The following is a 144179-nucleotide window of genomic DNA, read 5'->3' as shown; positions in this document are numbered from 1 at the left end:
GTTCTTTTTTCATCTCCAGTCCTGGTGACAACCACTTACTAACCAACTTTGATTCTTATTTTTCCATTTTATACTGAGGGAATACATCTGTCACTCTCAAGACATTCTAAGACTCCAGGATTTCCTTGCTGATAACCCTTGACAATCCAATGGAATTATATAGCCTGCACCTACAGTAGGCAAACTCACAACCAGGGCTGAGATGGAGTGGAGCAGAATTATACAAATGAAAAGGAAAGGAGGGGTTTTAAAAAATACTTTCTGAAAGTTAAAAATAAAAACATCTTAAACAATATTTTGTAAGTGTCATCTTCAGATAGTTTACCCAACCAGACAGCAACTCAGGAACAAGGATTTTGTCCTTTTTTTTTTTTTTTTTAATTTCTACCCATTCAGTGACTAGAAAAAGTGCCCAGCAAAAACAAAACAAAAAAAATCAGTTAATGCTTTTTGAATCGAATGAATGAGAAGAACCTTGAATTGTGAAGAGGCTCAGACAAAAGGCTTATTATTTGATTTAAAAAATGAACATGTAAGTGCTGGAGAAAAACCTCAATTGGTATCTTTTGGATAGGTTATTTAAACCAAACCTTTTACACTGTGGGGTGTTATTTTGTTGTTTTATGACTGTTATAGTGGAATTATTAATTTGATTTATTATAACCTGATTTATAATCATCTGAATTGTGACTTTAACTTTTGAAAAGGACCCATAAACTCTTCATGGGTTTGGTCTCACAGAAAGCAGAGGAAGCAAAATATGCCCAGAACAAACTGCTGAGTCACATGTTATGTCTTTTCCCTTAGCCAACATTCCTAATCCAGTATCACTGACAATTCAGAACGGAGCAATATCTAACCTGATGTGATGGCAGCATCCATGAATACGCCCCCTATTACTGAAGAGTACATGTCACCAATGTGTGAGATAAACGGTTCTTGGATATTGCTTTGACCTATTCTGATGGTGTTCAGATTCAATGAGGTAAAACCATGAGAAACTCAGCTGTGTCAACCCCTCCTAGGTGACACATGGAGAAATCAAGTGTGCACAATCTTAGCAAGAAGAAGTTGCCTTGTTTGTATTTTCTGGAAGTGGAGGAGAAGAGAAAAACAAAATAGTAGTCAGTGAACAACATTTTTGTACCAAGCATTGTGTTCGATCCTTTCTCTACTCATTTACTCCTTAGAATGAATAGCCTAATGTGAGTTTCTCTCCATTTTATAAATGAAGAAAACAGAGGGCTTGGAGAATTGAGTCACCCACTTAAGATTACATAGCTAGTAAGGGGAAAGGACTGGGATTCAGACCCTCTGCTTTTGCCCTCATTCTGTCCTGCTTCTATAGAGTCTCTTCCAGCTTTGGCCTCATCACATTTTACTATCAGTTGGCCCTGTTTTTATAAGGTTACAAGAACATCATATATTTCTGCAACCCCTTACATTACAGTACAGCCACAAGCACAAACCTGAGGGGAAGCCACACAAAACCAGACTGCTTCTGGTGATCTTCACACAGTCCATTGCGTTTTCTTCCTTACTTACTCTGCCTGTGGTGTGTGTGAGACATTTTCCCCAGTTCAGATGTCACCTCCTCCAGTGAGCCTTCTCTGATCCTCCCCTCATCTCTACTGCCCAGTCCTTCCTGGTATCTCCCATAATGTCCTGCCTGTATTGCTATTGTTAATTACTATTATCTAATTAGGTATCCATCTCCTGCACTAGACTGTGAGCTCTCTGAGCTCAGGCCCATGTCTGAATTCTCAGCTAGACTGTGACTTTTCTGAGGATCAAGACTGTGTCCTCATTCTGTTTGTAACTTCAGTTGTGGGCGTAAACTAGCACAGAGTAGGGACTCAGTGAAGTCTACTGATTGGATCAAAAACATTACTCAGAATGATTTTTGAAAATGTGTGTCTCATGGAGGGGACATCAATTTAGAGAAAGAAATTTAGAGAAAAGAAGGAACATGAAGACATAGAAAGAAGGGTAATATAAAGGGAAGTACTTAGTAATGTTCTCTGTGGTATTTGAATTATTCAATTTTGGTTAAACAGAAAAAACAATAGGATTCAGTTCTTTCCAGTTATTCACTAAGATGATTTTAATAATTGCCTAATTGACACATATCCTATGTCTAAGTGATATCAGGGGTTTCCCAGTTAACATATGGGAAAAAACAAAAAACTATCAGCTCTAAGTCTTCCTTAAAGATTAACTGAAAGCAGTAAACTATGTCTTCAAATCATCTTAATAAAATACAAGATCTTAATTATAGATTAACCCAATGGGTGGTTCATTTTCATATTCCAGGACATATGTTAATTTATGTCACATGAATCCTAAATGATAATTCACCTTGTTATTTTCTTTGTTATTGTTTACTCCTTATTGTTGTTATTTTAGCTACTCAGCATCCAACTTTCCTTTCTCCAATAATACACTCCATTATTTTAGGGGTGGGGGGTATTTCTTATCCTGTATAGGTGTCTTGGTGGAGGAGGTCCTACGTACAAAGAGAATTAACACCTCAGATTTTCTGACCCAGAGCTGCCAGGTGGGTGGACACACGAGCTAGGTAGCCATCTAAGACTTAGCCAACTGGATGTTCTTGAGACTTTGAACTTGAAGATGTGTAGGACGGTGGAAGTTCTTTCATTGTCATGGAAGTCTTTGTATGCTGACCCATGTGTTCTGCTCTATGACTTTTCTAGGCCTCCCAGTGCTACCTTAGATCTAATTTTCTCATTGTTTTCCAGGACTGCATCTCCAACCTTCCACTGATTTTGGGAATCTGGAATTCTCTGCATGAGTCATCTTTACCTAAATAGCCAGTCAATTTCTGTTGCTTAAAACTGAGAATTTTGTCTGAAATACCGAGTCTCCATTTAGGACATACATTTACATGTAGATAAGTAAAAGAATTTGCATTCTTGTGTCATGATTAGTAAGAATTAGTGTTCTCTAAGAATTATTTTGAGATTCATTTTTCTAGAAAATTACAAGATATAGAAGCAAAACTGTGTGATGGACTTCTCCATTTAAATGAATAGTTTTTGTGGGGGACATCATATAATCTATATTTATTTTTTATAATTTATTTTTTTTTATTAACATATAATGTATTTTTAGCCCCAGGGGTACAGGACTGTGAATCGCCAGGTGTACACACTTCACAGCACTCACCATATCACATACCTTCGCCAATGTCCATAACCCAACCACCTTATCCCCACCCCACCCCCCACCGCCAAGCAACCCTCAGTTTGTTTTGTGAGATTAAGGGTCTCTTGGGGCACCTGGGTGGCTCAGTGGGAGATTAAGGGTCTCTTATGGTTTGTCTCCCTCCCAATCCCATCTTCTTTCATTTATTCTTTTCCTACCCCCCAAACTCCCCACGTTGCCTCTCAACTTCCTCATATTAGGGAGATCATATCATAATTGTCTTTCTCTGACTGACTTATTTCACTAAGCATAATACTCTCTAGTTCCATCCGTGTAATCACAAAAGGCAAGATTGCATTTTTTGATGGCTACACAGTATTCTATTATATATATATATATATATATACCACATCTTCCTTCTCTAGTCATCTGTTGAAGGACATGTAGGTTCTTTCCATAGTTTGGCTATTGTGGACATTACTGCTACAAACTTTTGGGTGACGTGCCCCTTCCGATCACTACGTTTGTATATTTAGGATAAATACCCAATAGTGCCATTGCTGGGGCATAGGGTAGCTCTATTTTCAATTTTTTGAGGAAAATCCATGCTGTTTTTTCAGAGTGGTTGCACCAACTTGCATTCCCACCAACAGTGTAGGAGGGTTCCCATTTCTCTGCATCCTCACCAGCATCTGTCATTTCCTGACTTGTTAATTTTAGTCATTCTGACTGGTGTGAGGTTGTATCTCATTGTGGTTTTGATTTGTATTTCCCTGATGCCGAGTGATGTGGAACACTTTTTCATGTGTCTGTTACCCATCTGGATGTCTTCTTTGCAGAAATGTCTGTTCATGTCCTCTGCTCATTTATTGATTTGATTATTTGTTCTTTGGGTCTTGAGTTTGCTGAGCCCTTTATAGATTTTGGCTTGCTGAGCCCTTTATAGATTTTGGATACTAGCCCTTTGTCTGATATCTTCAAATTTGTAGAAGATATCTGCAAATATCTTCTCCCACTCTTTCAGTTGTCTTTTGGTTTTGTCAACTGTTTCTTTTGCTGTGCAAAGGCTTTTGATCTTGATGAAGTCCTAATAGTTCATTTTGCCCTTGCTTCCTTTGCCTTTGTCAATATTCCTAGGAAAAAGTTGCTGTGGCTGAGGTCGAAGAGGTTGCTTCCTGTATTCTCCTCATAGATTTTGATGGATTCCTTTCTCACATTAAGGTCCTACATCCATTTTGAGTCTTTTTTCGTGTGGTGTAAGGAAATGATCCAGTTTCATTTTTCTGCATGGGGCTGTCCAATTTTCCCAACAGAAGTTGCTGAAGAGACTGTCTTTTATCCATTGGACATTCTTTCCTGCTTTGTTGAAGATTAGTTGACCATAGAGTTGAGGGTCTATTTCTGGGCTTTCTATTCTGTTCCATTGATCTATGTGTCTGTTTTCATGCCAGTATCATACTGTCTTGATGATGACAGCTTTGTAATAGAGCTTGAAGTCTGGAATTGTGATGCCACCAACTTTGGTTTTCTTTTTCAATATTCCTCTGGCTATTCGAGGTCTTTTATGGTTCCATATAAATTTTAGGACTATTTGTTCCATTTCTTGGAACAAAATGGATGGGATTTTGATAGGGATTGCATTATACGTGTAGATCGGTTTAGGTAGCATAGCATTTTCACAATATTTGTTTTTCCAATCCATGAGCATGGGACATTTTTCCATTTATTTGTCTCAATTTCTATCATGAGTACTTTATAGTTTTCTGAGTATAGAGTCCTTGCCTCTTTGGTTAGGTTTATTCCTAGTTATCTTATGGTTTGGGGTGTAACTGTAAATGAGATTGACTCCTTAATTTTTCTTTCTTCTGTCCTGTTGTTGGTGTAGAGACATGCAACTGATTTCTGTGCATTGATTTTATATCCTGACACTTAACTGAATTCTTGTACAAGTTCTAGCAGATTTGGAGTGGAGCCTTTTGGGTTTTCCACAAATAGTATCATATCATATCATATCATCTGTGAAGAGTGATAATCAACTTATTCTTTGGATTTGGATGCCTTTAGTTTCTTTTTGTTGCCTGATTGCTAAAGCTTGGACTGCTAGTACTATGTTGAATAGCAGTGATGATAATGGATATCCCTGCTGTGTTCCTGACCTTAGTGAAAAAGCTTTCAGTTTTTCTCCATTGAGAATGATATTCACGGTGGATTTTTCATAGACGGCTTTGATGATATTGAGGTTAATATATGGTTCTTGTTCATTCTTTTATTAATGTACTGTATCACATTAATTGATTTGCGGATATCTAACCAACCTTGCAGCCCTGTTGCAACCAGCCAGTTGACATGGTGAATAATCCTTTTAAAATACTGTTGGATACTATTGGCTAGTATTTTGGTGAGAATTTTTGCATCTGTGTTCATCAAGGATATTGGTTTGTAATTCTCTTTTTTGATGAGATCTTTGTCTGGTTTTGGGATCAAGGTGATGCTGGCCTCATAAAATGAGTTTGGAAATTTTCATTCCATTTCTATTTTTTGGAGCAGTTTCAGGAGAATAGGAATTAATTCTTCTTTAAATGTTTGGTAGAATTCCACTGGGAAGACGTCTAGCCCTGGGCTCTTGTTTGTTGGGAGATTTTTGATGACTGCTTCAATCTCCTTACTGGTTATGGGTCTGCTCAGGTTTTCTATTTCTTCCTGGTTCAACTGTGGTAGTTTATACATCTCTAGGAATGCATCGATTTCTTCCGGATTGTCAAATTTGCTGGCATATATTTGCTCATAATATGTTCTTATAATTGTTTGTATTTCTTTGGTGTTGGTTGTGATCTCTCCTCTTTCATTCATGATTTAATTTATTTGAGCTCTTTCTCTTTTCTTTTTGGTAAGTCTGGTCAGGAGTTTATCAATCTTATTAATTTTTTAAAGCTTTTATTTATTTATTTGACAGACAGAGATCACAAGTAGCCAGAGAGGCAGGCAGAGACAGAGGAAGGGAAAACAGGCTCCCTGCTGATCAGAATGCCCAATGGGGGGTTCAATCCCAGGACCCTGGGATCATGACCTGAGCTGAAGGCAGAGGCTTTAACCCACCGAGACACCCAGTGCCCCAATCTTAGTAATTCTTACAAGGAACCAAAGTTTTATTGTTTTATTGTTTCAAGGAACCTAGTTTTATTGTTTTGTTCTATTTTTGTTTGTTTGTTTGTTGGTTTGTTTCTATTTCATTGACTTATGCTCTGATATTTATTATTTCTCTTCTCCTGTTGGGTTTAGGCTTTCTTTGTTGTTCTTTTCCAGCTTCTTTAGGTGTATGTGTAGGTTGTGTATTTGAGATCTTTCTTGTTTCTTGGGAAAGGCTTGTACTGCTGTATATTTTCCTCTTAGGACTGCCTTTGCTGTGCCCCACAGATTTCTAAGTGTTGTGTTTTCATTATCATTGGTTTCCATGGATTTTTTTCAATTCTTCTTTAATTTTCTGGTTAACTCATTCATTCTTTAAAGGATGCTCTTTCATCTCCATGTATTTGGGGTCTTTCCAAATTTCCTCTTGAGACTGAGTTCTAGCTCAAACCATTGTGTTCTGAAAATATGCAGGAAATGATCCCAGTCTTTTGATACTGGTTGAAACCTGATTTATGACCCAGGATGTGATCTATTCTGGAGAATATTCCATGTGCACTGGAGAAGAATGTGTATTCTGTTGCTTTGGGGTGTAATGTTCTGAATACATCTGTGATGTCCATCTGTTCCAGTTTGTCATTTAAGGCCTTTATTTCCTTGTTGATCTTTTGCTTGGATGATCTACCCATTTCAGTGAGGGGAGTGTTAAAGTCCCCTTCTATTATTGTATTATTGTTGATGTGTTTCTTTGATTTTGTTATTAATTGGTTTATATAGTTGGCTGCTCCCATGTTAGGGGCACAGATTTTTTAAATTGTTAGATATTCGGGGAACCTGGGTGGCTCAGTGGGTTAAGCGTCTGCCTTTGGCTCAGGTCATGATCTCAGAGTCCTGGGATCCAGCCCCACACCAGGCACTCTCCTCATCAGGGAGCCTGCTTCCCCCCCATCTCTCTGCCTGCCTCTCTGCCTACTTGTGATTTCTCTGTCAAATAAAAAAAATTCTAAAATTGTTAGATCTTCTTGTTGAACAGACTTTTTGAATATGATATAGTGTCCTTCCTCATCTCTTATTATACTCTTTGGCTCAAAATCGAATGGATCTCATATAAGGATTGACACCCCAGCTTTCCTTTGATGTCCACAAGCATGGAAAATTGTTTTCCACCCCCTCACCTTAAATCCAGAGGTGACTTTGGGCCTAAAATGACTTTCTTGTAGACAGCATATTGATGGCTTTTGTTTTTTTATCCATTCTGATACCCTTTGTCTTTTGATTGGGGGCATTTAGCCATTTACATTCAGGGTAACTATTGAGAAATATGAATTTAGTGTCATTGTATTGCCTGTAAGGTGACTATTACAGTATATTGTCTCTGTTCCTTTCTGATCTACTAACTTTAGGGTTTCTCTTTGCTTAGAGGACCCCTTTCAATATTTCCTGTAGAGCTGGTTTGGTGTTTACAAATTCTTTCAGTTTTTGTTTGTCCTGGAAGCTTTTTTTCTCTCCTCCTATTTTCAATGATAGCCTAGCTGGATATAGCATTCTTGGCTGCAAGTTTTTCTCATTTAATGCTCTGAATATATCATGCTGGTTCTTTCTGGCCTGCCAGGTCTCTGTGGATAAGTCCACTGCCAATCTAATATTTTTAACATTATAAGTTACGAAGTTCTTGTCCCGGGCTGCCTTCAGGATTTTCTCTTTGTCACTAAGGCTTGAAAATTTTACTATTAGATGATGGGGTGTGGACCTATTGTTATTAATTTTGAGAAGGGTTCTCTGTGCCTCTCGGATTTTTATTTTGATGCTTGTTCCCTTTGCCATATTGGGGAAATTCTCTACAATAATTCTCTCTGGTATACCTTCTGCTCCTCTTTCTCTTTCATCTTCTTCTGGAATCTGAATTATTCTAATGTTTCATCTTATGGTATCACTTATCTCTTGAATTCTCCCCTCATGGTCCAGTAGTTGTTTCTCTCTCTTTTGCTCAGCTTCTTTATTCTCTGTCATTTGGTCTTTTATGTCACTAATTCTCTCTTTGCATCATTTTTCCTAGCAGTAAGAGCCTCCATTTTTTATTGCACCTCATTAATAGCTTTTTTCAATTTCAGCTTGGTTAGATTTTAGTTCTTTTATCTCTCCAGAAAGGGCTTTGATTTCTCCAGACAGGGTTTCTCTATTATCTAGAACCTTGAGAATCGTCATTCCAATCTCTAGATCTGACATATTACCAATGTCTGTATTGATTAGGTCCCTAGCCTTTGGTACTGCCTCTTGTTTGTTTGTGTTTTGTTTATTTGTTTGTTTTGTTTTATTTATTTTTTTTTTTTGGTGAGTTTTTCTGCCTTGTCATTTTATCCAGATGAATATATTAAAAATGTGCCAAAGACCCCAGGAAAATATGCTTTAACCAAATCAGAAGAGGCCCCAAATTTTGGGGGTAAGAGAGAGGATAAAAAGTTCAGGGAAAAAAAAGGAAAAATATAAAAAAGGAAAATATAATTAGACTGGGTGAAGAGAACAGAGTCACAGAGTCACCCACTTAATTTGGGAGTCTTTTGGTCTCTTAGAAGAAACTACCTTCCAAAATTTTATAGAATAAAAAAATCACACACACACACACACACACACACACACACAATACACAAAATAAGGGTAAACACGATGAAGGGATGGAATATGACAATAAAGATGAAATTTTTAAAAAAATTCTAAAATAGGAGTGGATAAGATAAGTTGATTGGAAGTATAAAGGAATAAAAAGTGGAGAGAGATTTTTACTCAGGCTGGAGACTAGAGCAAAGCCCTGTGCCTGATTTATGGTATATTTTGATCTATTAGAAGAAGTTGTATCCCAGATTATTTTTAGAAGAGAAAACCTTATGTGTATAAATAAAATCAAGTTACATACAATAAAGGATAAAATATGACTATATTAAGGAAGGTTCAAAAATATTTTTATGAGAGGTATTGTTAAAAAATGGTAAAAGGGAAAGATTAAAAATTTTAAAAAATTAGCATAAGAAAAAATAAAATTAAAAAAAATTAAATTAACTTTTCAAGACTAAAGAATCATGGGGAGAAAGGCCTGAATTCCATGCTTTGCTTTCTCCTCCTCTGGAATTCCACTGTTCTCCTTGGTAAGTGAACTTGGTCTTGGCTGGATTTATTGCTGATCCTCTGGGGGAGGGACCTACTGCAGTGATTCTCAAGTGTCTTTGCCCAATGCAGAATTTCACCACCCTTACCAGGAGCTGGGTTAAGTAATCTACTCGGGTTCACTTTCAGGAGACTTTGTTCCCTGAATGCTTTCCATAGAGTTCTGGAGGACGGGAAGGAAAATGGCTGTCTCCCATTCTCTGGCCCAGAGCAGCAGAGAGCTTGGGGCCCCACTCCTCAGTGCACCCTTGGAGGAAAGCGCTCAATCACTCCTGTCTCCCTGGCCTTTGGCCATGCTCCGAGATCACCCAGCCTGCGGCCAAGCTTCTCTGTCTCTGGCACACAGCCCTGTCTGGAGTCTCCAAACCCAGCAGATCCCTGTGCTCTTCCACGGGGGGGGGGGGGGTCGTCCGGATCTTGTGTGATCCACGCAAAGAGCAGTGGCTTGACTGTCCCATGGATCACAGTTTAAGGTAACCCGGAGTTGAGAGCTCACTCCTTGGCTCTTCCAGGGGGGGTCCTCCAAATCTTGTGTGATCCACGCAAAGAGCAGTGGCTTGACTGTCCCATGGATCACAGTTTAAGGTAACCCGGAGTTGAGAGCTCACTCCTTGGCTCTTCCAGGGGGGGTCCTCCAAATCTTGTGTGATCCACGCAAAGAGCAGTGGCTTGACTGTCCCATGGATCACAGTTTAAGGTAACCTGGAGTTAAGAGCTCACTCCTTGGCTCTGTCTCTGTAGCTGACTTCACCGCTCTAACACCTGCAAGCTCTGTGACACTCAGACACCCCCGATCCTTCTGTGATCCCACAGGACCTGAGAACACGCTGTCCCAGCATGGCCTTCACCCCGACTTAGCCTCTGGAGCGATGTCCCTCAGTGGAGCAGACTTTAAAAAGTTCTGATTTTGTGCTCCATTGCTCAGCTGCTTGCAGGGAGCTGGCCCCTCCCCCCGCAGTCTATCTTCCTGTGGCTTTGGATTCATTTCTCCACAGGTCCTGTCTTCTAGAAAGTGGTTGATTTTCCACTCCTAGAATTGCTGATCTTCTTCTCTTTGATCTCCTGTTGGATTTGTAGGTGTTTGGAATGGTTTGATAAACTAGCTCATCTCCTGCTACCTAATGTCATCTCAGCCTGCTACTCCTCCGCCATCTTGACTCCTCCTCCTCCTCCACTCATTTTCAGAAAATCTAGCACCTCGTTCTAAATTATGGAGTACATCTTACCTAATATTAAACCTAATAGTGGCATTTTGTGTAATGGGGAAAGAGGTGAGGTCATGAGCACATTTTCACAGGCTTCTCACCTATGAAACTTTATCTCTCTCCAGCCTTTGTACATCGTCCTGCTACGCAAGTTGGATTTACTATCTAGAGAGTTTCCATGATTCTTTATTTTTCCGACGTTATCATTCAAAGACAATTTTTTGAATTCACAAAAGGTTATGGCCTCACATTTTTGTAATGTTGATGTGTTACCAGGATTTACTACTGAAATGTTAATACTGTTCTGATGTTAAAAAGAAAAGAAAAGAAAAGAAAATATATCCAAAGCAGATGACATTGTGATTGAAATGCACAGCTGCAAAGATATTTGCTTGAGTAAATTTAGAAGAAGTGATTAAGTTTTTTTTTTCCCCTTAAAGCATTTCTTTGTTATCAAGTGTCCATCAGACATATCAAAATGGCTAGCATATTTTTGAAAACTTTTCCAAGTCTGTCCTGAAGTGAAATTCTCATATAAAATGATTTATAATCAAGTTCAAAGTATTAAATCTCCTCATTTAACAGATACTTGGAAAGAAAAGACTATTTGGAAATCTTTCTGGAGGAGAAAAACATGTTTTTGGTGTCTACAGTAATATAGCATCTGGAAAACAAGGACATTGGGTTTCTTGTTTCTTAGGTGTTGAGCTGGCATTTCATTCTTAGGGAGGGGCATCCTTCTTTTCTTAGGAATTTTAGATAGATGCGGATTCTCAGGGGCACAGGATACACATTGAATGAATTCAAAATTTTAGGGTAAGAGTTTATATAAAAAATTAATTTATTAGATCAATGCTTTCCTTTTTAAGAAAATAAGAATGCAAAGATCAATAAAAATAGTCTATGTCACAGAAGTTCACTGGGGCTGGCTCTCTGTGGCAATATCCAAATGAAGATCCACAGTGCATCTAGCATACAAAAAGATCTTACTTCTGAGGACAGGCACAATGAGCTTATCTGATAAAAAAAATTTGCATCAAAAAAGTTAAATTTTCACACATATTAAAATTAATAGAATAATCATGACAACTAGGACTGATGTGCAGGCACAAGATAATTTAGTCAACCTGAAAAAACCCCAAATCCTTCCAAACTGAAAAACTCTGATGAGTGACAACTAGAAAGTAAAATACCTTATAACCTTTAGATTATCTGGAAACTTAGAACTGGCAGTTCTAAACATATAGAAACATTCCAATATGGATGTTCAAAAGGTAAACAAATGATCTCTGATAGCAGAGACTGAATTTGGGGTCAAGAAATGGTTAAAATTAGATGGGGAAGATCTACCAGGCATTTCTCCTTTGTGTCTGGTAGCAACACCCCTGTAAGAGGAGTTGAAGGGAATCACAGTGGATGTGTGGGGCAGATTGTGGTTTCATAAACAGCGAATAAGCTCTTTAAGAAGACAGGGAGGTCTCTTTATATTTTAGAAAGATTTCTGAGGGAAGAAGGGTAGAGTTTTAACATTTGGATTCATAACACATTAGTTAAATTGAAAACATTGTACTAAACAACATTCCTTAATAATGCTCATGGAGATATTAATGAAGAAATGAATGATGATTTGTTTATTCCACAAATAGTGATTGATTGCTGACCCTGACCCTGTGCTGGGTATAAGCCCAACAATGAGGAATGGTAGAATTGTTTGATAAATATTTAACATCAATAACGGCAGGAGTTGCAGTTTCCACATGGCCCTTGAAACAACAATTTTCTGCAAAATAGAAAAGAATGGGAATTAGAAAACTATGGTCATCACAGTTTAATGGTATGACTTGTTCATTAAATATGTGTTGGTTTGAATATATGTAAATTGGATACAAAAACAAAACAGAACAAAAATCTGAAATTCTCCTGCAGACAACATCAAGAATTGATAAGTGTTTCTCTCATTCTTTGGGACCTTTTGGTCTCTCATTTCCCTCACTCAGACCTGGTTTCTTGGGCTCTGTCTTCCTGAAGATGTGAATTCAATTTTCTGTCATCAGGAAAACATGATCCTTTCTGGTATGTGACGTATGGGGGGGGGGGGATTATAATGCTCTAAATCCCTGCACTCTTCCCTGGTTAGAATCGTGAAACACATAGCCAGTTCAGATCAGGTTCCCCATTTGTTACTGAGAAAGGGTCTTAGCCATCTGGGGCTATCACATTCTCTTCTTTAAAAAAAAAAAATACCCACCCAGGGAGACCTGGGTGACTTAGTCCATTAAGCACGTGCCTTCAGCTCAAGTCCTGATCCCAGGGTCCTTGGATGATAATCAGCCTAGAGACAAGATGGGGCTCCCTGCTCAGCAGGGAGACTGATTATTCTTCTCCCTCTGCCCCATCCCTCTCCCTTTACACCCCTTCCCCTTCTCTCACTCTCTCTTTCAAATAAATAAGCTAAAAACAAAAACAAAAGCAAACAAACAAAAACCCAACCCTGCTCCAAATCGTCAAAAGTACACGTATGTTTTCTACTGGAAACACCCACCTAGGACATCACAAAGCATTCTTTTGAGTATCATTATGGTTTCTTGAATGTTATTTATTCAAGGTCTTATAATCAATATTGGTCATTCTGATCTTGCTAGACAGTCACACTGGGTTGTCTCCAGCATCTGGTGGTATTCATTTTCCAGGGCTGCTACAACAAAGTACCACAAACAAGGTGGCTTAAAATAACAGACATTTATTTTCTGATTTCTTAAGTTCAGAAGTCTAAAATCAAGGTGTTGGTGCTCCCTCTGGACAACCCCCTGACAGAATCCTTTCTTGTTTCTTCTAGCTTCTGGTGGCTCCAGGATCACTTGGCTTATGGCTACATGACTCCAATCTCTGCCTCCATTTTCACATGGCCTTCTCTGTGTCTTTTACTCTTCTGTCTTATATAAATAGAAGACAGTCATTAGATTTATGGACCACCCAGATCATCGAACATGATTTCCTTTTTCTAAGAAATAGTTGCAATCCCATGTTCCTTGGATTCGGATATGGACATTTCTATCATCCAGGCATGCAAACACATTTCTTCTCATTGTTAGAGGTTTTCTATTTTTTTCTATAGAACTAGCTCTTATTCCATTTTCTGTAATAAACTTTTAACAAGTGCTTCTGGAGGTCAAATATTATGCTAATTATGAGAATACAAAGCTATTTCATATCTCTTGGGTTTGTCCCCAAGGTACAGGTTCCCTTGAATGAGAAAAATGGTGCTCCAAGTGTATGGAAAGCCCATGATTTTAAGGAGCCAGCTTAAGCACTCGCTCAAATGTCCACATTTGGAGCGTCAGAGGATCGAGAGGCCAGTAAATAATCCTACAGATCTCTTGTAAGAAATCTCCAGGCCATTTTCCTTTTCAAAGTTTTGTTCCAGGTTTCAGGCACCTAATCTGCAAAAGCATACCAGCCTGAGAGTCAGGTCCCTCAGGTTCTATTTCTGGTTCTGTTACTGGATTGCTGTGGGACCTTGCACACCACAGGGAAGATGGGTGCACTTCCTACAAAGCAAGAGACAAGAGCCTGAGGAGCCCTCTAGGCAAGGCTACTTCATGCCCCAGTAAAGCTGGATCCCAGGAACCAAGTGTACCGGTTGAACTCCTAACGCAGAGCCTAGGGATGCTCTTCCTGCTGCCAAAGCCACTGATGTTCGTGTGAAGCTGGAGCTCTGATTTTAATTTGGTCAAAGGGACTCGGACTCCCTCCTTTGTGTGAATCCTAGAAGTCAAAAGGAAAAGTAGTTTGCATTTTAAAGATTTTATGTATTTATTTGACAGAGGGAAATCACAAGTCGATGGAGAGGCAGGCAGAGAGAGAGAGAGAGAGCGAAGCAGGCTCCCTGCTGAGCAGAGAGCGGGATGCGGGACTAGATCCCAGGACCCTGAGATCATGACCTGAGCTGAAGGCAGCGGCTTACCCACTGAGCCACCCAGGCGCTCCAATAGTTTGTATTTTAAAGCCTTTACTTTTCTTACTGACATGTTCTTGTGGTTCACATTGCACTAGAGGAAAATGGGCTGGTGGCCCAGAGCAAGGAGTGAAGGGTTGGGAACTCTGGGCCTCTTCCTGGAGGGGGCAGGCGGGTGCTGTCCAGCAACTTGGGGACTCTGGGAAGGTTAAGTCCCCGCACCTCGCCCCCTAAAGAACTACATTTCCAGAGAGGCCTTGACACCCACTGCCTGGGGAGGAGGAAGAAGGAGCTCAGAGCCGGCCCGCGAACTAGCGCCTCCGTTGGCATGTCCAAGTGGGCTGCGCTAGCATCCGAAGGGCTGACTCGCATCTCTGGCAGTGCAGCGATGATTCCGCGTGGACACTGCCTTTTTGCCCCTGGATTTCGCAGTACCCGCCCCGCCCCTCCTCCCCAGAGCCTCTGCTGAGGCGGCTGCGGCGGCTGCGGCGCAGGCAATGGGCGTGGCCGCCAGCGGTTGGCGAGGGGTCCCCGCAACAGGGACCCGGATCCTATGCGGTTATTCGCAAGGCGCAGGCACCCCTGCCCTGCCAGCGGGCGGTTTCCAGCGGCGGCGGGACGTTCCCTGGAAGGAGCCACGGGGTTGCGAAGAAGTCCACCCAGAAGGTGCTGGACCCCGAGAAGGACGGGCTGACGCGCCTGAAGCACCTGTGGGCGCTGCTGGGTGAGGCCCGCTCTGGGACCCCGGGTTCGGGCGTTCCTACCCTGATGTGGGCCGGGGGAGGGTGGGGGCTGGGATGCCCACGGCATGAAGGGGGGGGCGTGGGGGTGGAGTGAGACCCTCCTTTCCAGGGCCCAGCATTGTTCCCGACTGCGGGCCTCGACTGTGGCCTCGGACTCTGCCCTGTCGCCCAGAACGTAAACTCACGCCGGATTTGAGCCTGGTCACCTCAAGGCCGGCGGAGCCGCCACTTTCCTCTCCCTGGCAAATCCTGCACTCCAGGTGCTACACAGACACACACGCACACACACACACACACACACAAAAAACCGACACCTCCCCCCTCTCGTTTTTTTTAATTTTTATTTCTGACTCTGACACCCGAAGTAGAGTCTCCAAGTGTTCCCAGCCCAGACTTAACTGAACTGTCCTCTCTTCTGTGGGCTCCCTCCCCTTAAATTTTAGTTTTACTTTTGAGTTGGAGTCTTCAGAGAGACCGAGCCTCCCAGTGCTCCCAGGATAAATTTAATTGAGCTGTCATCTATCTTCCCACGCTCCTCTTATTTTTATTTTGGGTCTGGCCGCTTGGGCTTCCTTGTGTGGTTGGTGTGCAGGGGGCTCCTCCTGTTTGTGGAGGGAGGGGTGGCTTTTCTGGGTTCAAGGAGGCTGCTGCTTCTTTCTTGCCAGGATGACAGTGAGAGTTCTTGGCCGCCTTTCGCTTTTGTGGACTGCTGGGTGGAGGTTCTATGGAGCCCAGGGGGCCTGCAGGGACCTGGGATGAAGCTCATCCTGGTGGCTGTGAAGTGTCCGCAAGGCTTCCTGTCACCTGCTGCATGTGATCTCTGGCTGCTTTGCTAGGCTGTGTTCTGTTTTCCATTTTCTTCCCTACTTAGTCTTAACTTTTGTTTAAGACCAAACACTTGTGCTACCTGTGCTGTCCCTAGGGTTTCTGGAGGCTGAGAAAAGGACACCTTGTTTCCTCTGGATGTCTTTTTTATTCTTAAAATGAGGGGAAAAACACACTTGAGGAAATAAGACATAAAAGAATTCATTTTATATGTGAGAATTTTAAATAAAGATCTTGTTCATGAGATTGAAAGTTGCTAATTACTTCTTTTTATACCCTGTGAAGTACCTCAGAGGACACACACACACACACACACACACACACGGTTCCCAGTGAGGTTATTTACAATCTCAGATTCCTTGAGGTTTACACTATCTCGTTCAGTTTGGAATGAATGCAAATTAATTACTTACTGTTGCGAGAGATTAGTTTTCAAGAGTTGAGAAAGTGAAGTGTGGTGTCCTTGGTAAACTGACCTGTCTCCTCCCTGTAGTAAAATCTCATGCTCACACAGGTTGCACTGTGCAGAGTTCTAGTGACTGATAAATATTACTGCAGGGACACTTGATAAAGAAACAGATTTGATACTCTGGGACTGTTTCTGTAGTAGAGAATTTGAACTTTTGTTCTGTCCAAGTCTGCAGGATTATGTTGGCTCCATTTTGTAAAGGCCAAATCAATTAAACCTAGATGAGTTTGGCTTCTTAGAGATGCACAGTACCTTGTTACCAGTCTGAGAAAGTAGTTCATTTTCGAGACTGTGTAATTGTGGTTTCACTTTAAGGTGCAGTATTTTATTTTGAGGAACTTTCTTTTTTTTCACTTCATTGAGCTCATGATGACCTCAGTTTGTAACACAGGCAGGTTCCTTGATATGAGGCTGTTTTTTTGTGGATGCATTTGTTTGTGGAATGACCCAGTGTCCTTTCTGGCTGCAGTCTTACCCATAGGGACTACATTTTTGCAAATATGTCTGAAGACTTCTAGTGATAATGTCTCACATAAACTCTGGCCAACAACTGTGGTTTAAAGATGTTAAAGAAATACAGTACATTCATGGACTAGTACCTAGCACATCATATACCCTATTTGTTTGCTACTTAAAGAAAAAGTCAACTTAGGGAAAAAAAAAAAAATGGCCTCTTGACCTGAAAGACAAGAGTTAGCCAAGAGCAAGAAAACTACTGAAGGAAATGAATAGACATTATTGTTGTATTTTTATTTGCATATTTCTTTTAATACTCTTGATTTTCACATATTTTGTCTTCAAGCAATAATAAAGATGTTCTGTTTTACAAAGATGATACCACTGACCTGGATTTCCAGTCGTTGGCAACATCAATTTGGCTGGTTACTTAGCCTGTCTTTGAACCTCAGTTTCTTTACTCTGTCAGATGGGTATGGTCATGTCTACTTTGTAAAATTTGTTGTGAGTATAAGGTATAAATGACTACAGCTTGCAGCAGGCATGTAATAGTTTCCTCTCCTATTACTGGCCCTCCATCATGAACAGACTAGGAAAAGTATTTTGATAGGTACTTTCCCACACCACCCCTGGTATTTGGATAGTTGCTGTAAATTTGTTCTCTCTTTCTAAAAATTAGTCTGTGTTAAAGACAACACAACTGCGAGACACCCAACGAACTGTGGAAAGTAGAGTAGTTCTCATTCCAGTTAGAACTTATTTAGCTACTTTAATCTGACTGTGTATTGTAGATTGGCCTGATACCATTAATCTTATTTTACAAGGGTGGAGACTGAGGACCAGATAGACCTAGCAAGGGGCCAAGCCGTGGATCTATGTGCACATGGCCTATATGCATTGTGTTAGTTACAGGTAGACCAAAGAGCCATTAGATCCCCTGACTTCCAGTTCTCCATGCATTGTTGAAATCATCAGTGGGAGAGTAAATGAGTCAACAAAACAAAAGAGAAAGCAAAAAAATTCTGTGCATTGCTATCTTATTCCAGCAAAGATGCCATGTTTAATTAAAGGTTGAGTCCCTACTACAAATACCCATCTATAAATGGTATTGATGTAGCAAGAAGAATGATGTACCAGGAAGCATATAGTATGGCATGTAATTAGATAGTGGCTTCTATGTTGGACTCCATTTTAGGATTACAAAGGTTCAGAAAAGATCATGAAGAGTGGCACAAACAGAAGGGCCTTTTGAGGAAGGTTTTCCTCATGCTGGTCCCTTGAAGGGTGTCTAGACTACTGATCCACATGTGTAACTTCAAAATTTTTAGTAGCCACATTTCAGAAAGTAAAAAGAAAGAGGTGACATTAATTTTAATAATGCATTTTATTGAATCCCACAGCTCTAGTTTGAATTATATCAACAGGTAACAATATAAAACAAAACATTATTATTTTTTTTTTTGTTCTGTTTTTCATATCAAGTCTTTGAAATCCAGTGTGTGTTGGACACTTCTTGCATGTCTCAATTTACACTAGCTGCATTTTAAGGGCTCAGTAGCTGTATGTGGCTAGTGGCTGCATACGGGACAGAGCAAGGTTAGCATTTGGGAAGCGCAGCAGGAAGGCAGTTCCAAGCAAGGGGAGATGGAAGCTGGTAGTGGAAATACACATGGCAATGATGTAGAAAGGTGAAGTACACCTGCCTGCTCCTTCCTCCTGTCCAGTAAGGGAGTCCCAGGGTAACACTGGTCATGAGAAGGAGTGGTAGAATTCTTGCCCTGAGGGTGTTCACAGTGTCAGATATGTGACTAGAGTGGTATGTAGGCAGGGGTAGGGACAGGACAGTGAGTTGGACTGGGGGATCTTGCTAGGGGGAGAGGAGTGACAGCCTGACTGACTGCAGAAGCTGAGGCAGTTTGGGGGTCAGATCATAAAAGGTGTTGTTTCTGAGTTGGAAGCTCCTATTTTACTTTGCAGGTGGGAGGGCCCTCTTGAAGAATGCTTAGCAAGTCAAATGATAAGAATTGAGAGCTGCCTGGCTGTCAGCAGGGCCAGAAAATTGGATTGGGTGTTAGGGGGTGATGGTAGGGGTGACCCTGCTGGCAGAGAAAGAAGAGACAAATGACAAGGGTCTGAAAGAAGATACTCCGTGAATGGAGAAGAGGAGTGGGATTTCAAAGGGCCAAGGCAGTGGGAACTAGTGATTGTCTCAATTAAGTAATGAAACAAGTGTTTTGAAGCCAGGTGAGGAGTGATCAGTCTGAAGCAGAAGAGATCTGGGAGAAGAGGCCTCAGTCAAGGCAAATCGAGTGACATTGGGGCTTGGTCCCAATATTTGGAACCAGAGTGGAGAGGAGTCTCTCACAAATGCTCTCTATATATTGATGGAGTAAAATGGACCATTTGGGTCTATTTCCTTTTAAGCATTTGTTACTTTAGATATGGACAAGTTTGCTTACAATTTTTTTTTTAAAAAGATTTTATTTATTGGGGTGCCTGGGTGGCTCAGTAGGTTGGGCCTCTGCCTTCAGCTCAGGTCCTGATCTCAGGTCCTGGGATCGAGCCCCATATAGGGCTCTCTGCTCGGTGGGGAGCTTGCATCCCTTCCTCTCTCTGCCTGCCTCTCTGCCGACTCGTGATCTCTCTCTGTCAAATAAATAAATAAAATCTTTTAAAAAATTATTTATTTATTTGACAGAGAGAGATCACAAATAGGCAGAGAGGCAGGCAGAGAGAGAGAGGGGGGAGGCAGGCTCTCTGTTCAGCCCACATTGGGCTCTCTGCTCAGCAGAGAGGACCCTGGGGCTCGATCTCAGGACCCTGTGATAATGACCTGAACTGAAGGCAGAGGCTTTGACCCGCTGAGCCACCCAGGAGCCCCTCGCTTACAATTTTAAGTGTTGCCTTTTAAAGTTATTTTATTATTTTGCATTTTCCTCTCATTTTTTTATTAACTACAAACATTTGTTGAAACTGTGTGCTGTAAGTTAGCTTACCATTTCCTGGATGGCTGAATTGTTTCCTTCCTTTCGCTCTCTCTTTCTTTTTTTCTCTGATCTGAATAATACTGCTTTAAGCATCTTGGGAAGCAGCTTTGTCTCTAATTTGTGTCATTTCCTTAGGAAAGATTCCACTGATGTCAAATTGCTGAATTTGAACATGTTTATGACTCAGTTGACTGAGTTTCAGTTCAGTTCTCAGTTGACTGAGACTCAGTCTCATTTCCTAAATGTTGCTCCCAGTGAGCCTACTAGCAGCAAGGATTGAGACTACCATGTGCACTGTAGTCTGACTAGCAATAGATACATTGGTGTAATTTGGTCATTGGAGGGAGGCATCTTGGAGAATGGGAGTGCCGGGAGGAGGGTCAGAGGAGTTAAGGGGGGGATCCTGGCTAATGATAGGGAAAGACGAATTTGGTGTTAGGGCATTGATTTTGAGAAAAGGGCAAGATCCAAGTGGAGATGTCTGGGAGATTGTGGGACGGGGGGGGTCTGGAACATAATAGTAGGGTAGAAAGCTATGGTATTGTTGTTTATTTTCATCCTGGTTCCATCACATCTTCCCACAACCTCTGATGTAGGCAGTGTTCCTACCCTCCACTGAGAGGGTACAGAAACTGAGGCTCAGTGAGCTTAACTGCTTGTCTGTCAGCACCCAGTCAGTTAGCGGCAGAGCTGGGATTCCTGATTCTAAAGGCCGTGTTGTACCTCTGCTAGTTATCTGACCCAAAAGCATATTTATGTATCAGAAAATATATTTACCCACCACACTGGATATTAACATAGAAACAAAAGCCCTAGTGTTTTTGCATGTCTCCCAAAAATATTGCTTGGACTTGTGCTGTTCTCTTCCTAGTCTGTTTTACTAGATTCTTCTAGGGAGACTTAATATCTCTAGGGAGACTAGAGACTTCTAGGGAGGCTATATTTGATTTCAGGATGGCAGAAGATAAAAAGACTCCCTTTGTGTTTTCCTGTTTATTGGCCTCTCTGGGCCTTGGGCAGGCTGAGCCGGTGGTAAAATATTCGCATGGATGTTAGTGCCAAAGGACATTCTACAACCAGAGCAAAGCCCGAGGTGTAATTTCAGGCTCTTCAGGATGTCTTTGCTTGCTCACTTTCCTAATTTTTCATCAGTTTTACAGTTACCAACATTTTATATTTGTAGCCTCAGGAACTTGAGATGAACTTAGGACATAGATGTGTGTATCAGAAATACACTACTCCCTGCCTCTAGGGCTCGGGAATGTCTGGACTTCTGATGAGAGAAGTATGAACCAAGGATAAAAGTCCAATGGAACTCAGATGTTTTGTTTGGGACAACTTAAAAAGGCTGACTTCCTCCTTTTATTCTGAGAAGAGAGTTAATTGATAGGTCCAGAATATTTTGATGTAAACTTTTTTTACCTTGTATTTTGATTTTGTTGGTGTTTTACTTGTAAGTGGGCATGGATCATTTTACTAGCTGTTTAGAATACTGACCTTTCTACAGATAAAACTGTAGATAGTTGTTCATTTTTTAAAAATTGTCTTTCAAAATGGCAAATTGATTCCATTTAAATTTTAAGTTTTTTTAATTTATTTTTTATTATCAGCATAACAGTATTCATTTTTTTTGCACCACACCCACTGCTCCATGCAATCTGGGCCCTCTATAATACCCAACACCTGGTACCCCGACCTCCCACCCCCCGCCCCTTCAAAACCCTCAGATTGTTTTTCAGAGTCCATAGTCTCTCATGGTTCACCTCCCCTTCCAATTTCCCCCAACTCCCTTCTCCTCTCTAACTCCCCATGTCCTCCATGCTATTTGTTATGCTCCACAAATAAGTGAAACCATATGATAATGGACTCTTTCTGCTTGACTGATTTTACTTAGCATAATCTCTTCCAGTGCCATCCATGTGGCTACAAAAGTTGGGTATTCATCCTTTCTGATGGAGGCATAATACTCCATAGTGTATATGGACCACATTTTCCTGATCCATTCGTCCGTTGAAGGGCATCTTGGTTCTTTCCAGTTTGGCGACCATGGCCATTGCTGCTATAAAAATTGGGGTACAGATGGCCCTTCTTTTCACAACATCTGTATCTTCGGGGTAAATACCCAGGAATGCAATTGCAGGGTCATAAGGAAGTCCTATTTTTAATTTCTTGAGGAATCTCCACACTGTTCTGCAAAGAGGCTGCACCAACTTGCATTCCCACCAACAGTGGAAGAGGGTTCCCCTTTCTCCGCATCCTCTCCAACACATGTTGTTTCCTGTATTGCTAATTTTGGCCATTCTAACTGGTGAAAGATGGTATCTCAATGTAGTTTTAATTTGAATCTCCCTGATGGCTAGTGATGATGAACATTTTCTCATGTGTCTGATAGCCATTTGTATGTCTTTATTGCAGAAGTGTCTGTCCATATCTTCTGCCCATTTTTTTGATATGATTGTCTGTTTTGTGTGTGTTGAGTTTGAGGAGTTCATTATAGATCCTGGATATCAACTTTTAAGTTTTTTTAAAGGAGGAATACGTTATTGTACTGTAATATATAAAAGTAGTAGACAATTATGCTCTCTTCAGATTTAAAAGAAATTTCAGTTCCATACACATTTTCTCATGAGTGTATGAGTGAGTGTGTGTGTGTGTGTGTGTGTGAGAGAGAGAGAGAGAGAGAGAGAGAGAGAGAGTGTGTGTGTGTGTGTGTGTGTGTCTATCTGTCTGTCTATCTGCTCGGGAGGGCTGTGTATTCAGATATTCATAGGGCAGAATCCCAGAAACTATGCCCCTTGGAGAGGTTGCCAGTGCTTCCTGAGGGAGATGTGGTCTGAGGTGTATTTGGAGTGACGAATATGGTGTTTTCCTGGGGGACAGATTGGGGATGAGGGAATTAGATTGAGAGGAACTAGTGTGAAGGCAATGGTGTGGCCACCATGGAGTTAAGTGCCCTTTGGCTTTTATCCTGTGGTGTGGTAGTTCTTGGGAGCCAGGAAGACCTGAGTAGAGGGCAGGGGCCAGATCCGGTTTTGCCCCCTTGATGATTGGCCCAAGATTCTCAGACTTTCTGAGATTTGAAGCATGAGTGCCCGGGAGTGTGAGCTCCCACCTTTTGGATTGCAAACCCTGAGGGTGTAGCATGGGCTGCCCCTTTGGATTGCAAACCCTGAGGGTGTAGCATGGGCTGCCAGCGTTCATCTTTCCCCAGTGTGGAGGGAACCTACCTCAAATGGAATCCATAATGAGAGGGAAGGAGGGCAGAGAGATGCAGGGTGAGAGGAGTGCAGCAGACCCCTTGTGTGTGGAGAGGTCTGGCTGTGTCTGTGCCATCTCCAACTCTGAGTTTCTCGGTTGCAGGTGCCAGTAACACCCTGTTTTTGCTTCAGCTAGCTTGAGTCATAGTTCTGGGTCTTGAAATGGAAAGAAAACAGATTCATATGCCAGAAAGAGAGGGAGGAAATACCAGGTCAAGGGTGGGTGGGTGGGTGGGTATGTGTGGGTGTGCTCTTTCTAAGAGCTGAGCCAATTTATCTTATATATATATATATGTAGAAGAAGGTACTAATGAAAGAGCAAAATTGAAGATGCAGTGCAGAGAAGGGGAATACAAATGATGGACAAAGGTGAGGCCTTCAGTGGGATGAAAGGTGTCGAGCAGATCAGGCTTGACAAGTGGGACATCACTTCCTCTAAGGCCACTTGGAGCAACTAAGAATGGGGTCCTAGATGTGGAGGGAGCTCTCTTGCCCTGGCTTCTGTTTTCTCTGTGAAGGTAAGAGGTAGACCTGGTTACTGAGCCAGTTTTCTTGCCCGTATAGTAATAGGGACTAAGGGTGTCTTGTTCCCTCTCCCATGCCTTAAAACAAAGGAATTACTGTAATCAGTAAGTCCTGTAACTGATTATTGTTGTTCTTTGGGGGAACACTCTCATAAATGCATTTAACTTATGTATTCAGTAATTGGCCAGAAGCCAGGAAATGTATATATATGTAAAACAAGGACAGTTAGGGAGTGCATATATTGTTTGGCCTTCCACTCAGTGACTATATGTCCCCGAGTGCAGTGGGTGGGCCCAGGGAAGTGCTGTGTTCTCAATGGTCTCCTTTCCTTCATGCCTCTCCTCTGTGGGACCATCTGTCCTGCTGGGTGTGGCTCTAGTGGCTAAGGGTAATTTTGATCTTCTCCATTTTTGCCTTGAATGTCACTTCACCTCACATAAGATGTCTTGGGATTATACATATTCATGTGGCACCTTGCCCTTTTGCAGTGTTTTCTTATATTCTCATTGGATCAATATGCTGCCTGAAGCTACCAGTTCGGAAAGGACTTACCTTTCAGATTCTTAGTCAAACTTTGTTTCTGACGTAGTTCTGAATGTCCATTTCAAGTTTTTAACTGTGATTTTTATAAAAGAGAGATTTCATTACCATTTTTATGTCTTTTGTATTATTTCAGAAACTGAACCCACATTTGAAAGGTATTTTAACAGTAAATATTTCATTTTAGTATTGCAACTGTGCTTTAGCCTAAAAAGATAAGGAGCCCTATGATATTGTCTTGCGTTTGATTTTAAGTGATGGCACATATTCACTGAACGTCAACCAAGGTTTCAAGGACAAATAGTTACTAGTGACACTGCCTGTGCCCCACTGTGGGACCATGAGAATGTATCACTTAGGCCTCTGCTTTGGGGATCATGACTGACTGATGTCTCCAGCTGCTGCCCTCTGGATTCACCACCACTTCTTAGCCAAAGCTGAGCTTCTCTTTGGCTACTTGCAGTTACTGAGCAAGTGGGGGATACTACTGTGGTCCACTCATGCAAGATCCAGATGCCTCTGAAGGGTAACTCTGGCTTGACGACTCCCAATGGGTTGGTCAAGAGCCTCTTTGGACTGAGTTGGGAGTCTGAGATCCTTTTTTCCAGCCCTCCTTCCTTCCCTGTCTCCTTCACAGGGGGTCAGACCCGCATTGTAGTTCAACCTCCCCATGCCATCTCAGATCTCTCCCTTTCCCCCTTCACAGCCAGTTCCCCCAATAAATCTCCTACACATGTAATGCTGTCTTGGTGTCTCCTTCTCAGGGAGCCCAAACTGACACACCATCCCTTTCCCCAGAGGTGTCCATCCTACCATCTAAAACCCTTTCAGGAGACAGCATGAGGACACTACATTTTCCACATCAACTTTCTTTATCCCCCTGCCCTGAGTGATATTTCCTCAGAATTCCCATGGCATTTTGAACTTTATGTTTGGCATTTATGGCCTTTGGCTTTGTATCTGCTGGATGTTTCTTCCTATATGATAAATACACTGAGAACTTGATGAGCTTCTTGTTCTTCTGATTCGTTTTGGTAACATACTTCTTTATTTGTAATCGTAATAATTAGCATTTAATCAGCACTTTCCATGTGTCCAACACTGCCAGAAATACTTTTACATGAATTAATTCAGGTAATCCTCCAAATAAGGTAGGTAATATTTTCATTTTATGGATGAGATCCAGAGAGGTTAAGAATCTTGTCCAGGATGACATAGCTGGTAAGTGACAGAGGCAGGGTTTGAATTGAGGCGGCTGGCTCCATGGTCCTGTTGTTCATTTAGCAGGTATTTTTTATTCAGACAGAATATGTTCCAGGTGCTATACTCAGTGTTGGGGTTGCCAGAGCTTACAATCCAACTCTATAATTAACAACTATTTAAAAAGCAAACCCCAAAACGTGATTTCCAAATAGGCGTGTGTAAGTCTCTGGGAGAGTAACAGCTACCTGATATTTTGAAAAATTTCTAAAAGCCTTCCTGCCCCAATGATTGTTTTCACAAGCCAGTGTTCCCATTGTTAAAGTAGTGATTTGAGACTGAGAATTAAGGTCTCCTGAAAGAGTCCCCGGACCTTCTCCCTTGTGTACATGCAGTCATTATCACACCCACCCCTCTAACCCCAAGGAGAAGAGCTGGTAAGAGAGGACGAAGTGTGGACAAAAGGGAGAAGAGGTTGGGCAAAGAGGTCAGAAGAGAGGGGCAGCCAGACCAGAGGGCTGTTGGGAAGGATAGGCTTGGGTGAGGCTTCTTTCATGGAAACCAAATTGCAGAGACTCTATTGTAAAATTTTAAATATACAGCAACTGAAATGGAGTCCCCCTCCAAAAGGACTGGTTCTAACTGGGAAAAATTCTTTTAATGAGATTTTTTGTAGTATTTTTAAGACAGCATGGAAGAGAGGGGAACAGTGACATATGTTGCTTCTTTACAACTTCCGAAAGGGATTAATGTGTTTTATTTCTATACGGTCATATTTCTTGGACAATCAGTGTAAACCTCCATTTTCCATGGATTTTATGTCTGATAAGAGAAGGATGTGTTTGGTTTATTTAGGCTTGTTGTAGTAGAGCTTATGCTGAACTTTGGGTTAGAGGAAAAATAATATCTTGTGAGTGTGTGTTTGTGTCATATTGCAGCTTTTTATTTTGGAGAGAATGGTTCTGATCCTCTCTTTCTGTGCCTAAAATAAATATGTGCACAAGCAGACATATCATTTTAACTGAAGTGAAGAGTAAAGAATGACCTGGAAAAATAGTTGAAATTTATAGGACAGGATATAGTATATCCTCAGTACATAAAGAGCCCTATATATTAACAGGAAAAATTAGAACAAATGTTTAAATTATACATATATATGTCACAAATGAAGAAATGATAAGAACCAGTGTTTTAAATGTCACTTCAGTTTTCTAGGATATATAAACTTACAAATAAGAATGTATTTACCTATTATTTTAGCAAAGTTGCTGGTGTGTGTGTGTGTGTTAAGACTTTTTTTTTTTAAGATTTATTTATTTGACAGACAGAGATCACAAGTATGCAGAGAGGCAGGCAGAGAGAGAGAGGAAGGGAAGCAGGCTCCCTGCTGAGCAGAGAGCCAGATGTGGGGCTAGATCTCAGGACTCTGGGATCATGACTTGAGCTGAAGGCAGAGGTTTTAACCCACTGAACCACCCAGGCACCCCTTAAGACTTTTTATTTATTTGACAGAGAGAGAGAGAAAGAGAGATCACAAATAGGCAGAGAGGCAAGCTGAGAGAGGGGTGAAGCAGTCTCCCTGCTGAGCAGAAAGCCAGATGCAGAGCTTGATATGGGCCCTGAGGTCATGACCTAAGCAGAGGCTTAACCCACTGAACCACCAAGGTGCCTAGTGTGTATTTTTTCCCTTAATGATTCCTCTTGGTTATCTGTGTTTTCTTCCCAATATACCTTTGGTAGAATTCTACTTTAGTATGATCTCTCTGGAAAGTAATTTGTTAGTATGTGCTAATATGCTAAAACTGTACATATCATTTAGCTTAATTTCCTTTCCTAAGAAATGATGACAGGTACACTTAAAGGTGATTAAAAATGCATTGCAGCATTGTTTTCACAATAAAAATTTTGTTCATTGAGGTAAATTTCACATAATATAAAATTAATAATTTTAAAGTGAATAATTCACTGGCTGTAAATGTTCTACATTTATAGTACTGTGTAATCATCACACCTCTATCTAGTTCCAGAACATTTTCATCACTCCAACAGAAAAACCTTTACCCAGGAAGCAGTCTCTGTTCTTTCCTCCCTCCAGCCCTGGCAACTACTTGTGTGTGTGTTTAACCAGTTGGGGGATTTTTTTTTTTTTTTTAAAATTATTGTGTTCCACCCAAGTGATAGTACAGTTGACCCTTGAACAATGGGTTTCAAGTGCATGGGTCCAATTTATGTGATTTTTTTTTTAAATAACACTACAGAAATGTAAATGTATTTTATCTTCCTTATGATTTTCTTAATAACATTTTCTTTTCTCTAGCTTACTTTATTGTAATATGCACAGCATACCATGTGCATATTACATGTATACAAAATATGTGTTCATTGTTTATGTTATCAGTGAGGCTTCTGGTCAACAGGCTGTTATGAGTTAAGATTTTGGGGAGTCAAAAGTTAAATGCAGGGAATAGTCACCCCTAGTCCCTGCATTGTTCAAGGGTCAGCTGTATATGTTGAGCATATTTGTATGAGTCAAGACTCTTGGTTGTAAGTGGCAGAAAGTCTGACTTCAAAAGGAGGGGATTTAATGATATACAGGACTATTCCATGGGTACATTTGGCTTTAAGTATGTAAGACTGTTGACAGGGATGTAAGTGGAGTCCAAGACACCCACCCATTCTCACGTCCACTCTCTTTGTTGACCTCCCTGTAGGTGAAAATTATTCATTTCCACTCTTGGCTCTGTGTTTGTTTCTTTTCTGTGCTTCCGCCTCATTGTCAGGCAATCTCTGTCAGGTGCAAGAGAGATGGTCCCTGAAAACTAGTGACTCTTGAGAAGAGTGTGGCCCCTCTGGGCTCTATGTCTTGAGACCACACTGATTGGCTTTCCTTGGGTCATGGACCTGTTCCTATAGGAGATGGTATACTCTGATTAGCTGGCCTGCATATTATTTGCCCTTATCCTAGAGACTTAATCTCATTCTGGCTCATATATTCCTGAGAAAGTAGTTCTGGAAAGGCATTCTGATACATTCTCACATAAAACAGTACTGCTCATATCTCTGCTCATGCCCATGTGTATCAAGAGAGCATTGACTTTTGTGTTGATAATCCTAGGTCACTGAGAAAACATTACATGACATTTTATGTTTTACTTAAAACTGTGGGAGTTAAAGTGGGGGATTTATCTAATTGGAGGGAAGTAATGGTTTCCCTTTTAATAAATGGATTTCCCACTCTTTGAGCTCTATGTTAGATAGTATACACTTTTTTGAAGTCATTCTGCAAGTAGACACTGAAGGCTTGCTGTGGGCCAAATGAAGCTCCAGTTTCATGAGATTTTCAGTCTATTAGAGCAGATGGACAATAAACAAATAACAAATAAATGTATAGTTTCAGGTAATGATTATAGGAAAATGAAGCTTGATTGGGGAGTGTGTATGCTGATCTAGATAGCAGGGTCAGGGAAGGCCTCCCTGAAGAGGGGTTTAGTGTCAAGAACTGGATTGAGCAGGGAACAGTTTTGGATTATTTATGGGAGTAGTGTTCCAAACAGAGGGAACTGTAAATATAAAGACTCTGAGTCATCAATACGCTTGATAATCTAAGGGAAGTCAATAGAGTTGGAGGAGATGGGAGTGGACGAGGAAAGGGTAGGACCAGGACCAGGTGGGGCTTGTAGGTCTCACTGAGGACTTGGGTTTATTTTATTTTTTTTTTTTGAAGGGTGAGATGGGAAGCCCCAGGGGGTGGATGAGCAGTGGAATGACCTGAGTTGACCTTCAGGATCTTTCTTTGTAAAGAACGCCTTTCTTTTCTTTTGATTTGCTTTATAAAAAGTCTGATTCTTGGCGCTAATGCTGAGCAGTGACTGGAGACAGGAAAGGGAAGAGGTAAGGGAAAAATGTGGTGCTGGAGAAGAGAAGTGAGTAGCCATGGAATCCATAGCAGGATCAGGTTTTGCAGAAGTTGGGCACACATGGTCTGTGTCTGTCCTTACTGTGGCAGTGAGCAGTGATGAGAAGACAGGCTGGCTGTAACCCATGGGACAGGAAAGCTAGACTGTTGTGGGCCTTGTAACAGGGCCCACACAGCAGCCCAGGCTTGTAACAGTATGGAGGCGGACTTGCTATGTTACCCCAAATATCAATAAGAGGCAAGAAGCAGATATATAAGATAGTACCCCTGCCATGTCTGGGTGGCTCAGTCAGTGAAGCATCTGACTCTTGATTTTGGCTTAGGTCATGATTTCAGGGTTGTGAGATTGAGCCCTGTGTCAGGCTCCATGCTGGGTATGGAACCTGCAAAATTTTCTCTCTCACCCTCTCCCTCTGCTTCTGCTCCCACTCCCCTCCTCTCTTTGACTCTCTCTCTCTCCCTCAAAAAAATACCCCTGATGTTGACAAAAAGTGGAGATAGATCTTCCAGCTGCTATAAAAGAATGAGCGCAGGGAAATATTGATTGGTCAGGGTAATGTTAATTTATCTATATAGATGATTGCCAATAGAAGCCAATGCTTGGCTTCATTTCAGGAACCTGCTAAATTAGGGCCCCATTTGTACTTTATATTGTGTTTCTTAATGCAAAGACCCGAGGGAGTCTTGATCTCTGACTCTTGATCTCTCTTTTCAGTATAACCTGAAAAGACCTGATTTTTATAAACCATTGTTGCTAGCTGATGGAATACCTGATGGAGATTGTATTCTGGAAGTTGCTTGTTGGTGCCAGGTTTACACAGAATGAATAAACATGACTGAATGTGTGGTAAGGCCACCAGGTCTTGTATATGAACTTGTCATGATTGGTAATGTCATCATCTTTTCCATTCAGGGGTGTCACACATGTGCTTGACTCTGGGTCAGTGCAAGTTATTGAGTGGCTGAGTAGAGATAATTTCTTTCTTCCTGGCTCTGTTATTTTTCTGCACTTTTTGGTAAATGACAATTAGAGAAACACAGCTTTCACTAAAGATACCAAACGGGCCATTACAAGGTATTACCTACAACATATGTGTTGTAACAGTTCTATTACAGTGTTGGACAGAAGAAATCTAAGTTATTTGCTTTAGGGGGCATTTTGGTATTGGTGAAAATACTATTTAATATATTGTTTGTGTCTTGAATGTACTTCAGTTTTAAAGAGTAAGATAGGTTTGGAGAACATTATAGTTTGGTGTTGTGTTTGCTGAGTTGTTCTTTCCTTTGTTATAGGAATTAGGCTTTGAAAAATGTCTGAAAAAAGATCTCTCCAAAACACTCTAGCGGCTCTTTTTTTTTCCTTCCGTTAGTTCCCGCTCCCACCCTACTTCCCCTCTCTGGTAACAGCAAATCTGATTTCTCTTCCAATGCATCAGTCAGTTTCTTTCTCTTTATTTCTTTCTTTCCTTCTTTCTTTCTTTCTTTCTTTCTTTCTACTCCATGTACAGGTGAGATCATTGAGTACATATTTGTCTTTCTCTATCTGACTTATTTTATTTAGCATAAAGCCTTCACGATCCATCCATGTTGTTGTGTGTAGTTTTTTTGGCTATGAAATTTAATGTACTCATTGTAAACATTGGAATGATACAAATGAGCAAAAAAATAATTGAAGTATGAGAAAGCTCATACAGTTTTACCTTAATGGTCATTAGGCAGAGTCTAACCCTAGACTTTTTTCTTTGTTTGTTTTAAAGATTTTATTTATTTATTTGACAGACAGAGATCAGAAGTAGGCAGAGAGGCAGGCAGAGAGAGAGGAGGAAGCAGGCTCCCTGCTGAGCAGAGAGCCCAATGCAGGACTCAATCCCAGGATCCTGGGATCATGACCCGAGCCAAAGGCAGAGGCTTTAACCCACTGAGCCACCCAGACACCCCTAACCCTAGACTTTTGACTTAATATTTCTTGGCCATTTTTCCACATCAGTAAGTGAAGACTTACATAATACTTAAATGGCTTTCTTATGTTCTGCTAAACTCCTATAACAAATGATCTGCCACCCATTCCTCAGGTTGTGGGTTTCTGGCTTTCCCATGCTGCTAGCATATTGAGGCCTGGGAGTGAGAAGAGGCTGCCTGGTGACCAGAGGCCTTTGGCTTTTTCTGTAATGAATGCAGTGGGCTGTGTTTATAGCTGCTGGCAGGCTGGGGGAACATTGTGATGGATTTTCAGAGGTAAAGAGAAGCCTTTGGGGAAGGCCATTTCAGCCTTTGCTGAGGTTCTTTGGGGGAAAGAGCACCTTTGTAACCTGTCCAGGAGAAGGTCATTCCATGTGCAAGCTGACTTTGGTGTCCTAAATAAACCAACGTCTGGGTCAGTCCACTTTTATATTTAGCAACTCTTTAGTTCTGTGACTTCTACCAGATCTTTATGATTTAAAAAAAAACATGTTTTGGGGGCACCTGGGTGGCTCAGTTGATTAAGCATCTAACTTCAGCTCAGATCATGATCTGAGTCCTGGGATTCAGCCCTGTGTCAGGCTCCCTGCTTAGCAAGGAGTCTTCTTCCCCTCTCCCTCTTCCCCTCCCCCACTCCTATTCTCTGTCTCTCTGTCTCTGTCCCTTTCTCTCTCTCTCATATTTTCTCTCTCTCTCAAATGAATCAATAAAATCTTTAAAAAATCATTTTCCAGTTATACTTCCCCATACCTCCTCAATTACTTCCTGTTAATACTGATATGGCAGAGCAGTGTGGGATCCTGACTGCTTGGGTTCAAGGCTAACCTAACCTCTCTGACCTTCTACTCACCCTAAGGATGGTACCTGCTTCCTATGGCTACTAGAGGTTTAATTAAGTTAATATAATCAAAGCTCTTTTGTAAGCCATTACTATAATTAATAATTATTTGACATAAGTAAGATGGCTCCCTCTGCCGTCATCATCACTTTTCTACTTCCTTAGTTGCTGGAGATGGGTGCAGGTAGTGGTTACCAGCTAGCTTCTGCTTTACCTGTTGTTTTATTTCTATCAGTGACTCCCTGATGAGTGGTTTTGACTGTACTATAGGCTAGCCCCAATTTAGATCAAGAGAAGCAGAAGCAATTTTGCATTGACTTAAATGTGTGATGGGACGCCTGGGTGGCTCAGTTGGTTAAGCAGCTGCCTTCGGCTTGGGTCATGATCCCAGCGTCCCGGGATTGAGTCCCACATCTGGCTCCTTGCTCGGCAGGGAGCCTGCTTCTCCCTCTGCCTGTGCTCGCTCTCTACCCCCCCGCCGATAAATAAATAAAATCTTAAAAAAAAAGTGTGATGGAACTTGATCCGTCTGAAGGTATAGATATATTAAAATGTATATGAAGCACATTTGACTTAAACATTGTATATCATTGGTATTTATGTTGTGTGTTATGTTGGTACTCCCTATTAGTTAAAAAGAACATGTTAGGATCCTATATTTGAGAAATGTATGTCAAAATATTTAAATAAAGCAGCTCTACTTTTTAAAACTTTAGCACTAGGCAATTGGGTTCCGTCTTTATATAGAATGACTTTTACATGTGGATTGCCAGTTCTGGATTAAAAAGGGTTAATATCTTCCTTACTTGTAAGAATTTTATTTTCTACATCTTGATTACTTTCTAAATATAAAGATATGAAAATAGTCCATTTTCTTAGGATGGCTATCTTTTACAACTTCTTCAGTCATAACCGATAATTGTTTCCTGTTCAACTGTAAGGTTTAATTTCAGTGTTTACAAGGATGTTTTTGGATGCAGGTAAAAGAAACCTGGGACGCCTGGGTGGCTCAGTTGGTTGGGCAGCTGCCTTCGGCTCAGGTCATGATCCCAGCGTCCTGGGATCGAGTCCCACATCGGGCTCTTGCTCGGCGGGGAGCCTGCTTCTCCCTCTGCCTCTGCCTGCCATTCTGTCTGCGTGTGCTCGCTCTCTCCCACCTCTCTGTGATAAATAAATAAAATCTTTAAAAAAAAAAAAAAAGAAACCCGAAATGCAAATGACAACGTTTTTTTTTTTTTTTCCTCCTCCTATAAAAGCAGCCCCAAGCTAGGATGAGCCCTGAGACAGCTAATTCATTCGGCAGTCCTGTGATGTTAACAGCTCAGACCTGCTCTGCCTCCCTGTCTTGCCATCCTTAGTGTCCTCAGTGTGGCAGTCTTGTCTTCAAGGTGGCAAAATGCCTGCAGCCCTTACAAACATTGCACCCAAAAAGAACAACATCCAGAGGCAAAAACGGAAGAAATTCTTCTTTGTGTCTATGTAAAAACAATGAATCTTTTCCATACATCTCCATCATAATTCTTCCCATTTCTTATTGAAGTGTTAGGTCACAGGCTTGAGCCTCAACCTATCACTGGCAAGGGGTGTGTTGGCACTGTAATTTGCTCAGCAGCATCAGGTCTTCCTTCCTAGGGCCCGGGACAGGCCTGCCTCCCGAAAGGACATGGCTCTGTGCAGATAGGTGCTCTGTTAGGAAGAGGAAAAGTCTGATTGTGGGAATCGGTGGGGTGGGAGGCTGGAGGGAAACCAACAGTGTCTCTCTAGGCCACTGTTAATTTTTAGTTTAAATGATGTGGAGAATATCTATGGAAGTAAATTTATAATCATGGTAACATTTTGGATAAGTGTATGTTTTTAGGGAAGAATTTAAAATTTTGCACTCTAACTGGTGTATACAACAGGCTGTAATGGATATAAGAAACAAATCTATCAGCAAAGCTAAAAGAGGAGTTTGGTTCACTTTTTGCAAGGAGGAATATATATGTAGTTTAGGCCCCAGTATGCTTCAGAATCATTATGCCAGGGTTCTAGGGGCCTTTTACTTCTCTTGGGCCAGCCTGGTTGTGCTTGGGCACACAGGCACATGTGTATCTGCTGTTGGCCCCGGAGAGGACTGTAAGTTGGGTGAACAGTATGGATGGGGGTCACTGGCATGGTGGGAAAAAAGACTGATTGACTTGGATGATTGGTTGGTTGGGTAGAATTAAAGTGTTTTTTTTTTAATTATATATCACAAGTTACATATTTATGAAGCTTATTCTTTCACATATGCATTCAATATTTAAAACAATTTTTTTTAATTTTTAGTTTTTTATAAACATATAATATATTTTTATCCGCAGGGGTATAGGTCTGTGAATTGCCAGGTTTACATACTTCACAGCACTCACCATAGCACATACACTCCCCAATGTCCATAACCCCACCCTCCTCTCCCAACCCCCTCCCCCCAGCAACCCTCAGTCTGTTCTGTGAGATTGAGTCACTTATGGTTTGTCTCCCTCCCAATCCCATCTTGTTTCATTGATTCTTCTCCTACCCACTTAACTCCCCATGTTGCATCACCACTTCCTCATATCAGGGAGATCATATGATAGTTGTCTTTCTCCGCTTGACATATTTTGCTAAGCATGGTACCTTCTAGTTCCATCCATGTTGTTGCAAATGGCAAGATTTCATTTCTTTTGATGGCTGCATAGTATTCCATTGTGTATATATACCACATCTTCTTTATCCATTCATCGGTTGATGGACATCTAGGTTCTTTCCATAGTTTGGCTATTGTGGACATTGCTGCTATAAACATTCGGGTGCCCATGCCCCTTCAGATCACTACGTTTGTATCTTTAGGGTAAATACCCAGGAGTGCAATTGCTGGGTCATAGGGCAGTTCTATTTTCAACATTTTGAGGAACCTCCATGCTGTTTTCCAGAGTGGCTGCACCAGCCTGCATTCCCACCAACAGTGTAGGAGGGTTCCCCTTTGTCCGCATCCTCGCCAGCATCTGTCATTTCCTGACTTGTTGATTTTAGCCATTCTGACTGGTGTGAGGTGATACCTCATTGTGGTTTTGATTTGTATTTCCCTGATGCCGAGTGATGTGGAGCACTTTTTAATGTGTCTGTTGGCCATCTGGATGTCTTCTTTGCAGAAATGTCTGTTCATGTCCTCTGCCCATTTCTTGATTGGATTATTTGTTCTTTGGGTGTTGAGTTTGCTAAGTTCTTTATAGATTTTGGACACTAGCCCTTTATCTGATATGTCATTTGCAAATATTTTCTCCCATTCTGTCAGTTGTCTTTTGGTTTTGTTAAATGTTTCCTTTGATGTGCAAAAGCTTTGGATCTTGATAAAATCCCAATAGTTCATTTTTGCCCTTGCTTCCCTTGCCTTTGGCGATGTTCCTAGGAAGATTTTGCTGCGACTGAGGTTGAAGAGGTTGCTGCCTGTGTTCTCCTCAAGGATTTTGATGGATTCCTTTCTCACATTGAGGTCCTTCATCCATTTTGAGTCTATTTTCGTGTGTGGTGTAAGGAAATGGTCCAATTTCATTTTTCTGCATGTGGCTGTCCTATTTTCCCATCACCATTTATTGAAGAGGCTGTCTTTTTTCCATTGGACATTCTTTCCTGCTTTGTCGAAGAATAGTTGACCATAGATTTGAGGGTCGGTTTCTGGGCTTTCTATTCTCTTCCATTGATCTATGTGTCTGTTTTTGTGCCAGTACCATGCTGTCTTGTTGATGACAGCTTTGTAATAGAGCTTGAAGTCCGGAATTGTGATGCCACCAACTTTGGCTTTCTTTTTCAATATTCCTTTGGCTATTTGAGGTCTTTTCTGGTTCCATATAAATTTAAGGATTATTTGTTCCATTTCTTTGGAAAAGATGGATGGCACTTTGATAGGAATTGCATTAAATGTGTAGATTGCTTTAGGTAGCATAGACATTTTTGCAATATTAATTCTTCTAATCCAGGAGCATGGAACACTTTTCCATTTCTTTGTGTCTTCCTCAATTTCTTTCATGAGTACTTTATAGTTTTCTGAGTATAGATTCTTTGCCTCCTTGGTTATATCCTGACACTTTACTGAATTCCTGTACAAGTTCTAGCAGTTTTGGAGTGGAGTCTTTTGGGTTTTCCACATACAGTATCATATCATCTGTGAAGAGTGATAGTTTGACTTCTTCTTTTCTGATTTGGATGCTTTTAATTTCCTTTTGTTGTCTGATTGCTGAGGCTAGGACTTCAAGTACTATGTTGAAGAGCAGTGGTGATAATGGACATCTCTGCCGTGTTCCTGACCTTAGCGGAAAAGCTTTCAGTTTTTCTCCATTGAGAATATTTGCAGTGGGTTGTTCATAAATGGCTTTGAGAATATTGAGGTATGTGTCCTCTATCCCTACACTTTGAAGAGTTTTTATCAGGAAGGAATGCCGTAATTTGTCAAATGTTTTTTCAGCACCTATTGAGAGTATCATATGTTTCTTGTTCTTTCTTCTATTGATGTGTTGTATCACATTGATTTGGGGATGTTGAACCAACCTTGCAGCCCTGGAATGAATCCCACTTGGTCGTGGTGAATAATCATTTTAATGTACTGTTGAATTCTATTGGCTAGTATTTTGGTGAGAATTTTTGCATCTGTGTTCATCAAGGATATTGGTCTATAGCTCTCTTTTATGATGGGATCCTTGTCTGGTTTTGGGATCAAGGTGATGCTGGCCTCATAAAATGAGTTTGCAAGTTTTCCTTCCATTTCTATTTTTTGGAACAGTTTCAGGAGAATAGGAATTAGTTCTTCTTTAAATGTTTGGTAGAATTCCCTCTTCAAGCCGTCTGGCCCTGGGCTTTCATTTGATTGGAGATTTTTGATGACCATTTCAATCTCCTTACTGGTTATGGGTCTGTTCAGGTTTTCTATTTCTTCCTGGTTCAGTTGTGGTAGTTTATATGTTTCCAGGAATGCATCCATTTCTTCCAGATTGTCAAATTTGTTGGCGTAGAGTTGCTCATAGTATATTCTTATAATTGTTTGTATTTCTTTGGTGTTAGTTGTGATCTCTCCTCTTTCATTCATGATTTTATTTTATTTATTTTATTTTTTTAAAGACTTTATTTATTTGACAGAGAGAGAAATCACAAGCAGGCAGGGAGGCAGGCAGAGAGAGGAAGAAGCAGGCTCTCTGTAGAGCAGAGAGCCCGATGCGGGGCTCGATTCCAGGATACTGGGATCATGACCTGAGCCGAAGGCAGAGGCTTTAACCCACTGAGCCACCCAGGCGCCCCTAATTCATGATTTTATTTATTTGGATCCTTTCTCTTTTCTTTTTGATAGGTCTGCCAGGGGTTTATCAATCTTATTAATTATTTCAAAGAACTAGCTCCTAGTTTCGTTGATTTGTTCTGTTGGTTTTTTGGTTTCTATTTCATTGATTTGTGCTCTGATCTTTATGATTTCTCTTCTCCTGCTGGGTTTAGGGATTCTTTCTAGTTCTTTCTCCAGCTCCTTTATGTGTAGGTTTAGGTTGTGTACCTGAGACCTTTCTTGTTTTTTGTTTTTTTTTTTAAAGATTTTATTTATTTATTTATTTGACAGACAGAGATCACAAGGAGGCAGAGAGGCAAGCAGAAAGAGGGAGAGAGAGGGAAGCAGGCTCCCTGCTGGGCAGAGACCCCGATGCGGGCCTCGATCCCAGGACCTTGAGATCATGACCTGAGCCGAAGGCAGAGGCTTAACCCACTGAGCCACCCAGGTGCCCCCTTTCTTGTTTCTTGAGAAAGGCTTGTACTGCTATATATTTTCCTCTCGGGACTGCCTTTGTTGTGTCCCACAGATTTTGAACCATTGTGTTTTCATTATCATTTCTTTTCATAAATTTTTTTACATTCTTCTTTAATTTCCTGGTTGACCCATTCATTCTTTTTTTTAATTAAATTGATTTATTAATTTCAGAAAAACAGTATTCATTATTTTTTCAACACACGCAGTGCTCCATGCAATCTGTGCCCTCTATAATACCCACCACCTGGTACCCCATCCTCCCACCCACCCCCACTTCAAACCCCTCAGATTGTTTTTCAGATTCCATAGTTTCTCGTGATTCACCTCCCCTTCCAATTTACCCCACTCCCTTCTCCTCTCTAACACCCCTTGTCCTCTACGCTATTTCTTATGCTTCAAAAATAAGTGAAACCATATGATAATTGACTCTCTCTGCTTGACTGATTTCACTTAGCATAATCTCTTCCAGTCCCGTCCATGTTGCTACAAAAGTTGGGTATTCATCCTTTCTGATGGAGGCATAATACTCCATAGTGTATATGGACCACATCTTCCTTATCCATTCATCCGTTGAAGGGCATCTTGATTCTTTCCATAGGTTTGTGACTGTGGCTATTGCTGCTATAAACATTGGGGCACAGATGGCTCTTCTTTTCACGACATCTGTATCTTTGGGGTAAATACCCAGGAGTGCAATGGCAGGGTCATAGGGAAGTTCTATTTTTAATTTCTTGAGGAATCTCCACACTGTTCTCCAAAGAGGCTGCACCAACTTGCATTCCCACCAACAGTGGAAGAGGGTTCCCCTTTCTCCACATCCTCTCCAACACATGTTGTTTCCTGTTTTGTTAATTTTGGCCATTCTAACTGGTGTGTGGTGATAGCTTGATGTGTCTATGGCCATACCACCCTGAACGCGTCTGATCTCATCTGACCCATTCATTATTTAGAAGGATGCTGTTTAGTCTCCATGTATTTGGGTTCTTTCCAAATTTCCTCTTGTGGTTGAGTTCTAGCTTCAGAGCATTGTGGTCTGAAAATATGCAGGGAATGATCCCAATCTTTTGATACCAGTTGAGACCTGATTTAGGACCGAGGGTGTGATATATTCTGAAGAATGTTCCCTGTGCACTAGAGAAGAATGTGTTCTGTTGCTTTGGGATGTGATGTTCTGAATATACATGTGATGTCCATCTGGTCCAGGGTGTCATTTAAGGCCTTTATTTCCTTGTTGATATTTTGCTTGGATGATCTGTCCATTTCAGTGAGGGGAGTGTTAAAGTCCCCCACTATTATTGTATTATTGTTGATGTGTTTCTTTGATTTTGTTATTAATTGGTTTATACAGTTGGCTGCTCCCACGTTGGGGATATAGATATTTAAAATTGTAAGATCTTCTTGTTGGACAGATCCTTTGAGTATGATATAGTGTCCTCCCTCATCTCTTATTATAGTCTTTGGCTTAAAATCTAATGGCTCTGATGTAAGGATTGCCACTACTGCTTTCTTCTGATGTCCTTTAGCATGGTAAATTCTTTTCCACGCCCTCACTTTAAATCTGGAGGTGTCTTTGGGTTTAAAATGAGTTTCTTGTAGGCAACATACAGATGGGTTTTGTTTTTTTTAATCCATTCTGATACCCTCTGTCTTTTGATTGGGGCATTTAGCCCATTCACATTCAGGATAACTATTGAGAGATATGAATTTAGTGCCATTGTATTGCCTGTAAGGTGACTGTTACTGTATATTGTCTCTGTTCCTTACTGATCTACCACTTGTAGGCACTTTCTTTGCTTAGAGGACATCTTTCAATATTTCCTGTAGAGATGGTTTGGTGTTTGCAAATTCTTTCAGTTTTTGTTTGTCCTGGAAGCTTTTAATCTCTCCTATTTTCAATGATAGCCTAGCTGGATATAGTATTCTTGGATGCATGTTTTTCTTGTTTAGTTCTCTGAATTTATCATGCCAGGTCTTTCTGGTCTTCCAGGTCTCTGTGGAGAAGTCTGCTGCCAATCTATTATTTTTACAAATGTATGTTACAGACTTCTTTCCCGCGCTGCTTTCAGGATTTTCTCTTTGTCACTGAGACTTGTAAATTTTACTATTAGGTTATGGAGTGTGGACCTATTCTTATTGATTCTGAGGGGCGTTTTCTGCACCTCCTGGGTTTTGATTCTTGTTCCCTTTGCCATATTGGGGAAATTCTCTACAATAATTGTCTCCAGTATGCTTTCTGCTCCCCTGTCTCTTTCTTCTTCTTCTGGAATACCAATTATTCTAATGTTGTTTCGTCTTATGGTGTCACTTATCTCTCAAATTCTCCTCTCATGGTCCTGTAGCTGTTTGTCCCTCTTTTGCTCAGCTTCTTTATTCTCTGTCATTTGGTCTTCTATATAGCTAATTCTTTCTTCTGCCTCATTTATCCTAGCAGTGAGAGCCTCCATTTTTTATTGCACCTCATTAATAGCTTTTTCATTTCAACTTGGTTAGATTTTAGTTCTTTTATTTCTCCAAATAGGGTTTTTATATCTCCCGACAGGGTTTCTCTAATATCTTCTGTGCCTTTTTTGAGCCTGGCTAGAACCTTGAGAATCGTCATTCTGAACGCTAGATCTGACATATTACCAATATCTGTATTGATTAGGTCCCTAGCCTTCGGTACTGCCTCTTGTTCTTCTTTTTTTCTTTTCTTTTTTTTTTTTTTTGTTTTGTGGTGAATTTTTCCGTTTTGTCCTTTTGTCCAGATAAGAATGTATGATGGAGCAAGTAAAATACTAAAAGGGTGGCAACAACCCAAGGAAAATATGCTTTAACCAAATCAGAAGAGATCCCAAATCGTGAAGGGGGAGATAGGGGATAAAAAGAGGTTCAGAAAGAAAAAAAAAAGAAAAGAAAGAAAGAAAGAAAACAATCAATTATAAAAATAAAAATAAAACGAATAAAGAAAAAAGATAGTATATATATATATATATATATATATATATATATATTAGATCAACTAGTTTAAAAAAGAAAAGGGTAAAAGTTAAAAACATTTTAGCAGAAGAGAAAAAAAATTGAAAAAGAAAAAATAATTAAATTAACTGCAAGACTAAAGAATCATGGGGAGAAAGCCATGAGTTCCGTGCTTTGCTTTCTCCTCCTATGGAATTATGCTGCTCTCCTTGGTATTGAAACTGCACTCCTTGGTATGTGAACTTGGTCTTGGCTGGATTTCTTGTTGATCTTCTGGGGGAGGGGCCGTTGTAGTGACTCTCAAGTGTCTTTGCCCCAGGCGGAATTGCACCGCCCTTACCAGGGGCCGGGCTGAGTAATCCCCTCACGGTTTCTTTTAGGAACTTTTTTTCCCTGAATGCTTTCAGTAGAGTTCTGGAGGACAGGAATGAAAATGGTGGCCTCCTAGTTTCTGCCCTGAGGAGCCGAGATCCCGGGAACCCCACTCCTCAGTGCGCCCTCAGAGAACAGCACCCAGTAACTCTGCCTGCCTGACTTCCGGCCACGCTCCAAGCTCACCGAGCCTGTGACCAGTTCAAGGTAATCCTGAGCTGTGAGCTCACTCTTGGCTCTGTCTCTGTAGCTGGCTTCCCCGTTCTAATACCTGTAAGCTCTGTGACAGACACCCCCCAACCTTCTTTGACCCTGTAGGACCTGAGGCCACGCTGACCCTGCATGGTCTTCACCCCGGTTTAGCCTCTGGAGCGATGTCACTCAGCAGAACAGACTTTTAAAATTCCTGATTTTGTGCTTTGTTGCTCCGCTGCTTGCTGGGATCCGGCCCCTCCCTCCGGGGTCTATCTTCCCATGGCTTTGGATTCACTTCTCCACTAGTCCTACCTTTTAGAAAGTAGTTGATTTTCTGTTTCTGGAATTGCTGTTCTTCTGCTCTTCGATATTCCATTGGTTTTGTACGTGTTTGCAATCTTTAGATAAGCTAGCTGATCTCCTGCTAGCTGAAGTAGTCTCAGCCTGCTACTTCTCCGCCATTTTGACTCCTCCTAAAACAGCTTTTTAAATGCCTTTTTATGTCTAGCACATGGCCTGTGTGGTCTTGAATCAATTCAAGTTGAATTGAAACTGAGACTGGGGTTCTCTTGAGTGAAAATAGAAAGAGGAAAGGAAGGGCATTGGGGGTAATGTGCAAGGGCTGATTAAAAAGATGGGTTGTGGAAACCAAATAGGAGAAAAAAAGAAGGGAAGACTTGAGCCTATATAGATAGTGACCAGATGGTGGGGTCTTTGGGTTCAGGACCTGGTAGGGTTGAAGAGTTGCTGGAATTAGCTTTCTAGATGGTGAGCAGGGACAAGGGGAAATGGCAGGTGACAGGACCCCCAGACGTGAGGAGGTGAAAAGCAGTGCCTGGGTCTAGGGTGTGGTTTGGGCATACCTGCATGGTGGGACAGGGGGTGGTGGACAGCCTCCCTGCAGTGTGGAAGTCAGGTATGACCTTTGCAAATGCTGAAATTGGTGCTAGTTACAAGAGAAAGAGTGAGTCAGGCCCTGAAATCTTCTGTGAGTATGCCAGGATGAGCGAAAGAATGTGTGCTGCTCGGGTGGGTGGGCTAGTTGGCATGCAGACTGGTTGTGTGACTAGCAGAGAAGCGTTGGTGTGCATGAGGGGAAGCACTGCCATGGTCTGGATATTGTAATGTGGAGCAGGGAGGATGCCGACCTCATCTTAGGCCTGGCAGTATGTGGGAATAATGAAAGACTTCTCTGGCAGTCTACAGGGAAGCAGTCCCCTCAAGGGACTCCATGTTTTTGGTGGAGCCAGAAGAGATTTGGTGCAGGAGAGGGGATTTGGTGAGCTTTATTGGATCTCGGGCATGGACAGGTTGTGGTTAGGAAGCTGGGGTGAGATTAAGTGATGCCCAGAGCCATATGGAAGTGACAGTCAGAAATGCTGGTCATGTGGGAAGCTTGGATTTCTAGGAACATGGATGAAAACCAGTGAAAGACCAGAGGCGACATCCCTGCTGTGTGCCTAGTCTAATGGTTGTCTATTTATTGATTCTGGTGTCAAGCATCTTGTGGGGAGGTGAGGGATAGGGGCTGGGTTTCAGGCAGGAGAAAGGAGATCATCTCCTTATGTTGCCATGGGGTGTGGTAAGGGTTATCTTCAGTCCATTATTGCTTAACTTCTGGATGACTCCAGGAATAATTCCGTGTCAAATATGTCCAGTAATGTTAATACCTAAAAGTGGATGTGGATGGAAAACATGGCACTTGAGAGAGTTTTTCTGAAATTTGAAGTCTCCATGGCATCAGAAAAAGTGTGCTTGCAGACTTTTTGAAAAGTCTGGACTCTTTTCTGTTCCAGACTCTTCTGGACTTTTCTCTTCGAGTTCTTAATGCTTTCCAGAACTTAACTAGAAATAATTTTACATGGTGGCATATTAGGTGGTATGTCACGCCAGGTGTCCTTCCATGCAAGCTGACTTTAGGGGATGACTAGTCCCGACACCTGATTACCCTTTTCCACCAGCCTTCTCCCACCATGTCCTTGACCACATCCCCTTTCACAGCACTGATGGACTGAGCTGAACCTTTCATCTGCTAGGTAGTTAGTATTTCATCTGCATTAGGATTTTGTATTTGCATATAATCTGTATAAGGGACATTTTTAGGTCTGTAAATAGGTGCATTTTTCAAATGTATATTTCTCTTTCATAATAATGATGATAATAAAAGTGTTGATTTAGCATTGAAGCACAATCAGCATACCTGCTGTCTTATGATCTGATTACTCGCTGAGTCAAAAGGGCTTCCCTATGTGGATTTTACCTCCTTACCAGGTATGAAACTCCAGGTTGTTCATCTGCCCTTGGCATAGTATACTGCACACAAAGGAAGTTCTAAAATCTACTGGCCAGTGTCAGGAAAAGGAGTCTTTCCTGCACCCTGATTAGCATGGATTATTGTTGACAGAAAGTTTGTATCAGTGGGCAGCGTCTGTTATTCAGATCCATTTTTTTTTTTTTCTGCTTTTCATTACTGTGTTATCCTTGGGGTTATCTCTTTATGGGCTTGCTGACCTTCATGGCTGGTGAAGCTCCTTGGTGTGAGTTTCTTCTTCCCCATCAACATTTCCACAGTAATGTTGAAAAAGAGCTCCTCCCAAACCCCATGACTTACATAGGCCTTATGGCAACAAGTGTCTGTTTTTCTTCCTCACCAGTCTCCATTGGTTGGGGTAGTTCTGTCTATGGCTGCTGGTTGCTTGGGGTGGGCTCCATGATGGGTTGGGTCCAGATTTGCTCCAGGAGTTTCCTTGTATCCCTTAGAGTAGAGACTGCCTGAGATTCTCCAGCCATAACTGGGTCATATTTCTAAGGACTGCCTGCCCCAAATCATTTGTGGGCGTGTGTCATCCAAAGGTGTGGCTTCAGCTAAAGAAGAATTTGTGGCATTTTTACAAACTATCCCAAGAGGGAAAGAGGACAGGGACCAAGACAGTTGTTAAAAGGTGAAATCACCGGAGTCATATTAGCTTTTAAGTAATAACAGTGCATCAATAATGACATTTATCCTTGTCAGTGTTTTCTGTCTTATGTCTGACGAGGTTATTTTCCTTGTTCTCACTGTTCTATTTATAAAATTCAGTTTTATTTAAGTTGTCAAGTTCACCTTGAATGTTTATTTCCCCTTTTTCTGTATAGGCCTGTAATCTTGAGCAACCTGCTTTCATGATTTCATGCCATTGTCTAGGGAATTTGTGTAAGCTAGTATATGATATCATCTTCATTTACACTTGGATGTGTAGGCAGGGCTTGGAAGGCTCTTAGTTCTCTGGCGTGGGGTGGGGTTGGCAGCAGGAAAGATGGAGGGATAGGAAGGACTTGGGGGTCATTTCCTACTAGGGAAGAACCACACTGAGCTCCTTCTTCCTTTTGAGGGTTTCCACTGGGGCTCCCAAGTGGGATAAGGATCTTTCCACTTCCTTTGGTGTTTCCAGAAACAGGTTTTGTGAGGCTCTGTTATGATCCTTTCAATTAAAAAAGAGGGGAAATGCTATGAAAAGTATTATATGTAAGGAAATGGAGGGATAATCCCATTGCTTTCATAGGTTTGTTTGTTGGTAGTGCTTATTGCTGTATTGGGATCAAGTGGCATTTAATAAGGCCAGTCTCAAACATTACTGAATTGTACCTGTGAAAAGAAGTTGGAGTCTGCTGTGGCTGGGCCAAGAAACAGGTGAGGCTCAGAGGACCTGAAGCAGTGTTAGATACAGTCCTTCATGGAGAAACCCACTGTGTGTTTTTGTAATTGGGGTGTCAGGACCTGATAATACAGTTGAGTAGATGTGAGTCAACAGGCATGCTTCACACTGTCCAGTGGCCAGATTTAGGAAACCTTTGCTTGAGAAGCACCAACATCCATTCACGAGAACACACTCCTCCCAGCACATGCAGATATTTCAGATTAAGTTCCCCAGATTTCGATGGGGATTCTGCCCCTGGGAGAGAGGGAGTCTCCAGGGCAGTTGTGTAAACATTCTTCCCTCCCACTGTGTCCACCTTCATTCCTCACTCTTCACCTTCACCAGACCTGCCAAGTCCAAGACTGAAGGCCCTGGAATCCTGGCAAGCAGTCTGGACCCCAGAGTAAGACAAAGAGATGGTAGATCATTTGCTTTTAATTGAGAAAGGACTTCCATGTGAATAAATAGAGGGCATGAGTGAATATTCACAAATGTGATTACTTATTAATATCATTACTTACAAGGGAGAGGAAAGCAAGCAGAAAAATTAATAAACACCTTTGAGTTCGCAAATGATCATCTGTTTCTCAGCAGATAGCACTATTAAAAACTTGGCTCAATGAAAATATTGTAATGCATTTGAAATCTCAAAGACGGACTTAATTTCTGACTTAGGGCATCTCATTAAACCCGATGGTTTCCTACCACAAGCATGCACAGATGTGTGAAAACGTGCACGCGAATATACAGACACAAGTTCTGTTGTCATAGTGGCATTTAGAAAGCTTGTCTCATTTGATTTCCTTTGAAATATCTGCTTGCTGGAAATGCTGGCAAACGTTATCTGCTGACGGCCCAGAAGGGACAGCTGGAGCCTGGAGCCTTGACTTAGATGCCACTGTGGCCACGAGGCACTAAGCACCTGGACTGAGGTGCTGTGCTTGGTCCAGGAGATCACCGGGGCACATAGACCTCACAGTACCTGCTGAGGTAGAGCTGCAATCTAGTGTTTTATCAATGAGAAAACGCTGCACAGCGTGTCCAGGGTCTTCGGCTAGGAGGTGGCACAGCTGGGACTCAGACTTCTGTCTGTCCGTCTGCACGGCCTATGCTCTGGCACAACCCTTTTGGTGATAGGGATGATTCAGATGATTTTGCTAAAAATATCTCATTGCTAGAAATTATTTGGATTTTCTACTTTATAAAATTTTACTACAACTGCAATCTCTTCCACTATGAATTCAGAGCCCTTTATACTTCTTTTTTTCCCATAAAGAAGTTTTTATGCTTTTACTTTTAATTTGTGAATTGCAAGATCACAAGAGTAACCGGAACTGGGTCCTGATTTCCTTCCAGTTTGGGCATTCGTAAACCTCTGCTTTCTCATTCCTGCCATGGGTATTTTCATCAAGCCAGGCATAAAGCATTTTTATCTCACCGGGAATTCTGAATTCGATGCTGTCCTCGGGGTCTGTGGACTTCTGTAGATAACAGGAGTGAGGGAGGGTCCGTTAAGCTCTGCTTCGAAAGCCAGCAGGGTGTTTGTGGACGCTGATAAGCAACCGGATCCTAAAATGCATGCGGACATGCAGAGGACCGCACTGAAACGGTCTTGGAAAAGAACACTGTTGGGAGACTCGTGCTTCTGACTTCAGAACTTCCCACAGAGCTACAGTGATCGTGATAGTATAGGACTGGCCGAAGGCTAGACACACAGATGCATGAAAGTCCGGAAATAAATCCTTATATCTAAGTGCAGTTCATTTTCGGCAAGAGAGCCAGAACAACTTAATGAGGAAAGAATGGCTTTTTAATAAATGGTGCTGGGAGACTGGATATCCACGTGAAAAGGAGGAAAGTTGGTTTCTTACATCATACACCAGAATTAACTCAAAGTAGATCCTAGGCCTAAACGTAAGAACTAAACTCTACAGCTCCTTTTTTTTTCTTTAATTAATTTATTTATCTGAGAGAGCATGCATGCAGGGAGGGGCAGAGGGCAAGAAGCAGACTCTGCTAAACTCTGTGCCTTGTAGAAGAAAATACAGGAGTAAATCTTCGTAAACTTGAGTCAGGCAAAGTCTTACTTGACACAACACGAAAGTAATTTTTGGTTTGGAAACTAACCTTTGTGGAAAAAACAGAGCTAGAGGGACTGGATTCAGGAATCCGCTTATTTTTAGGTTCAATAAATTAAAGACAGCATGAAACAGGCTAGTAATAACTTTTGATATGTGTTAACTTACAATAAGCATTGTCAAATTTCTTTCTGTAATCCTGTGCTTATTAGGAATTTGTCAAGGTCCTTCCCATAGTTTCAAGGAAAATAGGTGGTTTTGTTTTGCTTTCTTGCATGTCGTGTATAGGCACTTAGGGGCATTTTTTTTCCTGCGTATGCCTGTGTCCAGAGAGTCACAGCTTCTCTGATGTCCTGGTGCCCAGGTTGTTGATTGGGAAATCTCAGGCCCTGCTGTGGCCCCTACAGACAGCACAGAGAAACTTGGATGCTTGAGATGGTCAGGGCCTTCATAATCTGTCTTTTACCACTCAGCTGTATTTCAGAGATAATATTCAGATATTTTCAGAGACCGGTTAAGCTTAGATTTTAATAAACATTTCCTGAGCTACCACCCTCTTTCCCCCGTGTGTCAGACACAGGATGAATGAAATGCCCTGGTCCCCATGGAAGTCAGGGTCTATGTGTCACCAAGTCACCGAGGGCCACCACGCTGGGCAGGGGCTCAGCTTTCCCTGGGCTTCCAATCATTCTCTGGAGTCCACAATGCGGAGGGGAGGGCAGACCAGCTTCCTTCCTTGTTCTCTTCCTCACCCAGTGCCCTCTCCTGGCCAGTCTCTCGGGAAGGACTTTCTGAAGAACCAGATCCTTGGTGGTTGACTACAAGATGGGTTGTGCATACAGAGAAGGGCCCCTGGCAGGCCAGGTGGTGCTCTGCTCGCTCTTGAGTTCAAGAACTTGGTTTTGGAGTACAAGCGCATCTGTAACTGAACACTGTTGACAGTTTCAAGTACACCTCTAACTGCTGTGATTCTCAGAAATCGTCTTAGGGAAACCAAAGGTGGTGGCGGCGGGGAATTAGCCAAATATTAATGTAGTTTTGCATTCATTAATTTTTAACATGAAAACATTCCCAAAATGTATCTTTCTCGATTGTTATTTTTTTCTGTGGAACCAAGGCTTGGAGAGTATCTGTGCGTACGGGATGCCCCGCCATGGCCCGGAGCCCTCATCTCCCAACGGTGGGGCAGGGGGTCACTTCCCCCTGGTGAGAGGGAGGCGGCGTGTCTCACCTCAGGCTGGGTCCTGAGACTAGTTCCCGCCTGATTGTCATGTTGCCGATGGAGAGGACGGGGCATTTCCCGGGAGCACGGGATGGTGCCTTCGTGGCACGTGAGTGCTCCTCGGGGCTCCTCTTGATGACCTCTATAGCCCCACACCTGTGAAATCGCACCCCTCTGCCGGCTCCACGTCTCCTTCATAAATGTTGAGTTTCTGGAGGCAGTGAGGAGCTGCTGAGAAAGAAAGTGACCTCAGATGCCCCTCACCTGGGAGGCCTCCCTCTGAGGCACACAGTGAACTCCCAGACCCTGTGGGCGGAGCCAAGTCACCAAGGGCCACCACGCTGGGCAGGGGCTCAGCTTTCTCTGGGCTTCCAGGGAGCCTGGAAGGCGGAGGGTGTGGGCGGAGTCTGGTGTCCTGCTGAGGTCGGGGTTCAGGGAAGGGAACTAGTGGCCCATCTGCTCTCTTCTGCTGAAGCCACAAGCCCCGCAACAACCCTGCTGAGCTCCCACCACCGATGCTTGCCTGTCTCCCCCTTTCCTCCCTTCACATCTGCGTGCACGCTTCCTTGAATGCAAACAGCAGAAACAGACTTTGGATCATTTGAGCAAACACAGCAACAAAGAGCCTTGCGGTGTTTTCTTGTCAAGCTGGAGGCAAAGCTGATGGTCCTCATTTCAGTGAGACCAGAGCTGCCAGGGAGCGACAGGGTGAGGACAGGTGCACCCCGTCCTTGGACAGACGCATGGGGGAGCAGCTATTGGCTGCTGAGCTCCCTCCTTTCAGGAGTCAGGTGCTCTGGATCTCCAGGGCCCAGCTCACACATGGGGACCACGAGCTAGTTTCCTAGACTGTGTGGTCTCCCTGGGAGAAGTCCCAGCACTCTTAGAGGAGGGCGAGTGGATGTGGGGGAACCATGGGGATAATGCCCCTGTGCCTCTCCCCATGGGACGGTCATCCAGCACCTGCCCTGTGCCAGGCAGGCGGGCTCACGGTGGTGGCTATGCAGTCGGCAGCGGGCTGGCCCATCTCCCTTCTCAGGGTCCGCCAGCTCTGACCCGTGGCTTCACAGATGCGCTCACTCATCTTCGCATGGCTCTTTGCCTGGGTCCTTCTCTGTCTGGGTGACCTTTGGGCATAGCCCGCATGGAAGCCTTTCGTCACCCCGCCTGCCCCGGCTCCCATGTGCCTCTCCAGACTTTCTGTCCTGGACCCTTGACTGTCGGTGTTCTCACTGGCCTTGTCTGTCCCACTCTTCTCTTCAGGCTCCTCATGAAGTCCTCCCTCTGTCCCTGGCTCCTTGCTCAGTTTCTAGTTGACGCTACGTCAGTGTTCAGTGGGTGAATGTTGGGGGGCTGCCCATTAGGAAGGCCATGGTGATAGCAGGAGTGTTGGCCCTGCCCTTACTTGGGGAGCCACCCCCCATCCAAAGCTCCAGGTGGTGTCTGAGCACTTTCCTTGTGCTCGTTGGGACTGCACTAGTAAAGAAGAGTAAAAACGGATCATGGGGTAGAGCTCGAATAGGCCCTTGGTTACTTTGTGTAAGAGCGGGAACTACAGAGAGTGCTCCCGGAGTCCAGAGACCAGGTTCGAGTGTGTACTGCGCCCCCAGCTGCCTCTGAGATCTCAGGATGTCCCGGCGCTTCCCGGGCCTAGCTTCCCCTTCCTGCACATGTGGAGTTGACCCGTGCCAGCGGCGCCTCACCACACTCGGTTTTTCTGAGTTCGTGGAGAGATGAGAACACTGGCCTTTGGGCCTTCTGTGAATCCGGGGTGTGACTCATGGCCGCGCTGCGGCCGTTCTTGGTGGGCGCCTTGTAGGTGGCTCTCCTGGCTTCACTCAGGCACTTCCTTCTGTTCAGGTCTGATCACGCAGGGGCCGCTTCCCCTCTGCATTTCCATCATCCTTCCCAGAGCCCCAGCAGGGACTTGTGGTGAAAAGCACCCAACCTGCTTCCATGGTCCAAGCTGTCCCTTTGCAGAAACTGGGGCTGGGGTTCTGGCAGGCCTGTCCTGTCGGCAGACCGCCCTCCAGCTGGGCCGCCTCCCTCAGTCCCGAAACTCGCCGCACCCTCTCTGGGCTGTTCAGGCTCTTCCAGGAGAACACGGTCTAGCAGAGGAGTGAGGAAGAGAAAAGACTCTGAAGCCAGCTCTCCTGCTTCTTCCCACAGGTCACCAAGGAAAACAGAAACCATCTTTTGCCGGATATTGTGACGTGTGCAGAGCGGCAGGAAGTGAAGATGGTTTGCGTCCCTGCACTGTGCTCATGAAGGAATGTGCTGGTTCACACAGAGCCTGGTGGGTGCTCCGCCTGTCAGAGATTTACGCCTTTGGGCTTACCAAATCTTGTGGGCTTTTCCAGAGAAAGCCCGACAGCTGTTTTCCATAAAATGTTTAAAAGCTCACATTAGCCTGAGTGCTGGATTGGCCCGATGAGGTGAGCCATCTGCTGTGACTTGTTTTTGCTGAATGATTTCTGTTTATTTCCTCTTGCAGTTGTGCATACGACTTTGGCAAATTATGAAATGAGGAATGGTTTTCAGAGTATTAGATGGGACTCGCCCCCATTGAAGTTTGTAAGTGTGTTCCGCGGAAGGGGGAGAAGGGCGTTCACTACCTAATCAGTTTTTCCCGTTGTGAAAATTAACCCCCTCTCCAGGGGCAGCTTCGGCTCCCAGGCGTAGGAGTTAGTTTTTTTATTTTTTTAAATGGTTACTTCAGAGAAAAGCCATTTGGGATCCTTCCCATGCATCTCATTGTTCATGTGATTGCTTATTGCTTAATAAAAAGAAACGAAACACGGTGGTTGCAAACATGGGAGTCCGGTGTGGGAGGGGCACAGTGTCCTTGGAGATGCTGAGAGCTGCAGTGCCCCCACGGGCTGGGGCCTGTGGGTTCTGGTCAGAGCCCCCACTTCGGACACATCAACTTCGATGTGGCCTTAAACTCTTCTGTGCCCCGTTTCCCTTCAGAAAAAGGAGGAGATGAGTGTCGTCAAAGGAAGGCAGGGCCACAGCATGGGAGGACCCATCATCAGCCGCCTGTGGGATCCCCTGGAGAGGGCCCTGTACCTCTACACCAAGAGTAGTGGTGGGGAAAGCTCAGGCTGAGCCCACAGCAGGGCAGCTTCAGGAATGCCAGAGTCCCCGAGGGGTAAGACTTGCCTTCCTGGTGGCTGGTGGTCACTGCAGTGATAAACCGCACATTCCTTTTAGTTCATTTCAGGTGAAGATCTATGAATTCCCAGGATATTTTAGCAACTAGCCTTAGCTCCAGTCCAGCTGGTGTTCATGCCAGGTGTGTCTCCATCTGTCACCGAGGCCCCATCTGGCCATGTGGAGCCTAGACTTGTGTGTCCTATGAGCCCCGCGCTGGGTGCACTGTGCCGGGAGCACTTGTGTCTCTGACCCAAGATGGTCGGGAGCCCGTGACGGGCTCTTTGGTCAGGATTCCTTCCTCAGCGCTTTCCACTAAGGGAGCCTCCTGAAGCTTGGTGTGGATTTGCTAAGCCTTTGAGGGCTCACATGTGAAGGGCCTCCTAGACTGCAAACTAATCTCATATGAAGCATGCCTTGCCCAGTGTGGGGAAGGGGGCACCTCTGTCCCACTGGTTGGGTTGTTCAGGGAATCCGAGCTCGTGCTGACAGGTGGATGTGACTTCTGCCAAGCCCTCGGGGACCGAAGGAGCGAGCACTGCATGCAGGTGTGGTCTGGCAGTTCGGCCTCTGGATCAGACCTACTCTCATCCAGCCCCGATGGTGCGGAGAAGCCCTCCTTAGCCTCAGGTGACCTGAGAAAGGGGACAGGCTGGGGAAGCGTCACCTGTGTACCCCTGAAGATGGAGCCAGCAGGGAGCCCATCAGATGGAGGCTTTCTTGGCCTCCAGGGGTGCGGGCTCGTCAGAGCTCTCTGCCATGTGGAACAGACTCGGGGCTGCCCCCAGCATGCGTGTGGGACAAGGAGCCTCTGCACCCTCTATTTAATGGTAGAGAAATGTGCTTTTCGTGACAGATGGAGAGTTTGGGCCAAGTCCCTGTGGCTCCAAAGCCCCATGATCTTTTATTTTTTAAAGATTTTATCTGTTTATTTGACAGAGATCACAAGTAGGCAGAGAGAGAGGAGGAAGCAGGCTCCCCGCCAAGCAGAGAGCCTGACGTGGAACTCGATCCCAGGACCCTGAGATCATAACCTGAGCGGAAGGCAGAGGTTTAACCCACTGAGCCACCCAGGCGCCTGCCCATGTTCTTTTTCTTCTTCCCATTGTTCTGGTGTTTTCTGTCCTTTTCTGTGCATCCCGTGCCCCCGATCTCGGCGTTGAGGTGTAGCTGCGATCAGCTGTAGCGGCCGTCAGCTAGACGATCTCTGGGTGCTCACTGTGGCAGAGTCCCTGTATGCCTCTGGCAGATGGAATGCTCAGGGGCGTATGTGAAAGTACCCAGTGCTGTCCCTGTCTTCTAAGAAATGAAGCCTAATAGAGGATACAGTTATGGTCTGAGTATTTGTGTCCCCCACAAATTCGTGTTGGGCTCTGATGCTCGGTGTGGTGGCATTAGGTGGGGCTTTGGGAGGGGCTGCGGTCATGAGGGAGCCCTCAGGAAGGGAATTAATGCCATGATGAAAGACCCTGGACGACTCTCTCTCTTCCACCCCTGGAGGTCGTGGCGAGAAGTGGCCATCTGTGAACCTGGAAGCACGCCCTCACCAGACTAATCTGCTGGAGTGTTCACCTTAGACTTGCCAGCTTCCAGCACCATGAGCAGTAAGTGCTGTTTAAGCCCCTGTCTGTGGGACAGAAGAGGATGGAGTCACGGATATGTCCGACTCGGCTGCACACATGTAGCCGGTAGTAAAGGCTAAAGGGGGAAGAGGCGCCGAGGCGGAGCACCATCCCAGGCTGCTTGCCCAGCTGGCTTGGGCCCAGCGGAGGGGCTGACGCACACCCAGCCCTGTGGGTGCTGTTCCCTGAGAGCAGGTGCACTTGGTCAGAGATGGGTGTGGGGCCAGGACAGGCTGGCATCAGGAGTTCACATGTATTCTTGAGCTTGAAACGCCTGCCCTCCAGCCAGGCCCAGATGCCTCGCAGACACTTGGTCTGAGGCAGGACTCAAAGGAAGAATTCGTCTTGGAATGCACGCAATGGACATCTGTGCTGCAGTGTGATGGACTGATGCTGGAGTAACATGGCTGGACAGACCAGAACAGAACCGATCTGGGAACGAGTTTATGAAATCCCCCTCCTCTCTTCCCCTGGAGCAGACCATTGCACCAGCTACTTACCACATACATTTAAAAAATGATTTCTTTTTACCTCTGAATAAGCACGCAGGCAGGGATGGACAAGTTTTCAAAGGCACAGACTGTCCCCTGATGGCCAGCCTTCTGGTCAAGTGCAGGTGGGAGGGCAATGCGGCCCGGGAAACGTAGAACCAGCCAGACTCCTGTCTGTCTTTCTGGGAGTTCACGAGGGGGTGTCTGGGAAGGTCACCCATGTGCGCACACGTGCGTGTGCAGGCGTACTGGTGGCAGGTGCCACGTCCCTGGAGCATAATGATTTGGACAAAACCCTGAGGCAGCGGAGGGGGCTGACGGGGCTCAGGAGATGGGGGTCTGTGCATCGCCCACTTGATGGCCAAGGAGAAGCCAGAGCATCGTGTGATTTTAGAACAGTACTTGCCAGACAGATGGTCTCAGCGCACAGTGCAAAATTTAGAATCAATAATGCCCTATTAGCCCCATGATTTATATAAAACCAAGCACTACAGTTTTTAGATCATTTTTAAAGGAGAAACAATTTCGTTCAGTGTCCAAATGCAAAATATAACCCCGTGGTTGTATGCCGACTGCACGTTGCAGGAGCCCCAGCCTGAGATGCCACCTTAGGAGCATTTCCTTTAAGTGCTGGCGAGTCCAGTCTTTTGCAAGGAATACCCTGGACAAACACCCGACTGGCTGAAGATCAGATTAACCAGCGTGTGCGTGTGCGTGCATGTGTGTGGTGGTGGGGGGGCACCTGTATGTCTCAGTCGGTTAAATGTCTGACTCGGCCTCAAATGGGGTCAGGATTTTGTGGGTGTGGGAGGTAGCCCCGAGTTGGACTCTGCGCTCAGCGTGAATCTGCTTCCACACCACGTGCACATGCACCCCTCGTCCCAGTTTTCCAGCTGTCAGGAGATCCATATTCTGCAGCACAAAGTGGCTTTCTGGGGTTCTTACTGCCAGATGCCCACAGGGGTGGTCGGCCCACAAGATGCCGACTTAATTTAAGGAGATGCCCGTTGTGGGAAGGCCATGTCCACAGCTCAGGGCCAGCCATTTAGTCCTTCGGGCTTGGCTGTAAGGTTGCCCAGGAGGATATCAGGGACTGCCCGCCAAGTTAGGTCTGGCTGATTTCGATAAGTGCAGTGAGGTGCCAGCAGCCTCTCATTGGAGACACCTGCATTTCAGTCAGTTACCAACTTTGCATCTCTGGGGCTGGCTGGTTTGAGAATAATGCACTGTGTCTCTGATTACACAGACACCTGTTATTATTAATTGACGATTCTTTTCTTATTTGGGGGAAAAAATTACCATCTGCTTCCAGGAGGAAAGAAATTCTCTGCCATGCCCTCCCCTAGTCCCCACACTTCAAATCATAGATACCTTGAAGAAATAATCTCCAAAATGATATTTCTATGATCCCATTTCTATGTTTTCTATGAACCATCCCCAGAAGGGCTGGTTCAGTGATGCTATTCTTCACAGACTGTTTCAGGACCCCTTCACCCGCCCGTACATCCACAAGGAGTCAAGTTTCTGCTTTCCCCAGGTTCCACTCGGGGAAGTTCCCAGAATTTGCCCAAACACCATTCTCCCAGTAGGGATGCAGCAGAGCTCATACAACCGGACATAGCAGTAACTATAAACATTTTAATTCCAAAAACACAGATGTGTGTGTGTGTGTGTGTGTGTGTGTGTGTGTGTGTGTGTGTTCTGTGACATGGGAAGGATGGCTTGGCTTGGAAAACAAGCGAACATTCCTGCGAGTGGACAGGTGAGCCGGGCAGCACAGGCCCGGCTTGTGGGAAATCACATGAGTGCGTTCCAGCGTCCTGTGAATCTGAACGGCTTTCCGTGCTCTCACAGGCCTCGATGTTTGCCCTCGGGTCACTAGTATCACTGGGTCTTGCGCGGGATACTTTAGACACGACTGCATGCACTACCGTGCTTCAGTAAAGCTGGTTTGTACTTAACATCTGCGTAACGTGGTGGAAAAGGTGGGGTTTTCTCTATGCAGAGATGGATCCCTACCACGTCTGACCGGCACCTGGCAGGACGCGTGCTGCTGTCCACTTCTCGAACATGTTTAATGGGAATGTATGAAATGCCCATCGGTTCACATGCAGCTATCGTATGTTCTGCAGGGCAGGAAAGGTCAGGCACTCTACTTAGCCTAGCTGTTTTCAGAGATTACATGGCTGTGGTTAGAATGTTCAAAGTCTGGGAGTTGTGCATGCCCTGCCCGAGAGCTCCGCAGCTTGGAGCGGCATCAGGGTGGGGGAGGGAGGTGTGCTGTCAAGTGCTTTATTGTTGCGGGAGATTTCCTGTGCAAACCTGAGGTACAGTCGCTCTGCTCTCTAGAGCAGCACTCGTGGCTGCAGAGCCGGGCCTCTGGCCAGCCCCGTCCCTACTGCTCGTTGGAAGCGCTCTGCTGGGAGGCCGTGTTGTCCAGGCCCATGTTCTCCTGGCTGGCTCTCCTGCACAGCAGCTCCCCGTTCTCTGCCATGGCCCCAGCCAGATGGCAGTCATGACGCTGCCCCTGCTCGGGCCTCACACGGCTCAGAGAAGTGCTGGAGAGAAAGGAGAGGCAGCAAACATGTAAGGGCGGTTCTGACCACAGCCCACTGCTGCAGGGGCTGACCTACCCTGCCCACGGGGTAGGGGACTGAGGGCAGGGGTGGGGGCCCAAGGGGTTGGCCTCCACCGAAAGGAAGGAAACCATGGGTCTGCCATGCCGGGGTGGGTTGGGGGCTCTGAACATGGGGACTTTCCCCCCGGTGATGTGGACGTGCTGGGCACATGGGCCCTCGGGTAAGAGGTCACTGTGTGTCTAGGCATCTTGGGTTCCAGCAGCTTGGTGCCCCAACATTGATGCCGGTACCCAGAGTGCCAGGGACCCTATTGTCCTGCAGGAAAGAGGGAGCGAGAACGTGCCAGAATCCCAGAAGCACACCCACAGATAGTATCTTAAACGGATTGGGCAGGTAGCAGGAAAGTACGATTTTTCTGAGGAAATGGAATCACAGAGGGAAGTTTGTTTACACGTGCCATGACCTAACTAAACCTAGTTAAAGCTCCGGAAGTCAGCAGCTTCCCTTGCTTGCCCTTGGCCCCTGCCTGTGGGCCTCCCCCGTGGGTGTGGCCCCATCATCCACATCCATGTAACCAACCACGAACCGAAGCCAGGCAGGCGGTGACCCTCGTGCTCTGTAGAGCGTGTGAGTCTCTGGCCCGAGAAGGTGTGAGCACACAGAAGGGGCACACGAGACCTCCAGTGTGACACCCGGGTCTGCCTGGGGCCTCCTGTTCTCCCTCCTGACCCCAGAATGGAAGGCAAGTGCTGGGGGTCTCTTTACTTCCTCCCCGCTCCCCGCCAACAAAGCTCCAGGGTGAGCTGACTTCAGCTGGCCTGGACTGTGAGCAAGTGCCCATGTCGTTAGGGGAGTCCCTCAATCTCTCTTTTTCTGATGTTTGCATACATGGAAGTGGAAGCCCCCTCAGCAGCTGGGACGTGAGATCGGCATTCGGAATCAGTGGGGGTCTAACTGCAGTGCTGGCATGCCCTCTCCTCTCCCTCAGGCCCGAGTGATGTGAAGAGAGGCTGAAGTAGGACATGCCACGCTGTGGATGTGGGAGCACATGCCCGCTCCCCTCGCTGGTTCAGGGCTCGGGATGACTGGTCTGTGGAGCAGGCTTCGGGCCCCCTTCAGTGCCACCCGCCATGACCTCATCACCTACAGGACGTGTGCTGTTGGTCTTGTCTGCCTCTGAGCACGGCCAGAACACCTCCTGTCTAGCACTGCCCGGCACCTGTCACTCTGGGAACCCCGTGGATGGGATGATGGGAGTCTACAGGCAGCTGGATGGGGGGCATCAGGCCAGGAACCTGCACGCCTGCTCTGGATGGTGGGCAGAACCCCTTACCCATGTGGCCTGGCTGGTGGCCCTGGCCAAGGTGTCCATGACGATGTTGATGCTGCTGGACGACTGGGTGTCGCTGGTGTTGTCCCCTTCCGCAGCAGAGAGTCCAGAAATGACCAGGGCACTCAAGAAGCTCCTCTTGCCCAACAGGAAGCTCAGGGTAGAGCTGGTGGATGAGCCCAGGCTGGAACAGATCAGCGCCTTGGCCCACTCTCAGACGCTCAGGTGGCCCGTGGTGGTGACGGGTGGGGGCTGTGAGTGCTGGGATGCGGCCGAGGTGTGTAGGGAGAGCCGGCTGCCCGAGAGCCTCTGTGCCAACTCATGGACTGACGTGTATTTCTGCAGGAAGGCCTGGTGGCTTTCTACAATCGGGCCGGATGAGCTCAGCGTGTCTGGCGTTTGGCTTAAGGCTGCATGGGCCTGGACAGACTGACTCCTGCCTTTCCACCTGCCTTTAAAAGAAAGAAGAACAGGTTGCCAGAGCATAGGGGCTTAACCTGCGTCAAGGTCCATGCGGCAGGGTGACAGCTTGGACCCCAGGCACCCACGGTGGTCCACTATTGACAGGGCCAGGATGGCCCCATGGGGACCCCTGAGTATGGAAGAACTTGATCCCAGGGCACCTGGAAGTCCAAGGGCGCGTGAGAAGCACTGCCACAGGGAGCCCAGACCTTGGACCCCGTATGCATGTGATCGGCAGTATAAAGAGAAAACATGCAGGCTCTTATCATTTTTAGTCGCCTTAAAAAATGTAAAAGGGCATGGGCTGAGCCACATGCCGGTTGAACCTTTGTTTTCTGCCAAAGTTTTTCTTAAAATCAAGGTCTTAAAGTAAGAAGCCCTCACACAGGCCCCTCACAGACGTGACTGGCCAAGCCCAGGCCTGTGCCGACACACGCCCCAGCCCCCTCTTGCCAGCCACCACTCCCTGCAGGGCCCCTCCTGTCCCCAGCCTGTGTCCAGGCTTGTCGAAACAGAAGGGTTTGGGCTGCCCCAAGGACCAGTCCTGTCCATGTCTCGGGGAGAAGGAGCCTGCCCATGCAGCCTTACGGAGAAGCGGGGGAGGAAAACGTGTGCTCCTGACTTAAGCCTCAGGAATCACTGGGCACTAATGTCCAGCTGTCACTTTGAAGGGAGCGGTCAGTGAGGTCACAGTTCTACCAGCTGCCTTATCCACGTGTCCCAAAGCTTCTACAGTTAGGCAGACAATCGATAAGAAAAGAAGTGAACAGGTGGGCCTCCCTGAGGTCCGTCCCATGCATTTTCTCACGTTAAGCCTCACCCGATAGGACTGATTGTGCACCTGGTGATTCCAATATACTTATGTGTGTCTAGAGGAGGTCCTGAAAAGTGACCTCCAAGCGGCTTCTTAGCGGGAAGGGCCCTCTGCCTCACATGGACATTAGTGCTGTGTGGACACTGGGATGGTGGGGTGCCCATTCCCCACAGGGGTCCTACCCAGTCTCTCCTGCCTCTTGCCCACTGGTCAGGACTATGGTGTGTGTGGGGGGATGCCCCCCATGGTGCATCTCGCAGCCCCGCAGGATGAGTGTGGGCAGCCTGGGGCACGTGGGCTCTCCCAGGGAGCGGGGGCGCATCTGGCCAATCCCTGCTGCAGAGCTGAGTGAGTTACTCTTATGGAGGGAAAGCGGGAGAAAAGGGACCCTGCCGGTCAGAACTAGCAGAGCCCGTGGTCTGTTAGTCTGTTCATTCTGACAAGGCTGAGCATCTGTGCATGATTTACCCAGTCCTGCTGACTGCTGTCCAGAAACACTCCACATCTACCCGCAAGTCCGTGGTTTCAATGCTGGATCACAGACCGCCCGTACATGATCGGGGAGCTTCCCAGCTAATTCCAGGAACAAGGGGACAAAGACTCATCTACGTGTCTGAGGGGAATGGTCTATGCTCAAGGCAAGACAGGGGTACCTCCCCCCCATTTCCTTGCTTCAGACTTTTTTGTTCTCTCTGTTGCTGCTGTGGTTCTTGATGTTTTCTGAATTAATTTTGCAAGTGGAACAAGTAAGCAAACCATGCAGGGGCACGTGTGCTGCCCAGGATCGTCATCTGATCATCAAACTTCCTTTGCCAATTATATCAGTATCAGATCATGAGTGTTTCCCCAGAAAATCTCCTCAGAACCTGGGTTTTGAAATAACCAGACAAATTCTCTCTCGTGGTTCATTAGCCAACGCCATTCTCTCATCTCGGCTGGTTTACTGGAAGGTGGTGGTTCACGTCCTCGCCAGCTGAAGGCTAGTGTCTTCCTCGCCAGTCTGGGATTCAGACTAGCTGGGAATTCCTGACTGCCCTCCACAAGGAGGTCACTAGCCTCCCCCACAGGGAACAGTCCCCTCCCAGCTGGGACGTCTACTTCGTAGCGAGGCAAGAAAGATGGCAGGCTGTTGGGCCAAAGTGAGGACGTATGGGGAGTGCTGGGGAGTGCAGACGCACAGGGCGGTGGGCTGGGGACAGGGCTCCTGCCTGAGCGGGACCCCAGGCCTCTGGGAGTCTGGCAAGAGCCCAGGATGGGGACGCTTGGCTGGGAACTGACGGAAGGAGCAGTTGGGTCCCCAGGTACGGAGTTGAGCTTGGACACCATGAAACAAGATCCTTTCTTTGAATTTGGTTCATAGTCACGCTCCAGACTGTTGCATCACTGCTACTCGGCTTCTCGGTCATGCCCTTTCAGAGAGTATGGTCCCCACCGAGACCCCGGGGCCTCCCTCCCACATGGCGCTTAGCACGTGGTGGTCACTGTCTGCTTTGTGGCAGTGTGTGGTACAGGCCACCACCCTCCCAGCCCCCTTGCAGTGACAATGACTGCATCATCCTTACAGGCTTGGCACATGGATTGGCAGTAAGGGACAGCAGGGACCAACTGCAAAACTGACTTATCCTTGGCCGTTAGAACTACTTGGGAAACTTAGAAAATGCTGTGCCCGAGAGGCTGAGACCCCGGATGTGCACCTGCAGGCTGCCCCAGACCCTCACTGCACGGGAGGGCGTCCTCTGGGAGGGAAGCTGGGACAGGGATTTCCCTGTTGTTCCAGGGGCCAGAAAGATCCGGGCGCAGGAGGCACCAACCCTTGACTGGCAAACAGCCTAATGGCTGTCCTCGTGCTGGCTGGGCAGGCTCCTGACTCCTTTCTGGGAGCTGCACTCTCCAATCCTGTGGGTGCAGGAGAGTAAGGAAGCCAGAGCAGCCACAGCTCCACAGGAGGACCCTTGGGGACTGGGTATTGGGGAAATGCTGGCCTGCTGGGAACGGGAGCTGGGTGGCTTTCCACCACTGGCTATGCCTCATGGAATGTTCGCAGCAGCAGGTCGGAGCCCCCCAGGACAGGGCCAGCCAGCCACGTGGGGCTGCCCCTCCCCAAGGGTGACTCCTTCTTGGGGCCGCCTGTCCCTGCGACCCTGGAGCTACTGCACACATGGCCTCAGAGTGGAAAACATTGTGCCCTGAGCCAGAAACCTTCCCTGGGTGCCCATGCCATTAGCCAAGGAGAAGGTGGGTAGAAGGGGTCCCGGCCAGTTCTCGGAGGGCCAGCTGGGTGTGACTTCCCCCAACACCGTAGGCCCTTCCTGGTCCTTGCTGTTTACCAGGTGCTAAGGGTACATAGCATGGGAGCCTCAGGAAGCTCTCACCATCCTGTGCATTGGTGCTCCAGGTCCTGGGGCTCCGACATGCTGCTTACAAGATAGCACGTGTTTCTAACTGCTGAGGGATGGGGAGAGAAGAGTCGAGGGTCCCATCCTTGTACTGCCCACAGGGAGAGAGCAGGTGCAAAGGACCTCACCGGAAGGTGGCAGATATCCCTGTATGGCTTCAACCATGGTGGTAGGAAAAAGAAATTGACATTGAACTTTTCTAGGGGGCAGGAGGCACAGAAAGGTGTCTGCATCTTAAGTGGGAGAAACATGTTGTCCCCTCTTGTGTACCCATTTTGGGCCTTCCTGGATTTCTTTTGGGGGATCTGCTACGCCAGTATGTCTCCAGATTTCCCTGTATCAGCCAGAGATCATCTGGGGAGGGGGTTAAGGGGTGATCCCTGCCATTTCTTGTCTGTGACCCAGGACCCCCAGCTTCCCTCAGTTCCCTGGGCCCCCTTGGGGGTGCTACTCCAGATGGTTGGAAAGGGTGGCCCCTTGCATAACTTGGACCTTTCTGCAGACTAGCTGGGGAACCTGGATGCCTCCAGAACCATAGCCTGGATGTCCTGGGGGTGGCAGCAGTCTGCGGGAGACCAGGGATCTGGTCCTCAGCTGCCCTGTGGAGTCTGCCTTCCTAGGACTGTGCCAGCCTTGTGCGGCCAGGGACATGCATCACCAGGAGTGTGTCCACAACTAGATTTCCTGGAGAACTTCCGAAAAATGTGAAGCTGGGCCCTGGTGGGATTCTGATGGGGCCTTGGGGCACCAAGGACGAGCCAACAGGATCAGCAGCTCCCGGTGCTGCTGCTCAGGGCTGTGAAGAGCAGATGCTGCCTACAGATGAGGTCCTGCTTGGGAAGAGGACTCAGGGTCTAGCCCTAAGGGAAGCCTCAGTGAGTGGCAGAACTCAGCTGTCAGAGTTTAGGGTGGGGGGAGGGAACCACCCTGCTGAGCGCGGGGCCACCGCAGACCTGAGCGGCCAACTAGCCACCATTTTAGAGGGCCCCCCTCAGGTCCTCCTCCTGCACGCCTCCCCCCACAGGACCAGAGAGCCATAGAAAAAACAGACAAGCTGACCCACTCCCACTGAGAGCCCTTGCCAGCCTGGGGACAGAACAAGCTCGGGCCTGGCAGGGACCCAGCCTGCGGCACAGATGGAGCTGGGCCAGGTGCAGGATGGTGGCTCCATTGGCTGGATCCTGGGCTTGGGGACAAGGTAGTGCTCAGTGAGGGGACTCAACGTCCCTGGGCTAGAGTGACGGGACCATGCACGGTGGTTAGGATGGCAGGTTCTAGGCTCATTTCACCTGGGTCTGTCTGAATGGCTCTGCTGGGTGACTGTGCAGTGACTTCTCTGTGCCCGTCTCCTCAGCAGCAAGATGAGGACAGGGAGGGCCTCTCTCTTTGGGTCACGGGGAGGACCAGTGACCCTGCACTTGGAAAGCACGTAGGACAGCACAGTACAGTTGTGAGGGTTGGGGCTGGGGGGCTGTTAATACTATGCTTTGTCACTGCTGCAGGGGTGGGCCTGTGGGCAGGAGTATAGCAGGAGGGGACAATAGTAAGCCAGGTGACTTCAAAGCCACTGGTGCTTGGCCGTGGGCTCTGTCAAGCCAGTGAACAGGATGACAGCAGGTCTCCGAGCCTGAAGCGGACTTGGGCTACAGGTAGGGCCTGATGGTCACACGGGCTGGGAGCCCAAGGCCCGTGGGTGATGTCCCCAGCCTGTCTTGGTACCTTGTAGAGCAGAGAAAGCGAGGAGTGGCCTTGGTAGGAGCAGTTCTAAGAACCAGTGATGACAAACTAACAGCTGGCTGGGACTCTGGAGGATCCTACTCCCAACATCTGCCACAAAAATCCTGTGTTCCCAGCTGCAGGCCTCTGGCTGCGAATGGGAAGCAGAGTCACTCTCCAGGGTGTCCGGGTCCTGGGCAGAGGGAGGGACACTAACGTCTGCCTGGCCAAGCAGCATTTCTACTCGTGGCGTCTCACGGAGTCTCAGGCTCGGCCAGCGCTGCCGCCTCCATCTCTTCGAGAGCTCGGGTGCCTCCGACCAATCCCACCCTCCACCCCAGACTCTAGACTTTCACTGGGGCAGACAAGTCACCCAGACAGATGTGCCGAGCACACAGGCCCATCTCCATTTTGAAGCCACCTTGCATTTTCCCATCTGGAAAATCGCTTCAGTGATTCTGAAACCTAACATCGCTCATGCCGTAAAACACGTGCTAACAAAGCAGGAAGATCGTTCCCTCGTGGGGGCCTCGGGCTGGTAGGGGCTCTGCTCCGCGCTCAGGGCAGGTGGTTCCAGGCAGGAAGAGCTGACAGCAGGCACTCTGCCTCACCGCCCATCTCTGTCTCCCTCTCTCCTTGCCTCCTCCTTTCCTTCCTCTCTAGCTCCTGTCATTCCATCTCGGTCTCATCTCGCTGTTCATCCATTAGTCACCTGTGTATCTATCTCCCTATGTATCTGCATTATTCTACCATCTGTCTGTCTGTCTTTATCTTTCTATCTATCTGCCCTTCTGTCTATCATCTATCTACGGTTTTGCCTGTGTTTTATGTAAATCCGGTTGCAGTGAAATCCTCACCCTTGTTGGGGCATTTCCAGGAGGCGGGGACTGTTCCCTGCTAACTCGCTGGGTGCAGAGTTGGCCTGTGGGACAGCCACACAGAGTCACTTAACGAAGGCTTCTGGATGGTGAGGAAGCACACAGGCCAAAAGACCAAATCCCTCCCAGGTTGTGAAGGAAGAAGCCCAGGGCCAAGTTGCTGGCAGGAATCAGGACAGAGCACCTGCTTCTCCCATGTCCATCCACCTTGTATGTCCTCTGCGAGCCATCAGTGCCCCCTTTCTAAACCCCATCCCCCTCCCAGTGGCATGGATTCTAGAACTTCATCCATCTGGTTGAGCCTAACTAGGTGGGCATGAGTTGAAAAGCAGTTTTAGACTTTAAACTCATCCCAGACGTGGACCAGTGTGCCGCCTCTATCCCGTGTGCTGGTGCCCCTCCCTGCTGTTGTTATGCTCTGAATGTCAGGTGTACAGGGGGAGGTGGGAGCCAGAGAGGAGCCGGAATGGGGGAGCAGGAGTCCTGTCTGCATCCCACAGGTTTAGAGAGGGACGAGGCACTCTGGGGGATGCGCACAGCAGGCTGGATCGGTAGTTATGGATCCTCCAGACACAAGACACACGATACAGTGGCCACCGGACGAGAGAGATGTAGGAGGGGAGGGTGTTGCCAGTGGACAGATGGACAGATGGACAAATGGCTGTCTAGGGTAACAGACAAGAGAAGGATAAAGGATAAAACCACAGTCTAGGGCACCTGGGTGGCTCAGCGGGTGAAAGCCTCTGCCTTCGGCTCAGCTCATGATCTCAGGGTCCTGGGATCGAGCCCCGCATCGGGCTCTCTGCTCAGTGGGGATCCTGCTCCCCCCTCTCTCTGCCTGCCTCTCTGCCTAAGTGTGATCTCTGTCTCTCTGTCAAATAAATAAATAAAATCTTTAAAAATAAATGAATAAAAAACACAGTCTAAGAGTTTTGTTTTTTTTTTTTTTTTTTTTTTTTTTTTTTGCAAGTAGAGTCAGTAACTTTGGGGCATCCTTTGGCCTAATACTGATTTTTTTTCTTTTTTGTAAGAAGGAGGTGTTACGCATTAGGAGGACAGCATCACTAGGACCCAAGGAGGTTCGATCAGTACCTATGAGGCCCTGCTGCACCCACCTGTCTTCTGTGTCCCTTCGTGGGGCGACCAGTGGCGGGTCCCACCATTTCTGGTCTGTTCCATGCTGCTATCCTGGCTTTCGCCACCAGGAGCATGGCTGCCGCCTGCAGAGGGGGCAGCCCTCCCGTCAGCGTCTTCAATGTTACCGGTACCTGGCTGGCCGGAATCACAGCCCTTCCGCACCCTGTGAGGGGAGAGGGGCCTCAAGCACTCTCTGTGGACAGTTCTGCCCCATCCTGTGCCCCACTGCACCCATGTCAAGGTCAGGGTGGGAGACCATGCTCCATCGATGAGCAGTGCACTGGGGAGGTGGGCGGAGGGTGCTCCTGCTCCCAGACTCAAGTGTCCTGGGATGAGTAAGCTATAGCCCTGACCTTCCAGAAGCACCCCAGGCTCTGAGGCCTGAGCTAAGCCGCTCGGCCACCCTCCGGCCACTCCTCCTTCCGTTCTGGCTCACCAGAGACCTTATGAGCAGGCAGAGGGCTCATGGGACGAGAGCCCCATTTTGTGGGGGCAGGGCTCAGGCCCGGTCTCCCTGACAGCTGTGCTCTGTGACCCCCAGCGACCCACAGCCTCGGCTGCTCTGCAGGAACACGAGAGGACCCCAGGCCTGGCAAGCGTGAGGAACAGTCGTATCTGTGTGAGTTTCCCGGGTGTGAGTTTTCCACCATTGGAAACCACTCGCGGAAACAAATGATCTGCTGGGCCGCTGGGGGAGAGTAGTTTTCATTGAACGTGGAAATGCTGGTCAACAGTGAAACTCTAACCAGACATCGGGGAGCTCTCCATACCACACTGCCCTCCCCTCCCCGGGCCCCCCTCCCCAGCATCTGGATGAAGGTCTGGGGGGAAAGACCTACCTTAGCCACTTGGTCAGGAACCATGTCCTGATGCTGTCCAGAGGGACCAGGCCACTCCAGACACTCTGCAGCTGCCTGTGGGTCCCGAGGTAGGACGTGGTCAGTGGGGACACGTACATGGGGTACCCCAGAGGCTGGTCGCAGGAGGAATTGATAAAGTTTCGGAGGACCTCTTATTGTTCTGGATGCTTCCACGCTCTGGTTTGTGGTTCCGAAGGAATATGAGCTCTTGCTGCTGTCCGGCCCAGAGGCCGTGGACACATTCTTTGTTAACCTGCGGGTTGGGGAAGGAACAGGGAGGAGAGTGGATGACGGTGCGTGTTTTCAGTCCGCTGGTTTTACGCTCCAGACCATGAGCAGGGCTGCGGGCCAGAACATTGGGGACCACACCGCTCGGGCCTGAAGCTATTTGCACGGTCAGGCCGGAGGAGCAGTCCTAGAAGATGCGGGTCTCCCCACTTTTGTGGGGAAATGGGGTGAAGAGAAAGCTGTTGTTTTGGTCCAGCAGTTGCAAGTGATATGAAGAGAAGAAATACTGAATAGAAAGCCTTCAGGTCCAGGACTAGGCTACTAGAGATCTGAAAGTTTGGAGAACTAGAAGGTGTTTACAAATAAGCCAGATCCTGACCCTCACCTACATGGGCATCTGCCAGGACTTCTGCCCAAACCCCATGAATGACCCTGGCCTCCCAGCCCACTGCTGCTCCTCTAAGACCATGTTCCTGCACGAGAGGCCGGTGCAGGGACGCGAGCACCAATGCCAATCGGCAGGTGGGGCCACTGTACCTTCTTGACCTTGAAGCTCAGGAAGCCCCTGTGCAGCATGATGACCTTGTACTCGTCCGTGCCCTCGTCCACCACGTGCCACAGGGTGAGCAGCTCCTCCTTGTTGGACAGCACGGTGCCTCTCCAGGCCGGGCCACCCTCCTGGCAGATCATGACTTTCTTCTCAAAGGATTGGATGGCCTCATAGAGGGCCGCTGGGTCTTCATACTCGTCAGGGCAGGTGAACTGGTCCTGGGGGAAAGAAGTCTGACTGTGGGCTCAGTGTGGACCAGAGAGCTGACTGCAGTGACGGCAGCGGGGGGCGGGGGTTGCAGTGGAGGTGAGTGTCCAGACAGCGACCAGCTGATGACCCCAAGAGCCAAGTCCACATCTGTGTGGACTGTCTTCCCACTCTCCTCCCGCATCCCGAGCAGCAGGAGAACGTGCCCAGGGAAACAGCTTTGTGGCTTGGGCTCAGGCACCCGAGAGGTCATTTTCTCTGGCCATTTCCTTTTCTGTCCTAGCAGAGTATCACCACCTCCTAGCCACTCTCGAGGACCAGTGGCCACTGGCTGATGTCAAGGATACCTGGGTGGCCTCAGTGTTTAGATTCCAAGTGACACACCCACTCACATAGGTCATGCCGTGAAAAGGGACCTACCTGAAAGGTCTTGTTTGCCCCTTGAGAAAGGATTTTTCAAAACTTCTTTTTAAAAAATAGATTTATTATTATCTTTTTAATTTTTTTTTTTTTAAACCTGGTGAAGCTTCAGGGACATCCTGATGGCCCGAGCGACGACCTTATGCAGAAGGTCCATGTCGGCAAAGACCCACTAGTCTCGTGCTGTGATCCTGAAGTCACCTTTGAAGAGGGCATGAAGGCCATACAGGAAGTAATCCAGGCTGCAAAGTAGAGTCCTACTTACCATTCGCTCACCCTGAACCGCGTTCGGAAGCCTGCCTTTGGGAGCCAGATCTGAGGCTCCCATTTGCGCTGTCAGGAATGACCTTCATGCCTCTCAAAGGTGGACCGAGGCAGAGCCCACGCATGCCTGGCCACAGCCCGCGTCCACACTCTCCCGACACCCAGCGTCATGGCCAGCCTCAGTACCATGGGAGGCCCCAAGCCCTTTGTGCTGAGCTCCAAGAGTGACGGTGCAGGTCCTGGTCACCGCGTCTCCGCATGCAGGGGGCCTGTTCCAGGAACCCCAGCGGAGCCCTCCTTGGTGGGGGGGCAGGGGGAGCTGACAGGGCCCCCTGAGGACAGCCCAGAGCTTGTGGTGTTCTCAGCATCCATGGCAGGCTGCGTTACTCTGTAATGCAAACTGGATTCTACCACGGCGTGGAAAGGAAACAAAACCCAGTGGGATCTCAGATGGGTCATCCGGACCCTCCGAGCATGTCCACTTCCCAGCCGCAGCCTTCGGTGAACGGGTGTGTAAGAGGCATCATGGGGCGGGGGGTGGGGGTGTTTAAAATGAAAGACTGGGGGTGCCTGGGTGGCTCATTGGGTTAAATCCTCTGCCTTCAGCTCAGGTCATGATCTCAGGGTCCTGGGATCAAGCCCTGCATTGCGCTCCCTGCTCAGCGGGGAGCTTGCTTCCTCCTCTCTCTCTCTGCCTGCCTCTCTGCATACTTGTGATCTCTGTCTGTCCAATAAATAAGAAAAATCTTTAAAAAATAAAATAAAAAATAAAATAAAATAAAATGAATGATGAAGGGTTTTCTGGGTTTTCACATTCCGAGGTCTTTCCTGCCCTGCCTCCATTCCCTGCACATAATTGAGCACCGCCTGGATCGCAAACACGAGCGTCCTCCCAAGGGAAATTGTCCATGGTCTGGACACTTTACAGTTGGGATGACGGTCAGGCACCCAGGTTTGGGAAGGCAATGGATCCTGTATAATGGGAACAGGAAGAGGGTTCTTCTTTATTTCTGCTGCTAGACTCCGTCCAACAGCCCTGGCCTCTCGGATCCCTGAGTGGCAGTTAGGAGGCGAGTACAAGCAGCAGCAGCCCTGATAGGGCTGAACCTGGACAGAATGAGCTGGAAAACGTGTGAGAAGCAGAGTGTCACAGGACGGCTACTCACAAGGACTTAAAGAGCTGGCTCGCTGCACAGGACTTCTGATTCGGCCAGCCCGTTAGACTGCACGTCAGGGAAATCGCTCCACTGATTGCTATTTTAGCATTCCGTGGCAAAACGTACCACTATCATTAATTTCCTTCTGGAACTCTCTGGAGAGGAACGCCAAGGCTTTGAGTCAGAGCAGACTGTGGGAAACAGAAGCAGCTGAGGTCTAGGCAGGTGGGGCTCGGGGTGCTGTGGTCTGGCGGAGCCCGGAACTTTCCAGAAGGAGTTCCAGGAGGCAGCCTTTCCAAAGGGGTCTCCCCTCACAGAACAAAGACTTCCTGGGCTGTGAGCTTTAGTGACCACCTGGGAGGCACCTAGGAGAGAGTTACGGGACAGCAGGGCCGGGCTGCAGAGGTCAAATGCCAGTGGCGAAGCTGTCAGCTGAAAACGTCCGAAAATGCCACTGTCGTCGGATGGAGGCTGAGCACTGTGAAGGGACAGCTAAGTTGCAGAACATGGGTGAGCTGTTCTGTAAAGGTTCAGAATGCCATCTTTATTGCATACACAGGAAGACAAAACACTGATCCAGACATAGGACGGGTTTGGTGGCAAAGGAACATTAAGGGACTTGGCAGATACCCAGAGGGGCCTCTGCAGACCAGAGGGCAACCAAGGAGTTCCGGGTGCCAGGCTCTCGTGCTCAGCGCATGTGTCCAATGGCTGCTTACTCATCAGGAGGGAAAACTCTCCTTCCTCAGGAAGTCCCCCAGCAACAGACACTTTACTTGTCATTTTGGGGGGAGAAAGTGACGCCGTCGCACTTAATGCTCTTCTTTTGAAATAATTCTCGGTGTAGGAAACAAAGCCTGAATCAGAATTCCACTGGACTGGCAGTATCATCCCTACCGCCTTAAAGGTAATGGCATCCTGAAAGAAAGCTGTTTCCTCATCTTTAAGAGAATGAAGCTGAGGAAGGCAGAGGCGAGTGATGGGCTGGAAGAGACGCTGAGCGGCAGAGAGCCGGGCTCTGGGACACCTGCGGCAGGTTTCTGATTTGGAGCTTCATATTGCTCTGTCTTTTTAAGATTCCACTGAGAGAGGATGAGCTCCCACCCCCAGGCCAACAGCTGGAATGGGGAAAGACGACCATATCTGAGTCAATCAAGGTTGGCCTTCATGGGGATGAAACAGCCACCCCCTCGCCCCCACAGCCCTCCCTGACCTGACCTGGGATATTAGTGAAACAGGCTGTCATCCAGGCAGTCCCCCAGTGCAGAGGCAACTGCATCCATATGTGCGGGATGAGGTAGGGACCAAGGCAGACTGGGTTCCAGAAGGAACCTGACAGTAGGTATAATTGTGTGTTCAAGATGCATAACGAGGTGCCTGGGTGGTTCAGTGGGTTAAGCCTCTGCCTTCAGCTCAGGTCATGATCTCAGGGTCCTGGGATCGAGCCCCACATCAGGCTCTCTGCTCAGTGGGGAGCCTGCTTCCTCCTCCTCTCTCTGCCTACCTCTCTGCCTACTTATGATCTCTGTCTGTCAAATAAATAAATAAAATCTTTAAAAAAAAAAAAAGATGCATATCCACATGTGAGCACCAGATACCATGGTGCTGAGACAAGCCTGGGCTTCCAGGCACTAAACGCGGGCTCAGATGTCAACAAAAACAGCACTAGAAAAATATTACTTCTTAATATCACGATGAGCGGCTGGTGCTTGAGTGCACTTTTTAAGGGAAAAGCAACAGCACGCCGCCAGACCCGAGGACACACCCAGCATCCTGGCCCTTCAGCTGACTCCATTAGAGGTAGCGTGTCTGCACTGCTTCCCGCTTGGCCCTGGGCCCTGTCCTGCCAGCCTCCACCCACACTCCCCAGGCCAAGGACCAGAGCCACGATCTTGCCTTTTCCACAGCACGTGCATTTGTGCGTGCGTGTGTTACAACAGACGTGCCAGCCACCACCTCAGCATGACTCTGCAGCCCCACAGACACCAGCAGCCACAGAGCTGGGTCTCCACGGATTCTCTGATTGCCCGAACTCCCCCATGCTCGTCTTTCTAGTTCCTGACCCAGCTTCCTCTGAACGAAGACATAACTGCCGGTGATACATGTAGATGAGAGAATGGGCTCGCTGGTTCTTAAGCACCCTTGCTCCCAGCCCCTCTAGAAAATGCTGTTTTCTGGCTTGAGGCTCTGGATGTCCCTTGCAGAACCAGCCCCTGCCAGTTTGCTAGCTTGTCCCTGGTCCGAAGTTTATGCTTTAACTAGTACTACTTATTTCAGCGCCTCCACCATCACCGTTCCTAGCAAGGACAGAATGAGGACAGCCAGTTGAAACAAAGGCTCTTTGTTTTCACCCTCTTGTAACTCCGCTTTCTTTATTTACATAAGGGTCCTCCTGGCTCCCTTCTGGCCCGAAGCTGCTTATGCCATCCCCCTAAGCCCCACTTTTGCTTGACATCACTGATAGGTTCAGCCTGCCCCTCACCTGTACCCTCTTCTCACTGGTTCTCAACTGCTGGCAATTTGGGCCCCCGGGAGACGTTTAGAGACCTTTTTGTATCTCACAATGAGGGCGGGGGGTGGCAGGAAGAAAGGAAATGGTGTGTTCTGGCACCTGGTGGGGTGAAGTCAGGCAGGTTAGAACATGGGCTGGCCCCCACAGCAGAGAGCCACGAAGCCTAAAGTTTTATCAGACCTCTGCTGAGAAGCTTGCTCTTTTTGAGAAAAAGCTCCACGGGAGGTTACAGATTTCCAGTTTTGGACAATGAAATCTTGGATCCAGCCTTAATGAATTTTAGGGTTGAGGGGGAAACAGCTTTATGGCGGGTAGTTTCTTTAGGAATCGCAGTGGGCTCCCCAGAACAATGACTGATTCGTTCCTTTTTTGCTCCTTTCCAAACAGGCCATAGACTGTGTGTTTACAGCTCAGCCCTGAGAAGAGCCTTCTGCCACCGAGCATCGCGTTAAAGGAGAGCTGGTAGACCATATGTGAACAATTAAGTGTGACTTGTGGGCTGGGCTTCCCCATGCTTACTGATTAGTAACAAAGCTGCAGAGGGAGCTCTGCCTATCCTCCTCAGTCGGGACTCCAGGCTCTGAGAGCACGTCTACCTCGGGACCCCAGCATGCCTTCGTGGGCTTTGCTCCCTCTGTGCAATTCAACAACTGCCCTGGTTTCGTGGCTAATTCCATCACTCCGGCCACACTCTCCTGCTAAAGAGTCCCTCCCCCAACACACACACTAATGAACAAGAATAGACCAGGTGATGAGCATCACCTCTAAGCAAGTGGGCAAGAGGCGGATAATTTTCCATCTTCCTGGTGGCTTGTGGATTACTAAGCACTTTCCATCCCATTAGCTCAACTCATTTGCATGGGTGCTTGCACTAGATGTATTATTGTAGCCTTTCCTTTAAGAGGAAACAGGCCAGGGGCACCTGGGTAGCTCAGTGGGTTAAAGCCTCTACCTTTGGCTCAGGTCATGATTCCAGGGTCCTGGGATCGAGCCCCACATCGGGATCTCTGCTCAGCAGGGAGCCTGCTTCCTCCTCTGTCTCTGCCTGTATCTCTGTCTACTTATGATCACTGTCAAATAAATAAAATCTTAAAAAAAAAAAAAAAAAAAAAACCGGAAACCGGCCAGAAAGGGATAAGAAAGAGGGTAAGCGAGGTGGGAACATATACTCGTATCTCATCCCTCTGAAGACACATTGGAGCAAAGCCATGGCTGCCTTCTGGCTCCCCACCCATCCAGGAAACCTTGCTCTGAGAGCATGCAGCTGGAGCCGTCTTCTTATCGACCAGCCCAGAGGCTGTGTTAGAAAGAACCGGCTCTTGAAGTCAACCCCATCTCATCCTCCTGAGGTCAGCTGCCAGTCATTTTTGAAAGTTCAGTTTGGTGTATATACTCAGCACACACCCTGAATTGATATTGTATTAAGAATGCTTTCATGCACGCTTTACCTAGGAAGCTAGTCTATTGGCTCTAGGATCAAACCAGCCTGCGGTCTGGATCCCAGCGATCTGCCACCTGAAGGGCATGCTGACAACAATCAACGGAGTCCCTTGGGTAGGATCAAGGTACTTCACTCAGTTTCAGAGTTCAGGAACCACACGGTGAGGCAGCATATGGCCCAGAAGAACTGGAGGGATGGGAGCCAGAAACCTAAACCCAAGATTCAATTTTGGCTCTGATACTTGTTGATATTGGCAAGTCCCTCAACCTCATTATCATCTCTTTCTTTCTGTGTTCATCCTTAAAATGGAACTTGTCCAGGGAGATGTGAAGCCTGGGTGAGCGGCCAGCGAAGATCTCCTTATGCCAGGGACTGAGTGGACGCACACGTGTGGTTTGAGGACAAAGGACACATGTCGGTGCTGGGGAGGGAGCCAATCCACCCTCGTGTCCAGCATTCATCTACTCCCTGGGACCCATGCCTGAATCCTGAAAAATGCAGAAGTCAAGTTCCAGAGAGCCGGAGACTTGAGAGCGCAGGCAGAAGCAGCTCCCACTGGAGAGGGCCCAGCCAGCAGGACAGGGCAAGGTGCAGGCCAGAGGGTGAGGCATCCCTGAACACAGAGGGCCGCACGCCCGGGAGGCACGTCCACAGGCACCTTCAGCAGCTCTCAGCGGTACACACCATGGACAAGCCGTCCACGAAGGAAGCCTGGGTGTGTGGAAGGTGGGAACACAGGCCACAGGGATGAGGGTGCTCTGAGAATTTCCTACAGGACAGATGGGGTTCAGAGGGCATAGAGGTCAGGAGCAGGACTCTGGAGGCTGGGCGGGACCCCACTGTGGTGAAACACTGAGCCGGCCACTCATCTTCATCCTGGGACTTCCAGCCAGTAACTACCTACCTCATCCTCTCTCAAGCCTCGACAGTGTATAAACTCGCGTCGAGTATGGAGCACTGCCCCTGTATGTGTGCAGGGAGCACATCGTAAATGTTCCCTGCTACCTTTCGTCTCATTTCAGCGTAAGCTCCAGGTGTAAACAAAGGGATGTTTATGCTGCAGAATCCTGCCTCATGACTGGAGAGCAAGGGGGTGGCCTTCAGGGATGTTGTTTCAACTGAATCCCGAACAAATGATGAAACCGTAATTCCCAAGTAAGAAATCATTAAAAGGCAAGATTTGACGAAAAGCTTTTTAAAAATGCGTTTGACCTCATGATGTTTTTACACCAACGCTCTGTGCTCCTGAGCCTCCATATCGATGGGTCACTACCATTAGCCAGTGAAAGTGCTTCTTGAGGCCGCCCAGGGACCCCAGGGATCAGGTACATGGCAGCTGTTCAACGTCAAAAGTAGATTTTCTGACCCAGTTCCTGGAGCTCCTCTGCTGGTGGTTTGTGAGGGGGCCTGGGGTCTATATTCTGACCAAGCTGCCCAGGGAATCCTGAGATAAGGGACCAGAGAATCTGGGTGTCTCCTAAAGATGTCCAGCCATGTCAGAGAAGAAAGCGAGTCAGGACCACAGAGTTTAACCCCTACACCAGGCCAAGGAAGAAGACCGTCCCACATAGTATCACAACCCAAGATCCCAGAAATGCTTGCTCCTTTTTCTAACTTTAAACTTGCAGATTTTCTATACACTCCAACCCTCTGAGCTGAGCTGGATGGTCCTGATTTTAGTCAGGATCTTGTATTGTATTTATTTTGTCTCTTTCTTTTCTAGATTCTGGCTTCTGAGTTTCCAAACACAGTCGAGCAAGGGGACCTCAATCTTGTTCTGCAAGGTGATCCTGTAGGACGTCTGGAATTCCTGGAATTCTGAAGAACACTGTTTTCCTCTGTCCACTGGGGGTGAGAAGGGTGGGCATATGGCATATGTGACCTCAGACCACAAAGCGACCTGCCATAGGCCACGTGTCAGGGCTCCCTGTCTCCTGCATGGGGCTTGGCACAGCACATCTATGGCTGGCTTGTTTGTCTACCATTTTTCAAGACTGTTGACCTTGGGGTTCTCAATCCTCTTGGAACCCTAGTCTTCTCCAAGAGCCAGTAAGATTTCTCCTTAGAGCAAACATGTTGCTACTATAAAATGCTGCCATCTTCTCACCTTTATATCTATAAATGGCACATTGGCCAGGATCTGCTCTCCAACTTTCGTGTAATAGAAGGTAACAATCAAGCTATCTTTTAGCTTGGGGTCAGTGAAACTATTTTGACTTCCTGCTAAAGCATCTCTTTATGGATGTGTGCCTTTCTTCAGTCGCAGACACAGTTCTCCAGACCAAATGGGCCTTAAATTCCAAATCCAAAAAAATTATCAGTATTTGCTTGAGACATCCATATTAATCCATTCTGTCTCCAAAACATATCGATATTTTTTGTTAAGACATTGTAATATGTTTGTGCTCCTGGCTCGCTTGCATCCAGCATATCGTTTTAATTGATTCTCAATTTACTCTTTCTAGTTTTGCATGTACACGTTTTTATTTCTTGAGGATTTCCATCGTGCTGTGTTCCTGGTCGTAAGGTCAAAAATACTTCGCCAACAAATCCATCAAATAAAGCAGAGTCTATGACTTATGTTAAGCTGCTGTGTAAGACCCCTCTGGGAAGTCAGAGTTTGAAAATCCTCTGTTTACTCTTTAACATTAAATATGTGAGAATGACCTGTGAGACTTCATCAAGTACAGCTAAGGGCATATTCCTGATCTTAAAATGACATAATGGTAGATTGCCCACATGCGCACACACAGAGGTCACGGGCCACACATCCTTCAAACACAGAAGTAACTACACTAAATAAAATATTAGCAAGTTGTGGGGCACCTGGGTGATTCAGTTGGTTAAGAATCTTGACTCTTGATTTCAGCTCACATCATGATCTTGTGGTGGTGAGATCAAACCCCACAATGGGCTCTGTGCTGGGTGTGGGAGCCTGCTTAAGATTCTCTCTCTCCCTCTGCACTCCTCCCCCTCCCCCATTCAAAAAAATTGGCAAGTTGAATTCATCACTGTATAAAAAGAATAATATAACATGACCAAATAGAGGTTATCTCAGAATTGTAAGGCTACTTCAACAATGAAGAACCCTATTAATGTAAGTCATTACATTAGTAGATTTAAGGAGAAGAATATCATTTGAATTTATGCTCCCACATTTTAAAATAACTTAACATCCTTTCCTGATAAAAATTTCATTTAGCGAGCTAGGAAGGGGAGGAAACTCCCTGACTTGATAAGATGTCTATTACAAACCTAAAACAAACCTTACTTTTTAATCCTAAAGTGTTACTCTTATTCCCTGTAATACATGGATTAAGGCAAGGATGCTATGGTAGCAGAATAGCAGAATAAGGGGTCCCAAAGGTGTCCATATCCTAATTCCTGGAACCTGTGATCATGTTACCCTAAACAGCAGAAGGAATTTTTCAGATGTGATTAAGAATTCTGAGATGGGGAGATTGTCCAAGACTATCTGGGCAGACCCGATGTACTCATAAGGATCCTTGTGAGGGGAAGAAGGAAGCAGGAGAAGTCGAGTTTGAGTCAGACCAAAATCAGAAGATGTTGTCCTGCTGGCTGGAAAGATGGAATAAGAGGCAGCCTTTAGGACAGGGCATGGGCCCTTCCTCAGAGCCTCTAGAGGGAACGCCGCCCAACAGATATCCTGATGTTAGCCTAGTGAACCCCACTTTGGACTTCCAACCTCCTAAACTCTAAGATAATTAATTTATATTCCTTTAACCCACCAAGTCTGTGGTAATTAGTTCCCAAAGTAATAGGAAACAAACACAGATTCCCATTTCCAACACTGCCCTGGAGGTCATAGCCTAAGTAATAAGAAAAAGAACTGAAGATAAATATCGGGGAGAAAAAAAAAAGCCATAACCATCATTAATTGCTGATATGTCTTCCAACCAGAAAATCAAAGAGAATTAATTATAATATCATGTTTATAACAGAGTTCATAGGTGTGCCACAAATGAGAGCAAATATAAAAAGAAATCACCTTCCCATATGCCAACAGTAACCAATTAAAAATGTGACAGGAAAGAAAAATTCTATGCCCAATTAAAATAAACCTACAAAATATCTAGAAATAACCCATTCAGAGATGAAAAACCTCAAAAAATGGTAAAAGTTTACTGAAAGACATTAAATAAATGGAATGATCTCAAAGATGCGCCGTGTCACTGAATGACATTTGTGTTTTCTCAAGCAGCAAATTCAATACAGTCTCAATCAAAAAGCCAACAGAGCTTTTTATAAAATGTGAGTCTAAATTTCACCTGAGGAGAACATGAGCAAGAAGAGTCCCACCACAAAACAACAAGGAAAAAGCAAAAACAGGGGGTCTAGATTTCTAAGATATCAAAATGACGTTATCACTCTAGGAAACCAAACAGTATGTTATTGTTATAAGACAGACAGATTGATCACTTTAACAGACCTGTAAATCCAGAAGTGTACCCCCTATGAATGGGAATATAGACTATGGCAAAAGTGGTATTTCAAATGAGTGGTGTTTTTAACTCACTGACTGAATCACTAATGAGCTACTTAGCAAATGGTATTGGACTATTAGTTATCCTCTTGGGGGGAAAAATGGATCCCTCTCTCCCATCATGTATGGAAAATACATTCTAGTTGATTTGTTAGGAGCTGGTAGTCTAGTGGGCTCCTTCTCCAACAGATCCTACTGCTTTGCCCAGAATGCAAGATCCAGGCCATTGCCCAGGGCCAGGTTTCCAATGAAAATCCTTGAGGGATGAAATGGCATCTCTTTCTGCTACAAAATGGGTGGTTCCTTGAGCTAAGTGCTCTTCTCCTGTCATGGAAAATGGTGCTCTCTGGGTCTTAGGGGCCAGGGGAAGAGAGCCAAACACTCTGAATCTTATGCTGCCCCTGTTTACGAGAAATAAAGTCCTTTGTCTCTGACCCACATGTCTCGCGTCCTCTGCTAGACTCCATGAAAATATAACAATGTAGGTAATTACCTAATAAGTAGATTATAATCAAAACCTAAGACCCGATAGGACTCAAAAACTAAATAGAAAGAAGTAAAAGTGTAGAATTATCAGAGGGAAATAGGGGCTATTATTTTTATGTCCTGGAGCTGAAAGAAAAACACTTCTAAAAAAGACACAAAATTTAGAAATTATAATTTTTAAAAGGGGTAGTAGATAGAAGACAAGTGTAGCTTGATGGAAAATATTTTTAACATATATTAAGATCATAAGATGAGAATACCTCCTAAAAATCAGTAAGAGCCTAATAGAAACGGGTAATGCACATAAATAGGCAGGCAATTCACAGAAAAAATATGTCACCAATAAATATGTAAAATGATCTTTACCTTTGCTATTAATAATAGAAATGCAAATTCAAATGAGAATGAGATAATCTTTCACCCATGAGACTAGAAAAATTAAAGACCGAATCTCCAGCATTAGTAAGGATATGGCAAAACACTCTTGGTTAGACTATAAATTGGGGCAGCTTTTTTGGAAAGCCATTTAACTGTATCTATTAAAAATTACATTAAAACGTTTTTTGAACTATGGACTTTTTTCTTTTTTTGCAAGCAAAACCATTTATTGAATTCTAGCATATAAAATGTAGAGCACAGCTGTTCGGCTAAAGTAGAGCTGGGGGTGCCGTCATGCTCCATCCCACCTCCAGTCACACTGCGTCCCTCCCCTGCCCCATGACACAACCAAGTCAGAACTCTGTGGGCACCAGGCCCCGGAACCACTGGGCCAGGCCGGTCTGTGAAATCTGTCACCTTTATTATTCCACGGCTAACATGGAAGTGTACTGTCAGACTTTGCTGTGCTGTGGGACCGCTCAGTAAAGGGAATCAGTCCCAGATAATCAGAGCTTTCCCCAGAGCACCGAGAATATTATTCCCAGATTTATCTCATCACTATGTTTGGAACGAGCAGAGGTGACATGGAGTATGAGAAACTGTTTGAGACAAAGAAAATCCCATCAATGTGAGGTTTATAAAAGCAGCTGGTGAGCCTGGTGCTTAATCAAGAAAAAAACAAATAAAGCTGACCTGGCAAGAAACCCCCCAATCAGGAATCATGGAACGAGTTCCTCAAGGAGCAAGAGAGAAGAAGTCTTCGCAAACGGTGCTCAGGTGGGAACTGAAAGAACAAATCCTCAAAGCATCTTATCTGCAATTTGTACAGAAAATTTGGAACTTTTTTTTTTTTTAAACCAGCTTCAGATGGATCAAACAAAACACCACCTGCCTGGATGCTAGGACTATCTGAAGACTCCAGAAGTCTTCAGAAGATTCCAGTATCCTCCAAAACCCTTGCCCAACTGTGTTCCTTCCTTATAGTTCCTCCCTACAGTTTCCTAAGGGGCTCCTCTTTTTTTGCAAGCAAAACCATTTATTGAATTCTAGCATATAAAATGTAGAGCACAGCTGTTCGGCTAAAGTAGAGCTGGGGGTGCCGTCATGCTCCATCCCACCTCCAGTCACACTGCGTCCCTCCCCTGCCCCATGACACAACCAAGTCAGAACTCTGTGGGCACCAGGCCCAACCACATGATCCTGTTTCTGCAAAGCCTGCCCCGGAGCCTCCTGCTGGGCTTCCCATCATCAAATGAGGCCCTGGACAATGGACCACAGAGGGCACCGTCAGGGCCTTGCTGGAGGCTGAGTGCAACGGGAGAAGCCCGTGAGCATCTCCCCAGGTTACTTCTTAGGACAGGGTTTCACTGAGCACTCACACGGGTAAGTCACTGAGCATTTCTCACCTTGAAGAAAATCATAAAATTCAGACATGTGGGCAATGAAAGAGTCACACGTTCTGACGTCCTAGGTGCTGACCTTCTACTCAGAGAAATGAGGAGATGTGCCAGCCACACCATTGCACCCCTGACGGATGCACGACCAGCAGTGGCCGAAGCCCACCGCCCACTCTGGGGAAGGGTCAGCGAGGCTGCCCGGGCTCACTGATCCGACGCCCAGGGCTTGAGAAGGTTGTTGAGCTAAAACGTGAGGGGGTTCTGCCCTTCAGAAGCTTATACTCCAGCCTAACAATGCGCACTTCAGTTGAGTCCCAAAGGGCCTGGTGTCAAGGACATGATACAGAAATCCTGAAGAACATGCAAAGCAGACGAGAAACCAGTGAAGGGAGCCTACGTGGAACTGATTTTGAGCTCCCCAGGTCTCTATGATGCTCAGCCTTGACCACACACTGACATCACTTGGGGGGGGGGTAATCCTCATGCTTGCCCCACCCCTTCAGGGTTCTGATGTCACTGGTCTGGACTAGGGGAGGGCATGGGCTACTATTTAAATATTTAGAAGTCCCCCCAGGAGATGTTAATGTGCAGCCATCCAGGTGATCCTGACAGACAAGAGGAATCTAGAACACTTGGCCCCTGGTGCTTAGTGCCAAAGGAGAAGTCTGAAATGGCCAGTGATTGGGGGATGAGAACCTCATCTCACAACAGCCACTTCATGGGTGTAGCAGGAGTGGAAGGTCAAGTGGCAGTGGGGTGGTGGGGGCCACAGAGTTCAGTGTCATTGGTGACAGAAAGTTCTGGAGCTTGTGCGTGAATGCAAGAGAAGACCGGGTGACAGAGGGTGAAGGGTGAAAAAGGCAGGAGAGAATTTAACCTTGTTTTTGTTCTTTAAGAAGAGAAACTTGAAAATATTATTCATCCATATGAAGGAGGAAATCCTACCATTTGTGACAACATGGATGGACCTTGAGGGCATTATGCTAAGTGAAGTCAGTCAGAGGAAAGCAAATACCATATGATCTTATATACATAAAATCTGAAAAACCAAGCTCATAGATACAAAGAACAGACTGGTGGGTGCTGGGGTGGGGGTGGGGGACATACAAAATGGGTGAGTGGACAAAAGTCACCAACTTCGTGGAGCCTCTTTGGAGAACAGTATGGAGATTCCTCAAGAAATTAAAAATAGAACTTCCCTATGACCCTGCAATTGCACTACTGGGTATTTACCCCAAAGATACAGATGTAGTGAAAAGAAGAGCCATCTGTACCCCAATGTTTATAGCAGCAATGGCCACGGTCACCAAACTATGGAAAGAACCAAGATGCCCTTCAATGGATGAATGGATAGAGAAGATGTGGTCCATATACACTATGGAGTATTATGCCTCCATCAGAAAGGATGAATGCCCAACTTTTGTAGCAGCATAGATGGGACTGGAAGAGATTATGCTGAGTGAAATAAATCAAGCAGAGAGAGTCAACTATCATATGGTTTCACTTATTTGTGGAGCATAACAAATAGCATGGAGGACAAGGGGTGATAGAGAGGAGAAGGGAGTTTGGGAAAATTGGAAGGGGAGGTAAACCATGGACTCTGAAAAACAATCTGAGGGGATTGAAGTGGCAGGGGGGTGGGAGGTCGGGGTACCAGGTGGTGGGTATTATAGAGGGCACAGATTGCATGGAGTACTGGGTGTGGTGCAAAAATAATGAATACTGTTATGCTGAAAATAAATAAAAAATAAAGTTAAATAAATAAATTTAAAAAAAAGTCACCAACTTCCAGTCATAGATAAACAAGTCATGGGATGTAACGTAAGACATGTGACTCTAGCTAACAATACTGTATTGCTTACTTGCAAGGTGCTAAGAGAGAAGATCCTAAAAATTCCACCACAAAATAAAAGGTTTGTAACATAATAAAAATACATATGGGGATGCACATTAACTAAACTTACGGAGGCGATCATTTTGTAATATATACAAATACTGAATCATTATGAAAGTAATACAAAGTTATAGGTTAGTTATAGCTCAACTGTTTGAAAAAGGAGAGAAACTTGAGCTATGTACATACAGGACAGGAAGATCTGGGTAGAAAGAGAGCTTGAAAAACCAGCCAAAGGGACATCCAATTAATCAAAGTCCCACAGAGACAGGGAAGGGTAGTCTAGACTAGAGTACAGATGTGCTGCTTTTCTCTTGTGTGGAAAAACACAAAAAGGGAATGAACCTTTATTTTTTTAAGATTTGTTTATTTGAGAGAGAGAGAGGGTGTGTGAGTGCAAGCTTGAGGGCGGGGGAGGCAGAGGGAGAGAGAGAGACCATCTCCAGCAGACTCCATGCTGAGTGCAGAGCCAGGTGCGGGGCTCGATCTCATGACCCTGAGATCACAACCTGAGCCAAAAGCAAGAGTTGGATGCTCAACCGACGGAGCCACCCAGGAGCCCTGGGAACAGACCTTTATTAAGTATTCATTTTGCTAGAGACCAGGCTAGGTAGTTCTAATAAATGGTTTCATTTCATCTTTCCAGCAAACCCACCAGGACTCTTGTGACACAGAAGTTCCTGTGTCTAGAATCCCGGGGATTTAGCTGTTCTGTATTCGTGCTATTTCCAAATGTAGAGTTCCCAATGGTCACAAAGCCTCCTTATGGGCCCAGCACAATTTATTATGGCAAGAAATAGCTACATAAACCGTCCAACTTAAAAATAAAGAAAAACAACTGACAAAAATACAAAATCTTGGTGCCTGTACCAATGGTTTTCTCACATACCTGAGAGCCATGTTGTGGGTGGCCGTTCCCAGAGCTCTCCACCCCAGGATGCACAGGACAAAGGACAGGGTCACTAAAGCAGAGTCCTCATCACTGTCCAGGTTCTTGGAGGGCTGGAAGAGCAAGGATGTTAATTCAGCTTTCCCAGGGATTCCATCACACAGCGACACAGAGTCATATCTCGGGGGGGCTTTGTAAGTCAGCCATTGGGGTCACTTGGTCCCGTAGCGTGACCCAGGGATGGGGGAACTCTCTGATTCCTGAAACACTCTCTCCTGTGGTTGGAGAGGGAAAAAAATGAAATGAGGGAGCTACTTTTGAGAAGCTGTCATTGTCCTTGGTTTCATTCCTAAGAGGCTGTGTTCATCTCCAAGTGTCCTCAGTGCGGGAACAATAATGTTATGAGACCCAACTGTGGGAGTGGGTTGAACCATCTTGATTGCTAAACAGATTGGTTCCCCGGTCCATGATTCAATACCCTGCATTTTGGCACAGATAATCCTTTTTATATGGAAATCTCAAAAAGCAGCTCTACACAAAGAGGTTTCCAGAGCTTCAAATCCATGCCAAAGGCTTAAAATTGCACTAACCCTGAGCACAGCATAGAGGGAAATATACCTTCCAAGTCTCCTTCGCTGGAGACAGGGTATATGGATTCTTCCTTTAAAATTCTGCTTACGTGTTAAACAAACACTTATCCTAACACCAATGTTCTTGCTGCCCTATTTGATCATTGTCTACCATACAGCCTAAGCAGGAATGGACTTTAGAAAATGTTCCTCATGTTTCAAATTTAACCCAACGCCTCCAGCCCCGCTTCCCTGACCCACCTCCTGTCTCTTCCGTGCACAGTACTGAATCCATTCTAGATATACGTTGCAGAAGCTGGTGCGGGTTATCCCCTGGAGACACGGGAGGTAGTCATCATCCACGTTAATGTTGAAGATGGCAAGGTCACGCTCAATGTAATGCCACTTGGAAAAAGGCTGCAAGGACTTCAGAAGGGATTCCTTTTTGATCCAGGAGAGAAGTTTGGGGGACGTTACCATATATTAGATTATGCTCTGCAGAGAGAAAGCTAGATTATGAGCCCTTCTAGCCAGTCTAAAGACAGAATTTTTTATTTATTATATCTCATAAAATCAGTCAGTGTCAGAGATTGACATGTGGTGTCACTGTGCTTCCTGCTAGGTTTTTTGTAAAGATTTATTTATTCATTTATTTGAGAGAGAGAGAGCACGTGAACAAGGATGAGTGGGGGGAGGGGCAGAGGGAGAGGGAGAAACAGACTTCCAGATGAGCAGGGAGCCAGGTGGGGCTCGATCCCAGGACCCTGGCATCACGACCTGAGCAGAAGGCAGAGGCTTAACTGACTGAGCCACATAGGTGCCCCTTTCCTGCTAGATGTAATGCGTAGAACTCACCTGAGACATTCTAAAATGTCCTCTCTTATGGGTCACCACAGGGATGAGGGAAGTGAGAACAGAACGCTAATGGAATGTGCCAGAACAGAAGTTCCGGAGTGAAGAAGAATGACAGCCAGCCTGATCCTTTCTGAGAGAGACACACAAAAGGGCCCTTGGGATACTGCAGGCTTCCTTGGATGCCCAGCTGTGTCTGATCCGACTGAAAGAGATGGAGGCAAACCCTCTTCCAGGACCCCAATCCAGGAGTGTTCAATGAACGAAAACACCAAAGTTCTTACGGAAAGTACTTATGACGAGGCACTGTCGAAACACACATGCACATGTAATCCCGGGTGCCCAGACAGTGGACATCTGCGATGCCTTCCAAAATAACCCGTGTTCTCCCACCATCAGACACGCCACTTAGGAATCCCAACTGGTGAAAATGTCACCCTTAGGCCTTCTCCTTCTGAGTCACAGCTTTATAGAAAGCCATCTTGTAGCTCATGAATGAACTCATCCTTCAGAAAGGCTAGCTCCAGGCCGGGAGAAGTCCAAGCACAGCAGAGAACGTGAAACTCCAGCTCCGGTACGGGTGCCTCTGCATGGGTGGGAGCATACCCTCCCTGCAACCTTCTCTGTGCTCTACTACTATGGGCGAACGGACGTGGTGCTCACAGCACTGAGGCTGGGCTCCCCTCCCCCAGCAGCCACCCCCCCCCCCCCCCAGCCTGGCTCGTATCTCACCTGGGAATCACCAGCATGGGGGGCGCTTGGTGCCAGGAGGCAGTGCTGCATGCTCTCGTGGCCCCAAACGCTTAGCCAATGGCCTTATCTGATTGTACACACATGTTCCTCCAAAGGGAGGTGACAAACAGGAATGCACACAGCGTGGGCCTGGCCAGGGCATGGGGACTATCACCTGTGACCACAGTGGGAAGACTCTTCCGGGCAGCCTCCTGCCCTCTCGCCTGCTCTTCCCTCCCCTGGGCTGGGATGTGGAATCTAGAGAACCAAGGTTGGAGGTTACTAAGGAGGGTCTGGTCTCAGGGTCTGAGGAGTCTGAGCAGGTGACGGGACAGACATGCGTGGTCCCCGGATTAGGGCCAAATCACCGCAAAGGCCTGACTCAGCCGTTCTCGGTTGTTGGGACTGCCGGCAGCCTGGACCCTGGGAAGGTCAACCCGTGGCTCATGACGTGTGGCCTTCCTCTGCAGCATATTCCCTACTAGGCTTCACAGCCCACCCGACCCCAATGGGGAGAACAGGGGACCCCAAATGACATCTGCGGTTCTCACTATCCCATTTCTGCAGCACTGCACCCAGGACAGCCCTGCTGGCCTGGAGAAGTCCCTTCTGTGACTTTTCCCTAAGGAAAGAGGGACAGAGAGGGAGGGAAGAAGGCAGAGGCCCAGGAAGCTGAGAGTGGGAGGCGGGAAGGACAGAGCTGCAGCGGAGCCCAAGTCTCTTCGTTATTTTGAGGCTTAAAATGAGTGAGTGTGCACGAAGGACTCAGCGCGAGGCCTAGTGTCTTTGCCTTACCCCCCAGGAGCTGAGGCGTGGGGAGGCCACAGTGGTCTGGAGCAGTGCCGAGGCCATGGATGACATCAGGGGCCAGGAGACAGCTGAGTCTATGGTTCTCGAGCCAATCTACTTGCTGGCAGGATAATTTAGAGCCCATAGGAGGCAGGCAGTGCAAGCAGTTGACCCAAAGCTACAAGCAGGAGGGGACCCATGACCGTGGCCAGAGGCACGATGTCTCTGTCGATGGTGACAAAGGCCACAAAGAAACTGGGTCTGCGTGAACATCTGGCTCTAGAAACATCTGGTCTAGTTTTTCCCAGTATGTCCTAATCCATGTACCAGACAGGAACAACAAAAAAAACTCAAAGAAGTTTACCTTTTCATCCACTTCTAGGGAGAGAATGGAAATCATCCCTCAGCCGAGGAAGTCAGAATAGTGAATGAGGACTTCGAATCCCAGAGGCTAAAACTTCCTCCCCCAGGTCTGGCAAAATCTTGCAGTGTCGACTTCCCAGCACACCCTGCAGCTTGGCTCCCCCTCCTCTGCCCCGGCCCCCCTCCCCTCCCTCCACCAGGGCATGAGGAGAATCGATTCCTTTCACCCAGAGAACACAGAACATGCCCAATCCTTGCAAACCATGCCCCGCTTCACTTGACGTAGGCAGAAATTCCGTGAGGGAGACAGAGTCAGTGAACAGTGTGAAATCCTTCAGAATCTGTCAGGATGGAATGGGTACAGCACTAAGTAAACCTGATAAGTGAGTATGGGGAAAATGAGTCGATGACAAGGAACCTGATCCATGTTGAAAGCAAGACCTCTTCTGAATGCGTTCACCATATCTGTCCTCCAGCAGGGATTCTCCCGGTTCCTCATTTTAATTGTAGAATCGACCTGTTCTATCAGACAATTGCCCTGTGCACATTCTAGGAGAGGGGCCCTGGCAGGAAGCTCCACGTATCCGGGTTTCACGCTCCCCATTTTGCAAGGTAAGCGATAAGCCCCTCTCCTTTCTGAAAGGCCTGGACGGGAACAATGGCAGCGGGAAAACCCAGCCCTCATGGAAAGCTGATTTCTTGACTGCAAAGAGGGTTTTGAACACTAATAAACCGAGGGGAGGCGGAGGAGGCACCAGAGAAAACCTCCAGTCATCAGGAAGGAAATGATTTCAAATATATTCATAGAGGGTGGCAGAACTGACCCAGTTTATTAGGAGATTAAAAAAAAATCCTTTGTGTAATGGAATGATTCCAAGCTTTTCTTCCTTCTTGATTTGCCTACCCAATAGAAGTAATAATAGTCATGACACAAAGAAAGAAACTCTGAGCTCTTGAAACTTGAAGCAGCCCAGCACAACAAAGGTCATTTTGTTTACCACGTAACCAAGGCTATAGAATAAAACACTCATTAGTTTTTACCCTAAAATGCTGCTTCTCCTGCCACTCAGCACTCCTGACACTTTCTTTAACTAACTCCACGGGGTGATAAGCCCAGGTTCTGAGCTACCCCTTACCAAAGGGCGGGCAAGCCCTGAGTGCCGTATTTAGAGAAAGCCTCACTGGAACAGTCCCGTCGGTGGTGACGTGAATTAACAGGACGTGCCAGGAGGACCCATATGCCCCCAAGTCTCAGCCCCTCCTGAGCACCGACTCGGAATTTAAGAGAAATCTGTTTCTATGGAGCACAAATATGTCTGTAGTCACTCCCAAGCCTCATTGTGTATTAAATCACTTAGGAGAGTAATTTAAAAATACAGGTGCTAAGGCCCTTCCCCAGGCCCAGGGAATTGGAATTTCAGGGCAGGACATGCAAATCCATAATTAGCAGCATATTCAGGGAGTGGGTTGCCACAGGGCTGCCCCCGGCTCGTGAGGAGACCCCACAAGAGAATGCACCATCGCTCTGTGTGCCTCTCCCACCCCACCCGAAACTCTCATGTTGGCATCAGCCCCCTTTTTTGGAAAAAAGAGTTAAGGACATTGTTCTCCCACAAACTAAATACTACCTGGCAGATTCCAAGGGTGGTCAGGGCTCCTTCAGCCTCGCCGTTTGCATATTATCCTGGACTTCTTTCTCAGATTTCAAATTGCCATTTTAGAAAACATACAGGAGGGCACCTGGGTGGCTCAGTGGGTTAAGCCACTGCCTCCAGCTCAGGTTATGATCTCAGGGTCCTGGGATCAAGTCCGGCATTGGGCTCTCTGCTCAGTGGGGAGCCTGCTTCCTCCTCACCCTGCCAGCCTCTATGCCTACTTGGGATCTCTTTCTCTCTGTCAAGTAAATAAATAAAATCTTAAAATCTTAAAAAAAAATGCAAGGAATTGGGAGACATGTTTCTTGGAGTTAGGAGAGGAGGGAAGTGAGTATCAATTTACTTACTAGTGCACGGGAGGGATTTATTAAGAAGCAGGCCCCGGAGGGTGCCCCCAAGGCCTCTGGAAAAGCCAAGAGGGTAAACCCAGAAAAAGTATATCCTTCCTTCTCCCTCACTCTTGGTGACTTGCTCTGTGGCCACCCACATGCCTGGCTCCTGGGAAGGCTGTCTCTGGGGGGTCCCAGTTCACAGAGATGTGGCTCAGTAGTGAACCCCATTCTCAACACAAAGACCTACAGTGGGCCGATCAGACTGTCACCAACATCTGAATCCCATCTGTGTAGACTGCTGTGGCCCAGACCCAGGACCCATGTTACCTTTGTTCATTTAGTCCAAAAAAATGCCCTGGACACCGCCCTATGCAAGTCATCACACTGAACCCTGGGGACCCAGAGAGGAGTCCGGTGCGTGCAGCTCCTGTGCTGAGGGAGCTGCTACAGGGTGAGTAGCAGAGATTTCAGAGCAGGGCGAGGTGAATGTCTGCACAGCCCCAGGGGAGCTTGTGTGCAGAGGGGCAGTGGGGGTAGCTGGAGGATACCTGGCGGGGTGGGGGCAGGGACCACAGGGAATGTGTGTGCAAAGGCGGGGGTGGGGAGGATGGGGCAGAGTGGAAACCACCGCAAACAACACGGGGGCTCTGGGCAGTTTCTGTGTGGGTTCCAGGCTGCCCAGAATGCACATTCCCCACCCCGCTCAGCTGACATGGACAAGCTTCTAACCACCAGGATACAACAGGGACCTACTGTGGCTGCTGCCAGGAGCCTTTCTCGGGGACCACAGGTGCATGCCTGTGGATTTCCTTTCCATCCTTTTAAGCTTCCATCTAGGAGCACGAAGTCTCCAAAGTGGTGCAGCAGGTAGCAGAAGGAACCCAGGTGCCTAGGACTTCCCGGCACGGAGCTGCCACCCCCTTCCTCGTTCACTTGTGAGACAGACAGACTTCTCACAGGAGCGTACCACGGCTCTTTCAGGACCCACTGACAAATCCAGGTTTGGCTCTGGAAGAAAACGTCTTGCAGCCTAGTTCATAAAGCCGAGGGAGTGAACTGTGGGGTCAGAAGGCAGAAGCTCACAGCTCCCCGATCTGCTTTCCAAATCTCCCCCCACGTATATGAGACTGGGTGAAACACTGATGGTTTGGGTGGGGTAGGATGGAAACTTGTGCATCAAGGTGGTGACCATGAGCCAAAGACCCTTTCTTACAGAGTCTGTGCAGGAGAGCATGTCACGAACATTTCTCATTGCAACTGCCTGGGGATGTGATAATTAACGAGTTACTTAACCTTCTGACTTTTTGCAACCTGTCTTCGATTTCCTGTAAACCTTAGCGGTACTGGTGCACGCGTGGGACCCTCCTCAGTAGCTATTCCAAGTCTCGAAATGTCTTCCTTTCCAGTTGGTGGAAACCCCCGAAGCTCCAAGCCCCCGTGTTCTCTTTCTGTTTCGCATTTCCTCATCTCTGCCGGACCCCCTCTTTCAGCCTCAGCGGGTGGGCATCTGGGATCGCAGATGGATGAGCATCTCCGTGGGAAAAGGCATTAAGATGTGGGCCCCTCTGAGGCCAGGCTGCAGGGCTCCCGCAGGCAAAGTGCTCCCACAGAGCAGGAGCCAACACAAAGACCTCCTCAGCCTTGGCTGCTCCCCCCTGTCCCTCCCACTTTGGAAAATGCTGTCACCCCCCTGGCCCTTTGCACCCTCACTCAAAGCTCACACTCGTTCTCTGGGAGACTCAGCTGCAAACAGGGACATTTTCTGAGGTTGGAGCGGTGGTGCAGACATGGATACTGAGCTACAGGCAAAGGATGCTCTTGTCTCCACCCAAGTGAGGACGAAAGGCTGTCGAAACTAATCCTAACTGGGCCATTTCGCTCTACTTTTGGGGCTTTCCTATTAATAGGCTCCTATTATAAAACCATTCTGGTTCTAGGGTTTTCCTATTAATAGGTTCCTATTATAAAACCATTCTGGTTCTAGAGTGGAAATGGCTGAGCATCTAAATCAATACTTGGGACACATAACCACGGAGGCCTGGAGATGTCTGGACACTGCCATTTACAATGCCCCCTCACCAGGACTCAGCTGGGTTAGAACAGATGAAACAGATCCGGGTAAGAAAAGGAACTCCCTGTGAGTGTCCAGACTTAGACAGTGACTCGGGCCATGAACCCCAAGCAAAACAAAAGCCCTAGAGGATTTTTCACAAAACCAGTGGTTCCCAAACCTAGCGGGGGCTCTGATTCAGAAGATACTGGGAAGCTTCAGAATCCAGCTTTTTGCAAAACTCAGGAGCCCCTTGACCCAGCCCAGAACTATTCCTCAGACAAGCATCCAGGGCCCAGGGCAGCAATACCTTGATGTAGTAGCGAATGAGGATCCTCCAGAGGTCGAACACCTGCAGCATGGTGGCTGCGCTGTTGTCTACGATGCTGCAGCCCTCCAGGATGTACTGAGTCCGTGTGATCTCCCAGGTGAGCCAGCGGAGGTGAAAGGACAGCAGGTGTGGCAGGTGGCCGGGCTGGCAGCAACAGCAGCCTCTGTCCTCCTCGTCGCCTTCCATGATGGCCTCGACCTCCCTCTGCTGGCAGTAGGTTCCTAGCAGAGGACAGACAGGATGGAAGTTATACAAGGAGTCATTGGGTCACGTCGGTTCAGAATGGACTTTCCCCTTGGACTCGTTAGAGGGGAAGATGCTAGAGAAAGTCTGGGAATCAGTGTTTAATTCTTTAATTTCCATGTGAGTTGCAAAGCTCATCGTCACTAATTCCTGTCTTCATTCGTATTCATTCTTATGGCCATCTCCTCCCCAATTTGTGTGTGTGTTAGAGGAGACAGGTTTCATGGTGCTCAAGACACCAATGGCTGAAATGTGGGATGGTTATGTCCTTGAGTTCCCCTTTCCAGAAACACACAGGTCGCAGCTGAGTGCGTAAGAGGTTACGTAAAGGTGGCAGGTGGAGATGTCTAAGAGTGCGTAGGAGCCTGCTCAAGAATTTTCAGGAAGGTATGCTTCCTCCTTGCTGCTTTCTCTAGAAGAACTCCATTGCCTAACTCTGCGGGCACACCACACATGCTACCCAGTCTCGAAAGTCACCTCACTTCACGTGTCTGAGGGCAGCATGTGGGGGCCCCCAGGTACACTACCAAAGGAATTCACTCCAAAAACAGGAGACGATTATGGGTGTCAACCACATCTGAAAAAGAGACAGCCTATCTTCCTCAACATCTCTGTCAATGATTTGAAGGGAAGCACACACAGTATGCCTATGACATGGTTCCTGGTACCACCTGCAAGGCAGAGCCGAAACCTAAAGTCATCTCTGCAGATGGGCGGGAGGACTGAAGGTGACCTCCTGAAAGTTAATAAAATACATGAGGTAGCCCGCATGTAGTTTCAAAAAACCAGCCACAGGGTTTGTGAATATCTAGTAGTGCATTTAACAAACACTTCAGTTGATTGTATGTATGAACCAGAAGTAGGAAAAGAGAAAGATCCTATGTGGAATGGGTTGAGAAGCCCTTGGATGTTTTTAGCTTAGGAGAAATGGAGTCTGATTTCTGTCAGAGGAGATCATGCTGGCTGCTGTTCAGAGAATGGGCTGGAGAGGGATGAGGGGTGGGAGCCGTGGCATCAGGGAGCTGCTAGCTAACACAGATGAGACAGCAGTGATTTGGACAAAGGCCGTTGGGGGAGGCAGGGAGAAGTGATTGGGTTCTGGATCTCTCTGAAGGTAGCCTGATAGCATTTGTGAAACAATTTGGATATGAGATGTTGAAAAGATAGACAAAGAATGGTGTGAGGGGTTCTGACCTGAACGAGGTGTAAAGTGAAATTATGCTTCACAGAAGAGGTAAGATTGCAGGGGTGGGGCAGGGGGAGCGGCCTCTGGACGGGCAGATGGAAAGACAGGGAATTTTCTTTTGTCTATGTGAAGTTTTAGCTGTTCACTATTAATCAAAACGGAGATGTGGGCAGACAGTTGGATGAAGAAATCCGAAGTTCAAGGGAAAAGTTCTGGTGGAGATTCATAACATCTGAGAGAATTATCAGGAGAGAGGAGCTATTTAAATTAACCTGTGGAGAGGGGAGAGGTCCTAGAGCTGAGCCCTGAGCATTCCACTCAGAGGCTGGGAGCGTGAGGTGCTACCAAAAAAAAAACGACTGAATAGAAGTGGCCTATGAGATCATAAGAAAACCAGAACATAGCAAAAGCAAGTTAACAAAGAAAATAAAGAGTTTCAAGGAAGAGGGAACATCAGCTATGCTAAATGATGCTTAGAGGTCAAATTACAAGAGGAATTAACTGTTAGATTTGACAATACAGAGGCGAACGATAATCTTTGCAAGAGGTTTCGGTGTCATGATGGATGGGGGAGGGGATGGCCACTTGAGCAAACTCAAAACAGTGGGAGAGAAAAAAGCAAGGTCAGTTAGTGGAGGCAACACTTCTGAGTAGTTTAAAAATATGACTTTATTATATTTTTTACACGTATGTCGGATCGCTTGCTATTGTCCCAGAGATCACTGGTTTCTGTTCCTTTAAACTTTTTATTATTTGCATCAGTTTGAACAGTTTCTTTTGCCTTGTCTTCAAGTCCACTGATCTTTTCTTTTATCCTCTAAATGTTTCACCTCAGACATTGCATTTTATTCACTTTTAGAATTTCTCTTTTTTCCTGCTGGTAGTCTCCATCAGATCATTCATTATGATCATTTTTCCTCTGACTTCCTAACAATATTAATAACTCTTTGAAACTTGTTTTCTTTTCCCTTCAACCTCTTTGGCTGTGTTTCTATTTATTGTTTTCTTTTCCTGGGATCACTTTTTTCAGCGTTTTTTCATATCTAGAAACTTATATTACACGCTGGATACTGTTGATGCTCTAGTATTGACTGTCTGGACTTTTCTGTTATGTTCTATTAAGTCGTTAGTTTGTTTGCACATCTGCTTGATTCTTCTGAAACTCCTACTTAATCTTGAGAGTTTCTAGAGTAGACGTCTAGCGCAACGATATCTCTACTCCTGCAGCTTGGTCTTTCCAAGGTCCCGGTTGAATTCCTGGGATGTTCGACAAGGTTTCTCCACTGCATGACTGGAAGTGCTACACCTCGGCTCTGTTCGACCTCTATATCCTCCAGTGAGCTCACACCTCCAGTGAGTTCACACCTCTCCAGTTACTATTCTCTGCCATGACTCGCCTCCAACTTTTAGCAGGTGAACATTTACCCAATCACTAATGAGGATCCCTGTACAGATCTCTGCAGGACCTTCTCTGTGAAATTTGCTCTTATCCACTCCTCTGACCCACAAAGTCCAGCTTTATTAGTGATCCAGAACTCAGATTCTGCCTCGCTAGCTCAGTCCAAGAACTGTACTCTGTTTGGATGCAGCCTCCCCCTTCTACACATAAGAAAGGGCCTCCAGGAGGAGAGCAAGGGTAATGTTAGGGAGATTTCAGTGTCTTCTTTCTCCCAGTTGACTGAATATATATATATCTTTCCCCAGTTTTGTAATTGTTTATGGCAAGAAGGATAATCCAGGACCTGTTAGTCAGTCATGGCTGAAAGGGCAACTCTCTGGATCCTTCGACATGTCTTCTGAGACAATTCTAACATGAGAACTCTCCCTATGTCCATTTCCATACCATTCACTTTTTCCAAGACCCCACAGTGCCTGGTACTTAGTGGGTGCTAACATCCCTTCAGGTGAGATGCCTGAATGAATGAATGACTGAATAAATGAAAGAGAGATGTGAATCCCGATCATTGCATGCACGGTATTGAAAAAATGCTCAGCAAATGACATTATGCACGTGGCTGATAAATCCAGTGTCAGTACTAAGCTGCTCTACAGTACGAATGAGATGGTCCTGATGGGTCAGAGATGGAAAACTACAACCTTCAAATAATAACATACCCATGGAACTCTTAGGAAAATGGGCAATGAGATGGGAGTTGACCAGGAAAGGGATGGAGCAGGTTGTGTAATGCAAAGTGTAACAGTGAAGATCTGATCCCAGATCTTGTGACTCTGCTTGTCTTTCCCCAAGACTTAACTGCTTTTGGGTATTGGCTGAAAACACTCTTTTTAAAAACATTTCCAGGATCTCTTAGCTCATCTGCAATATCAAACTGGTAGAGATGTATATAAATACATCCCTGAACTATAAACAGTGAGTAAGTCCGACTGCATGCTCTGGGCCTTCCAGAATGAGCAACGACCATGGAGTCCTAACCAATCGTCCACCGGGCCCCTAGGACTGTGGCCACTAGACTCTGAGGATGGGGGATGTCTGGTCCCACCAAATGGCACACTGACCACCCTGGAGTTCTCCCAGCAAATCATATAATTCAGCAAGAAACTCTCGTTCCATGAAGAAGTGAGACTGTTCTTAGGCTACACAAGGAGGAAGCAGAGAGGAGGATTTTCACCTCAAATAGGTTAGCAAAACTGGTTAAATGCCATGTCCCCCCAGATCTGCATTTCTTTACAATTTCTCTCTCTGTGAGAGACTGGATGTCAGGGTTGGTTTTCTCTCCCCTTACATCAAACAAACTGGAGTGTGTGTGTGTGTGTGTGTGTGTGTGTGTGTGTGTGTGAGTGCAATGCAGAGTTTAGACTTCCACCACGTGAATGAGGTAAGTAAAACCACACACCATGAAGAATGACACCGATAAAAGGACAGGTGGGGACACAGTGCGCCATGAAGGACCACCATCCACAGAGACATTGTAACTGCTGTGGGATTTTAATAAACACTCAGTTAAGGTAGGTCCCAGCACCTTCTCTTAGGAAACACCTTTTGTTCCTTTTACAGGATCGTACTGTAAAAGAAGAGGAAACTAAAAGACCCAGTATCTTCCATACGTGCACTAATTTGCTGCTCACGGGCAAGTCAGGACCCCAGTCTTCTCGGAGAGGCTCATGCGGTTCAGAGCGTGTCCCCTCCAAAGGGAGCACCAGAGGCCAACTGTCCCCACACTGTGACCTCTTGCACCATCCGTGTCAATGAATGATGAGTGGGCTGGCTGTTTCACTCTGCGTTTCCACTGAAACTGACTCCTCACATTTTTTCTATCACAGTGTTCTCATGATCTAAGTCAGTGGGCCACAGGAAGGCATTCAGTAAATAATTTTTGAATTATTTTGACAGTGTCCTAGGGTCTTAGTTCTGATAGACAAGAATGCCTACTTTAAGCAGCAGGAATTAATGTTTTGAACTGAAAATATATCTAGTAGATCCCAGATATCTTGCCACACCGGCTATATATCCATTTCCTGAGTGTGGCCACAGTGTGAGGCAGCTGTTCCTGCCCAAAGACACTTTCTGCCTCTCTTTGATGGTTCCCCAGACAGCAAGCACTGCTCCCCTTTAAGGGCTGTCTGCCATATCTACCAGCGACAGGCTGGGTCTGACTTATTTTTTCACACTTATTTCCCAAAAGGAATGAAGTCAATTTAAGAAGACATATACGGTACAATGGAAAATGATACAATTTAGGTAAAAGGGGGGATAAGAAAAAAATAGACGAAGCCAGAATGATGTCGAGGGACACTAACTACATTCTGTGATACCCTATCTATTTACTGAAGGTGGGCCACAGATCGCACTGGGGCTTTCTAGAAGCCAATGTACAAAGAGAACATGCATAGTTTCTTGTGTCTCTGAGACAACAACAAAATAATTCCTTGCAAGAGTCATAGCTATTTCTGGCAAAGACACCAAAAAGATAATATTCCCAGGACCCTAATAAAAGGAATATTTCAGAACACAGTGAACACCGTCCTTAATGGCATTGCCCAGAAAGTACAAACACCAGCTTCAGCGAGCTGTTCTAATACGGCCCAAGAGCCATAAAGAAAAATCATAAAATCACCTCTATGGGTGGCCAAAGAGTTCAGCCTTAAGTATGTGGTTCTTGCGTCTTCCAAGGGCAGATGTCAGGGACTCCTTAGGGACAGGAGAACTTCATCCTTTTGAGGAAATCCTTGCTATGGACGGTTTCTCTCCACCCAGTTCTGACAATTATTGTGTACTGAGTGGCAGTGGATTTTACTGTGTCCCCCCCCAACAAGCCCAGAAATGTAGATATTCTGTGTAGCTGGTGAGAGCAAGAACCCTGCCCTCGTTGTCAGCCAGACCAGAGGTAGAGCCGACATTCTCTTGGGAAAGTCAGAAAGCCAAAGTGAACAGTTGCCTGAACAGAAGGTCCCGTAACCAAAACTCAATTCGAAACGTCCTCCATTCCATTCCAGACAGCCTCATGGGGGAAGGGCCATCCAGGCTGGGAAGGCAGGCCCAAGGAGAGAGGACTTGGGGAAAGGAAGTCAGCCACTTCCCCTGAGGGGAAGCAATGGGAATGGGGATTAGGGAACGGGCTGTTCACCAAGAGGTCAGAAGACATTAAGGAGATGCTGGGCCATTATGTGATGGGGACTTCAAAGGGACACATTAAAAATGGTTCCCTGCAGCCAGAAGGCTTCCCTGATAGAAAATGTCAGCTTGCAGTACGATTTTCTGGTGAGAACACGCAGGAAGAAGCCTAAATGCATGACAAATTGTACAGATCAGGCCTCTCGACCCTACAACTTTCCTTACCCGACGCATGTACTTTGAGAAACACCACTCAGGTGCCCCGAAGCGTCCAACGGGATTCCACAGAAAACCCCATGTGTTGTCCCTACTGCATGCAGCGCTCTCCAGGAACAGCGTTTCAAAGCAACTTCACTGGACATTGATCTGAGCTGCGCTTCCATACGGTCACTGCCTTCATGGGCCCAGCGTGCCAGACACCGGGCTAGAGTTTTACAGATGCTGAGCAACGAGGCCACCAGGAGGGGACTGACAGGAGAGAACCAGTCCCTGGCCACAGTGCACCATAATTAGGCAAAGATCTGATTTAGTCCGTGCGTTTCAAGCTGCCAGGGGGACTCAGAGACACACACTTGGGGATGTGTGTGGATTTTATAAATGGTATTCTCTCTTTGGGTCACAGTAAAGATCCTTTCTGAATTGCCATGGCCACTAAGGAGGAGGTCACCAGATACGGTCAAAGCTAAGCTCAGAGCAGTTCACTTCCATGAACATTTGGACCTTACACGTGCATGTTACATGTGTGTGACAGAGCTCGGGCCCAGTCAGCTGAAGAAATGCCGCACCCCCCAACAGTGAGCTTCTCATGTGGTGCCAGACCCGTAATGATAGGCATGCTAACGGGGGAAACCTAAACCAGCATTGTCTCCTGTTAGCGGGTGATATCAAGGAGCTGTTATGTGACCGGGCAAAATAATATCAGAGAAGGCTTTTTAAGGTTTTTGAATTATGGTCAATTTCAGGAAAGTCACAGTGCGATTTGCCTACCCCACCCCACCCCCAGCCCTGCAAACCTCCTCTACAGTTTTAAAGTCACAGAGATGCCTTTCTCTGGCCCCCCTCAGCCCCACTGCTTCTCGGGGACAATGCTGGTCATCTATCCCCAGCTTCCTGCCCTGGGAGGAGCTCTCTGTATCTGCTAGCCTTCACCAGATTTAATTTCTGGGAAGAAATAATTATTCTAACAAAAATATGTATTTCTATGCGAAACTATCCTATTACACATCCCGTCTCTTGCCGGCTACACATCCATCCGATAAGCACCCCCTTGAAATTAATCCGAACTTAATGATGGAGAAAAAGATGGCCAGGAATGTGTGCAACACAACGGAGGTCAGGAGCCGAAGTGAGTCAAGGGGTAGGACTGGTCTCCTGAGACACTGAATGAGTTTAGTTCTTTATTATTTTACTGGATAGTTTCTCCTCTAGTCCCAGGTTCTAGACCTTCAGCAGCATTGGACTTGGGCACCTTTTAAGTATCACAGGGAGAATCTGGAAGTGTATCAGGCCAGTGTGCAGTAGGGGGGAAATATGTTGGGTTAATTTATACACATTTGATTCTGTGGGCCCAGCAGAGATTTTTTTTAAAGATTTTATTTATTTATTTGTCATAGAGAGAGAAGTGAGAGAAAGCACAGGCAGACAGAGTGGCAGGCAGAGGCAGAGGGAGAAGCAGGCTCCCTGCCAAGCAAGGAGCACGATGTGGGACTCGATCCCAGGACGCTGGGATCATGACCTGAGCCGAAGGCAGCCACTTAACCAACTGAGCCACCCAGGCGTCCCCCAGCAGATATTTTTATTGTAACTGTTTTATATTCTGAGGAGACTCAATTTGTTATAAGACATACCCACATGAATAAAAATTCTCTTGTGCTCTGTTCGGCAAGCAGGATTTTAAATGTGGTGAAATGCCTTCCAGGGAAACAGCATTGTTTTTTCTCAGAGACTTTGTATTTCAAAACCTCATCTATTTGTGTAATATTGTTTAAAGATTTTATTTATTTATTTGACACAGAGAGAGAGATCACAAGTACGCAGAGAGGCAGGCGGGGGGGGGGGCGGGGAGGGGTGGGAAGGAGGCTTCCTGCTCAGCAGAGAGCCCGATGCAGGCCTTGATCTCAGGACCCTGAGATCATGATCTGAGCCAAAGGCAGAGGATTGACCCACTGAGCCACCCAGGTGCCCCTCTATTTGTGTAATGTTAATCAACTTGAAAACTGGTGTCTCAGATAGCATCTCACTTCTCGCACACATTAAGCTGCTTATGCCGGCATAATTTCTCCTTTCATAAATGAGGACTCTGGGTCTCAAAAGTGACTTCTCTGGTAGAAGGGTCTGATCTTTTGGATTTAAAGTCAGTTTTTCCCCCCTTATCATACACTGTCTAGTAAGACTTCACAAATTATAAGCAAAAGTTCTCTGAATCTACTTTGTTCTACCAGCCCATAGGCGAACATGAAATGAACCAAGTCACTTTGTATACAGAGTAATTTATATTGGGCAAGTTTGAAGCACAGGCATAAGAAACAATGAAATATATAATAATCATATGTGAATATTTATATGTGAGTACTATGGTTTTTCTCCTATTCCGGGCCCACTCACAGATGAGAAAACCAACGCACTCAACTTTATACGGAAGAGTCATATTCTTTCTCATTCATATTTAATTCCAAGTTGTCTTATTTTACTTTTCTCCAACAAACTTATTCTTGAGTGTTGTTAAAATAGGCAGATTCTGTGAATGTTCAACAGGAAAGCCCTTTCCTTCCCACACTGCCTATCTAGACAAGCATGGCTTTGTCTCTCTCACTGACGTGTCACACAATTTGAAATGAAGAAGATTATGTGTGTAGGATTTCTGAATGGAGAACCCATTATTTTATGGGTGAACTTTGGACCCAAGGGATTTAACTGCTTACTCGAGCCGTGTAGACATAGGAACTCGGGGCTCGCTAATGACCTGAACGTTGTCTTAGAGAAGAAAAAATTCTAGATAGTTTCAAGATTAGTGGGAAGCTACGGCTCTCCATGGACTTGCCAGTTAGTCAAAAGGTTTGGGTTAGATTAACTTGAGATAAGATTAGTGACACAGATATATTAAAAATGTCCCCACAGGCCAGTGATTATGGGGTGTTAGCCAAACTCAGAGATAGCTGAGACCATTCCACACAAACAGGCACATAAATCCCATTTTTTGATGTTTTCCAGATCCACCGGTAATGTATGGCTACATCCTGATAACTGTGCTTAGCTTCCCACACTCATTATGCAAGAGCCTTCCAGGTTTCACAGTTGCTCAGGCAGCTGATCATTCAAGAAATTGAGCTGTTATCAGTGGTGACACCATCTTAAGATTTAAGAGTACGTCAGGTTAAATTTCTGAGTTTCAACAACCTGAGAGATTATTTTTAAAAATGGTTACTTATTCTTTCCTTCCCCTTCCTTTTTCCCTTCCTTCCTACTTTCCTTTCTTTCTTCCTTCCTTCTTCCCTCCCTCCCCCCCACTCCAAGAAAGTGTGGCATACTGCAAAGGTCATGGACTTTGGGGACCTCCACATCCATATGCTTACCTCTCCTCCACTACTGGGGACTTTGAAGCCTGGAGCAACTTATTGAATCTCATTCCCCCAATTTCTTTATGTCTCAGATAGGAATAATAACATCTGCTCACTTATAATAACTCACAGTTATTATAGGGAATATTCTAGAATATTCTAAGAACTATAATTAAAGTGATTAGTACCTGGCAAAGAACTCATGCTCAGGAAACCTTAGATAGGTTCTGCTTTCTTCCTCAACCAGGATTTCTGGATCATCCTGCATGAGCCTTTCAACACACCAGGGAAGGGACACAAATAAGACAAAGGGTCTCGGCCTTTGAGAGCCTCCCAGTCTAACAGCAAGGGTATTTCACAGCCTGCAGGAATAAAGAACTGCATCTATAAGCTTTGCAAGAATACTGAAAATAAGCCTTGGTTTTAAAATTATGCATTATGATTTTATTATCAAGAAACCTTTATTGACCACCTACCACATGTGGCCACATGACCAACACCATGGCCACATCCTGATCCCCAGGATTCATGATCTAGATACAACAAACAAAAGAAACCATAATTTTCATCATGACTTTGTTCTAAATAAGAAGACAAAGTAATATCTATTGGTTGTGGTTTCTTGTTTGAACTACTGTTATGAGCAAACACTGGAGGTATTTGATCCCATGGGAATGTATATATAAAACATAAAATATATATACAAATACAGTATCATTCATCCTAAAAAAATACTGAGAAAAGAATAAATCGACAGGAAACAAGAGTTAGACAACTAATAGAAAAGGTGAATGTCCACATAACATTGTGCATTTCTGACACGGGGTTCCAAAACGCCACTTGATCAAATGACTCCTTAAGATTTCATAAGCTCTCCCCTAAGAAGATTTCTGGAAAACTGATCTTGCTATGATAAAAACGTAGTGGTCCTGTCTGTATTAATGAGGCTAATGGAAGCTGCATGCGTAACTAAAGTCCATCTCAGCAGCCCCAGAACTTCCCTGCATTTGGCCCTGCTGCGTGTGGCCCTGCTGCGTGTGACCCGGCCTTAGATGATAGGATCCGCTTCATCACCCTGGAGAGAACACTGCTTTATGGCAGTTCACGTCATCTGCCAAGAGGAGCCCAGGACCCCTATAGGGTCATTTCCATAGCACTGGATAAACCACGTTTTCTAACCCGAATTTAACCCGACTTTCACCCAGGCCACAAACTCTTGAGATCCTTTCACCGTGCCATCAGAGACTCATGATCCATTCCTCAACTTACTGTCACGTTCTCCTCCTCTCCTTGGTGCCCTTTTGGAAAGCTGCCTCTCCCTGTCCCTTCTGCAGCTCTCTGGAGTGGGGCTCATTGTTTTCCTACACTCCTCGGGTGCCCCAGACAGAGGAGGTTGGAATATGTCCTCTTGCTTCTCAGGGATGCTCTCAGGCCATTCTCTCTGTCTACTTATAATAACTCACAGTTACCATACTCACTGCACCATTCTCCCTTGTTGCCTCCTTCCAGGACCTTCTAGGTAATTCCAAGTCCATGGAGATTCTGGCCCAGGATAACTGGCACTCTCCATCATATCTCTGGCCACCTCTTTTGGAGATTTCAGGATCACAGAGAAGCTCCTTCCAGGATCCTGAGCCCCGACTCCCACTCATCTCATGATCTCATCTTCCACTCAACCTCAGACATTCATCTCCATGGCCAATAACCTAAGCTGTGATTACCAAAGACTGTGTCCCCCTGTGAGTGTTAGTTTCAAAGCTACTGCTCTCCAGCAACCACCTCCTGTCTTTCTAGCTCATTCCCTCTAACACTACAACTTCAACAATGCTGACGTACATTTCCTGGATCCAGAAAGTCCACCACCAGGTCCTGTTCCTTACTTCCCCCCACCCCAGGTGGCATTCCATGGATGGCCATTGCTGTCATCATCACACCCTTGCACACGTTGTCAGTTTCCTTGTCCTTGGTTTACCTTATGGCACTCAGTCAACTCGGTCTCAATCCCGCTTAAGCCTAGCTCTGCCATTCTCTACCTGCACCCATGAGGCTGCATGTGGCTTAGGGAGAAACACGAGCAACCTTAACATGTCTTCCTTTAAAATCATGATACCTAATCTCTAGTGGCCTCTTCATACTGGCCGACTGGATTGCCGCCACTCCATCGATTCTTCCATCCTCACGCCCATCTCTTAACTGCGTCTGGGCCATATGTTCCCCCTCCTCTCCTGTTACTGTCAATGAGCTACTATGGATTCCATTCTCCCAGCCCTTGGGATTCTATCACTCACCATCACAGCAAGCCTCCTCTTCCCTTTGCCTGAAATCCTTCCACTCTGCTTCACTGCGCAGGCCCATCATCATCTGGTGCACTGATGCTCCAGGGTGCTGACCTTCCCTGTGTGGCACCGTATTAGCAGGAAGTTCACAGCCATGGTCTCAAGACTGGGATGTCCACCAATAACACCTACTCCCTGTGAGAGAATTATACTTCAGGTCTGGCAGAGAGGACACATTTAACTTTCCTGCAAGTGCATCATATGGTGGAAGTATTTTATACCTCCTGACCTGATGGCTTGTTGAGCTGGAAATATACTAGGAACTTAGAGATCACACCGAGGTTCCAATGATGAGTCCAGAATCTGAGAGGTCAAGTCACCTGTGATGCTCTGTTAAGTAGCTTGATGTCTTATATACCTTTTGGTTGCCTTTTATTGGGGGGGAGGGGCTACTAGAAAAATAAGGTGGAACTTCTGAAAGGATGTGCCAGTGACTGAAGGCATTTTACCCAGTTACTTAGTGTTTGCACACTAAATAAGCATTACAATACAAATCTAAACAAATATCCAAAAGGAGAAAGGAAGGGAGAAGGGAAAATGGTAATATGGAAAGAGAAATTCTGGTTAAGAGCTAGAGAGTCACATGGGTTTGCCTAGTCCCAGCACTAAGTAGCTGTGAGCCGGCCTAGTTCCAGCACTAACTAGATGTGAGCCTGCAGAATGTATTCACCTCCTGGCTCCTCGCTCTCCCATGTGTTAACTGGGACGAAGTGATGGGACTGTGGTGGTTCTGACCATAGGTGTCATCTTCACAGGCTGGCGCTCTCTCCTTAGCTCAGAGTTCACATTCATGTCATAAGAGACTCCCTCAAGTGCCTCTTACTTTTGGCTCCTACTCTTGGTTCTCTCCCTCTTTATTTCAAGTATTTTCCAGTAGCCTGGCTTCTCTTGTTCACAGCACCATGAGTCCTCAGTCGTCTCCCCTTCTAACAGGAATGGATGAACCCATCAGCCTGGGTCACTTGGTTGACTAAAGGAGAACAAAAATGTATTGAACAGATAATCAACTCTCACTTTTCCATGTTTCTATATCCACCTACAGTGATGGTTAAATGGACTTAAAATCCAATAGATTCCATTTCTTTTGAAAAACCTTGAACTTGGTGCCCCTCATACTGTGGACCTTCTAAAGTGTGTTATCTGTTACCTTGACTTTGATTTAAAGCCAATGATTAATCTATCAAGTCTTGAATGGTTTCCTGAGAGGCTCCTTGGTGAGGCAGATGCAAGTAATACTCATAAACCCAAGAGCAGCAAAGGTACCACAATACCTATATATTAACAAATATAGAATTTATTTCTATTCTAGGATGTGTGAGCCAAAAGGAGTAGGAGAGAAAAGTGCAGCTTCCTTATTTGTATTCTTGGTTTGAACTGGTTTCAATTGTTCCCTACAGTACCAGTCCAAAAATAAATTAATTAATTAAAGATGTGTCATGGACCTTAATCATTTTCTGGGCTATCCAAGATCTAAATCTCTACTGCATATTTGGAAAATTACCCAGAAGCCAAACCAGCCAATTGTTCATGAACTTTTTACTTTTACTCTTTCTCCTGGGTACTCATCTAGACAACATCTCCTAGTTTCTCTTACAGCCAGCTATGTCATTTCTAAATAATAGGAAGAGTAGATGATGTATTACAGGTACAGGTCTGTCCCAAAGTAACCCTATAGGCAAGTCTCCACTCCCTGCCACCTTGATGCTGAAGCTCAGAGTGACCTCAAAAGCACTGTGTAGGGACTAAGCAAAGCTTCCATTGGCCAGGACCCTTGACGGTGTGGAAGGGAACCATCCCTGACCTCCACCACTCTTCTCACTGATCAGATTCTACGTGAGTACAAAAATAAGCCTCTGTTGTGCCAGTCATGGAGATTTGAGACTTAATCATGACAGCAGCTAGCATGACTTCAACCAATGTACTCATATGGTGAGTCCTGGAAAGAGGCAGTGGTCATCTCCTGCTCTGGGAACTGAGAATTGTGTTTGGGAAAGACACCCTCTTTCCCAGCCTTCCTTGCATCTAGAGCATAGGCATGTGGTCTCTGCTTCATCCATGAGCTGCACCCCAGACTTTGACTAATGTGCTGGTGACAAAAAGAAGCAGGTTTTGGGGACATATTCTGTAAGGGGGGTGATGGCAGCAGAGGCTCTTCACCCAGATTCAGGGGGTAGCAGGGGCAGCAGCAGCATCCAGGATCATGGTGTCAATAAAATGAGGGCAGCGCCCATGTCCCCCCTCCTCCCTGCCAAGATGTGACCGCTTCATGAGATCAGTGCTACAGTGTGATTTTAGACATGGCTCTTGACTTAGAATTACCAAGCCTGCTTTTCCAGCCTTCTCAGGAAGTCTGTGCCCTGTGCAATGTCTTCCAATAAACCCTCCTCCTGGCTAAGTTCATTAGAGTTGATTTCTGCTGCTTACAATTAAAAACTACAATGGATACAGCTGCATCCCTTGCAGTGAAAAATGGACAGGTGGGCTTCCTGCTCCCCAGTCATGGGAGGTTGTCTTCCCTCTTCCTCCGGTGTGTGCTGTTCATTTCCTAGACTCGGTCTGTGCTATGAGCGGTGCACTCTTCCACTGACAGCTTCAGTGTGCTTCAGAAAAGGAGCACAGCTGGATTTGGACTGCCCCAGGTCATAATGAAGTAGGTCACGTTTGACCGAAGAAAAGAAACCTATTTGGGAATATAGGAAACTGGAGAAAAAAGTGAAACACTGAAGGGATAGCTTGGGAAAATACTCCAGGAGGAGAAAAAAAACAAGATCTTCCCTGGGAATACTGTAATAAATATTGCAAAAAGATATAAAAAGGAAGAGTCCTTTTAGATCCCCTGGATCCTGCCTGCAAATACAACATAACTTGGGTTTTTGTCCTGCTCTGTTAAATAGCATCATGTTCCAGTCTACAGTAGAATTAGGTTAAAGAAAACGTATTGTACAGGAGTGAGCGGTATCGGGCAGGTTAACTGATGTTTTGTTCCCAAGACATCATTAATAGGCTTAGGCCATTCTTATAGGCAGGTTCCATTTCTCCTGTCATTGTCAGGAGGAAGAAAAACCACGTAGGAGACCCTCCTGGGCGGTCTCACCGAACACAACAGTTGGTGTGTTGGTTCTGAGCCATGTTCTGGGTTTCACCTGAGGCAGCTTCGGGAGCCTGGTGTGTAGTTCCAAGACTGGCCCCCAGTGACTCATGCTGTTTGACAGGGCTACTTTCCACCACACGAATTGGAGCCGTCCTTGGGGATGACTGGCCAACAGGACATGATGGGAGTGACATGGTGCCTGTCTCAGAGACTGGGCCATAAAGGGCCTCACGGTGGCCACATTCCCCTCTTTGGAACACCAAGACGACCCAGACCACACCTAGTACAGCCCACTAGACACTGAGCTGCACAGGGAGGACAGCCACAGGCCCGAGTTGGCAGCCAGCTCTGGATGTGGCCTTCAGACCTTCCAGCCTGGTTCATCTCCCAGCTGAATGTAGCCGCCCAAGAAACCCAGGGTGAGCCCAGCAGAAGAACCACCAGCCACCCCCACGGCAGTGAAGAAGAAACATCCTTGTTGTGCTAAACCATTATGTTTTTGATGGTTGGTTACACCCTCCAAAATGGTATGAGGCAAAGCCCTAACGCTCAGGGTGATGGGTTAAGAAGAACGCCTGTTCATGGTGTGCAGAGATCACAGGTAAGGTTCTGCATGCTTCCAACATCCAGGTAACTTGGAAGTCTGGAAACTCAAGGGTCAGTTAGTTCACCAGCAGAATGGAAGCCCCATGGCACTTGTGATAGAAGCTCTAACTCAGGGTCAATCGGGCTCACTTAAAAAATTCTCCTTTGAATTCCAGGAAAACTTAAAAGCTCTCAAAATGGACAAGGCTGTTGCATTTTTGCACCACCTCCTGTGGCATTTTCTGGCATTTGGGCATAATTTCAGGGAAACACAGCTTCTCTGCTCATTGTGAAGAGTTGGATCCCTACTCCCTTGGCCCAGTGACGTTTTCCAAAGTAAGTTCCCTGAATTCGATTCTTAAAATTTGTAAGGATGCATAGAATTACATGCTTAAACCAGAGAACCCACCATTCTAAAATATATCTATCTATATGTGTGTGTGTGTATTTACATACATGCACACATGTGCACACGTTCACACATATATATGGTACAAAGTTATTTAGGAATTCTAATAAAAGTAATGGATTTTCACAAGACTAAAGCTTAGAACCAAAATGCTTGGTTAAAATTTTAGGAAACTGTTAAAGATATAAAATGATGGCAATTTGTTCTTGGCTAAAAGGTGTGTTTTCATCACTGTGAGGGTCTGGAGGGTGATGACCCGGCTCTTACTCATCTTTCCAACATTTTCTGGGACTCCTTTCTCCCAAGCCACCTGGAAACCCCAAATGGCTGTTTGGCCCTTTTATCATCACGTGCCCACTCTCCCCTCCAGTTGCAGCCTCTCCTCTGCCGAGCTGACCCAGAGCCTAGTCTGATGCCTCGTCTCTGGTCCCCATGGCGCCCCATGCATGGCACTTCCGTGATGCTCATTGCTCAGTATGTGTCCCTTGTCAGCAAGGCTTCAAGCTCCTTAAGGTGGGGCCCCTGCACGTCTGCACTCACAGCACCCAGCCCAGTGCTTGCTAAATGTCTTCTGAGTGAATATATGGCCCTTAAGTCCAATTAGCCACTTGACAGATCCACTTATATGAGTCAACAGCATTTATTTTTTTTTAAGATTTTATTTATCAGAGAGAGAGAGAGAGCACAGGCAGGCAGAGTGGCAGCAGAGGCAGAGGGAGAAGCAGACTCCCTGCTGAGCAAGGAGCCTGATGTAGGACTCGATCCCAGGACACTGGGATCATGACCTGAGCTGAAGGCAGCCGATTAACCAACTGAGCCACCCAGGTGTCCCGTGAGTCGACAGCATTTAAAAGTCCATTTAAATAACCAACATGGAGCCCTTGGTTACATTACCAAACCCAAAAGTGCTGTTCGCCTCCAGGCTTCCCAGTCTCAGTAAAGGCACCTCTGTCCCCCCACGTGCCCAACCTGGAAACCGGGGAGCATGCCGAGCCTCCTCTCTCCCGCACCCACCAAAGCTGTTGAGCCCAGCCCTGTCCACATCCAAATCTCCCTGATCTCCTCTGCCTCCCCCTTCCTCCCCTGTTTGGGTGACTCCGAGACCCCCCTAAACGGCTCCCCATTATGCAGAGAATGAATGCAGCCCCTCATCCCGGTTGGGAGGCCCCACATGTCTGGGCTCCCACCCCCTCCCATGCCAGCCTGCAGAAGGCCTGCTGGTTTGCTCTAGTCACGTCAGGGCTCCCCGCTCATCCACAGAAGCCCCCAGCCTGCACCATCCTTCTCCGTGGCTGCCTTCCCTGGCCGCCCCGTCTAATGTAGCAGCCCCCAACCCCGTCCTCTGTGGTGATCACGGTCACAGACACATGATTTACTTCTTTTTCATAGAACTTTCCACCATTGTGTTCGTTTGCTCATTTGTTTATTGTTTTCCACATGTCCCACTGAAGGTCAATGCCACAAGGGTAATAGTCTGTAGTCACGTGCCCATGGCACCGCCGCAATTAGAACTTGGCCAGACAAGAGGAGGTGTTGGAAAAACATGAACCAAATGAGGGAATAACCAAAGAACACAGGAGAAGGGCCCCTGAGCACATATGTTGCCCTAATCCCCGCCCACTCCCCACTCGGCCCTGGGGGGCAGAATAACGGGAAAACTGGGGTCACGCTTTCAAGATTCGGGTCAACTCCGTGACCGCAAACCAATAAGCATCCCCACCGTGCCCACAAACACATGATCTCATCTAAGTCACGCAACTTTAAGAGGCCGCCATTCTCCTCTTCTCATCGTACAGTTGAAGACAAAAGGCTCAGACACAGAAAGATGACCCCATGCAGGCCTCAACACCTGAAACCCCAGAAGCAGCTTCTGTTTCAGGTCTGGCTGACCCCAGGTGGAGCCCGTGCATGCTCCATGTCCTCCTGGCACATCTGAGTTTTTTCTAGAAGGATTAAACCAAAGTTCTGACTTGCCATGCCAAAGGTTTTCACCAGAGGGTACGGTTCACCTCATTACTCCCTCAGATGGCCGGGATGGGTCTACACCAGAATACATAAATGAGGGCAGTTGTAAGCAGCTCCCCCTCCCCCCGCAATCTATTCTTCCCCTCATGGAGACTTCTCATGAAAGCTTTGCAGGATAACTAATTTAGGCAACCGGCCTCCAACAACTTCCACAATGAAGAGATTCTTACCTGAAAATTTCAGTCCTCGAAGCTGAAAGGTGACAAGACCATTTCCAATTTCAATCAGGTGAACGAAAGCATTGAGGTAGTCGGAGGCCAAAATAAAGCAATCGCCAGAGATGTAGTTACCCCATTGACCAAGAACTAAGTCTCCACACAGGGACTCCTGCAGGGCCTGTGTCAGGTGCTCATAAAAGATGGAATTAAGATTGTTGTCATCACTCCCTAAAGACAGAACAAGAAATACAATCAGTGGGTACTTACCCCTATGCACTAAGATCTGTGAAATGAGGTGTTGTCATTTGATCAAGGGTAAATCAGGATTTGTAGATACTTTGCCCATTTTTGTTGACTTTGTGAAACCCTCTTATTTTTTTACCTTTATCTTTTTCCTGGGCAGTCTCGTCTACACAAATGGATTAAATTATTGTCTTAATGCAGATGACTTACAAATTCATACCTCTGAGGTCTCTTGTCTAAGCTCTAGACCTGTGTACCTACCTGTTTACTTAACATCTGCTCTGGTATGTCCCAAATTCTCCTCACCTCCAACGTGCCTGGGTCTAGCCCCCCTTCTGTTGCCCATTTCAGGAAATGGTACCAGTACCCAAACAACCATAACCCAGGATCTCTGTTCCCACTCCTTCACATGTTGGCCTCTCAATTTTACTTTCTTCAATATATTTTGCATCTTTCTACCCTTCCTCATTTGCATTACATCTACCTTATTGCAAGCTGAATTATTTCTCAAGTGGACAGCCACACTAGTCCTATGACTCCCTGGTGTATCTTTACTGGGACCCCTGTTGCCTCAACTACTTCCTACACCACAGCCGGAATGAGCTTTTTGACTTCAGAAGTTGAATGCTCTCTCTAGGACCCCTCAGCCCCATTATTTCTAGTCCCTAGTGGTTTTTCAATGCTCTTAAAATAGAAACAAGGCCTCTTCACATAACCTATAAAAGGATCCCATATAATTTATTATTCCCGGGTATAAGCTGGAACAGCTGTAGGTATAAGCTAGGAGCAAACCTCGGATATATGGACACACAAGAGGCAGGTGGGATCTGCTCCCTATTCCAATCTCCGTCCTCTCTTCACACAAATATCCTCCTCCCTTCTCACTTAATGCTCAGCAGATAACTTCTTCCAGTGGAAGGACTCATAAGCCCTTCTCACGCAGACCTTTGTAGATACCAATCTTTCTGCCCAGGTTGCTCTTCCACTCCTCTCTGGCTTTTGCACACTTTCTGTTCTTCAGATCTCATCTTAATGGCTACTTCAGGGAAGCCTCCACTGACCACTTTGCTGGGCCAAATCCCCTATTACAGGTTCACAGCACTGTGATCCTCTACTCTAAAGCACCTGCTACAGTTAGAATCTGACTTTTGGTTTTTGTGTATATCTGGGTATTCGATTTGCATTTGATTTCTCCAATCCAGTGGAGAAAATGAAGCGCAGAAGACAAGACATGAAGGAAGACAGATCTGCATCTGAATCTGCTTACTTCTCTGTCCCAACCCTGGTGGAAGTCCTAACACACAAAAGGAACTAACTGAATGTTGAATCATGGATAACACCATAGGTTCTACAGCTTCTTTAAGAAAATTCTGTTTTTAAGGACACACCTGTCAAGTAACTCCCAGGGCTTTGTGAAATCAAAGTCAATGAGGCATAAAGACAATAAACAGCATCAATTCGTAAGTGTGTGTGTGTGTGTGCACGTACATGCGTGTGCATATGTGTGGACACACACATATGTGCTACATATAAATATAAATGATTACTGCTAGTATTATGTATTATAGACAAATTCAGGTTTTTATGTTATATACACATAGATATATAGATGTCATTTACTGCTTCTAAATTATATATATAATTCAGATTTTTGGAGGGATAATTTATGTGGAGTAAACGTTATCTTTTTTAATGTGCAATCCTATGAGTTTAATAAATGCATCTTCACATAACCACTGATTAGAAAGATGCATTTGAGATTTGCGCATGTGGCTGTACCCAGCAGTCTGCTCCGTTTCAGTGCTGCATAGTATTCCGTGGTATGCATGCACTAGACCTTGTTTATCCATTTATCCGCTGGAGGAAATTTGGGTTGGTTCCAGTTTTAGTGATTAGGAGGAAATCCGCCAAAAAATATTTATAAGCGGAAGTTTATAGGAACGTAAGTTTGGGTTTCTCTTGCATAAATACCTAGGAGTGGGGCTGCCGTTCTCCAAAGTGGCTGTACCACGTTTGCTTCCCCTCCAGCTGCATGACTGAGAGTTCTAGCTCTTCCTCATCTTTACCAAGACTCGGCATTATCAGCAGCTGCCTGCTTGCTTGTTTAATTATAGCTGTTCTGACTGGGTGAATGGTAATACCGAGAGAAGAGTGAAGGAGGGGTACAGGAAAGGAGATGGAAGGTTGGGGGGCATGGGATTGGGGGTTATGGTATCTTTCCTTTAATCCCCCTTCCATTCCCTCTATCAGATCTGTCACAGTGAAGGATAAAACACACTTTAAAGAGAAGACTGGATAAACCCGGATGTCCTCCTGCTCGGTGGTCTCATGCGTGGAGGAAGTGTCAGGAGGGTCTGAGGGAAAAGTTTACATTCAGTACTCTTATTTTAGGGGCCTCTTATGTTTGGGAGTGAACTTCTGGCTCTGGAAAGTCAGAGAAGCAGAGCTGCCCCAAGGAAGAAATCCTTCTAGATGGGTCTATTGGAGTGGAGGCAACGTCGGGGGAGGTCCAGGTAAGGGCTGCATGTCTGAGTAGAGCCGCCCCTGGTCCAGACTTTAGGGAAAGGGAGCATGACTGGGGGTGCATGAAGGTGAAAACTAGCCCCTTCCTATGTAAGGGAGAGCACTGGTCCACCTGTAAGAAATCTAAGATGATGCCATCAACTATGACTATCCTCGCTGAGCACCCACAGCAGTTGAAGACGGAATTGAAATTAGTGCACTTATAGCCTGATTGTGATTAACGGGGAGAAACAGACGGTTCTATGGGCTGAGTCATGTCACGCAGTCTTCTGAAGTACCAGCACGCTCAGTCTTCTGTGCAGAAGAAGCCTGACTGACCCGCCCTTTGATGCGTGTCCGATGGTGAATCTATACGTATCCCGAGACCCTAATCTGAGATTACTTCGGAGTCTCTGCCACTTTTAAAGGGAAGGCCTGGATGAGAGAATTTTTGCTTAATTCTCCAAACTGTTCAATATTTAACTAAAACAAAAACAATTTCAACCACCAAAGTGGAGTCTTGGTAGAAAGAACACCTTGACCATGGAGCCACATGAATAACTGGAGGGAAGACGCACTCGTGTCTCTGTCCGTACGCCTCGTGTCAGCGGCCCTGCAATGTCACAGAGTCCCAGGGCTGTGCATCAGAGACACTCGTAGCCTACCAGCCCCCCCGCGCCCCCACATTGTACCGATGAGTTGAACTTTAGTTCAACAAAAAATAAGCCTGTCTCTCCAGGTATTTTACCATTTCTAATTATGAGTTCAAAGTAATCGTGTACATGCAATTCAGATGTAGATAGTGACATGATACCACTCCTCCTAGACAAAACCTTTGGCACAGCCGAGAGTGAGGTGGATAAAAATAGAGATGGGTTAACTCTGCATTCTGATATGAGGAAAAAAGGTAGAATAGTTAAAAATGTAACAGAATGGAGAAAGCAAAAAGTAAGATGATTTCCTAGCAGGTAAGTCCTTCCACAGCTTAATGTTGAACGAAGTTTCTGAAGACTACAGGACCCTACATGCAGGAATGGTTTGCTGTTGAGAACATTGTAAGACTGATGACAATTTTTTTTTTTTTTTTGCTACAAGACCAGTAACAAGGTTTAGAATCCATATTTGCCTTTTGCCACACACAAACTAAGATGTCCTCATTGACAGTCACTTTAAACTGAACAGGGACCATAACAAGTCTAGGTAACAGAGAAGAGTATTTCCAAACCCAGTCAGGAGGCTTGCTCTGTCTATCTGTATCATTTCTTTTTTCTGGCCAGCATATTCATTACCCAGACATATTTCCAGTGACTAAAAAGAGTGATCCCCCGTTTGGATTGAAGGAAGCCATCTATATAAGGGAATAAATAAGGAATTTAAAGAGTAAGAAAGAAGGTATTTGCTTACCTGGATCCTTTTCAATTTGACCACCAGTCTCATGTTGGAATTATCCACACCTCATGTACTAGAAGGGGGCACAGAGGGTAGAAGGTCACAAGTAGAACACTACAGAGGAGAGAGAGTTGGTTTGTGGAACTGGCTGTGTAGTGGAGAAGGCAGGGGACGTGGAGCTCACCAATGAGGGGGATCACTCCTATAGGACATGCTGCAGGAAGGGAGAGGGGTCTCACGATAAGGAAAAGAGGGAAAATTACAAGAAACCCAGGGAGGGGAGAGATGATGACATCTCAGGATTGGGAGACCGGCCTTGTGCCTTATCAAGTTAGAGCACCAGGTCCATAAAATGAAAGCAAGCACTTGGATTGCCGATGGAATGTCACTCACCTTCTGATTTTAAAAGCGGTACCCACACAGGCATCTTTCTCTTCCACCTGATCCCAGAAAACTGGTGAGCGATCAGCATCACCACCACTTGCTTTGGAGCAGTGGGCACATTCCTCCAGGCCTCTCTTCCGTTGAAGCCCAAGAATGAAATTGGGTCTTACCAACTAGAAGGTGACAGATTGTCTGCAGCCATGGTGACAAACAGCCATCAGAACCAGTTTTAAATCTCTCCGATTATGACAACTCACCTCCGTTCAGAGTCTCAAGTACACCAGTCAACTCATGTGGCCCCTTGCTTCTGAAGACAGCCAGTGTGGGCGGACTCACTCCGGAATTCCGAGGGGTGACTGATCAATGGTGTGTCCCCAAGGAACTGTCTGTGCCCATGCTATCAACCCACTTCTGCCCTAATACTTCAGCCATCCTTGACCTTCATGTGTCCCAGAAACACTTTATAAGTGCAATAGCTCTGCTTAGAGATGTGCCTGACCTGCTTTGTCCTTTTATTTATATTTTTAATCCATTAAAGATTTTTTTAAAGATTTTATTTATTTATTAGACAGAGATCACAAGTAGGCAGACAGGCAGGCAGAGAGAGAGAGAGTGGAGGAAGCAGGCTCCTCCCCGATGTGGGGCTTGATCCCAGGACCCCGAGATCTTTTTTTTTTAATATAATTTTTTATTTTTATAAGGACCCCAAGATCTTGACCTGAGCCGAAGGTAGAGGCTTTAACCCACCGAGCCACCCAGGTGCCCCTAAAGATTTTTTTAATTCATTCATTTGAGAGAGGGAGCTAGAGAGAGCACAAGCAGAGGGAGAGACAGATGGAGAAGCAGAGGGAGAAGGAGAGGGAGAAGCACATTCCCCACTAAGCTGGGAGCCCAGTGTGGGGCTCAACCCCAAGACCCCAGGATCATGACCTGAGCTGAAGGCAGATGCTTAACCATGGAGCTGCCCAGGCATTCTGTGTCTTTTTGTTTCAGATCTTCAGTGGTGGTCTCAACACCCTTTGAAGGATGAAATAGGAGATTGACTTCAACCACATGACCTTGAATATTTAACTGTTCATGATGTACAAAGATGGCAATTTCACACGGTTAAACTGACTGAAGCCATTAAGAAAGGGCTTTCACTAGAAATATACCATTGAATACAGGCTTACGTACAAATTTGAACAATAATGAATGTCCTCTTCACATTTGTGAAAAAAACTGATCTTTTGCATGTCTGGCCCCTGCCTTTCCTTTCTCTGCTCCAACCACGCTAGCCTTTTTCTACATCTGCAGCTTGCCCTGACCTCCTATTCCTGTCACCCTGCCTTCCCTGGCATCCTTTGTGACTCTGGCGTCCTCCCTCTAGTTGGAGTCCTTTCTACCCCGTCTGCCTTCCTGACAGACTCCTCTAGTGCTTCAAGTCTGGCCCCAGTATTGCTCTCAGGGAAGCCTTTCTGACCCCTGCTCTAGGTGAGACTCATGTCATATGCTCCTTCACACATTGCACCTCTCCTGTGGGGAGCCTGTCATAGTTAATATTACTAACAGTGATGACAGCTAATAGTCCTGTAACACGTCTCTATGTAAGTACTCCACGTGAGCTAACTCATCATATCCTTACAACTACCTTCATAGGTAGGTATTATTATTATACCCATTCCCTCCGAGTAGGAACTTGAGCCACAGTGAAATTAACTACAGTTCCCAAACCACACATAAATGTGGAGTCAGGATTTGAACCTGGTGGGCTGACTCTACCATGTCGTATATTTCTTTTTGTGATTATTTGATTATATCTGCCTCTCACTCCAGACCCTGAGTAACATTAAGACCCACCTTTGCTCACAACTAGCATGAATAAATGAAGGACCCCAAATAATACTGTTTCTAATGTTAATTCTTCTCTCATGACTAAGAAGAAAAGAGTCTAGCCTCCACCAACTTCCAACTTAGAGTTAAAGGTGATCATTGACATCCTGAGTGTGATTTAATAAATGACAAGCACTCCTTAGTAGATATGGATCTTTATAAAAAATCTCAGAATACAGGATTCTGTTGTGAACTTGTCTCTTGGGAATCAGAGAGATTAAAAAAAAAAAATAGGGGAGCCTGGGTGGCTCAGTAGGTTAAAGCCTCTGCCTTCAACTCAGGTCATGATCTCAGGGTCCTGGGATCGAGCCCCACATCGGGCTCTCTGCTCAGTGGGGAGCCTGCTTCCTCCTCTCTCTCTGCCTGCCTCTCTGCCTACTTATGATCTCTGTCAAATAAATAAATAAAATATTTAAAAATATATATTTATATGGAGCTAAGAAAAAAAGTATTCTCCTTTTCCATCTGTTTCAGATACTTGAGAAGCATCTAGGTGAGATCCTGTTTGAGCTTTGTGGGACTGGAGAGAAGAACTATTTGGCTGCATCTCAAAAACGCTGTTAGCCCCACCACTCTGTTCTATTATTGCTTCAGTTTTCCTTCCAAATACCCTCGGATCAGCTTTGAAAATAAAAGAGACCAGGGTGGCGAAAAATACAGCAAACAACAAAATTCTTTCTAATGAAGGCCGAAATCCCATATTGGCATAAGAAGTCCCTAAATGGAATTTTAACTTCACCTGAAGACCTAGGATGAATGGAATTTTTAGCAGCAGAATAAACAATTTTTAAAGTGGGGCTGAGCCAAAAGAAATTCATTTACTATATTCCTCGGGGAATTAAAACACCTTCTAAAATTATGTTAACTGGAAAACTATCTTTTCAAAAGGCTATTGGGTTCAGAGTGCTAAATTTGATCAGCAATAACTAAGCCAAGCTGCCTGGGTACCCCAGGACCTCTGGCTCTCCACCAGACTCTCTAAGAAGGTGAACTGTCAGCCATACCGGGTCATTTGAGCTTTTCTCCAGTGTTTTCCTCCCCTACATTTGGTGCTTATCACTCAAAGGTGCTAATTAGCTCAGTAATTGGATTTCTGCCTTAACTGTCCGATTGCATAAACATCAATTCTGTTTGCTCAGAGAGAAAATGGGGGCTTGTATCTCACACCTCAGTCTCCAGGGGGGTACAGAATGCTGGTACATGTTAGGTGTATGTCTCTCTGCACATACTCTTCCCAGCACTTGCCTGGCAAGTCCTTGTTCATTGCTAGGCAACATTGTCCTGAGGGCCAAAGACCAACAGTCTAGCCATAGGCCTTTCCAGATAGACTGACTTACTCCAAAGTATCTTCCCTTATGTTAATGTGGAATGCAAATAACTACACTAGTTTCTGCCCTTCAAATTTTGCTTTCTCACCTCCTGATATGTCTCCCTAAGTCAAGCACCTTCTCTCTTACACGGTTTCACCGGAGGCACTTAAATAATTGAACAACAATTTAATTATACTGCTTCAAATTCCCATTTGTCAGCACACACAGACTATTTATGGGAGAATTATTCCTGTTTTTCTTTCGGTGGGGAAGTGTGACTGGCTGGAATCAGAAGTTTGATGGGTGTCTGTTAATACAGCAAACTCAGAATGGAGTTATGGATGGACTGTTGTTCGATTCATGTGACAGGATGGCCTTAGAAAAATCTAGACAAAAGAAGGTAGCCAGAGCTGAAATAGAAGGACACTGTCACCTCTTTAATTGGATAGAGACACAAGGTTCCTTCAGGTTTGTTTCGCATCTTTAATTTTTGCTGCCACTGACATACTGGTTCTCTCTAAGCCAGCTCTGCTCTTCTGGCAGCTGGGTCACCATGTGCCTCACATGACTTGGCAGGAGAGAAACTTCTTGAGGGCATAGGGTTGTACAGCTGGCATCGTGGGCTCTGCCTGAGGACAGACATTCAGGAACTGCCAACCTTGCTACCATCTGGGAGGTATGGTCTAGTTCTGGTTCCCAGTACCTTAGGGATTAGCTGTTTGGGATCCCAAACTAAAGGTGGGAGGTCTTTTGGGTGGCTGGGTAGCACAGTCGGGTAAGCATCCAGCTCTTGCTTTTGGTGCAAGCCATGATCTGAGGGCTATGAGATGGAGCCCTGTGGGGCTGCTTGGGATTCTTTCTCCCCCTGCCCCTCCCACTTGTGCACTCTCTCTCTCTCACATAAAAAAAAAAAAAAGGTGGGAGGGTCTTTGTCAATACAGCCACCTTTGATGGCCTGGGCTTTGATTTCTAACCCCACCTGAAGGTAACAAAGCAATGCTGAGTAGTGTCAGTGAAAGCCAGTTAAGACATAAGGCTGAAATAATATCCAGAATCTCATAACATAGTACCCAGAATCTTGTCCAGATTTTAATAGAAAATTACTTGTCATAATGCAAAGCAAGAAGATCTCAGAGTAAAAAATGACAATTAATAGATGCCACACTGAGATAACAGAAATGAGAGAATTATCTGACAAAGATTTGGAATTCGTGTTCATAAAATTCTTCAATAAGCAACTAAGAATACTTTTGGAACAAAGGAAAAAATAGAATCTCAACCAAAAAATAGAAAGTCAGCAAGGAAATAGATACAAGAAGAACCAAATAGAAATTTTCTAAGTAAAAATATACAATAGAAGCAAATACAAAATAATGCAAAATATATGTGCAAAATAAAAAACTCAAAGGAAGGACTCAGTTTCAAAATGACAGAGATAGAGAAACGAATTAATGAACTGGAAGACAGAACAATAGATAAATAATATGAATAAAGGAGAGAAAATAGATTGAAATAGCATAAACAGTCTCAGACACTTGTGGGATTATGACAAAAGATTTAAGATTCTGGTCATCAGAGTTCAATAAGAAGAGGAGAAATTGGTGATAAACTCAAGGAAGTTCACACCAAGATACATCACAGTCAAGCATATACCAATAGAGAACATAACCGGGAACATAAAATTATCTCAACAAATTTTTAAAAACTGAAATAATACCAAGTGTATTTTCCAGCCATAATGAACTCCAACTAGAAATCAATAACTGAAAGATAACAAGAAAATATTCAAATGGTTGCAAACTAAACAATACAATTTTTTTAAGATTAATTTGTTTATTTTAGAGAGAGACCACATGCTTTTAAGGACAGAGGGAGAGGGAAGGAGAATCCAAGAAGTCTCCATGCTGAGCACAAAGTCCGAGGTGAGGCTCAATACCACGGCCCTGGGATCATGACCTGAGTAGAAACCAGGATTGGATGCTCAACTGACTTCACCATCAAGTGTCCCAAACAACACAATTCTAAATAACCAATTTCAATGATAAAGTTTCAGTGGCAATGAAAATGAATTAAATTGAAAGAAAATGAAAACAGAACATATCAATACTGGTGAGACACAGCTAAATCAGTGGTGAAAATTCACTAAGTACATACATAACCGAAGAGGAAAAGTCTCAAATTAATCTAATTTTCCACCTCAAGAATCTAGAAAAACAGTAGCAAAAGAAACCCAAAGAAAGCATAAGGAAAAAAATAAGGAATAAAAATCAGTTAAATTGAAAACAAAATAAAAAATTGAGAAAAACATAGAGAACCAGTTTTTTGAAAATGTCAATTAAGTTGACAAATCTCTAGCAAGCTTGACCTGCACACGACCTTCCAAAAAAGAGAGAAAGAGAGAGAGAAAGAGAACACAAGTTACCAATATATTGCCAACACTGCAGATATCAAAGGGATAAAGGAAACTACAAATAATTTTGTATGCATAAATTTTATAATGTAGATGAAATGGACCAATTCCTCAAAAATCACTAGCTGCTACAACTTATCTCTTAGGAAATAGATCATTTGAATAGCCCTCTACCTATTAAGGAAATTCAATTGGTAATCTAAAAACTCCTCAAGTAAAACAATAAAATAAATAAATAAATAAATAAATAAATAAAATGAATGAATAAAAAATAAAACAAATACTCAAACACTGATGCTTTTACTAGAGAATTCTAACACATGTTTAAAAAAGAACAAAAACCTGTTATACACATTCATCTCCAGAAATTGCAAGAGGAAGAGACAATTCCCAATTTATTTTATGAAACTAGCATTACCCTGATACCAAAGCCTGGCAAAGACAGAATAAAGAAACAGTAGAACTACAGAGAAATTCCAGGAGTTTAAGTCTGGTTTAGCATATGAAAATCAGTCAATTTAATCCATCATACTGACAGGCTAAAGAAGAAAAAAAAATCACATGATTATGTCAATTTGTGCAGAAAAAAGTAGTTGACTGACTCACAACTAAAAAAAAAAGTATTAAGAAAAAGGAATAGAGAGGAACTTCTTCACTTGATAAAGACCATCTACTAAAGAGTTATAGCTAACATCACACTTAATAGTGAAAGACTGAATGCTTCCCCCATATGACTGAGAAGAATACAAATATGTCCACTTTAATAACTCTTATTCAACACAGTGCTAAATTTCTCGCCAGGGCACTGAGATAAGTAAAGCAAGTAAAAGGCATACGGTTTTGAAAGAAATAAATAAAACAAAACAGTACATATTTGCTGATGACATAATTGACATAGAATTTCCAAAGAATCTACAAAAAGAACACAAAACAAAACAAAAAACTAGACCAGTAAGTGGGCTCAGTTTGGTTTCAGGGTACAAGATAAGTGTACAAAAGTGAAATGTATTTCTATGTACTAACAATGGACACCAAAATTTTTAAAAAATATATTTATAATCACTCAAAAAAAAAGAGGAAATACTTAGGCTTTGTTAAATCTAACAAAACATATATGGGCTTGTATGCTGAGTACAAGTATGCTGATGAAAGTAATAAAAGGAGCTCTAATCAAATGGAGAGATGTACCATATTCATGGATTGGAAGACTCAGTATAGTAAAAATGCCAGTTCTTTCCAAACTGACATAAAGGTTCCGCACGATTTCTGTCAAAATTCGACAATATTTTTTTTGTAGATATTTAAGGAAGAACACCAATGAAGCAATCTTTTCCAAACATTAGAAAAGTAGGTTACTTCCCAGTTCATTTTATGAGGGTAGCATTATTCTGTTAACAAAACTAAGGACAGTACAAGAAAGAGAAGAGAAGAAAGAGAAGGAAAGAAGGAAGGAAGGGATGAAGAGAACAGGAGGGAGAGAGGAGAAAGCTTCAGAAAATTCCCCAAGAACTTAGATGCAAAAATATACATTTATAAATAGAAACTATTCTAAAAAATATATGGAAGGACAGAAAAATAATGATAGCTAAAACAATCTTGAAACAAAAAGAAGTGGGAATTTACTCAATTTCAAGGCTTATTATGTAACTTCACTGATGAAGGTTGTATAGGATTGGTGGAGGGAATTACATATAGATCAATGAAACAGAACAGAGAACCAAAAATAGACCCACACAAACTTATCCTACTTTTTTCTTTTAAAAATATTTAGGTAAAATTTGTTTAACATAAAATTCATAATTTGACATTTCAAAGCAACAATGTATTGGCTTTTGATACTCTCACAATGTTGTGTGACCGTCACCACTACCTAATTCTGGAATACTTTTATTACTCCCCAAAGAAACCTTATACCCATTAAGCATTAACTCCCTGTTTATCCCTTTCTCCAGCCCCTGAGAACCACCAATCTGTTTTTTGTTTCCATGGATTTGCCTATTCCAACCATTTCATATAAATGGAATCACACTATATGCAGCATTTCATGTCCGGTTTCTTTAGTTTTTCATAATGTTTTCAAAGTTCATCTATGTTGTAGCATGTAGCATGTATCAGAGTCCCATGCTTTTTAATGGCTAAATAACATTCCATTGTATAATGTATGACATTTTGTCAATTCATCAGATAATGACATTTGGGTTGTTTCCACTTTTTGGCTAGTATGAATAATGATTCTAGGAACACGAACTCCATGCACAAGTTTCTGTTTGAAAACCTTCTTTGAAATGTCCTTGGACATATACTTCAGAGTGGAATTGTCTCTTTTTGATCATGTTCTTCAGTGTAAAAAGGTTTTAATTTCAATGATCTAATTTTTCTTTTGTTGCTTGTGACTTTGGTGTTTAAGAATTCATTGCAAATCCAAGAGTTTCACAATGTCAGCTTTTCACACTCAAGTCTGAGTCATTTTGATTTATTTTTTATTTATGGTGTGATGTAAGGGTTCAACTGCATTCTTTGGCAAGGGGATATCCAGTTGTCCCAGCATTATTTTTTGAAAAGACTGTCCTTTCCCCCACTGAATGGTCTTGGCACTCTCGTGGAAAGTCAATTGACTACAGATGTACAAATTTATTCTTGGACTCTCGAGTCTACTCTATTAATCTATATGTTCACCCTTGTACCTGCAACACATTGTTTTGTAGTAACATTGTAAACTTACAGTAAGATTTGAAATTGGGAAGTGTGAGTCCTCCAACTTCTGTTTCTAAAAATTGTTCTGGCTATTTCAGGGTCCCTTGAAATTTCACAGGAATTTTGGGAAATTTGTCTTTTTACACAAAAAAGGCAGTTGTAATTTTTGACAGGAATTAATTGAATCTGTAGACCAATCAGAGGAATACCACATTCTTAAGTCTTTAAATTGCTGAACATGGGATGTCTTTCCATTTATTTGTCTTCTTTCAACGATGTTTCTCATTTTTGGTGTTCATGTTTTCCACTTCTAGCTCATCGAGGCTAATCTGTTTGCATACAGTAGTTTATAGAATGCTCTTGTAATCCTATTATTTATGTAAGGTTCGTAGTAGTGTCCTCACTTTTATTTGTGATTATAGTAATTTGTCTTCTCTCATTTTTTCTTGGTCATTCAAGATAAAGATTTGTCAATGTTATTGATATTTTCAAAGAACCATTTTTTGTGTCACCTATTCTCCCTATTGTTTATCTACTCTCCATTTCATTTGTTCCCATGGTAATCTTCATCATTTTCTGTTGTCTGTTTGCTTTGGGTTTACTTTGTTTTTCTTTTTCTACTCATTTAAGGTGGAAGGTTAGGTGAATGACTTGAGATTTTTCTAATATTTTTAATGTAAATATTTATAGGTCTGAATTTCCCTCTGACCACTGCTTTTTCTACATCCCATGAATTTTCATATGTCATGTTTCCATTTTCTTCCATCAAAAAATAAATATTTTTTAAATTTTCTCTTGTCACTTCCTCCTTGACCCATTGGTTGTTTAAGACTTAAGACTGTTTTATTTGACACATATTTGGGGATTTTCCAAATTTTCTTTTCTGTTGATTTATAATTTCATTCCATTGTGGTTGGAGAACATATTTTGTACAATTTCAATCTTTTTACATTTACTGAGGTTTGTTTTATGGTCTAGCACTGGATCTATCATGGAGAAGAGTCCATGTGTCCTTGACAGGAAAGTCTTTTCAAAAACTTTTTCCTGAAAAATACTCTGTTAGGTGGATAAAAAGCATGGTACCTGGATAAATTATATTCAAGCCCCATATGCCCAAACTACTAGTATCTAGAATATATAAAGAACTCTCAAAAAAATAGAAAACAAGAACAAGACTTGACAAACTGTTCCCTGAAGAGATAATACCAATGGCAAACATGCTCAGAAGATGTTCAACACCATAAGTCATTAAGGAAATATAAACAAAAACCACTATGAGAGATCAGTATATACCTGTCAGAATAGCTAAAAGTAAGAATAGTAAAAACACCTTCCAAAGATCTGGTGAGACTGGATTTTTCAGACATTGCTGGGGGAGTAGGTAAAATGGCATACAGCTCCCCTTAGAAAGTTTGGCAGTTTCTTAAAACACTATCATATGACAATTGCAGTCCTAGGCAATTATCCCAGAGAAGTGAAAACTTGGGTTCACTTTCCCAGAGAAGTGAAAATTTGTGTTCACTCGAAATGTCCATAGCAGCTATATTCATTATAGCTCCAAACTGAAAACACCACAGATGTCTGTCCCTCAACAGGTGAGTTTGATAAAGAGACTGTGGTATATCCATACACTCGGTATTAAAAAGGGGAAACTACTGACACATACAATGATTTGAATGACATGCACTGAACTATGGGGAGTGAAAACAACTAATCCAGGGCATGGGTGGCTCAGTCAGTTAAGTGGCCAGCTCTTGATTTTGGCTCAGGTCAGGATCTCAGGGTCTTGAGATTGAGCCCCACATTCAACTTCAGAGGGAAGTCTGCTTGAGATTCTCTTCCCTCTCCCTCTGCCCTCCCCACTCTGTCTCTCCCTCTCTCTCTCCCTCTGTCTCCCTCTCTTTCTCTCACACTTCTCTCTAGAAAAAAATAAATAGGTCTTAAAAAAAAAAAAAGAAAACAGCTAACCCCACAAGGATAAATACTGTATGATTCCAGTCATATAACATTCTTGAAATGACAAGATTACAGAGTTGGAAAATGGATTAATATTTGATAGGATGTCACCTGGGTGGCTCAGTGGGTTAAAGCCTCTGCCTTCGGCTCAGGTCATGTGATTCGAGGGTTCTGGAATTGAGTCCCACATTGAGCTCTCTGCTCAGCAGGGAGTCTGCTTCCCTCCACCCTCCACCATGCCTGCTTCTCTGCCTACTTGTGATCTCTGTCTGTCAAATAAATAAATAAATAAATAAAATCTTTTTAATGAAACAAGATGGGATTGGGAGGGAGACAAACCATAAGTGACTCTTAATCTCACAAAACAAACTGAGGGTTGCTGGGGGGAGGGGGTTTGGGAGAAGGGGGTGGGATTATGGACATTGGGGAGGGTATGTGCTTTGGTGAGTGCTGTGAAGTGTGTAAACCTGGTAATTCACAGACCTGTACCCCTGGGGATAAAAATATATGTTTATAAAAAATAAAAAATTAAAAAAAAATAGTTGATAGGAATTAAGAAGGTGGTAGCAGCAACAAGGACGAGCATGAGCATATGAGAGGGACAACAAGAGAGATCTTTGTGGTGGTAGGAAAACTCTGTATCTTGAGTTTATCAACACCATTATTCTGATTGTGACAGTTCTGCAAGAAGTTAACATCTGTAAACTGGGTGAAGGTTGTACAGGAGATCTCTCTGTATTATTTCTTTCAACTGTACATGAATCAATATAGAGAAAGAGCCTAAATTTTTTAAATAAAAAAATGTCATAGCTAACAGCAGGCCTGAATTTTGTTACTGTAATATTAATCCACTCATATGCAATTTTCATTTCTGATCCAAACTTGCTTACATTTCCAATTAAGATCGCTTCTCCCATTTCAGACAGAAGAATTCAAGATTATCCAACATTTCAAATACAGGATATGAAATCCAACTACTCATTCACTGGAAGGTCATAAATATTTAGGGGGTGAAAAGTGTTTCTTTTCTTTCTGCAAATGCAACTAATAAAAACAGTAATAAAAACATTTGTGTTGCATACAGTAGGGCAAAGAGTCAGCCAAAGGGAGACTTGAATAAAGAAAGATGCAGAGGACTATAATGGATTCATAAAAATTAAATGATCAGGGAGGTGCTGGTTTTTCCCCAGGTTTAACATGCTTGATGGAAGGTTTTGACTTCTGGGTGCTATATCTTTCCGGTAGCAAGAAGTCTGTTGTCATTTATGCAACAGTGTTTTAGAGTTGTGGGTGAAATTTCTCCTGGGAATGAAGACACATGGGGTTTGTTTTGTTTTGCTTTGTTTTCATTAGTGACCAGTGGAATGCACAGGATTTGGATTAAGATGAGCCCCCTGCCCAGCAAAAAGGACACGGTCATCCTTGGCAAGGAGCAGTCCCATCTGTGCAGGGGCGCACGCAGCCCTATGACTTCTCTGAGGTCCTCCTGATGGCATGGCTGCTTGTGTCCAGAGAGGCAGCAACGTGAAGAAGACACCCTCTCTCAACACGCAGCCATGAGCACACAGAGTCGTTTTGTCACTGAGGGAGGTAGCACTTAATAAAAGCCTGCCCACGCACTCACCGCTGAGACGGACTTCACTTTTCCTTTGCCGTTCTCGTCCCTTCCAGATCATGGCGTGGTCCTCTGCTCACGTTCCATACCCCCAACACTGAAGCTGGAATTTTAAGTGAATAAAACTGGATTTCTGTTTCTAACTTGGTTAATGACTTATTAACCTGTGTGAGGGGTGTAAAGGGGAGCATTGCTTGATTTTTCTGATTCCCTGGTGTCTCAGTGAATACAATGGCAATTAAACATTGCACAAGACTTGAGGTAGGAAATTAAAATGCAGAGCTGCACTGGTGACCACCAACCTACGCAAAAATAAAACAAAGAATCCCTTTAACTTTGTGATGGGCCATTCACCCCAGGTAATGGTGAGAGAACAGAAAAGGTTCTTGATTTACCTGCATCAGTATATTCGGGGATGGATTTTTCTGTAACAGGGAAAAAGGAATAGTCAATTTTACCCTGAAAATGTTTTCCATATTGATTTTTCGAATACTGAAATAGTTTGTGTCCAGTCTTGGCTCCGGAGCTCAAGGACAACATGGAGCAGATAAAATCGTTTCATTCCTCGCTCCCAGTTGTCCTGCATTTGCCCCAGCTTTTCCCCAAGTTATTTTTAAAAATTTATTACTGAAGTACGTTGACCCACAATGTTATTTTGGTTTCAGGTGGACGACACAGTGATTCGACAATGCTCTACATCACACAATGCTCCCCACACAGCATTATTACATTATTAACTTACTGACTATAGTCCTGTACTTATGACTAAATGCTGTACTTTAAATCCCTGCAGCTTATTTATTTTATCACTGTATTTTTGTACCTGTGAATTCCCTTCACCTCTTTCACCACATCTAGCTCTTTTCTGGAAAACACCAGTTTGTTTTCTGCGTTTATGAGACTCTATTTTTTATTTGTTTTTTTATTTCCTCATTTGTTTTGCTGTTTAGACTGCACATATACGTGAAATCATATGATAGTTCTCTTTCTATGACTTATTTTACTTAGCATAACACCCTCTAGGCCCATCCATGTCATTGCAAGCACCAAGAGTCCATTCTTTTTTTATGGTTGAGTAATATTCCACGATATGTATTTAGATCTAGATATATTAAGTAGAATATATATCTTCTTTATCCATTCATATATCAAAAGACACTTGGGTTGCTTCCATATCTATTATAATAACTATTATAAATAACACTGTAAACATAAGGGTGCACAAATCTCTTCAATATACTGCCAAAACAGGTTCTTTGGCAATGGTAAGAAAACCTTCTCCCTGCTGGCTGTTCTTTACCCATGATAACTCTACACAGAATGCTAGTATTCTATCATTTTGGACTTCTCTTAAAAACTGCTTTTTAAAAACTTCATTTCTTATCCAATTTTCTTTAAAACCCACTACGAACCTTCTCTTCTTCCTCTTCCCCAAACTTCAAAGTATATCGCTCTCCAAAGCCTTCCCTGACACTAGGAAGTAAAATTTCTGCTCTATAACCTCTTAAACAAACTCCTTTCTTCAATGTAACATAAGAAGGCATCACAAATGGAAAAGGGATGTGATACATTAAACTAGCCTTGTTTTTATCAGATAATAGTTGTTTTTTTTCCGTAATTCTCCTGCATGTGACTATTTTTCCATCATTGGTCATTTTTCATCTAACTATCTTGAAGGCGAGCATCAATCTACTTAAATGTTTACAGAGAGAAGCAAACATAGCAAGCCAGACATGACAAAGTGTCATAAACCCTGTGAGCAGTGATGATGACAGAACGTTCCCAAAGGGACAAGAAAAAAAAAAAAAAAAGAAAAGAAGAAAAGAGTATGGTTTCCATGTCTACGTAATGTACTAATTTCATTAATCAGTTGGTACCACTGTGTACCAGGAAGCAGCAGCCATATGTGAAGCCTAGGCCAGGTCTCTCGGCTCTCAGTAAAGTAGGATTAAAGTCAATCATGGAAATATGCTCTGGAAATAAGACTAAAGGAGCACCGCCTGATCACTAGAAGGCTAAGAAATGAGTTTCTGCCTAGAGCCTCAAATGCACACATTCCCCATGGCCCAAAGCGGCCTGCCCACAGCCAACTCCACTCATCACAGGGAGAAGAGAACCCACTGACCATGGCTGGCAACATCCATTTTGAGCATTGGCCTATCACAGGAAAGACCTAAAGTGCTCGAGGTTCTTGGGTTCTTGGGGATTAAACTTCCATTAGACAGAGGTCTTGATCTACACAATAAACCCCCTGCACTATTGTATATGTGATCCAATGCAATAAAAGAGTCTGCAGATTTAATGTGGATTTAAGAGCTATTTTCTGCCTTCCTTTGTTTGAAAGAAATCAGCCCGATCTCCAACACTTCCCTAAAAGCCGGAGAAGGACACCCCCTGCCCTCACTTGCTGCAGTGAAGAGGGTTCTGCTGTTATTGACTTACACCCCCCAACACTATCCATCAACCTGACTCGGTCACAAAGCCTCGCTCCTGCATGACCTGGAAGTGTAGAGTCAGCAGCCCCAGACAGCTGGGAAGCAGGGGGGCATGTTGGACTCCTTCCTGCAGGCACATGGTCAACTTCACTACTCTGCACTTTTCTCATTCCTTAACCGCTCAGCAAAATGTAGCAGGACCCTGAGCAAAATCATGCAACACAGCATAATGAATAATAAGCTCAAACTGGGGCTACTTGAGAAATTCGCCTCCCTGGAGTTCCTCAAAAGCATCATCCTTCTGGAATATATTTGCATAATACCTCATCGCCACACCTGAAGTGTCAAATCTTACCCCTGGGTATGTGCATGAGAGCTTTCTCAACCGTCAGCAAAACAGCATGATGGGGCTGAGTTTGTCATTTAGTTTCTTAGACACAACAGCTTTCAAACAGACCAGAAATTCTGGTTGAGAAAAATCTGAGGTAGAGAAGGGACATGGAAAACGAGCATCAGACACGGGGCATGTGAGCTGTGGAACCAGGAAAGGCTCAAAACTCCCCATCTACCCCTCAGTCCTGGAGGCACCCCAGGGGATGCCCAGAACCTTCTCTGGCTTCAATCCTAGTTAGAACCATAGCATCTGGTGATAAAGGTCTGACCTTCATGCTGTCACTCCCCCAAAATAAAAGGTCGAGAGGAAGATTCCCTTTGATAAAAGCCTTCCCTTGCTTTTATGATTGATTTCAAGTGGCAGAATACCCAACTGAAAATGACTTAAGCAAAATACAGAATTGGCTGGCTTACACAGCCCAAAGCTCCGCTAGGCCCAGCGGGACCCCAGGGTCGAGGGTACGTCATCAGAAATCAGTCTCCAAGTCCCGTGCCCTGCATTACTCTGTGTTTGCAGAATTCTCAGGCCAGTCTCGCTTTGTGGGAGTGAGAAGGCTGCCAAGGGGCCTTAGGCCTGCACCTCCCACCACCACTGAGGCGGAGGGAAAGAAAGGGTCAGCCTGACTGGCACAGCTCCCTGCCCCTGGGGCCCCAGAACTCACTGGGGCAGGCAGAAACAACAGATCTCTGGGACTCTGGAGTGAACTCTGTCTTTCCATTGCCCGGGGCCTTTGGCCATCAGGTCACTTGCTTGTCTGTTTTTTACCTGAGGCCTAAAGTCTGGAGACTTTATGCGGAGATTGTATTCAGAGCTAAGTTCAGAGGGAAGAGAAACCCGAGGTCGGCCCTGCACGGCTGCGCATTCTCGGTCAGCCCCAAGTCCCAGCCATTTGTCAGAGCTTCATGGACAATGGACTCTTGAGCAATTTGGCTTCTCAGTCAGCCTTGACACTTTTCCTTTTACCATCCATGAATAAGAACATTCCCTGCTCGTATCTCTTTACTTCTTTCCTTCTGGGAAGTTTAGGACATGGTCCATATTCCTACCCTGGCTTCCCGGGGAGTCCTGTACCCACTGTTTCCCCAGATGTGGCCCTGCGCTGGCTGAGCAGTGTTAGCCCCAAACACGTCTCTGTCATCAGTCTCACGGGGATTCCTAAGCATTTTTAAATCTCTTAAAATTCTCGAACTTATATGTGCATCCAGACAAGCTTGCATTGTCCGTTCTGTGGAGGGAGATTCCTGAAGACCTACACTGAGCTCCTGGGGGAACTGAGGGCCTGTTTTCATGCCTTTCACAGTTGTCTGGAGTTACTGAACAGCCTCGAAAATGAAGGGCAAGTGATGGCCTCCAAGAGGAATTTTTCAGATCAGCCATTTAAAAAGAAAATTCGCATCTTGAATGAGTTAGACCCCCTTTCTGGGCCTGAGATTTGATTCAGGACTGCAGGTGGTAACTCGGTGACCAGGAAGGGCCCAGAAGTCGCATTTCTGCTCTAACCTCATGGCTCCAGTCCTGGAAAGGAGGCTTATGGTGGTCAGTGATCACAGATTTCCCTGTGTGGGAGATCCCATGCTCACGCCTCCTGGCTCGGGCTCTGGAGCTTCTGAGAGCCCGCTGGGCCAATGACGAGGGCCCGGGACGGAGGCATCCCTGCTGAGAGCCACCCGCCATGCCCCCGGACTAAAAGAAGCCACTTCTGGAGTCAGGCCAGCTCAGGGAAAGGACGTCGGGGCCTGGGCAGCACTGCCTGTCCTTCCGGCCCGGCTCCTCCTCTGAGCAGTGCTTTTGTGATGGCCCCTTTCCAATCCCATGTGAACCCTCTAATGGATGTTCACTGAATCGTCTATAGTGTGGGAGGCATTTGAGAGGTTTGGCAACATAACAGAGAGCGTTCAAACTTAGACTCACACCAGACCTGGTTTTTTTTTTTTTTTTTAAAGATTTTATTTATTTATTTGACAGAGAGAGATTACAAGTAGGCAGAGAGGCAGGCAGAGAGAGAGAGAGGAGGAAGCAGACTCCCTGCTGAGCAAAGAGTCCGATGCGGGACTCGATCCCAGGACCCTGAGATCATGACCTGAGCCGAAGGCAATGGCTTAACCCACTGAGCCACCCAGGCGCCCCCAGACCTGGTTTTGAAAGACACCCTCTCCCCTTGCTAAAGGCTTGTTTAAGTAACCTGATGTCCCCACAGCACCCCCTATCCCCTTGCTGAAGGCTTGATTGTTCCCATAGCCGGATGGCAACACATACCAGGATGTCTATTGTCTGTGATCACCTGGTCTGTCAAAAGAAAAGACAAATGAGGAATAGAGTGTACCTGGGACTTTCCAGAGTGCTGAGCCAAGGCCCACCAGAACAAACCGTTGTGTCCTTGCCTTAAACCCAGTGCCTGACAATGCTTGATTTAAGTTAACCAATCAGATCCCTGTAACCAAGCATCTGATTCTGTAAGCTCGCTTCCCGCCACCCCAACCCTGCCCTATATAATCTGCTCCCCAACTTAGCCCGGCGCGCTCAGCCCACAAAGGCTGATGTGTCCACAGGCACCTGTGTAACCAATAAACCTCTTGCAACTTGCATTCAGTGGAGGCTTGGTGTCTGCTTCTTGGGTGCGGAACGAGGGTCTTTCAGTTTAAAATCTTGGCTCAGCCACTGACTTTTCCTGTGACATTGGGCAAGTCATTTAACTTCCCACGTTTCCCTTTTCTGATCTGTGAAATGAGAAAAATGAAATTTGACTTCCAGAATAGGTATACAGGCAAAAATGCATATATTTGGGAAGGTGCGCAGCAGTTTAGTAAATACAAAATGAGGACTAGTGCTGTGCTACTCCACTACCTATGTAAGCACCAGTAGTAATGTCTTGGAGCCCAACACTTGCCTAGGCATGGCTCCGAGTCTAATAGCCCTAAGACATCTGAAAAAGGAGCCTCAAGGCTTTTATCACAGTATGTCCAGGCACTTTGTAAACATATCCAAATAAATTGAGGGGTAGCTTAATTGCAAGCTGAGATATGTAAATCCTACCCTGCATAATCGCAAATTTTAATTTTAGTGCTCCATTTTACCATTAACCCATAAGCCGAATAAGCTTGCTGCTTTGCATTTGAGAAAAAAATTGCCTTTTGAGAAACTCCATGCTTTGCACAAAGATCTTACAAACCATGCTTAAAATAGCTCAGTGGGTAGAGAGCAGCCAGAAAAATCTTCCCCATGGTGAAAAGGTAAAAAATAAAATGCGTGTTGAAAAGTTCTTTCTTTGAGTGCCTTGCCCAAGTCAGGCACACATGGCTTTGAGCATCCTCAGTAAGAAGCCATGACTGAGACGGAGATGCTGGTGGGTCTGCAGAGAAGGCAAGGGAGGGGCTGGAGAGATGATAAACGGTGTCATTGAAAAGGACCTCTATGCAGGTTCCTGGGTGGCTCAGTGGGTTAAGTGTCCACCTTTAGTTCAGGTCGTGATCCCAGGGTCCTGGGATCAAGCCCCACATTGGGCTCCCTGCTCAGCGGGGAGCCAGCTTCTCCCTCTCTTCCCCACCTGTGCTCCCTGTCACTCTCTCTGTCTCTCAAACAATTAAAATCTTAGAAAAAGAAGAAGAAGAAGAAGGAGAAGAAGAAGAAGAAGAAGAAGAAGAAGAAGAAGAAGAAGAAGAAGAAGAAGAAGAAGAAGAAGAAGGGGAAGAAAGAAATGGACCTCTATGGGCTGGAATGTGAAAGCCAATGATGGATCAAGAGTTGATAAAAGAAATGTAAATTTTTTTGAGATTTCATTTATTTATTTGAAAGAGAGAACAAGCAAGCACACGCATGCAGAGGCAGAGGAAGAAGAAGAAAGAGACTCACCGCTAAGCAGGGAGCCCAATGTGGGGCTCAATCCCAGGACTCCGGAATCATCACCTGAGACAAAGGCACACACCTAAACGACTGAACCACCCAGATGCCCTGGAATTGTAAATTCCTGATTTTCACTAAACCGCACACATAAGATTGGCATGATGAAGGCCTGGCTTCGCACCACTTTAGTAAAATAATTGAGAGGTTTTAGATTTTAGAAGGCAAAAATGAGAGCAGAAAATATCTGGCTCACAGGAGGTCACATCTGTTGCGACCTGAGTAGACGGCATCTGGAATAGGCTAGAGGGGAGGGTTAGAGGCCATCCAGCAGACCTCTGGATGAGGGCAGTGAGGCCTTGCCAGGTCTGCACCATTTAAAACGCAGGTGGGGGGACATCTGGGTGGCTCAATTGTTAATCCCCTGCCTTGGGCTCAGGTCATGATCTTAGGGTCCTGGGTTTGAGTTCTGCATCAGGCTCCCTGCTCCTCGGGAAGCCTGCTTCTCCCTCTCCCACTCCCCCTGCTTGTGTTCTTGCTATTGCTATCTCTCTCTCTGTCAAATAAATAAAATCTTAAAACACACACACACACACACACACACACACACAAATAGGAAGGGCTGTTGAGCCTGAGAGAGAGGGCAGTGAGCAGAGAGGACGGTCTTCCAAGCAGTGAAGGGTGGGATATGCAGGAGGCACGAGGATGCTAGTTGCTCTGGCAACAGCAGGTGCATCCAGGTGACTGTGGCATCCAGGTGAGGACATAAGGAACAGACCCTGCACAGGGGAGAGCCTGCAGCCATGGCAGATGGAGCTCACCCAGGGCTGCCTAAGAAGGCACAAGGGCTGCTCCACCCAGAGTAGAAGAGGGTGGAAGACTCCCTTCCATGTGCAGCACGAGGGGATTCTCTAATTCCAATGGCCCATGCTAGCCTTGCTTCTGTATTCCAAACCCACGAGGACACTGGGAAGTAACACAGTAAGATTCACAGGAGCCCACAGAGACTAGTTGAAATATTTTGATCACATAGTCTGTCTTTTGATAAACCACAAAATAATGATGCTTTAGAGATGTTTTTCAACTCAGGCAACTCTGCTGCTCAAAGCACAGCTCAAAGGCTCTGTGATGGGGTAAGACATCAAAAGAAACACAGCACTTAAAGGCGAAGACAAATATTTAAGGGGCATGTGACAGCATGCTGTCTGTGGACTTGAGGTCACACGGTCTACACGTGTGTCTTTTCACCGGTTGGTAGGATGGTGCTCTGCCATTTCAGAAAGGATTTCTGATCGGCTGCAAGGACGTATAAAATACGTCTTGACATAACTGAATTAAAAGTATAATGAGAGAAGATAAAAATATAGGGAAGGGGAACAAAATGGGACAGGATTAAGGATAAAATCGCTGTACATAGAAATGACCTGCGCATTTACCACAGTGAACCAAGTCTTATTTGGAATTTATGACTTCTGGAGGGGTGGAGAGCCAGCCACCCCATTTCACAGATGATTTAACCGAGGCTCACAGACTGACTAATTTCCCAAACACTTAACCAGGCATATGAGCCGGGACTTCAATCGAGATCTGGGACAAAAAAGCTCAAACTTTCTGACAAATGACCACTGCTGCGGGGAGAGCTGAGGATTAAGTAATGCTGATTATCTTCTCACTAACTAGACTGGGACCAGGGACATGGGAACAGAGAGGATGCTTCTGCAGAGCAATCGCAGAGTGACTCCTGTTAGTTAAAGCCTAGCACAGCCCTCACATAGATACCTGGTGCTCATTTGTGGAGGATGATGCCCAGAATGATTTAACATTTTATTTCTAAAGATTTTATTCATCTGAGAGAGAAAGAGAAAGCACGAGCCAGGACGGGTGCAGGGAGACAGAACGAGAAGGAGAGAGATGAGCAGATTCTCTGCTGAGTGCAGAGCCAGACACAGGACTCAATCCTGGGATCCCGGGATCATGACCTGAGCTGAAGGCAGACCCTTCACCAACTGAGCCACCCAGGCGCCCTGTGATTAATTTTTTTACTGAGTGGTAATTGACGTACTAGTTTCAGGAGTACAGCATAGTGAGTGGGTATCATAGCTGTTACACAGCGAACCTAACAAGCCCGGTTGCTATCTCACTACGTGGTTATGATGTTTCTTCTTGGACTAACTTTCAAGGTCCGCTCTAACTGCCTTCTGATGTGCAGCGCACTGTTATTACATGTGGTCAGCATGCTGTACGGGGTCCCCAGGACTTAGTCATTGCGTAACTGGAAATGTGTAACTTTGACCCCTTGCACGTGGTTCACCCACTCCCCATCCCCACCTCAGGCGACCACCGTCTGCTCTCTGTACCCATGCTGGGGTTTTCTCTGCATGCTCCGAGATTCCACATATGCGAGATCATAAGTGTTTATCTTTTTTTTTTTTTTTTAAGATTTTATTTATTTATTTGACAGAGAGAAATTACAAGTACACTGAGAGGCAGGCAGAGAGAGAGAGAAGGAAGCAGGCTCCCTGCTGAGCAGAGAGCCTGATGCGGGACTCGATCCCAGGACCCTGAGATCATGACCTGAGCCGAAGGCAGCGGCTTAACCCACTGAGCCACCCAGGTGCGCCTGTAAGTGTTTATCTTATCCTGACTTATTTCACTCAGCATAATGTCCTCAAGTTTTATCCATGTTGTTGCAAATGGCAGGATTTGGGTGTGTGTGTGTGTTTGTTTTTTGGTGGATGAGTAATATTCCAGTGTAGTTTCTTATCCTTTCACCCACTGACGGACTTTTGGGTTGTTTCTATCTCTTGGCTCTTGTAAATAATGCTGCGGTGAACACGAGGGTGATCGCTCACTGTAGTTTTGATTTGTATTTCCCTGATGGTGAGCGACGTTGAGCATCTTTTCATGTACCTGTTGGCAATTTATAGGTCTTTGGGAAAAATGTCTGCTTGGGTCATTTGCCTATTTTTTAATTGGATTATATTTTTCCGTTGAGTTGTAGGAGTTCTTCATATATTTTGCATATTTACCCTTTATCAGATACATGATTTGCAAACATCTCCTAGTCAGTCTGTAATTCCTATGATTGCTTGGAGAAAAAACAATCTGATATTCCTCTGCGTGGGTGGGCAGGGCGATTTATAACCCAACTCCTGTTCCTGGACTTTAAAAGAGCCCGTTGCAGGTGGGGAATTTCTTCAGCTGTGATCGACTGTCTGGATGTGCAGTGCCGTCGCTGTGAACACGCCTCTCCCCTGGCAGCCAAGCCCAGCGTGACCATATTCAGAGCGTGGCTCTCTGCCAGCCACATCACATTCCTGGGGGCCCTTGGGGTCAGGGCAGATTCCTAGGTCAGAATCTCCGGGGCAGGTTCTGGGAATCCACGTTTTAAATATGAAGAAGTCCCGGTGATTTAAGTGTGCTGTGAAGTTTGAGAATCTCCCTGGGTTTGTTGTTCTTGCTTAAACAGCTTTACCGGGATAGAATTCCCGTCCTGTACAACAGTCCCATGTCTTGTGTGAAGCTCAGTGGCTTGGGCTGTTTTCAGCAGTTTTGATAGCAATCTTTATCACCTCAAAGGAAACCTCTTCCCATTAGCTGTCACTCCCCTCCCCGGCCCCAGGCACCTGCTTGTCTGTCTGTGGACTTCTCTGCTGGAATTCCATGCGCATGGGCCATACACTGTGTGGTTTCCTGTGACTGCCTCCTTGCGCAGGGTTCATGTGTGTTGTAGTGCGTATTAGTACCTTATTCCTTTTTATGGCTGAATAATACTTCGTCGTATGGCGGTCTCACATCTTGTTTCCAGTTCTTTACTCCTAGGAACAGTGCTGCTCTAGATATCCATGTGTAGGTTTCTGTGTGCACATGTCGTCCAAGGCACCTGGGGGCTCAGCTAAGCATTGGACTCTGGGTTTAGGCTCAGGTAATGGTCTCAGGGTCCCAGAGTCAAGCCCCACATCAGGCTCCCTGCTCAGCGTGGCGTCTGTTGGGGGTTTCTCTCTCTCCCTCACGTTGCCCCTCCCCTCAGCTCCCCAGGCACACTTTCTCTCTCTCTGTCTCTCAAATAAATCAAACTTAAAATAAAATGTCTCTTAGGTATATATCTAGGAGTGCAGTTGGCAGTTGCTAGGTCATATGGTAACTCTATATTGAATTTTTTTTTTTAATTCTAGTGTAATTAACATGCACATGGTGGACGGTACAGTGACTCCGTCCTTCCACACATCCCTCACAGCTCATCAGGACAAGTGGCTCCCACTTCTCCTGACGAAGCTCCCCATGCCCCACCAGCCTCGCTTCTGGTGACCCTTTGTTTGTTCCCTGTAGATAAGAGCCTGGTTTTTGGGTTGTTCTTTTTTTTTTTTTCTTTTTCTCATTTGTTTTGTTTCTTAAATTCTATATGAGTGAAATCATGTGGTATTTATCTTTCTTGGACTTATTTTGCTTAGGATTATACTCTCTAGCTCCATCCATGCGGGTGCACATGGCAAGATTTCATTCTTTTTATGGCTGAGGAATGCTCCTTTGTATACGTACACCACGTCGTCTTCATCTGCTCATCCATCAGTGACACTTGGGCTGCTTCCACAGTTTGGCTATTGTAGATAATGTTGCTATGAACATAGGGGTGCAAGTATCCCTTCAAATTAGTGATTCTGTATTATTCTGGTAAATACCCAGTAGTGAAATTACTGGATTTGTAGAGTAGTTCTGTTCTTAATTATTTGAGGAACCTCCACTCTGTTCTCCACAGTGGCTGTACCAACTGTCCCAACAGTGTAGGAGGGTCCCCCTTTCTCCGCATCCTCGCCAGCATCTGTTGTTTCTTGTGTTGTTGGTTTTAGACACTCCGACAGGTGTGAGGTGATCTCTCATCATGGTTGCAATCTGCATTTCCCCGAGGATGAGTGATGTTGAGTATATTCTCATGCATCTGTTGGCCATCTGTTGGTCTTTTTTGGAGAAATGTCTGTTCATGTCTAATGTCAACTTTTTAATTGGATTGTTTTTTGGGATGTTGAGTTGTATAAATTATTTATATGTTTTAGATGGTAACCCATTATCAGATGTGTCATTTGTGAATAGCTTTGCCCACTCAGTAGGTTGTCTTTTAGTTTTGTTGGTCTCCTTTGCTGTGCAGAAGCTTTGTATTTTGATGAAGTCCCTGTAGTTTAGTTTTGCTTTTCTTTCCCTTGCCAAAGGAGACATGTCTAGAAAAATGTTGCTCTGGCTGGTGTCAGAGAAATGACTGTGTGTGCTCTCTTAAAGGATTTTTACGGTTTCATGTCTCATATTTACGCCTTTAATCCATTTTGAGCTTATCTTGTGTATGGTGTAAGAAAGTGGTTCGGTTTTCCTAATACCATTTGTTGAAGAGAATTTTTCTTATTGCATCTTCTTACCTTCTTTGTTGGAGATTAATTGACCATATAATTTAATTGTGGGTTTATTTCTGGATTTTCTGTTCTGTTGATTTCTGTTTGTTTTTTTGGGTTTTTTTTGTTTTGTTTTTTTGTTTTTTGTTTTTTGAGAGAGGGAGAAGAGAGAAGAGAGGGTGAACACCTGTACACTGGGGGAGGAGCAGAAAGGGAGGGAGAGAAAGGGGAAGAATGTAAAGCAGACTCCGTGCTGATGGCAGAGCCTGATGTGGGGTTCGATGCTGCAGCTCTGAGATCATGACCGAGCTGAAACCAGGAGTCAGATGCATAACCAACGGAGCCACCCGAGTGCCCCAACATATGTGTATTTTGTGCCAGTCCCATAGTTTTGATTACTACAACTTTGTTATCGAACTTCGAGTCTGGAATTGGGATACCTACAGTTTTTCTTTTCCAAGATTGCGTTGACTGTTTGGGGTCATTGGTGGTTCCATTCAAATTATAGGAGTGTTTGTACTCTTGGCTGCAGACTTTCCTCTTTCAGTACTTTGAGTATGTCATGCCACTCCCTTCTGGTGGACAAAGTTTGTGCTAAAAAATCAGCTGATAGTGTTATGGGATTTACCTTATATGTAATGGTCTTTTTTTCTCTTGCTGCTTTAAAAAATGTTTTAGCAGTATATTTTGCCATTGTAATTACCATGTGTCATGGTGTGGACCTCCTTGGGTTAATTTGTTTTGAAGGGTCTCTGTGCCGCCCGGATGTGGATCTCTGTTCTTCCCTCAGAGTGGGAAGGTTTCAGCTATTCTTTCTTCAAATAAATTTTCTGCTCCCTTTTCTCTTCTTGTTCTCCTGGGATCCCTGTAGTGCCATGGTTATTACTATGCCTGATGGAGTCACCGAGCTTCAGAATCTGTTCTGATTTTCCGTGTTTGTTCCTCACCCGCTCAGCTTGCTTTCCATTTCTCTGCCTCTGGGTCATCACACTTCCTCTAGCCTGTGACCTGTTACACCAGGTGTGTTTTAAGTGTCGTGTATTTTTGCCAACTGGTTCTTTTTTATCTCTGTGTTATGGGTCTCACTGATGTCCTCCTCTCTTTTCTCAAGTCCAGTGAGTCTCTCTACGATGTTACTTTAAGTTCCTATTGGTCATACTACTGATATGTTTCACTTAGGTCTTTTGTTGGTTTTTTTCCTTTCATTTGGGACATAATCCTCTGCTCATTTTATGTAATTCTTGGTGTCTGTCTCTGTGCAGATAGTCTGTGACCTCTCCAGATCTTGAAGGTAGTAGGTGGTGTGCACACTTTCAGCAAGGTGGCCCTGTCCTCCTACAGAGGGGTGGTGCCCCTGCTGCCAAGCCCGGGCCTCTCCACAAAGTGTGCGAGTGGGATGGGCAGTGCCCGCTCTGTGCGCTGGCACTCTGCCAGGGCTGCCCACAGCTCCGAGGAGACAGGCTGGCCAGGGCCACTCTGCAGGGCACACGCAGGGTGTGCATTTTTAACAGGGATCGAGCGTCCTCCAGGGAAGGTGACCCACGGCTGTTGCTGGGACTGAGGCCCTGCAAAACCGTCAGCAGGGACGCGGCATGTTGGCAAGGTTTGCATGGTCTTCTGGGGAGGGGACCTGCCACACCAGGGTTGAGGCAGGCCCAGCTGTGAGGGGGCAGCAGGGTACCACATGAGCAGGTTACGTACTGGATGCTGGCCCCATCCAGGCTCTGCGTGGGGGCCGAACGGGGTAGTGGTGCGCCTGCCAGCTCCTTTGTTTCTGGAGGAGTCTCCAAGGGAAGTCCGTCCCTCTGGTCTGGGCTCTGAGATCAGTGAGGAACTCGATCTCCCGTCCGCCCCAGTCCTCTCTCAAACCACCCTTGCTGCTTTTCTGCTCTCCCTCCAGCCTCTCCAGAATGGAGCCTGTTGGTTTTTAAAGTTCCAGGCTTTAAGTTCCAAGTAGTTGTAGGAACTTGCGGAATTTGGCCCCCCTGGTTTGCAGAGACAAATGTTATGGGAACTCGGGCCCTGCAGGCTCCCAGGCGTGAGGATCTGTCATCTCCCCTCCCTGCACATTCTGGTCCTTCCTGGCTGCAAGTGGCCTTGGCCCTTAAGCTCCCAAGCACATGTCCACTCTCCCCACCCGCCCTCACGTGTCCTCTTCTCTCCATGGTGCTGTGGTCCTTGGGTCGTTTTCTGGGCGATTTAAGTGAACGTGTTATCCTGTGTCCGTATGCCGAGGTGTGCGAAGGGCCCTTCTCTGCCATCTTCCCGGAAGTCAGGGATGCACTTTTTTAAAAAACCTTCCAGACTGTTTCCTACAGTGGGTGTGCCGTGTGCCATCTGCTCCTGGTTCCTCCTTCTCTTCCCCAGCACTTGTTATGGAGGTTTTGATTCTAGATGTCCTGGATGGCTGTACCTTTTGCCCTGATCGCTAATGAGGTCAAGCATCTTTTCATGTACTTATTGAACATTTATATCTGTATCCAGATCTTTTGCCCATTTTTAATTGAGTTGTCTTGTATTGTTTTAAGTGTTCTTTATGTATTTTAGATCTAAGTCCCTTGTCATATATGATTCTGAAAATATTTTTCCCCTTCTTGTGGCGGTTTTTTCATTCTCCGGATGGTGTCTTTTGAAGTTTTTAATTTTGGTGAATTTTATATTCGTTGTTTATGCTTTTGGTGTCTATTCAAGAATCCTTTGCCAAATTCTGGGACATGATTTGTCCCTATATTTTTCTTCCCAGAATTTTATAGTTTTTACTCTTACATTTAGGTTTTTGATCTATTTCGAGTTACTTTTTGTATAGGTGTAATGAGGTTAGGATCCAACTTCTTTCTTTTACGTGGATATTCTTGAACTGCTGCAAATCCTAAATTTTCAGGCATACCACCTTATCTAGGTTATATTTTGTTTCCTGTATTTGGCTAGATTAGTCTTAGAAAAGGAGGAGTTTCCGTATCAATACTCATGGTATAGTGAGCACCTTGTTTCATACCCTTCTTTGACTTTAAAATAGACCACTGATGATAGGTCCAAGGACCTCAAACAACTTCTGGATTTTATGCCAGCTTTGATTTGCCTTATAAGACAGTTCTGATCTTCTGCTTACTTGAAACCATTTGAAAATTTTTGAATGGTGAACGCAGCTTGAGGACAGAAATGGGGGAAATGATTATAGAAGCAGGAAATGGAATCTTATTTGATCATTATGATCATTTCATTATTTTAGCTAGTAAATATCCACATTACTATATGGTTTTATAGCTAATTTGGGACTATCTAATTTGGTTAATTTGGGCATCGCCTTGTGTTTCAGTAAGGGATTAAAACGATGGTAATTCATGGCTGCACGTGGAACTCTGAAAGAAGACTTTGTCCATCCTGAGAAAAGAAAAAGATAACACCACTCAAATATAAATGCAACTGAAATGAGCACTGTAGTGGAACCGGTCCATTCTCCTTTGAGACAAGAACAGCATCTGCAGTCTCCTACAAGAGAGATCTTGTCTATCTTTGTCTTGAGCACACTGAACAATTAATTGTCTTTCTAGAGAAACCCTGGAATGGTCCCCAGACACGGATTCAGTCCCAGATCTTACTTCTTTGACAACCCTCGAAGATACGATAGTGATGATGACCTTTCCTGAACATTGCCCCTCAAGGACTTCAAGGAAGTTAAGACCCTGGTTCGTGGTAGAGAGGCACGGTGAGGAGGCTGAGTACAGCACCCATGAAGTCGGTTCAGTCAAAGAAAAAATTCTGGAGTCGGAGGGAGGGTGAGGCACACAGAAAATGAAGGGGAAGCCCCTGAGAATGAGACAAAGTGTCACCAGAGAAGTGCCCCACTCCCAGGATTCTGCTTCCATAGGTGTGTGGCATACAGGAGGGGTGGGAGCTGCTAGGGTTCCCTGCACTCTCCTGTGACACTTCAGCCACCCTCCATGGCCCAGTCATCATGATGTCCCCTCCTCCTGCCTGTGAAGCTGGGCCTTCAGGGTGAGAAGAGCAGAGAGAAGCAACAAGGGCTGAGCCAGGGCTCCCTGAGCTCCCTCCACTCTCTGCTTGTGCTCCCAGGATCTGGTACAGTTCATTGGCAAGTTCATATAACTTAAATAATAATGATAAAATATATACTAGGGTATTTTGAAAATGTTATTGTAATATATGTTTGTAGTTTGCACGGACTTTTATGCATAATCCAATTTAAAAGTCCATAGTACACGGTCTGATGGTTGTTTCAGGCTTTCGGACTAACCTATCTTCAGATTCTTACCTCTTCAGGCCATGCAGGGGCTAAGCCAGATAGATTAGAAACCCAGCTGACATCTAGAAAGTCAGTTTCAACTCCAGTGTTAAATTATACTGTAGCAGATTATCAATAGACTACAGACGAGGTAATTGGCTCCTTCCTTCGAGTTCTTTAAGGTCCAGATGGTTGTTGTCTCAAAAAATCTAAATTTTGACAAAAATGTGGTACTCCTTTGAGCAGGGCCCTAATGTGTACCCTTCAGCCATAAGTGGATCCCTTAGAAGGATGGATAGAGCTAACCCACTGCTAAGCCTCCTCTGCTGTATTCAGAACCTTTGCCTAGTTTTTCAGCCCAGGGAAATCTAGGCTCCATTACCTCAGTCCTTCCCAAGACGTCACCTTTCTCAAATCACGGACCATTCATTCCAGTCCAGGAGCACAGGAGAGGTTCTCCGCCCTCCATCCGGCAGGCTGTATGCAGTCCTCAGTCTTCCTGCACTTTCCCACATATTTAAAATAATGGCCTACATTTCTAAGTAGCTCTTAAATCAGGCTACTGGCAATAGCAGCTTTAAAACAGGAGTTGCTCCCTGGTACCCAGGAGCACGATTCCTGTCCCTCGGTCATGTGAAGAGGCACGTTCCAGACAATGGCTTCAGTGAACTCAGCTGGGACTCCAGCCCCGGTGCAAGTCTAAAACCTCCAAGATCTATCTAGGTACCACTGCCTATGATGGGAAACCGTGTCAGGGAGGTTAAAAGCTCAGATTTTCCGTAAAACAGAAGGTCCTGGAGGAAGGATGGTTACCAGCGAGATGTGACTTGCTCTGCCTAGGAAATCTCACCTCTCGGGACAGGAGGTGGAGGAGCAGATGGACAGACAGTCATGCTCTGCCTTCAGGATGAAGCCCATTGCCAGTATCTCTTATTTCTCATTATGGTCCTCAGAAAGTATTTCTCTCTGGGCATTTATTTCACAGAGATAAAGTCTACTTCTCTTGATGGTGATTAAAGTTGCCATCTCAAGTTGTAAAAAATGGCTTGTGACTGGGTTTTTCATTTGTACAGAATACCTTTTTCCTGCATCATCCAACACAGTAGCGTTGATATATGTGACCACCTACGAAACCTAATTAGGCTAGATCCATAATTTATACCCTACACTGCGGGACACACTCCAGAGGGATCAAAACTTAGATCAAAAAAACCATGAAAGCTCTAAAAGAAACTGTAGGTGAATTACTGCTATGTGAGGAAGGTGTTCGAACTATGACTCAAAGTCCAGAAGACACTGAGAAACTGAGAAATTTTTTTTAAAAAATTGCATAACAAAAACCATCATAAGCCAAGTCAAAAGACAGACACCAAACTGAAAAAAAATAAATTAGAGCTCCTCACAAAGGATTACCATCTGTAAGCAGTACTCCTAGAAACTGATAAAAGATCAACAATGCAGTAGAAAAATGTGCAACATTATAAACACAAGTAACTACAAGTGGATCTTAAACATGTTGAAGGAAGTCACCCTCATTTGTAAGAAAAACAGAAACTAAATCACAATGATATGTAATTTTGTATTGATCAGAATGGCAAACATCAAACCCATGTCTACAGAGGTAAGGGGGTGGTTTAGCAGGTGCGGTCTTTAATTGCAGGTGGATATGAGGACCGGTAACTGCCTCTAGGGAGGGAAATATTCTACTATCATGGTCTGTGACCCCAAAATTCTATTTTGGGGACTTTATTTTACAAGTACATATTTATGTGTGAAATGACATATACAAAGGTCTGGAAACAATCCAATGCCCATTCATAGGGGATTGGTTAATTAAACAATTATACATTCATAGAATGGAATACCAAGCAGTTGCTAAGAAAACTTTAAGTAAGCTATCTAGGGAGGTGGGAAGACTACCATGAAAACTAAAGTGAGTAAAAGCAAATGGTATGAATAGGGTGCAACTCTGGGTAAAAATGAGAGGGAAAAACTAAGACTTTACATTTGTATTTGTTTGTATATGCCTAAAAATGTATGGATGGAAACATAAGGAACCAAGAACCAAGTCACAGGGCGAGGGGTTGGGGGAGATATGCAGTATGGATGAGGGGCCGAGGACAGGAAGACATTCCACTGTATAGCCTTTCCTATTTCTTGGTCTTTGAACCATGGAAATGTATTACCTATTTGAAAAATAAAGGAGATTTAAAAGCCTTATGACTCTGCACACATCAGAAGATACTAAAAGTCCCCAGTTTTTAGTGGTATAGTAATAAGCCAACTTATGTAGTAACACAGATACATGACATGCTAGCTAAGGACCTGGGGTCAGACTTTTTGGTTTTTGTTTTAAGATTTTATTTATTTATTTGACAGAGACACAGCGAGAGAGGGAACACAAGCAGGGGGAGTGGGAGAGGGGGAAGCAGGGATATGGGGCTCCATCCCAGGACTCTGGGATCATGACCTGTGCTGAAGGCAGGCGCCCCAGACTTTCTGGTTTTAAACTCTAGCCCCACAACCTAGAATTTGTGACTACAAACGAGTTAGCCACTACTGTCCTGTTTTCTTATAAAGCAGGCTAGTAATTATACCTGCCAACTAGTCCCACTAGCGCAGCTGTGAGGATTAAGGAACCCATAGAAAGCCCTTCGGACAGTGGCTGCTGATGCCTGCCACGGTAAGAAACAAGTCCACACTCCTTATGTACTTCCTCCATTCTCCACAAGTTATAATCAAATCCTCAGCTCCCGAGGGAGATCATTTCAAAGGGGGGAGGGGGACAAGAAAGAAAAATTGCAGAAACGTTTATTTAACTCACATTTGCTACAGTCTGGTGGGCACAACAACAAATTAGTTGAACAAATGGAGTTCAGAATCAAACGCGCACCTGTCGACATTAAACGAGAACACTTGCCCACCTGTGTGTGTGTCTGCGTGTGTGATTTTGTTTTACCAGAAAATTTCCATGACACCACATGACCGGTCTGTGTTCTTGTGTGAAGAGCTATGGTTTCTGCAGGTACTTCACTCTGCATTCTGCTGAAAGGTTTACTGTAAAATCTTCCCAGACTTCCAGCTGAAGGCAGTGCTGATGAAGATAAAACAGCTGTCCTTTTGGGGCGCCTGGGTGGATCAGTGGGTTAAGCCTTTGCCTTTGGCTCAGGTCATGATCTCAGGGTCCTGGGATCAAGCCCCACGTTGGGCTCTCTGCTCAGCAGGGAGCCTGCTTCCCCCTCTTTCTCTGCCTGCCTCTCCGCCTGTGATCTCTGTTTGTCAAATAAATAAATAAAATCTTAAAAAA

At 45.3% G+C, this 144179-nt stretch overlaps 1 pseudogene; it reads right to left on the bottom strand.

Annotated features, from left to right (window-relative positions):
• Positions 1 to 56270: 56270 nt before the first annotated feature.
• Positions 56271 to 129088, bottom strand: LOC123394182 (annotated as a pseudogene).
• Positions 129089 to 144179: the final 15091 nt, after the last annotated feature.

Source organism: Mustela putorius, unplaced genomic scaffold, assembly GCF_011764305.1.
Source record: "Mustela putorius furo isolate JIRA1106 unplaced genomic scaffold, ASM1176430v1.1 tig00001657_pilon_pilon_pilon, whole genome shotgun sequence".
Lineage (NCBI taxonomy): Eukaryota > Metazoa > Chordata > Mammalia > Carnivora > Mustelidae > Mustela > Mustela putorius.
The sequence above is the reverse complement of the archived record's forward strand: the minus strand, read 5'-3'. Positions and strand labels throughout refer to the sequence as shown.